Genomic DNA, 118051 nt, shown 5'->3' with positions numbered 1-118051 from the left:
TTTTAATGTATTAATGTTTTAATGACGCGAGTTTCATGTATCCTTTTTTTGTGGATGGCATCAGTTTTCGGCGTTGCCATGCACGTTCTGGTCCGTGTTTGCTTAGTGATAGAAGTGTTCTATGAATTTAATGTTGATATGAATTGAATTGAATGATATATTGTATTTGTGTTCTGTTTATTGAATAATATCCTAGTTCCTGCTTTACTGTGAAACTGTGAAAATGCTGATGTCGAGTATTAATAAAAGTGTTTATACGTCAAGAAGCATGTGCAGAATTCAAGTAGATAAGAGGCACAGCTTTAGTATAGCCCACCCGGAATTTTAACTAAACAAATATCGCCAAGAGCGGCGATAATGATTTGATGTGGTAACCCATACAATTCGCCAAACGCAATGTAAACAAGAGGATGAAATTACGGTTACAGCTAATATAGTAAGTAGACAGTTAGATTTATTCAATTTCAATACAAATTACCGAGATATCCATTTACTCAAAGTTAAATGCACGTGCCAATATATTCTTACGTTTCCGGCGTAGATTTCACTTAAAATTTGTCTCGCGCTGCATTGCACGGGGAAATACATTTTAAATCAGAATTCTACTAAAATTAATATTTAAATACAGTCGAGAATAAAAAACGATAATCATCATCACAATTCGTAATACTGTTTTCGGGCTAAAAAGATATTCGAGAATAAAATACGATCTGTTGTGAGATTGTTTAACATTGAGTTACCGTGGAAAATACTATTTTGGATATATTTTTTGGCTACTTTGGAGGTGAGATTTTTGTATTTAGTTATGGCTTGCTGTAAACCTGCTGTTAGTGATGTTGTATTTAAGTATCAGGAGATTTTAAAGGAAAATTTAAGGTGGGAGTTTTCAAACAAGCGTAATAGTTTGGGAAAGCCAGGCATTCCAAACAGATATTTTATGTATGAATTAACAAGAGAGTATGAACTTTTTAGAGGATTTTTGATGGATTGTGGTTTACTGAAGGATAACGTTTGTTGTGAAAAATGTAAGATACCATGCGGGTTAGTTAATCAGAAAAAGTCATCGAATGGTAGTATTTGGAGATGCAAAATGTGTAGGGCTGAAAAATCAATTAGGCGAGGATCTTGGTTCGCTTGTAGTAAGCTCAATTTACAGGAAATCTTTATCTTAACATGGGAATTAATTAAGGGTACGACGTCTAGTAATATTGAAGAGGATTTTGGCTTTTCTTCTACGACTTTAGCAGACTGGCGTCAATTCGTTAATGAACAAGTGTTAGATTATGTTGAATTGATGTCAAATAAAATTGGTGGTGTAGGCAAAGTTGTGGAAGTAGACGAATCAAAATTTGGTAAAAGGAAATACAACAAAGGGCATTATGTCGAAGGTCAGTGGGTTTTTGGGGGTGTAGAGCGTGATTCGGGAAAGGTGGTTTTAGTGGCTGTTCATGAGCGGAGGCAAGAAACTTTAATTGCATTAATTAAACAATGGATAGAGCCAGGCACTACTATCATCTCGGATTGTTGGAAAGGTTATAATAACGATGTGTTGACTAAAGAAGGATTTAAACATTTAACCGTTAACCATTCACTGAATTTTGTTGATCCAAGTACGGGCGCTCACACCAATACAATCGAAAGCACTTGGAGACACGTAAAAACACGTTTCCCATCATATAATAGGCAAAATGATGCGTCTTTCCACTTGGCTATGTTTATGTTCGAAAAAAGTTGCTATGAAAAGAAACTTGATTTGTGCAATGCATTTTTTGAGATTATCAGAGATGTAGATTGGGAAAATTTTACTTATAACCTTTAGAGTGTTTTCATTGCTTAGTAGAAAAAAAGAAACATTGAAACCAAACCAAAATTACAATTGTTGAAAAATGGCAAGTGTATAAAAAGAACGGAAAAACATTAAAATTAGGAAAAATAAAAAGGTTAAAAATATTCTTAAAATATGTAACAAAAAATTTCCATAAATTTGCAATATTGCAATATAAGTGTATACATAATCAACCATTATAATAGTTTTTTATGTAAACACTTAAATTGCATCGAGTGGAGTGACACGTGAAACAGGGTCCTCGTCCCTCACTCTGGAAACTGTGCATTAAATATGATTGCACAGGCTAATGGTTTCACAAATTTAATTTTTTTGTTTTCCCGGGGGGGATCTCGTAAATTTCTGTTTTTATTTTCTTTTTATAGCCTGTTATTTATGGTTAAAATTATTGGCTCAATCCTGGAATAGGCTGCACCAGTCGATACGTTTTTTACTTGTCTTAGGCTTGGACACGCCTTTTTATGACGTAATATTGTTACATTGTTACGCCTTTTCTTAAAAATAAGTTATACCTAAGCTATAGCTTCTTATTTAAAGGGTTATTCGCGCAAGTATATGAGCAATGAAGAGTTTAACAATGTCTTAATTTTTAAGTTAAAAGAGATCACTATGTACATGGGCAAAGCCAATGTAGTGCGCAATGCCGAGGTTGTGCACGTTGCCGAGTTTGTGCAATTCTAGGATGTTTTTTAAGTGAAAATAGATCGATGTGTACATGGGCAGAGCCAATGTAGTGCGCAATGCCGAGGTTGTGCGCGGTGCCGAGTTTGTACAATTCTAGGATTTTTTTTTAAGTGAAAATAGATCGATGTGTACATGGGCAGAGCCAATGTTGTGCGCAATGCCGAGGTTGTGCGCGGTGCCGAGTTTGTGCAATTCTGGATTTTTTTAAGTGAAAATAGATCGATGTATACATGGGCAGAGCCAATGTTGTGCGCAATGCCGAGGTTGTGCGCAGTGCCGAGTTTGTGCAATTCTATGATGTTTTTTTAAGTGAAAATAGATCGATGTGTACATGGGCAGAGCGAATGTTGTGCGCAATGCCGAGGTTGTGCGCGGTGCCGAGTTTGTGCAATTCTAGGATGTTTTTTTAAGTGAAAATAGATCGATGTGTACATGGGCAGAGCCAATGTTGTGCGCAATGCCGAGGTTGTGCAATTCTCTGATATTTTTAAGGTGGAAATAGATGGATGTGTATATGGACACCGAGCTTTGATGTTTTTCGAGCGAATACGGATCATTGTGTACAAAGGAAAACGAGATAATGTGTGATGACGAGCTGTGATGTAACGTATTTTATATGCAATGTTTAACATTTCGTTTGTGTATTTTAAATTTGTATTGTTGTTTTAATTGTGAATTATATTTAAGACATTATTTTTCATTTAAATTGTATTTTTAATTTTTTGGTTTTGATATGTTTATAATGCTTTCTGACTTACGATATATATCGATAGCCCGACAACCTACTCAACAGTAGCAAAACTGTAAACTTTGACCCTATAAGTAACTTTTACCTCATTATTATAATACGTAGTGCTTGCAATCGTAATCGCACTTGATAATATGAGTTCTTTGATAATACAGTGTCTCACAAAAGTGATGGGACACTTGTGCTTTACAAAAGGAAACTTTAGTAAAATAAATTTTAAAAAACATGTAAAATTTTTTGTGCGTGTGTTTCATACTTAAATTTAGTAACAATTATTACATAACATACATTTTCTCAAAATATTAATTTAATAAAAATACAATTGTTTAGAACGGAGCAAAAAATGGTTCACATAAGTGATGAGACACCATTAGATACTAACTACTATGTACTATGCAACAAAAATCGTCTGAAGTAAGCAATAAAAATATTTTTTGGGGTTTTTATTTTTACTCAAAAGCAATTGGCAATAATTTATAAAATCGTCTGCAGTATTTCTCTCCAGTTTGTTTTGGAATTTTTGAGTTTTTTATCTCTGTGTAGCCATGAATGCTAAACGAAAAGAAACTTTGCCTGAAATTCGAAAATTAGTTATTAATTTGCATATTGAATGTGGAAATTCTATTAGAGAAACTGTTGAAACAGTTAACCTGAGTCATTCAATAGTTTTCAATATCATTAAACGAAATAAAAAGAATCATATGATTCAGGATAAAAGAAGACCTGGTCGACCATCAAAGCTATCCAATGGAATAAAGCGAATTATCGTTCGAAATATTAAAAAACAAAATCCAAGAATGAGTGCTCCTAAAGTTGCTGCTGATTTACAAGCATTATATGGAGTAATTGTTAATCCTGAGACTATTGGAAGAGTAATTCGATCTGCTGGATATCACGGTAGAGCAGCCAGGAAAAAATTCTTCGCGAGTGAAAAGAATAGAAACCTCAGACTGGCTTTCGCAAAATCCAACATAAATAAGAATTCTGATTACTGGAATGAAGTTATATTTGCTGATGAGAGTAAATTTAATATATTTGATTCTGACGGTAGAATCTTGGTGTGGAGAAAACCCAGGGAAGAATTTCGCAAACACACCATTTCTTCAAAACAACAATTAAAATCGGTGCTTCAAGAAGAATGGGGTAAAATCAGTCCAGAAATCGCAAAAAAATTAGTCGAATCCATCCCAAGAAGATTAAATCATGTTTTAAAAGTAAAAGGAAATCCAACAAAATATTAAAACCTTTTATGAAGTAAAATTTTTGGATAAATACTATTTGATGGAAAAGTAAGTGTCCCATCACTTATATGAGCCATTTTTTGCTCCGTTCTAAACAATTGTATTTTTATTAAATTGATATTTTAATATTTTGGGAGAATGTATGTTACGTAATAATTGTTACTAAATTTAAGTATGAAACACACCCACAAAAAATTTTTACATATTTTTTTAAATTTATTTTACTACAGTTTCCTTTTTTAAGCACAAGTGTCCCATCGCTTTTGTGAGACACTGTATGTGTGTGTATATGTGAAGCATTGCTTAGTGTTCCTAATTTGTAGTATTTATTTTCTTATAATATTTTCTTTCATTGCGAGAAATTAAATTTTTTATTTATTTATGTGTAGAATTCTAGTATGCCTGCCTACAGAGAATATAATGTGATTTAGGAATTTAAGAACCTGTTTTTCATTAATGTGAAGTTTAAAATTTTTAGAAAATAATGAAAATTGTCTACTTCCTGGTATATAAGGGATTATGTTGTTACGTAGCAAAACGTTAATTTGTAAATATGATAAAATTGATATGTTCCAGAGTATTAATTTAAAAAAACTTTTTTTATTTCTATAAATGCTAAAGCTTAACAATCTTTGAAAATACTGAAGCTGTGTGAAATACAAGTATGAGAGACTGCGACGTTCTTTATCGTTGTAATAACTGGTAGAATTCGCTTACTATCGCTTATCATGATAATTTTAAATATAAACAATTTATTATACTTATTTTCAGTTGCGCCTAAGCTCAGAAATGTAAATTTAAAGAATTTGATGTTAATTTACAATAATAAACAATTCATTATTTTTTTAAAGAGAAAATAGAAATTACGCGTAGCATGGAGAATACATTGTGACGTCACACCAAATTATTTATTAAAGGTGAAATAGCTAAAGGTTTCCGGTATTGTTTTTAAAATTTCATCCTTTTAATCTTAATCATTTCTTAATATTTCTTTCTCTTAAAATCGTGTGTAATAGTCGTAAACTTATTTCTATTATCCACGATTTCTCGTGAAATCAAGATGGCCGCCATTTTTTGAAACACGGAGTTTCGTCGAAAATCTGGATGGCAACCATTTTTCAAAACAACGTATTTCATGTGCTTTGGCGCCAAACCAAATTCGCCAAACTTTGAAGGTGGGCTATACTAAAGCTGTTCCAGATAAGATTTATTTATTTTTCTATAAATATTGAAATTATAAAAAGATATTCTAATAGTAGACTCAGTGTGTCTAATTGTTAATGAGGTTTATATACGCATATTAAGAAACCTGTACAGAACAACCGTTGACGGGTAGTCTCGGCGTAGTTCTGTTAATTTTGGTGTTTTCGTTACAAGTGGCCAGAGTCGTAGCTAGGGTTTTCAGCGCCCAGGGACAACTGAAGATTTCGCGCCCCCTACTGCTTGCCAAGGATGGAAAACATTTAATTCTATAATGTCGTAACATCAGTTTGGCGCACCTTGAGTTCTGCGCCCGGGGACAGATGCGCCCCTTGCCCCCTCTAGCTACGCCCCTGCAAGTGGCGTCCGCTACCGGACGCAGTGAAGTTTCTGTTAGAATTATTTTGTTGAATGGTATTTTGTGAATTAAAGCTGGTTTTATTTATCGTTTTATTATGAATCCTTTAACTGCAAAACGCGGAGGATTGCGTTCTTCCTTTACCAAGACTGTTAATGTTTTGAAAAGCGAAATTGGTAAGGATGATTTTTCAGCAGGTATAATTAAAGATAAATTTACAAAGTTGCAAATGTTACAGAAAGATATTGAGGAACTTAACGAGCAGATTTTGAATTCTATAATTTCGACTGATGTAACGCCAGAAAAGGTTAATGATGAAATGGAAAGCTGGGATATTTATAAGGATGAATTCATTACCATTTCTTGCTTAGTTAATGAGAATTTAGGTGCCTTAGAACAGATAAATTTAGAAACTAGATCGCAAGGTACTGTTTCTAGTAATTCACCTCGTAATACTATATCGTTAAAGCTCCCAAAAATAGAGCTTAAGACGTTCGATGGAGAATTATTGAACTGGCTTTCGTTTTGGTCTCAGTTCGAAAAAATACACGAGGACCCTGATTTGCACGAAAGGGACAAATTTCAGTATCTTGTGCAAAGTATGAAACAACGGACGCGCGCTAGAGACTTTATTGACAGTTACCCAATGTCTGCGAAAAATTATTCAAAAGCTATTAGTGCTCTTAAGGAACGTTTTGGGAATCATGATTTATTAATTGAGGTATACGTGAGAGAGATACGTGAGATTAATTGAGGTATACGTGAGTAACGAATGTTAAGACAGGCAGTAGTGAAAAATTACCATTGCCGCAATTATTTGATAAGATTGAAGCACAACTAAGAGCTCTCGAATCCTTAGATATTAAAACGGAAAGCAACGCTTGTTGATTATATCCCATGGTAGAATCATGCCTCTCGGAGGAAGTCCTCAGAGCCTGGCAAAGAAGCCCGCTTTTTGGAGAAGTGAAGGAAAGTCAGAATATTTCTCGCCCAACTAATTTGATGAAATTTTTAAGATGCGAAGTGGAAGGGGAGGAAAGTCTTAGGTTAGCGTGGAGTGGATTTGAAATTTTTGGGCAGAAAGACAAGTATTGCAATAAATCGAAAAGGGAATTAAAAAGCACATTTAAATCGAAACAGTTAACGAATGTCCCTACGGCGGCAGGTTTCCTTACGACGAAAGATAATAACTGTATTTTTTGCGATAGTAAGGAATGCTACGAAGCACGCTCTCTGTCATTAGATGAGAAAAAGAATAAATTAGGCTTAAGAGGTTTTGCCTAAAGTGCCTTTCACCTGGACATGTTGCTAAGTCGTGTAAACAGTTTGTACGTTGCTATGTGTGTGGTAAGACTCACACAATTTCTCTCTTTTCTGATCTGCAGATGCAGGAAACTCAGGAAAAGGCAACAAAGCCAGACATCATTTAGGCAACTACGGCGGGACAGATGTGTGTCACGGAAGAAGCTCTCATGACAATTAAAGTCAGTGTGTTAGGAAAATCGGGCACAAGAGAAGTACAAGAGCTTCTCGATTGCGGATCACAAAAATCATACATTTTGAAGTCTCCGGTACAGGAATTAGGACTAATTCCCATTGCAGAGGAAACTGTAGCTCACACGCTTTTTAGAGGGGTTAAAATTGAACCGAACGTACATAAAAAATATCGGATGAAGCTACGCTCTCTCAATCCTTATATAAGAAAAGAAATGGAATTAGCGTTTTTGGATCAGGAAACTGTGTAAATATAGCACGCGTATCTAAAGGCCATATTTTAAAAGAACTTTATTTTAAAAGAAAGTGTAAAATGATATGGCTTTCAGACATAGGAACAGGTTGCCCGAAGATAGAGATGCTAATAGGCAGTGACATTTACGGTACAATTCTTACAGGGAAAGTCAAACAGCTCGATGGAGGTTTGACTGCAGTAGACATTACATTAGGGTGGACTGTTTGTGGTCGACTTAAGGAGCATTCTAAACCCCAAAGTAGTGGTATATATACTCTGAATGTAAGTCTGACGTTTCGGGACCTAAACGTATCCGATCTTTGGAACTTAGAGACAAGAGAAACTTCAGATTCCAGCAGTTATTCTACAAAGAAGGCGGAAGAAGATATTGCTTGTGAACATTTTTAGGCCCCTTAGGTAAAAATGAAGAGCAAAGTCACGTAGCTGAAAAGCTTCGAAATTCTTTTTATGACGATAATTGTGTCACGTCTCTTGACACAGAGGAAGAGTTGAAAGATTTTATGGATAAATCAATTGACATTTTGGCAGAAGCTAAGATGGACCTACGGATGTGGACATTCGGTCCTATAAACGACGTTAATAAAATCTCGAAGAATGATAATTCGGAATCCCTTTCTGAGAATCAGATTTCAGTCTTGGGTATTCTATGGGATAGAACGGATGTTTCTATTCATATTAAGTCTGTACGAAATCTATACAACCTGTCAAAAAGAGAGATTTTGTCCTTAAAGCAGGGGATTTTCGATCCGCTAGGGTTCTTAGCTCCTGTATTATTACCGGCTAAGTTATTGATTCAAGAAGTTTGGTCTATTAAAGCAGATTGGTATTCTCCACTGTCAGAAGATGTCAAACAAAAATTTTTGAAATGGTACTGTGAATTACAGATCTTATCTGATTTGAAAATATCCCGCAGAACAGGATATGGAAACAAACAAACTTGGACTTTGCATGTTTTTTGTGACTCGAGCCAGAGAGCTTACGCGACCGTGATTTTCTTACGCTGCGAAAACAATGGTGACACATGTGTAAATTTTCTGATCGCAAAATCTCGTGTTGCACCTTTAAAAAAGATGACACTACCACGTCTTAAACTTTTAGCCTGTGTTTTAGGAGTACGTCTAGCGAAGTATGTTGTAGAGGCATTATCCTTAGACGAAATTGAAAAACATTACTGGTCTGATTCCACCACAGCTCTGTCGTGGATCAAGCGCAATGACCAATGGGGAACTTTTGTAGGAAATCTTGTCAGAGAAATTTGTGCACTTTCAGAGGAAAATCAGTGGTCTTACGTGCCAAGCCAGTTAAATCCAGATGATATACCATCTCGTGGTTGTACCCCTCATCAAATTCTAAAGAATTCATGGCGGGAGGGTCCTAACTGGTTAAAGAATCCGAAGGATAGTTGGCCACGCCTTGAAATTAAACCCAATGAGGCATTAATTTCTTCCGAAATCAGAAAGAAAACTGTAGTATTAAACGTTAGTGTGAGTACTGATACGTCTAAGTGGTATGAAAAATATTCTAAATTTTCAGCAATTGTAAGAATTTTAGCATGGATTCTAAGATTTATTAGACGCTGTCAGGCAAAATCTGTAAATAGAGCAAAATTCTTGTCTGCAGCCGAGTTAAAAGATTCAAAAAACACTTTGAGTCTACTAGTTCAGCGTGAAAGTTTTTCTCAGACTGGAGATGTAATAAATGGTTTTTCAGTCGTCAGAGATGAAATAGGACTGATAAGGGTGAAAACAAAGATTCTCGCAAGAGATGATGAATTTGGATTTAAATATCCAATTCTACTTCCGTCAAAGCATCATATTGTGCAAAGTCTAGTGCTCGAATACCATAAAAAGAATTCTCATGCCGGTGTTCAAATGCTCGTGTCAATGATTAGAGTAGAATACTGGATTATTTCAGCTAGACAAACAATTAGATCAATAATCAAGAAATGCATTACCTGCAAGAGATTCGCCACAAAGTCACCTTCAACCATACCTGTTCATTTGCCTTTAGACAGAGTACGGGACGCTCGAACTTTCGAAGTCACCGGAACTGCCTTGTGTGGTCCCCTTATTCTTAGGAAAAGGACTAAAGCCTGGGTGGTGCTGTTTACATGCGCAGTCTACAGAGCAATACATTTGGAGATCGTGACATCCTTAAGTGCAGATTGCTGTGCACTCGCGTTGAGAAGATTCATCGCTCGACGAGGCCGTCCGACAGTTATCTATAGTGACGACGGCACGAACTTTATCGGTGTCTCTTGTGCATTGAACCAAATTGAGTGGCAAAAGATAACTTCTCTTGAAACACTAAATCCAATTAACTGGAAATTCATTCCCCCAACCGCAGCATGGTGGGGCGGTTGGTGGGAGAGACTAATTTGCATAGTGAAAAATCTATTTGTTTGAGTTCTTGGTAAGTCGTGTGTTAAGTATGAGGAACTGCTCACAGTTCTTTGCGACGCAGAAGCCACCGTTAACAACCGCCCGTTAACATACATCTCCAACGATGCAGATGAATTGAGGCCTCTAACACCATCCAACTTTCTCCAAGATGTAAAAGAGATTGGAACGGCTGATCTTAATCATTTGGATAGGAACAAACTGGTAAAGAGAGAACGTTATTGCCAAGAACTGCGTGAACAATTCAGACGACGATTCCGAAAAGAATACTTAGGTCAGTTGGTGCAAAAAGCTGACACATCTGACAAAATTTTCAAAGTTGGAGAAGTGGTTCTTGTTGGTTCTGAAAACCAGAAGAGACTTAATTGGCCACTTGCAGTGATTGAAGAACTGCATCCAGGGAGAGACGGCCATGTTCTCACATGTCAAAGTCAGTCGTCAAAGTCAAAACTCCACTTGGTCATCTCGTTCATCCAGTCCAAAAAATTGACCCTCTAGAAGTTAATTCTAGAGGGTAAATTCTTCTGGGGATCCCATTATACCAAATCAACATACTGCTAATGACCCACCGGCAACATCACAGAATGACATTCCAATTCAGAAGGATGTTTCAGCAGCTCTTCGAACGTCAAGAATCGGCAAAGTAATCAAGATACCTAAGAGACTGGGCTATTGAACTTTCCAACTTTGTTGATTTACCTCGAAGGTGGCAAATCAAGGTGGGAGGATGTTACGTAATGCCGTCAATAAACTTAGGAAGATATCCACGAGACTGTTTTATGAATAACTTTATTGAATGAACACCTGACTTTTAATGTAATAATGTTTTAATGACGCGAGTTTCATGTATCCTTTTTTTTTTTTTTTTTTTTTTTTTGTGGATGGCATCAGTTTTCGGCGTTGCCATGCACGTTCTGATCCGTGTTTGCTTAGCGATAGAATTGTTCTATGAATTTAATGTTGATATGAATTGAATTGAATGATGTATTGTATTTGTGTTCTGTTTATTGAATAATATCCTAGTTCCTGCTTTACTGTGAAACTGTGAAAATGCTGACGTCGAGTATTAATAAAAGTGTTTATTTGTCAAGAAGCATGTGCAGAATTCAAGTAGATAAGATTTATTTCTTTTTCTATAAATATTGAAATTGTAAACAGATATTCTAATAGTAGACTCACTGTGTCTAATTATTATTGAGGTTTATATACGTATATTAAGAAACCTGTGCAGAACAACCGTTGACGGGTAGTCTCGGCGTAGCTCTGATATTTTTGGTATTTTCGTTACACAAACAATTACATACTGGCAATGAAGATTTTGAGATTGTGTCAGTGTTGATAGGGAAGATATTTTTTGTTTAACAAAAAAGCAGCAAATATTTGGTAGAATAATGTCTAATAAACAATTTTTAGCCACAAGTAAAAAAAAATCGCTAAATCTTCTTAAAAGCTCTGGATATGCATATATTTTCGATGAGGCTTATATTCACAGGTATCAACACTGCATAGAATCGATACCAATTCTAGTTATTAACATATAAGCAACACGATGAAATGAAATTTTTATAATGACGTAATAATAGGTAAGAGAATTAATGCATATTTGCCCCAGGAATCCAACTACTATAGAATATGTTTGAGATGCATCTTTAAATAACTATGCAAAATCTTATTTCTTGCAACTAAAAGGCTGCGTATTCATGTATTATTCTTATTCTACTAAAAGTTCTACATGTTCTTATTCTACTAAATAAAAGCTTGTTATAAATAAAATAGGAATGCATAAACAATCTAATAAATTACTGAACTGATTGATCCAAATCCATTGTCCTTGCCTTTATTTGCTAACTTGTATATCTGTATACACATGTCTGTGCGTGCTGTTTCATTTACTCCAAGGTTATTTAGTTATATGCAATCATATTTTGAATAATGGCTGAGAAATGAAATTACCTTAAAAGTCTCTCCCCTATCTATATTTATCACTGAACAAATACTTGGGTGTTTTACGTTACAGAACAACAAATTTTCTCGAGAAAGATATATGTGCCCATTTGATACTTCAATTGAGAAAAAAAATACTTTCATCGTTAGTTAATTTTCACCATGGAGAAATTTTTCTAAACTACTTTAAAAACTTTTTATTACTAATATTTACTTCAAAACGAACACTGCTATAAAAGATAAGAAAAAACATTTAACTGTGCTCAGCGAGTAACAATGGTATGTAGTATATCATTCTATAAGAAATTGTTTGGTGCATGCTATTCTATAGTGGAAAAGATTTGATAACTGTAATACTTTTTATACTATTACTCATACCAGATTATCATAGCTATTTTATGAACTTGAAATTTTTTATGCTAACTATCCTGAACCACTGTAAACAGTTCTAAATAGTTTAAGAGAAAATGACTTACACACAGAAATTTCATTATTACCAGAATATGAAATTCAAAGTTCATCATTAACGTTACAATAATTAACTTTTATTCTTATATGTGCCATATCTGACAGTTAAAGCACTGCGGAACTTGGAATTTCGAAACATATTATCCCACCGTAATTGACAATAGGCACAGGTCAGTCAGTTTATGGATTCGATCGATTATTTCATTTTTAAATAACTGTACTTGAAATAAGGACATGGGGGCCCGAGTCCTATTTTTTGTCAGCTGCACTACTTTGTGAACCTTGAATCCTTGCTTAACTAACTCATCTTTGATTTCGGAGACCTCCATATGTAAGCAAGATTGTAAATTATTTATTGTTATTAGACAAAATATCTATTGAGAAATGGCAACAGCTAATTTCTGGATGTCGTTCTAGTTTTATAATTTTTAAAATATATTTAGATGATATACGCTTGAAAAATGTTTAATGGTACGATGCAGTAAGTACGTTTGTTATGTTATGTACGTTTACGAATACGTTACGTGTAGGTTATTAAGATTTATCTTTAAATAAATGTCTGTTTGTCTTTTACAATCGTTTTATGAGTGATTAATTTAACTACAAAAGGAAGCTAACACATAAGGCAGACCTCTCAGTAGCAGCTTAATGATCGATGCCTTTTTCGAGAAATTATTTACTCAGAGTCCTATGATCATTATCAGTGCGGGGTAGAACCTTTAGAAATTCACCACTCAGACGAAATAGAAACTTGACATGAAGTAGTTTAGCGGCTAAGTCCTTATCAAATTAATTAAACTCAACGTTTGCCTCAGACCTTATCATTATGGGGGAAATTGCACGTTGAACGACAGTAGGAGCGTGCTGTTGAGAACTACTAGCATTTACATTTATATTACAAATATTATTAGATGAACTATTTGCAGATACATTTGAGTTTGAATTAGCTACATCATTATTTTCAGGCTAAGAATTGCTATCACAGTCTGGAGTTACACTGTTATCAACAATATTAACATGACTTAATACTTCAAATTTATTAGATGTAGTTGCACAAAATTTAGTCTTAGCTTTAGGAGCTGTAGCAGTTTTATTAAGTTTCTTAAACATATTATCATTTTCAGAAAGATCAGAATCACTTACATTACTTTTTCTCTTAGATGTGTTGCCCGGTAGAGGACCACGTGCAACAGAATTAGGCTTAACACTTACGGTACCATCATTACAGTTATCAGAGGTTAATATGGAACGATCTGCTAGGTATAAATTGCACTTACCTTCTAATTCGGAGATTTGTCTGTTGAACAGCTTTATTCCATCAACAAATCCCATCGTCAAATTGTCCGATTCAGTACAGTCCCTTTTAGCCCATCTTTAGGGTACATGTCACAATATCGCGTTGATGTTTTATTTAGCAATTTTAGCTTGTACTACTATATCATAGTCAAAATTCTCTAAATCACATGCAGAACCCCAATCTGCAATTATACATTCATAATTTGAACTAGATCCACTGGTATTATAATTTGAACTAGATCCACTGGTATAATTTGAACTAGATCCACTGGTATTATTAGTATTAGTAGTCGTAATAAAGTTCATATCAAACGTCAGCTGAGCAAAGGTAGCGAGATCGACAAGAGTTAACGCGGGGAGGTCATCCCCGTCCGCGTATTTTTACTTCCTCCCTAGGAAACGCAACCCGCGACTAAATTTGGCGATTTACGGGTCTTGGCGAAATTGTGTGGCTAACGCATGCGCAGAGATGAACGAACTATCGTGATGATATGTCGTATTTTGTAGCGTGATACTTAATCGCCGATATTTCGTAATGGCCGGTTATATGTAATTGAGCATGTATCAAACATTATTACTGAAGCAGCAAACTTCATATGTAATTAGTGGGGGGTATATTAAATAAAGAAAAATGGCGGTTCATTTTTCAACAGACTGTACTTATGGTGCTTTTTTTATGGATTCACTACGTGTCGAGCTATTGGCAGTTACTAGCACTGCATATGGTCGCATTACAGTAAAGATAAATATTAGGTATTTACGGAAAAAAAAACGTCTTTAGCTAAGAATGAGCTCATATGATAGCAATGTAGGTAGAAGTGCTTTTATTTAGGCTTATGGAATGCTGGAGTTGTACGTACCGTGTCTCAGCGCCTGTGTTATTACATCTTTCCTGTAAATTTGTGGGATTTAGGAAACCGTGATATTTAATAATGATTATATTTGGTTGAAAGTGAACGAAATAATAACAATTCTTTCTAATTCAATAATGACTATTCTTAGTTTAGCCTATATAGTTCAGCATTAATAACTCTGTAACTATAACATGTATTGTATATGTGTATTTACCTATTAAAAATTCTGTTAAGATATGTATTGTTTCTTATAAAATATCAAGTGGATGTATAAAAGTTAATAATTTATTCATTTTAACAGTTTTTTATTTCACTCATTTCTTCTTCCTTTGCTTCCGTTGTCTAGTTTGTAACATATACAAACACTTACCAAGTGTGATGTATTTTCCTTTATATATATATATGGGGACATATCATGAGTGGCATTATATTCAGAATATGTATTTAAGTTTTAAAGGAAAATTCAATCTGAGAAATATTTTATCATGTAAGAAATGTTAATCAGAAGTAATATAGTTAGGTAATATATTTTGAAATATCATTTTAATAATTCTTTTAATTAATTTTAATAATGATTTTATTATATTAATTTTTTAAATTATTACATTCATAAGTGTTAGGTTTATTTTAGATTTTAACATATACTTGAGTAATTGATTATTACTACCCCTTTTAATAACAGATTTAAATAAATTATAAATATATCTTTTCTTACTTAGACATAAGTAATTATCATTTCTGTAACTTTTTCTTCATTAAGAGACTTAGTTTTCAGACTTTAAAAAATTCTATAATTTATAATTTAATAACTAATAAGACATAAAAAGTATATTTTAGAACTTATAATGATAGCTTTCCATATCATTCTCATTCAGAGCATATGCCACAGAAATTTAAAAAATTATGCGGGATGTTCCATCGATTTAATTTAATGTCTGCTGGACTTGTTTTTGTCTGTGCTAAGCAGCATTTCCTAAACAACAAAATGTTGTTCAGACCATGAACATTCTTGAAAAAGAAATTGTCACTGCAATTTTTTATATCCTATATAGCATGGCTTTATACTGACTGCTGTTAGAGATAATATACAAAGTCAAGGATCTAGAATATTCGTGATATTGGCAATTTCAGATTCGGGATTTTGCTGCATATTAGATCTTAAGTTTATAAATCCAGTAAGATGTTAATTATAAAATTAAAAATATGAAATGGTGATTTATGAAATAACAAAGTATGTATGACCTAAAGGGAATCAAAATGTACAAAAAAGGAAAGTTCATTTATTTGTTTCCTTTATTAAGCATTTATTTCAATGTAACTTGTTTAATTTTTTGTGCCAACACTTTCTCTTTAATTCTATACATAGAAATTCTTGTTCAATAGCAAAGTTGCCTAGGATTTACAAAGGAAAAAAAAAAAAAATGAGGAATAAGCATTGGAATTACTACAGAAAAAAAGGGATTCCTCATAGCTGAAAATTTTGTAAAAATAATCCTGAAATGATGTGTTTTACCAATTACGATACACCAAAATAACGTTTCAATCTTAGATCTTGCCCAGAAAAATGTCTCAGATCTTGCACTTGGTTTGAAGGATCGCATCTAAATTTCTGATTATTACAATTATTTACACCATAGTACCAATGGTGTAAAATTTATGCACCATTGGTACTATGGACTGACCTCAGTGGAGTTTTATAATATGCAATACAGTTGTTGATTGGAACAATTATATGCGGAAATTTTTTTAACCATTTTATATCTAGATATGTCTCATGCTTGTTTCTGAAGTCTGTTAATAAATGTTATTTTATCATATCTTAATTGATTTCTCATTTAAACTACAACACTGCACAATCCTAAATGTTGGAAATTATTTCTTACAAATTTTAATTTTATGAAAATTGTTAAAAAATATAGAGAAGTATTTATCATGTCAGCAAATTGGAGTTAATGGCAGTCGTATGGACATTGAACAGGTTAAGAGAATTCTTAATCGACATAAGATTTACAATATAGAAACATTTACTGCAAGAGAAAAATTATTTCTAATGTGTCAACTAAGTAATTTGACAATTGTAGCGTTTAAATATTAATTACATTGGCAAAATGACAATTTTATGTGATACCTCTCTTGCAAAAAATATATCTCATTTTAAAAGCATGGAAATATTTTAAGACTTGTTTTTAATATTTTTTTCTCTCTTATTATACAGCAAGGATTATATACACCCCAAGTTTGGCATATTGTTGCTATTTTAGGTTATGTGCTATTAATATGCACTACGCACTTACAAGAAATAACTATCTTGAAATTTAAAATTTGAAAATTATGGCAGTTATTTTAATTAATAGTGTCAAGCTGATATAATTACAGAACAATTTTCAAATTTTAATTAATCAGATTTTTCAATACATAATGAATGTAAGCTTTCAGTGAAAAATTTTATAAACAAAATGGTATAAAGCAAAGAACCATTTACCGTTAATTTAAATGGGAAAAAGTTTTCGGATTGTAAAACAAACCTTTCAAATTATATTAAAAAATGCATACACTACTGTGTTTGCCAGCTACAAAATCTTTGCAATTAATATTTTTTATCCATTTCTGAGAGAGTACAGGATACGAAGGAAATTTGAAAGTCGACACATGTTCATTACTGCTATCGTAATTTGTAAGGCTCCTATATACCAGGCTGAATCGTCAGGCATTCGCTATCCCAAGTGGGAGATTAAATGGCGGCTGTGTAGTTACGGTGCAACAATTTTTTGTGTTTTTTTTTTTGTGTAAAATGGGCGGATGTGCAGCTATTAATTGTTCAAATCATTCACGGAAAGGTCATACATTGGTAAAATTTCCTAAAAATGAAGAAAGAAGAAAAATATGGGTAAATAATTGCCGAAGAGACAATTGGAAACCTGGTCCAAGCGCAGAAATTTGCTTAGTAAGTATAATGTTAATTACGTCTTGATTTAGAGTTTATATCTTCTCTGATGTTTATAATGTGTAAGTAAAGTGAAATTCTTGTGTACAATAACGTAAGTATCTGCTAATTTCTGTGATAATAGCTATAATTAAATTAGTCTAGTGTTAATGTACCCGCCGCCAAACATCGCCAAAGTGGATGTTTTGAATGTGGAAAAGAAATTTCTCTTATAATTTAAGGCGCAGATTTTGTTTTCTTGTGCTGATTGTGGAATTTATACTAATGTAGCATGAAAATCATTAGCATATTGAAATTTATTAAAAAATAAATAATAATTTGGAAATGCAAGTTAAAATCTGAATATTTACTAAAAATATATGTAACATTATACTATAGTTGCATTTTTTCCTTATTTTATAATCACTATTGTTGAAAAGTTAGATGATTTGTTTATGCACGGTGCCCACTACCGTTTCTTGGTTAAAATAACTTCCAGAATTTTGACATTGACATTGACATCTGAAGTCAATAGAATAAATTGAATAGTGTGAGAGAAAATATATATAATCTGATTTCAATAATTGCAAGGATTATGCAAGTACCATATATTTATAATCACAGTATTATACAATTTGGCAATGGAGTAAAGATTTAGAAATGAATGCAGAACATTCATATAAGCACAGAAAACTTGTGAAACTCTGCATGTGTATTTTTCAAAAATAATTGTAGTGTTTTTAATGCATGTGTAGTGTTTAATGCATGCATAACAATCAAATAAATCTGCCTGTAATGATGAATTTCAAAGGCCAAGCCAAAATCCTTTCATGAATTCAATACTTCAAAATAATGTGATCTTGTCAAATTAAATTCTCATGACATTGATAAATAGTTATTACTGATCTGTGTTACAAAACAGATTTTTATACATGATAAATAATATTTTCTGAAGCGTTATTTTGTGTTGCCATCACTAAATAAGAAATTTCCTACAAATTCAGAAAGCTACTGAACTACGTTCTAGAGTTTTTAATAACTTTAATTTGATACGTCTGTGCTGATGTAATTTAAAAAATTAAATCCGCCGCGTCTGCATCGCACAAGCAGGAGCTCAGGAAGTACAGTAAGACCCCGCTTAACGCGGGGGATACGTTCCATCGAAGTAGAGCGTAATGCGAAACAGCGCTAAGCGAGGCTATCTTAATAAGCGCTTATTAAGCGCTAAGCGCTAAGCGAGGCTAAATAATGGGGTTAGGGGAAGACGGATAAAAAATGGTTACGCATTAAATTTAATAATGTTTTTTTTAATAAAAATAAAATCAAACATTTATTTCTTACAAAAATAAAAACAATATAAACGCATATACTTTTAAAAACAAATAAAATTCTCAGTCAGATCATTCAGTCTATTCTGGGTTTCCAATTTTCTGCCTTTTTGTCAAGAAGGCATTATGATAGATTGGCTTAATGGCATATTGCGTTCAATTTCGTCGTCAATCCATATAGACAGTCGTTTTTCCATTTCCTCTATAATGTTATTTCTAGAACGGGTAATTCTAGTTGCAGAGCTTGACGTAGTTGCAGTTGCCGATGACAGTATTTTTTCTTTATTCTTAAGAATTGTCCTTATTGTTGAAGTTGCCAAAATCAATGCAGCACTAATTTGAGATTGACGTTCACCAGAATCTAATCTTCTAATCACTTGCATTTGAGTTTCCAGTGAAATGCTTTTTCTGGTTGCTTTCTTTTCTTGTTTTTTATTATCACCCATGATAAAAACTAAAGATCATAATATTTGTCACTGTATTAATCGTTATAGTATTATACAAATTTAAACTTACAATAATGTCAACAAATATTTCAAATGATAAAAATGCGTCCACAAAGCAAGAAACACAACTACACTGTTTCGGATATGTTATTTGGAAACCTAGCGCTGCGCACAATTTCGGAGAATCCCCGGGTTGAAATAAAAGAGCGCTAAACCGAAACAGCGCTAAACGAAAGCGTTAAGCGGGGTCTTACTGTAAGTACAAATTGTCGCTCCGCAGGAAAAACGCGTCATATGTAATGTCACTCTCGTATCGAGATCTCGTCGCACGGTAGGAGGATACGGCCCTTCGGAATGTATCTCGCTCTCTTTCACTGACCTCCTGTTAGAGGGCTAAAGTTTGCATGCGACTAAATTTCAACTTGGCAGGAAATTTTGATTGGTTGGCTCTGGTCACGTCATTCTGACGGATTTAAACTCCGCCTCTCATGTGGTTTGCAATCAAAACTCATCAAGCGCCATGTTTGGTCATGTCCAAAGATGGATTCTTCTCTTGCTTTATCAAAATACATATCCGTATAGCCAGGGCTTAAATTGCGCCGGTTCTTCTTAGTTATGGGGATAATTCATAATTTTAGCCGGAGCCCTAAATAAGAAGGCTTCGGCCCTTCTTTTATGTAACTGAACAATAATTTTAGTAGAAATTTGATCTTGAAAACTTTAGTAATAAAATTATATTAAAAATTGCTTATTAACTTCTAATTTATCTCTTTGCATTTTATTAAATTTTAATTATTTAATTACTTTAACCATTGATTATTCAATAATTTTTTAATTGTTATTGATTTTATTAGTCATCTTATTCTTTTAGTTATTCTTGTTCCTCTTTCCTGAAGGTCTTCTACAGGGCTCCGGTTCGTCTAATTTGTGAAATTAAACCCTGCCTATAGCGGACCCCTTTGTTTTTCTAATATGCTTCCTTATGGATTATGAAAGCCATAGACTGGTAAAAGGCCGTAGACCATTTACCAAAGCGAAGATCCGAGATGGTTATATCGTAAATAGGAGAGTTCGTAAGGAAGGTTATATTGTAAGAATTTCATTTGGTACGAAATCTTCAGTTTTCATAAAGGAAATTAAATAAAACGCAGATCTTTTCTTCCCATGAGAAAAAAGTCCTACAATTACTTCAACTGTTTTATTTTGTTAATAAAGATAAAATACCGCATGACATGTGCATGCACTAACATAATTTCACATTATTTAGTGAAATAAATGGTAACAAAATACAAAATTTAAAATTGTAGCTTAATTTTTTTTTAAAATAAGCTTATTTGATTATGGTAAAGCTCTCGAGAGCTATCTGCCCACTGGAAAGGATGCTTTCGTGGAGAACTTTCTAAGGGAAACTGGCTCGTATACACGTTACAAATGAGGGAAAACACGAAAACACCTATGCAGCCAGCCGGCTCTTTTTTTTTTTTTTTTTTTTCCATGGTTAGAATAAAAATTAATTTGCAAGATCTGCAAAGAAATAAATGCGGAAGAATTTAAATTCTCAGAGAAGAATTATCTGATTATAATCAGTACGATTTGTTCTAAGTTAATCCGTATTATGTAATGTTATCAGGTGGGTAAAAGTATAAAGCACTAGTAATTAATTCTCCTTTGATTTGTAGTAGCTGAATGAAATGATCATAAGGTAATTTCACAAGGAAGGACTTAAAAGTCTATCGTGCCTGAAATCTGCTTGAATGTTTAGTCATAAGGATACGAGATCTCAAAGTATATGTTAGAATATATCCATGGTCAAAAGTGGATTGGAGTAATTATTAAGCCCCTATACATTTTGTGTTAATTAAATAATTTGACACAAATAGTACAAATGATTAGGTGAAGGATTTTTGAGTCTTTTGCTATAGTTGATCCGTTAGCACGCTAATATAATCGTCATACTTATTTTTACCCTGTGTATCAATGATTTCTTATTATATGCAGATATTAAATTTTAGTTGTTACTCATACTGTAATTCAATATGAAAAATACATTTCTGATTTATACTGAAAACGATTAGTTCAGTGTTAACAGATTCAAGTGATGTAATAAAAGTTTATAAGTTGATAAAATTAAGAATATTCTGTTTATTTTTTAATGAAATTTCTCATCTGGAAAAAAATCCAAATCGCTTTATGTAAGAAGCATTAAAGAAATCTTCATCAATAACAATGTGTTAATTAATGGAAACTATACTTGTGTGTATATCAATAATATTTTCCTTTGAAATCTGTGTTCAAAGGAAAGGTTCTGTGTGTGCGCCTTAGAATAAGTAATCTCAAGTTGTCAGATTTATAATGTCGTAATATTCTGAAAAGTCATGCAAGTTTCATGAGAAATTAAAAGCAGTATAATTTGCATACATACATAAAAGCAAGAACTATGCATACATAAATTCTAGTTTTACTGTGTGGAGAAGAATCTCAAAAGCATTATCAAAGCATCAACAGTTTCATCACAAAACAACTACATTGCATAGCATGTTTCGAAAGTATCTCAATTTTTTTTTTAAAGTACATACTGATTCTACTGAAAATGTATTGTTTACAAGATAAATAGCTCTCAGATGCTTCGCCACTTCGTAAAATTTTTAAAGATTTTAATTTTATTTCTGTTATTGGTTTGCATATATCTGACAGGCTGCATACTTTTGTAGCCCAACAATTTATTTATTGTATGAAAGTTATTAATCAATTTTCTTAGAATAGTTTAAGTTTTCACTATTCATAAATTGTGATTGTAATCACTAGCAGTTCAAAAATGCTCTGTAACAAAATACAGTATATTTTCAAATCCACTGAGATTTACACTTATATGAATTTAGTAATTTTAAAGCAATAACTATATTTTTGTGGCATTTTTAATCATTTATTTAGAGAAATATCAGCACACTCTGGTTTGTCATCTGATACTGAATTATGATTTTCCTTTGTAATAATCAAGTGCTATTGTTATTCGTATTATGTTACTATGTTCTCTGTCATATATTTGACTGCATATTTCATGCTGAAACTTTTAGTTCTTTTGCACATATTGTTGTGATATGTCCTAATAAACACATTACATGTTGATGTTATGTAAAATTATGTTGCTAACTGTGTATATATACCATCAACTGGAGAACTTTAATAAATTAGTAGTGGTATACTGCGATAGAATATGCAGCTCAAAAACTAATCAATAAATTAATTGTGGAACTAGTAAGGATGAAGTAGTGACGAGATTAAGAGCATTTTATTTTATATACTGTTTTTAATTCATCTTAGTATATTTTAATTTCTAAAATATTTAGAAATTATTTTATATACAACAACCTTATTTTGGCACTGATTTTAAATAGATACTGGTCCCTTTAGCATACTTTTTTCCTCTTGAAGAAGAGGGACCTGTGTTCAGTTACTCTAAAACACTGACAGTTTTATTTAAAATCCATACTGAAATAAAGTTGCCTAATTTCAAGTTATACATTGGCATATTTTTCTTCCTATTTGACAGTTACAGTTAGTTGATAGTTGACGGGTAAGACCCCGCTTAACGCTGTTTCGTTTAGCGCTGTTTCGGTTTAGCGCTCTTTTATTTCAACCCGGGGATTCTCCGAAATTGTGCGCAGCGCTAGGTTTCCAAATAACATATCCGAAACAGTGTAGTTGTGTTTCTTGCTTTGTGGACGCATTTTTATCATTTGAAATATTTGTTGACATTATTGTAAGTTTAAATTTGTATAATACTATAACGATTAATACAGTGACAAATATTATGATCTTTAGTTTTTATCATGGGTGATAATAAAAAACAAGAAAAGAAAGCAACCAGAAAAAGCATTTCACTGGAAACTCAAATGCAAGTGATTAGAAGATTAGATTCTGGTGAACGTCAATCTCAAATTAGTGCTGCATTGATTTTGGCAACTTCAACAATAAGGACAATTCTTAAGAATAAAGAAAAAATACTGTCATCGGCAACTGCAACTACGTCAAGCTCTGCAACTAGAATTACCCGTTCTAGAAATAACATTATAGAGGAAATGGAAAAACGACTGTCTATATGGATTGACGACGAAATTGAACGCAATATGCCATTAAGCCAATCTATCATAATGCCTTCTTGACAAAAAGGCAGAAAATTGGAAACCCAGAATAGACTGAATGATCTGACTGAGAATTTTATTTGTTTTTAAAAGTATATGCGTTTATATTGTTTTTATTTTTGTAAGAAATAAATGTTTGATTTTATTTTTATTAAAAAAAACATTATTAAATTTAATGCCTAACCATTTTTTATCCGTCTTCCCCTAACCCCATTATTTACATGTTAAGATAGCCTCGCTTAGCGCTGTTTCGCATTACGCTCTACTTCGATGGAACGTATCCCCCGCGTTAAGCGGGGTCTTACTGTACTAATACTAGTGTTCCAGCTAAATAGACTTAAAACAGATTCCCCAAAGTTGTATAATAATGCAAGAAATTTATTCTCAGAGACAAATTATCATCAGACATTTTCCATAACACGAACGTATCTGGCCTATGTCTAATGTAAAAAATATGTAACATATTTACTGATAATTAATACAATGTGTTAAATTTAAATGTGTCATTAAAATTTTAAGACATTGATTAAATTTCTTTATTTCATTTAAATAGTTTTAAAATAGCATATAATAAATTTTAAGCCTCGTTGACATATAATAAAATATGCGTCTATCATTATGATGTTAAATTTACGATTAAAGGTTGCCAGTTCTTTAATAAAGTTTTTAACAATTTGTGATATCTTAGTCATACATATGCATTAAGAAATCCATTTGTGTAATATAAGAATAGTCTAATTCTTTTTTTAATGAAACACTGAATTACATGCATAAATAATTTTAATTATGTAGTAGTACTGTATATGATTTTATTATTTACAAAATGTTTACTTCATATTTCAAGTAGTTGAAGGTGGTTAGGTTAGGTTAGTTTATTTAATTACGGCAAAGCCTCGAGGGCTATCTGCCTAAGGGGAGGGATGCCTTCGTGGAGGACTTTCTAAGAGAAACTGTCTCGTATACACATTACACATGGGGAAAACCACGAAAACACCCATGCAGCCAGCCCTTTCGTTGAAAGGAGAAAGAGAAATACTATGAAATATTTTTACTGAAGAATAATGGTGATTTATCAGGCTAAAAGCAAGACGCTAAGGAAATTATTCTGTTATCAGTTATATTCACAAAAACAGATGTACCAGAAAAAAGTAAGACGCTAAGGAAACTATTCTGCTATCAATTATATTCACAAAAATACATGGATTTTATTCTCCAGCTTGATAAATGAATTTGCAAAAATGGTAATTTGTACTCTTTTTCGGACTATTCAAATTAAAAATGTTTATCGCAGAAAATGTAAATGTAATTTTCTAATATTTTACGTTCATATGTGTTAAATGTCATTTCAACGGAGTTAAGAGTGTATCCATGTTGATCTTTTATGTGATTTTTTAAACCTTCAAAAGTTCTACATGAAAAATTGCAGACATTAATGGGACATTTAAAATTTTCTTCAGCCACAACAGGTACTTTATGTACTTAAAGAATGTGTTCATATAAAATCTTTTTTTTCTTTTTGTACTTCTTGCAGCAGTACATACATTCAAATACTGCTATCTCCTTGTCATTCCATTGTGAACTTTCCTAAAACGTTATGTACTACAATAGACTAAAAAATTTATTCTGTCATCACAAATATTAAGCATATGATATTAAAATATTTAATGTTTGAAACTAACGGGTTGCTATTGTGAAACATTTTTCAAGATCGTGAACACAGGAAATTTCAGCTAAATTTATCTATTCTCAAAATTCAATATATTAAAAATAAATAGATTACAAAAGTTAGTCTAAAAAATAAATACTTTACATTAATTTGTCATAATGTGTTTATTTACAAGCAACCAATACCTAAATCACCAATTAAAGTATTTTCTCAAAAAATACTTTTACCCCGCCGAAAAATACCACTGCACAGTTCAGAAAACAAGCAGCCGAAAATGGCAAACAATCCTTGGGGGTAAAGCTAAAACACACCACCATTGACGTTACACGTGACGTATATTTTTTACCAATCAAATTTTCCTGCCGATTTGAAATTTAGTAGCTCCCCTAAAATGTTTATCAGCAGTAGAGGGCGAAAATATAAAATTACGCCCCTTAACACCCCCGAGCGTTACGGCTTTTTCAGGAAACCGCATAAACAATAATTGTGTGCGCTTACCAGGTCTATCGCAAAAGCGGCAAGTATTTTGACTCAAACTACTTCAAAAGCGAGCCCCCCTTACCATGTGGATATAATTAAGTTAATTCTCCCCTCCGTTGAATTTAGCGAGTCAAATTAGTTTTTCTCCCTATGGTATTCATTTCGGTCCTTGAGCCTCGTACGTGAAGGTGCTCATCATGAGCGCTCCGACGGAGACGAGTTCTACTGCCGAAGATCTTGCACGGATGGACGTTAGCGTTCCGCCTGAGACACCTGCTGCTACGGAGAGTTGTGTTGGACTTCCCCCGCAATCTCAATCGGATAATGGTAACTCGGATTGCTACACGGAAAAGCTTATAGACTTGGAAAAAGAAATAGACGCAGTTAAAACGTCAATTAAAGCCTGTCAAGGACTACATGCTGTATCTGACCCGGATTTGACTACAGATATAATGGTGAAGAACTTACGAACGCACCAGGCACAAGCTTCAGAAATAAGAGGTAAGTGCAATTTATCTTGCTCTTCAGGGATTGTCCCCCCCCCTGTTATTTCTAGTATTAAAGGGAAAAATGAGGAAACTAAAGCTAAATGAAAAATTAGTCATGGAAATCTAATTATTGATAATGACGAATTTAAATTGCCCATTAAGACTGCTAAGCAGCAAAAACTAGATAAAGTCCCACTGAATGTTGACTCTGTTAATCGTTTTAACGTACTTAATGAAAATTCTGCTAATGTTGAAAATTTAAATGATAGTAATAACCCAGACGGACAGGTCGTGCAGCAACAGCCGACTGACAGCCAATCACAGGCCATTCTCCCCATTATGGTTAACCCAGGGAAACTTACTCACGAGGCTTTCCTAAAGGAATTATCACTTCAAACCGAAGCTAAATTTTTAGGGAAAGTGAAGGGCAAACTTTTGAAAGTTTTACCACGCGCTGCTGATGATCATAGACTCCTGACATCTCTTTTCCTGGGGGGGAAAAAAATTAGAGCACTACGTCATCAACGCCAATTATGCTCGACCAATCAAAGTGGTTCTCAGAGGGCTGTCTCTAATCACAAAAACGGAGGATATATAGCCACTGCCTTGACTGCCAAGGGGTTCGGAAGAAGTAAAGTCACTCAACTGACCAGAAGACGAACCAAAGCTCCCATGCCACTATTTTTAGTCCAGGTGATTAAAAATGATAAAGCTGAGGACATCTACCATATTACGGACCTTCTTCTATTTGCTGTCACTGTAGAAAAATATGTCTCAAAGAATCAAGTGCCACAGAGCTATAACTGCCAAAAGTGGCATCATTCTTCTGAAAACTGCCATTTCACAACACGTTGTGTCAAATGCTCGCTGGAACATAGAACCATGGATTACCCGACCAGAGGAAGGATGGAAGAGCCCAAGTGCGCCAACTGCCTACAAAATCATGTAGCCTCATATCGTGGATGTGAAAAATTCCCGCGAAATAGACCCAACCAACAAAAAAAGGAGAGTCTGATCAAAAAAGGCATCTCTTTGGCTGATATGGCAAAAAATCAGAATAATATGTTTGATGGAAATTCTAACTTAAATACCTCAAAATCGGCTACTGCTGCACAAAATATGCCCACAAAGGTAACAGAAAATATTAAACTAAATGACTTAAGCAGTGCTTTAAAAAATTTTAATATGTCACAAAGTAATAACTCTAATCCTAAGTCAAATGAAAATGTCATGTCAAATGATCAGGAGAAGCCACATGGCTCTGAATTTCTTAATTTTATGAAAAATGTATCTGAATTCAATAATATTTTAGGAATCAGTAATATCAGATTAATGAATAATATCTCTAAGAATTATTTACCAAAATTGAAAACTTTGTCTGATCCTGTTGATAAACTTTTTATGTTTTATGAAATTGTCAATGAAATTAATAATCATGTATCAGTGCAACTGTAATATGCCTCACTTGAATCACTATTATCACTTGGAACGCAAATGGATTGCTCCAAAAAGCCTACGAGCTTAAGGAGTTTTTACATGAAGTCTTCCCTGATATTTTACTCCTACAAGAACACATGCTTGGCCCTCAAAATTATTTCAGAGCTTGCAACTACGAAACTCATCGTTGGGACAGACCCACGGAAGGAAGATACGCTCCAAGAGGAAACGCATGAGGAGGTCTGCTTATTTTAATTAAGCGCTCCATCCCTCAGTATGTCACCTCCTCTGTGGAACGGTGTTGCGACACCAGGGTGCCTGAGCCTATGCTCTACCCCTTGTAGAAAAAAGTTTGTAATTTCGAAAATTGACATAGTTAACTGTCAAAAAGCATTTAATTAAATCTGCTGCTATTTGTTAATTATATGTTATTTCTTCCTACTAAAATTAATATTAATTATAAATTAATTAATTTTTATGTTAAACTTTAACTGACTGTATTAACTTCTACTAAAGTATTTTTCTTTCAATAGGTGAATTGGGAAGATAAGCTGTAAGCAGGATTAGCACAGAAGCAGTGGAGCTGGTGATGTAATACATACATGGTAAGTATACAAGCTACTTTCATAGTCTGAATCCTTTTATAAATATCAATTATTAAATAAGAAAAACATGTTAAATACATACAACATTACAATTTAAAGTTATATATACAGATACAGTAAACTAGGCAGAGACAAAACATAAAAAGTGATGGCACATATAATCTGTGGGTACAAGGGTTATATAATGGTGACATTCAGTTGGGCCAATGGCCTATCCATATTGTTAAGGTTATTATAATCATAGTTACATATTTTAATGCTGGGATTACTTATAGTGGCCTGTTTTTCGTGAAAATTTTTTGCCAGCTTATAATAATGTGATCTTAGCTGTTCCATACATAGCTCTTGGTGTATTCTTTTGTTTCTGACATACCAAGGAGCGTTGATTATTTGCCTTAGTGCTAAATTTTGACATGCCTGCAGTCTCTGCCTATTAGTTTTTCTAGTGTGTGCCCAAACTGGGCTTGCATAACAGAGCAATGGTCTAAGATGGACTTGTAAATAAGTAACTTATTGTCTATAGATAACACACTGTTCCGAGCAATTAAGGAGTTGATAGTGCTTTACGAACTCGGAACTTTTGGATAATAGAAGTGATGTGTGGGGACCATGTAAGAGTATTACTGAGGGTCACCCCAAGATAGAGGACTTACTTGGCCCATGGAATGTTTTGATTATCGAACTGGAGGTTGCTCATATGTTTCTTCTTTCTTGTGAAGAGAACAGCCTTAGTTTTATCCATATTTGCTGCAATTTTCCATTTGGTAAGCCAAATCTCAAGCGTTTGTATGTAGTTTTGTAAGCGTTGTATAACTGGACCAACAAATGCACTTTGTACTAGGATCGTTGTGTCATCTGCATACATAGCAAGTGTTGTGTCGTGAGCGGTGGAAATGTCGTTCACGTAAATATTAAAATATGTAGGCCCAAGCAAGGACCCCAGGAAACCCCTGTAATGGATAGGATGTGTAGTTGAGTTTGTTCCTGAGACGTGAACGACAAAGTGTCTACCTGCTAGGTAGGAATTAGTAATGTTTATGATGTATTCTGGGAATCCCAGAATATGTAATTTGTATATGAGTGCGTCCAACCATACTCTGTCAAAAGCCTTATCAATATCAATAAAGAGGCCTCCTGTGACCTTTTTAGTAGCCATTCCCTCCGAGATGGTTTCGATCACTCTGTAAAGCTGGTTTGTTGTTGATAGCTTGCTTCTGAACCCAAACTGATGAGGAATTATGATGTTTTCATTCTCCAGGTTGGTGTTAATTCTTTTAAGCAGTATGGCTTCAAAAATTTTGCTTAGTGTTGAAAGGAGGGTTATAGGCCTGTAGGAGTCAGGTTTTGCAGCTGGTTTCCCAGGTTTCCGAATTGGCATAATTTTTGCTGTTTTCCAGTTTTGTGGAAAGTACTGCCATTCAAGTATGATGTTACACAGCTTGGTAAAGATGAGGATAGGCTTGACTGGAAGATTTTTGATCATATCGTTCGTAACTGTATCCAGTCCAGGACTCTTTTTCCTCTTGAGTTTTTTGATAATTGCAAGAACTTCTGAAGGTAAGGTTGGAGTGATGCTGTTTGCGCGTGGGTTTGTAGTAAGGGTGGAGGGAAACTGATTAACTGTGTTTTCTGTGTCAGGGTCATGAAGGTTGTTAGTGCGAAATTGAGATTCCAGGTGCTGAGCTAAGAGTTCTGCTTTCTCAATTTCACTGTATAGGATCCCTTGAGGCCCTTTAAGGGGCGGAATATTATTGTGCCATTTTTTGTACCTCCTGATAGCTTTCCATAAGGAGTTATCCTCAGTAGTAAGATTTTGGAGGCAGCTGGCCCAGTTGTGTTGTGCTTGGATATTTAAAAGAGATTTGACCTTATTACATAGACCGTTGAACTCCTGCTTGTCTCCTCTATTTCTGGTCCTTTGAAATTGTCGTCTGGCTGCATTTCTTCCTTTTATTAGTTGCTGCAATTCTCTGTCTCTGTGGACACGTCTTTGAGGCACTTCCTTTTGAGCATTGGCATGTGCTGTGACAATTTCAGTAGTGAAATTCTGGATTAATCTGTCAATGTCATCCCTCGAGTGAGCTGTTCGTAATGAGTACTGCATGTTGTTTAGAGTTTTGGCGAATTTCTGCCAGTCAGTAATAAAGACTCTAGTGTCTGGTGGGGTATAACTGCTAATGTTCAGAATCATTCTGACCGGATTATGATCAGAGGAGAGCTCATCCAGCACAGAAATATCCAGCGGAACGCTGGTATTTCTGAGCAGGAAAAAATCTAAAATTCCTGTAGAACGGGCAGTATACCGTGTTGGGGTTTTAGGAGCTGCTATGTGTAGATTCGCCGAGCTGGATAAGTTGAAAACTACACGTCCTATGTCATTTGAATTGTAGCAGTTCCATGCGCGGTGTCTAGCGTTAAGGTCTCCACCTATGATGATATGTGTGCCAAATGAGAGTAAAGCCTGCAGGTCCATTCGGACAAATTTCGGGTTTCGTGCTGGTGGAATGTACAGCGGATGAACAAAAATATGGAAACATCTTGTGAAATGCATGTTTGAAAAGAAAGATTGATTTTAATGAAACATGTAGGTGGCGCTGGCGTTTTTGACTACTGACGCCACCTATACAACTTCGTAAATGTGCTAAACAGATCAGTTGTTGTCGGAGTACTGTTACATGAGGTTGTCATTGCGTTATGTCAGAGTTAACAGACTTCGAACGTGGGCAAATTGTTGGAGCACGTATGGTAGGTGCTTCCTTAAGCAAGGTAGCCGAGGTGTTTAGTGTTTCAAGAGGTACTGTATCGAAGATTTATTCCGCATATTTGAAAAGCGGAAAAACATCATCTGCTAAATCACAGCGCGGACGAAAGTGTGTCCTGAGTGATCGTGACAGACGATCATTAAGGGCAATTGTGACGAAAAATAAGAAGACCACAGCTGCAAAAGTTACTGCTGAAATGAATGTTATGTTACCGAACCCTGTGAATACCAAAACAATTAGAAGGGAGCTTCATAAACAGGGAATTGCTGGCCGTGTTGCAATTGAGAAGCCACTCATCATTGATGCTAATGCCCGTAACAGGAAAAGGTGGTGTTTAAGTCATAAAGCCTGGACTATAGAGCAGTGGAAGCGAGTAATATGGTTGACGAGTCTTCTTTCACATTGTTTCCCACTTCTGGCCGAGTTTACGTCTGGAGAACGCCATCTCAAGCCTATAATACAGACTGCTTGTTGCCAAGAGTGAAACATGGCGGGGGTTCTGTTATGGTTTGGGCAGCCATATCGTGGTTCTCTGCTAGCCCCATGATAACTGTGTCAGGGCACATGACTGCCAAAACTTATGTGAACATTTTGGCCGATCAAGTTCATCCCATGGTACAAACTTTGTTCCCCTATGGTGATGGTGTCTTCCAAGACGACAAAGCCCCTGTTCACACAGCTCACATTGTCCAGGACTGGTTTTCTGAGCGCGAGGATGAGTTGTCCCATCTCCCCTGGCCACCACAGTCACCAGACCTGAATATTATCGAACCTTTGTTGTCTACATTGGAACGGAAAGTGCGTTCTCGTTATCCACCGCCAACATCATTATCTGAACTTGCCACCGTTTTGCAGGAAGAATGGTATAATATTCCCTTGGCAAATATACAGGAACTGTATTTATCCATTCCGAGAAGACTGGAAGCTGTTTTGGATGCCAACGGGTTTCCTACACTATATTAATCAAAGAAACATGTTTTTTAAGGTGTTTCCATATTTTTGTCCAACCCCTGTATGTGGAGACAAAAATGTATGTTATGTTAGTGCTTGTAATGAGTGAGATAGCTGTTGCCTCAATGGATAAAAGCTGTGGAGTTGGAACAGGATAGTGAGGGATGCAGCGTTTAACCAGAAGTGCAGTGCCCCCTCCTCTGGAGTTTTGAACTGTGGCTAGTCTATTGTAGCGATGAACCACATCGTTTTGCTCGTAGATTGGAGTGGATGGGCCAAGACGGTGTTCTTGTAGGAATAACAAGTCAGGATTGTACTTATTTACAAAGTTTCGAAGTTCATGAATTTTACCAGAAAGTCCATTCGCATTCCATGTAAATATGTGCATACAATTCATACAATTATTCATTATGCATATCAGTAAAGGAACCAAATACATTTTCACAAATATTAAAAATAATGAACAGTTTGTCTATTGCATTAATAGTGGCCTGCAATTCAGGCAATCTTTCATTGATACATTTAATAACTTTGCTAAGTGAAAAACATTTAAAAATAGTACTGACTTCTTTAAACAATTTCATTAAATCAGCTAGTCCACCTAACCCAGACCCAGTCTGGGGGGAGAGGTACATACATAAATATTTTTACAATCATCAGAATCAGAAACAGTTTTTTTAATTTTTAACCACTTTTGCATATGTTAGACCAGGAGTAACATTGCTGTTTTTTACAATAGTATTTGGGCTAGGAGCCTTTTTCTCATCATACATAGAATTTTTATTAGTAACTTGTTTTAACTTTTATTTTGCAATATTGTTATTTTGTGGAAATATAGGGCAACCCCTGTAATTGGCCGTATGACCTGTCTGAAGGCAGTTGCAACATTTCACTGTATCCAGGCGTTTAGCCGAACAGTCTGATGTTTTATGTGCTCCTGCACACTTCACACATCTAGGCTGAAATTTACAATTGTCAGATGAGTGATGGAAGTGCTGGCAGTTATGACACTGCACAACACTTCCGTTAGATTGATAAACAACAATTTTCACATAAAAACCCATAAATTTTACAATATCATAAATCTGTTCGACCCCTGGGGCATTATTTAATTGTACCTGAAAAAGAGGCATTGGTGCACGGGTCTTAACTCTGTGCATTTGAGCAATTCTCCTTACATTATACCCTAAATTTTGAAGTTCCTCATGAATTTCTTCAACGGGGCTGCCAATTGGAAGTCCTCTGATGACAACCTTGATGGGTTTGTCATGTTTAATTAAGATTACATAATGATCTGCTTTTTTGTCATCCATATATTTGGTTATAATTCTGTGATCCTCTTCAGTAGAGGGAAATATTTTCAAAAATTCTCCATTCACCTTACCAGCAAAGTCTCTTTTAGTATCCGTTTTCAAAATTTTCAGAAAATCACTAAATTTAATGTCCGGCTTTGCCATTATTGGGAGAATTTTGGGTCGAACAGGTACAGTTTCAATATCATTTACATTATCAGCATCCATTTTAATAATTTGTACATCATTATCAACATTATCAATATTATTACTAGCATTACAAGATAGTTTCTGAAATTTATTCGCTAAAGGCAGATCAACATTATTCTGAACTAATTTTGCTGGGCGGGCGGTGGAACTTCTTTTAGCCTTAGGCTTAATTTTTTCATTACCATTATCACATATATTATTATCAGTGCAATTATCAGTACTAGTAACAGACATAATTTTATGCAACATTAGTTCCGATTCATTTATATTAGCAATTTTAGGATTCAGACTGCGAAAGAACTCGCACTTACCTTTGAGTACTTGTAGGAGTCGTTCTGTAGCAGCCCTGGTACGCCGGTATTCGTCCTCGATAACCCGCTTGCTGGATTCATATCGAAGTTCACTCTGTCCATCATCCGCATCAGAATCGCGTAGTCGTTGAGACTTATGTCCTCTTTATTCATAACGTTGGTCCAGTCATCTCCTAATACATCATTTGTATAGTCCATCGTATCCGTAGTCATGTCCTGCATACAGTTAATAGCGGTCGTCTGGGGTGTAGTCATAATAATTCCACTATTTTCGGCGTCTTGCATGTCAAAAATATAACAGAAATATCACACAAGAATCACAAAAAAGCTCGCACAATCCTGGAAAAGGTCTCACAAACACAGTAGAATCACTAAAAGAAGTAATCCATTGCACTCTAGAACCACGAGGTAAGGCACGGAAAAAAAAATGGCGTGGGGCCGCAAGCACGACAGTCGACAAATCGGTCTCTCGGAGCAGTCACCGAGTATGTCCTACCAGCTCAGCTTCCCAGCGTCGAATCTCTCCCAAAAAATGCACCTGAAAATCTCCCTCAGTATGTCACTCCATTACCACAGCTTTTATCTATTGAAGCCAAACATTTCACAACCAATCACTATTATCTCCACCTATTTTTCTATACACTCACCTACAAATTCTGTCAGGACAGATTTGCAAACACTATTAAATATTAACAATCGTGTCATTATAGGTGGAGATTTCAACACACACCACCGCGAGTGGAACTACTGGGATATTAATCAACATTATTCACAACGTTGCCCAAACAGCCAATATTAATCTTGCAGTTCCAGAAAAACCAACACACTGTGGAATTGGTAGACCATCAATTATGGATTTTTTCATCTTAAAAAACATTAATCCTCCGAGTTATGTAGAAAGTCTGACAGAATTGTCATCAGAGCATAACCCTGTGATGATGGAAATATCCACCGACTCCTACAGTACACCACACAAAAGAGCCCTTTTTACGAACTGGGCAGGATATGCCAAAGCTCTAAACAACACTCAGTACCCTACCACCACGATACATTCGAGGGATGAATTAGACGCTTTCACCGAAGAATTTTCTGATGAACTCCATGATGCTTTAAAAACCAGTAAAACCATGAAAGCTGACAGGAGATACAAGAAATGTGCCATCCGTGAGCTGCTCAGAAACAGAAATCATGTACGCAAGCAATGGCAGCGTTTCAGATGTCCCACGGACAAAATATTATTGAACCAGCTCAACCAACAAGTCAGGACTCTTTTAAAATAACATGCACAACTTCACTGGGCCAAACATTTAGAATCACTATCCACAGATGATAATTCACTGTGGAGCGCTGTTTCTAAATTTAAAAGACGCAACATTAATATTCCACCCATTAACGGCCCCAACGGGATCGCATACACCGATTTTGAGAAAGCTGAGTCTATTGCAGATCACTATGCTTCTCAATTTCGCACTCACAACATTTATAACCCCCATACAGAACTCTTAGTTACGTCACTCATCATACAATTCCAATCAAAAACACACATAAACAACACACCCTTAATTAAACCATCAGAGATTATTAGTTACATCGAAAAGAGAAAAAATCTAAAAAGCCCTGGTTTGGACAAGATAAGCAACAAAATGATCAAGAAGACGGGAGCGAAAATGTTATGCAAATTCACCAAACTCCTGAACGCCATGCTCCACCCACAGTATTTTCCAACCATTTGGAAAACAGCTATCATCGCACCGATTCTAAAATCTGGAAAACACCCCACCCTGGCTACATCGTACAGGCCGATAAGTTTATTATCGACCCTAAGTAAAATTGCAGAAGCCGTTATACTGAAAAGGATACAAGACTTCCTAGAAGAAAACAATATCCTCATCCCTCAGCACGCTGAGTATGGATTCAGGAGCAAGCACTCCACCACGAGCCAACTATATCGTGTCACAGAGATGATAGCAGAAGGATTCCAGAAAAGACTCATCACAGGAGCTCTCTTCCTCGATATTTCGAAAGCCTTTAGTCAAAGGCTTTCGAATGGTTACAGGGCCTCACCTACAAGTTAAGCACTCTGGGTTTCCCAGATTACATCATAAACATAATCAATTCCTATCTTTACGATAGACACTTTGTCGTTAGTTATAACAATACTCACTCTACACGAAAAGTAACTTTCGCAGGCTTGCCTCAAGGAAGTTTACTTTCGCCCACATTATTTTCAATTTATACGAACGATATCACTCACAACCCCCTCACTACACTAGCACTTTATGCAGACAACACTGCGATCCTCTACCAAGACGCGTCCATGGCCGCAGTCGTACAAACGTTACAAGAACACATCCACGCATTATAGTCCTGGATGATGAAATGGAAAATAAAAACGAATGTAGAAAAATCTGAAGCTGTCTACTTCACTAAAAGAAATCTTGACCTAAATATTACCCTCAAGATGTACGACGTCAGCATTCCTTGGGTCAAGCAAGTTAAATACCTCGGTGTCATTTTAGACCAAAAACTCACTTGGGCCCCACACATCACATATACTGTGAATAAGTTTCGGGGTACTAGAGCATTACTCAACCCCTTGATTGCCCGAAACTCTGTTTTATCTATCCAAAACAAACTTCATGTATTTAGATCCATGCTGCGGCCAATTGTTACTTACGACTGTTCCGTCTGGGGTTATGTATGTAAAACCCATATGCTCAAAATACAGCAATTCCAGAATATGACTCTACGTATAATCTCCAACAGTCCCTGGTTTTTCAGGAACGAGGCCATCCATAATGAATTAAACATCGACAGCATTAGCATTTGCATAGCAAAAATTGCAAAAAAATTCTCAATAACATCGAAAAAGTTAATAATAGTTCCATTTCCCAGATTGAACTACGACTATACTAACAACGAGAACAAAAAAAAAAGACCCGGAGCAGTACTCCGGCACCTAATTTAATTCTACCCTGCTGTACCCACATCTGAGATTCATTTTTCTAGGTTTTGTTTAAAATTTTCTTCGTTTAATTGCACATTTTACACTATTTTTAAGTTTATTTTAAAGACACGCATAAGTGTCGCCATGTACATTTAATTCCTCGCACTACTTAAATTAGTCTCACTACCATGTCTTACAAAATATCTTTATTTTCCCACACAATAACTGTTTAGGGCATCTTATATTATTTCAGCTCATGATCCTTTTATTTTCATATATATTTTGTATTTAAATCTTACAGTATTAACTTCACTTTTTCTGAATTTACGCTAAGTTAAATTTAGAATTAAACCCCGCCCCCAACCAATGCCTGATAAGCAAGAAAATGCACTCTCTTTCCAGGTCAACCATTGGCTCAGGTGACCCAGTAGCTCCTCCCAGCTCTAGACCTGCTCTTCAATTTATTTCGCCTTCTTTTTCTAATTCGGACCTGAGACTCGGAGCGTGAAGGTGCGTAGTTCCCCTCGCTCTGTGCTACGTTCTGATTGCATTTCTGTTCAGTACTAGTGTTAGCATATAGAAGGTTTTCACATAGGTCTTCAGTGACCGACGTGTTGTAAAACGGCCGGCCTTAGTGCATTTGTACTGATTTAATTTTATTTTTCGCGACTTCGATAATTTACAAGTGGGAACCAAGATGGCTTTTCTGCTGCAAATGTTTAAAGAATTCGCCAGGCTCGGAGAACTCAAGAAAACTTCTACCCTAAACCCTGATGAAGCGCTTACGCTAAAGTTTCTGACCAAGATTATGTTCTTCCTGATGGAAGACGGGACTGACTTTCAATACCTGTGTCCAGGCTTCAATCTTCAGGATTTCCCGAAGCTGCATTTTGCACAAGGATTGGAAGATATGGAGTTTCAACAAGTCAGAAATAAAAGGCCGTGCAGCCTTATCACCGACGATACGGAACCTAAAGCCGAATTTCAGAACAACATATATTCTTTCCTCCACGACGAAAGCGACGATTATCACGAACTGGAAGCTGAATCCTCTTCAGTGATTCTTCAACCTAATAAAAAGCAGAAGAAGAAAAAACAAATCAAGCATAAACTTTCGGAATCGGCTAAAGAGGTAATTTCATTTGGAGCGCAAGCCAAGTGTAATTTACAGGAAAGCATTCCTGCTCCCAAGCCCGTCACGACGGAGAACGCCACCACCGCGCCGTCCAATCAGGAGAGCCCCAGCAAAGTTGCCGTTCAACCAACCAATACAGAAGTTTCCCAGGATGACGTTACAGATGGATTTCAATATCCGCAAAGTAAAGCTAAAATCCCACCAATTACGGTGAAAGATGCTGATATCACATGGAAGCAGCTGATTAAGCCGTTAGACGACCATAAATGCCAGGATTATAATGCAAGCATGAAGGGGAATTATCAGTTTGACATAAAAGTCTCTACGACTAATTGCCACAGACAAATTAATGCTCTCTTCAACAGGAAAGGAATAAAATACACTCATGTCCATAAATTAAGGATAATGCAAAATCAGGCCAAGGAAGAGTTAGAAGCAAAACAAATTTGACTTATTTGTAAAGCTTATTTATTAAACAAAAGGTAAAGAGCAAAAAAAGATGCTATATGTTTGATATTATTAAAAAAATTAGCGATTTTTTCTCCCTGGAGCAAATTACAAAAAAAAACCTATTTACAAAAAGCCAATATTACATGGTTGGTATGATTGTTAACACATTGTATGTCTCCCAGACGATGCAATACAGTCCGTGCAACGCCTAGGCATGCTGAGTATCAAATTATCGATTTGATCTTGGAGGACATTACACCACTCAAAAAGCAATGCTCTCCGAAGTTCCGGTAGACATCTAGGAAGAGGTTGACGGGCTGCAACGCGTCGGCCAAGCATGTCCCACACGTGCTCTACTGGATTCAAGTCCGGCGAGAATGCTGGCCAGTCCGTACGGGTGATATCCTCCGATTGAAGGCATTCGCTTACGATGTTTGCACGGTGAGGACGGGCGTTGTCATCCATAAACACAAATTGTGCGCCCATGGCGCCCCGAAACAAACGTACATGTTGTTCCAGAATGACGTCTCGATAGATTTGGCTTGTCATGGTTTCAATTTGAACATGCAGTTCAGTTCTGGAACCCAGAATAATTCCACCCCAAACGAGCACTCCTGCACTACCGTAACGGTGTCGTTCAATGATGTTTTCTTGGTGGTAATGGGTACCTGGAGCTCTCCATATGAAAGTCCGGCGATAATCAGACTGCAAGCTAAACCTAGACTCGTCAGAAAACATCACACAAGCCCACTGTTGCGGTGTCCACAATGCATGCTCTCTACTCCAGGCTAACCGTAGGCGATAGTGAGTTGCAGTAAGTGGAACGCATCTGACAAGTCTACGAGCATATAGACCAATCTGCCCTAAGCATCTGTACACGGTCTGCCTTGAAATTGTCGTACCAGTGGCTGAAGAGAGCTGACGAGACAGGTCTGAGACTGTGCTCCACCTGTTTCTTTTGGCAGTAACTGCCAAATACCGGTCCTCATTCGGCGTTGCAACTCTGGGTCGACCTGTGCTGTAACGTCTACTCAGATTACCATCATCTGAGAATCGTTGCCAAAGCCTGGAGATGACACTCAGGGCAATTCCAAGTTCGTCTGATACTTCCAAATGGGTACGCCGACATTCCAGACGGCCGATAATTTTACCACGTAAAAAATCATCCAAATGCGTCCTTTGTGTCATAACTATTCGTTTATTGCACTGAAATGATTATAAAGCGCCAGCGAGCAATTTTACTTCTTTGCCTGTATTCCTTATATATCACTCACTCTCTTACACTCTCGTCATTGTGACGTACTATCGGTGTCATCTGGTTACTTCCTGCAATTTGCATATGATTCTTGAAGATGTGTGTGGTGATTTTACAGGTGATATATTTATTTTAGAGTTCGATTTCCACGTGACTCCGAATTATCCTTAATTTATGGACATGCGTGTACGTGTCCTACCAGACGCGAAAAAGATTAAAAGATTAAAGTGGTAGTAAGAAGCATACCTTCCTACACTCCGACGGTTGACGAAGGAGAAGCTCTTACTGAACTTGGATATCAAGTCAAAAATGTGATACAACTCACACGACGCAGAGGCCCAGACATAGTTAAAATGCCGTTGTACTTGGTCTTTCTCCCTCGTAACGACAAAAGCAGGACAATTCATCAGCTTATATATTTAATGCGTCTCAGAGTGAGTGTTGAGACATACAAAGGAAGAAGAGGCCCTACGCAGTGCTATCGCTGCCAGGGTTTTTATCATGCACAAAGTACATGCAAACTCCCGCCTCGCTGTGTGAAATACGGTGCCGACCATGAATCCAGGGAATGCACAAAACCCAGAGACGCATCTCCCACTTGCGCAAATTGTGGACTAGATCACGTCGCAAGCTATAGAGCTTGCAGTGGCTTTCCTAAATCTAAGCCGCAAAATAACAGACTTTACTCAGAGCGGGTTATAACTAACAGCTCCCAGATGCAAAGTTCCAGAAATTACGCGGAAATTTCGGAACTTAATCAAAAACTCACGGAAACCAAAGAAGTGATTACTAAGCTCACCGCTGCTCTAAATATGCTTAAGGACTTACAACCAACTAAATTGGTTGAAAGTGTAGTCAGACCCCAATCCAGCCAAAATGAACAATTTTTCTCGCAACTCGTATCACCGGTCAAAATCATGCTGGGGAATGCACAAAATTTAACAACGAAACTTCATGAATTCCAGGACTTTGTCAGAAGAGAGGATGTGGATATATGTTTAATCACGAAAACTCATGCTGTTCAAAAAAAATCTTCGTACGGCAAACTTTATGTCCTTTAGATGCGAAAGATGGCGCCACCGGGGCAGTGGCGTTATCATTTACGTGAAAAGGTCGTATGCGGGCTGTTTGATTAAAACAGACAACTCTAAGACATTCGAAATAGTAAATGTTCAAGTAAAGCTTCCCAGGCTTGGAAAAATTAACTTTTGTGCAATATATAACCCTCCAGGCAATCAATTGACGGATAATATCCTTGATGAATTGATTCTCAGCCAAGAACCCTGTATAATCGGGGGTGATTGGAACTCGAAACATGTGGACTGGGGCTGTCGCAGTACAAACAGAAATGGCAAGGTAATTCATAACTATGTGTATCAACCAGTTTATTTATTTATCCCTGAAGAAGCCACTTACTGCCCAAGCATCTCAGGCCGGCGTCACGATATTCTGGATCCTCTCACAGGATAACATCCCTATTTCACTTGAGGTGCGTACTGATTTTCCATCAGATCACGTTCCTGTTATAGCTAGAACAGGTGGAGCTCCCAAGACAAATCCAACTACAAAGAAAATACTGGACTGGAACCTATTTCACAATATCGCTAGTACATCGAAATTCAGTTTAGGCACTCTTAAGACTAAACCAGACGTTGACGCTGCAGTAAACATGTTTACTAATAAACTTCAGGAATTCCTACAAAATGCAACTACATAAATGGCGAACAATTATCTGGACGGCACACTTCCTGCACGTATCTGAGCGGTTATTACTCAACGGAACAGACTTCGCAAACAGTACAGTAAGGATTGGAATCCGGCTATTAAGGCGGACATAAATAGACTCACAAGGCAGATTAAAGCTCTCATCAGCGAGCACCGAAACGAAGTATGGAGTTACAAAAAGATAACTTAAATCTGGATGACGGTTCATTCTGGAACTTCGTTCGGAACCTGAAAAGAGTCTATCACCATTCTCAGCCAATCAAAACAACACACGGTTTTGCATATACCGATCGGGAAAAAGCGGACATTTTCGCAAAGCATCTAAGCGAGCAGTTCACACCGAATGTAATTCCGAATAATAATGGCTCTGATATTGACAACATTGTTCAAGAATGGCTTGAGATTAGCACACCGAACAACACGATTAGGCTCACTACTCCTTTAGAAATAAAAGATATCCTCCCTGGAAGTGATAAAGTTACGAACAGAATGATGAAGAACCTGCCCCACTGTCTAATTACCAAGCTGACTAGCATCTACAATGCTTGTGTGACGCATTCGTATTGTCCAACCCCGTGGAAGTATGCAAGCATTTTTCTGATACAAAAACCAGGCAAGCCTCCCGATGAACCGGCCAGTTAGTGATCGATTAGCCTCTTGTCGACATTGGGGAAAATTCTTGAAAGAATCATTTACAATAGAATTAAACCTTTCCTCGATATTCTGGTGGATGAACAACATGGCTTTCAAAGAGGACTATCCACTTCTCGTCAGTTAGTCAGATATATTGGAGCTGCTTTACATAACAAAAATAGTGCAGCTATCCTCATGGTAGACGTGGCAAAAGCATTTGACCGCGTCTATCATAGAGGACTTATTTTTAAGCTCATTAATTGGAATTTTTCTCGGGAAATTATTCTCATCCTCAGCTCATTTTTGAACTCCCGAACTTTTTCAGTGCGGCAAGGAGATTCCACTTCAAACCCACATCAAATTTACGCTGGTGTCCCATAAGGAAGTATCCTTGGACCAATATTTTATATTTTGTACGCAAATGACTTCCCAAAATTCATTCAAGACCCTAATATTATACCATCGAAACCGAATCGAAACGAATTAAACCATCGAAACTAGTCCTGTGAAAATTTTGTAGGTATAACGCTGATTTTTGTTGTTTGACTTCTGAATTAGTATTTATTCGGCGTGTTATTGTGTCTTAACCCTAATATTATGTTAGCATGCTACGAGGATGACACCGCCATCATCGCGAAGTCCAGACGACCAAACCACGCCTTGGAAAAGATTCAGCAGATTATTCCTAATATTGAAGCATGGTGTCAAAGATGGAAAATTCAGATCAATCCGGAGAAGTCAAAAGTTTTAGTTATCAGAAAATTCAAGACCACAGACCCCCTCACCTGTTATGTTACGCTCTTCGGGAAAACAGTCCCTATTGTAACAGTACGGCAAAATACCTAGGAGTCATTTTAAATCGATCGTTTACCTGGAGTGCACACATAAACTGTCTGTGTGGAAAAGCGTGCGGCATTGTGAAAAAGCTTTACCCACTACTTTCTAAGGACTCTGGATTAAACTTTGCACGCAAAAGAAGGCTTTACACTGCAATTGTCAGGCCTGTTATCACATATGCCTCCCCGGCCTGGACAAGTGCTAAGGCAAGTGAAATTCACCGGCTGCAAGTTCTGCAAAATAAGATCCTGAGAACCATCACGAACGCCCCATACTATATTAGAAATGAAGATTTACATCGCGACCTTCATATTGGTTATATCAAAGACTACTTATCCAAGATAAATGGAAACTTTTTCAGGAAAGCAAAGACCAACAGTACAGCTAACTTAGGGTATATTCTGAGCTATGAAATCATCCCGGACGATTAGCTCATCCGACCTTATGCTGCTTACTCAATTAGGCAAGCCAATAATTAAGTGTTACTCGTCAGAACTCCGTGCTGACGCTCCGTGTGCTCTTTCCACATCATCTCTTCTGACAAAGATTCCAATCTAGATTTCGACCAATCACAGTGAGGTGCCAGCAGGCTACGAGCATCTTACGGACTTAGGGGTAATTACTTTGGACTTGTTCTTGATTAGACCAGTGTTGCGAATAGCTGGCGTCAGCTCCTGAGCACAGGCGAAAATTTGCGCCGTAATTCCCTTTTCTCCTTACTATTTCTCCCCTCAGAGGAAACTCAATCAGGAATTTTCTAATACCTGGCTCCGAATGGAACTCCTTGCATGGCTGGGAAATATTGCTCCGACAATAGAAACCCAGTACAGTACAGTATATCCCAGTATCGCAGTATTTCGCCTTCAGCGCCGGAAGACGAAACAGTAGCATCTACATTTAACACTTCCAGTTTTGAACCTACTGATTCTTAGAATTGTACATACGCAAGGCTCATCCATTGCTTATCTTTTTCATTGCTTATCACGAATTTCATTGTTCTTCACGAGGATCTTTCTCAGTTATGAACTCTGCCATGATATGCCAAAAATAAGATATGCCGTCTTGCACGTGCTATACACAGGATGTGGCTTTCCCAGCCTAGGAGCCTGTTGAAGTGCCCAGCACCCGAGCCTATGGTATCTTCATCACAGGACTGGTTGCTAAAATGGTATTTTATCTCCTATTTGGCTACTTTATAATTTGCATACTAACGCATATGTTGTATACTACTCGTACCTTAATCAAAATATATGCCGAATACAGAACGTTAGTCAATATACATCAGTAAGAGAAACTACGTAAAATGCTTTAAATTTCAGTTTCTTTAAGGAATTGCTTCGATAATGGTGAAAAATTAATCTTGCATTTTTATCGTTATTTTCTGAGAAAATACTTTTTAATATACAAAGGGAATTTGTGAGAATTTTTTTCTCTCGTGTTCCAATTTTTCGAATACAAATTATTCGCATCTTATTTTAATATTATGTTTATATTTAATTTTCAAATATTCCAAGTTCATTCCAGTTTAAAGTATTAGATTTAAATAATTCTTAATATTGCATCATAAATTTATTAGTAGTTAGCTAGTTAAGACACCGTTTTGACTTGTGAGAAATAAATATTGTAATCGCGAAGCATTTCGATTTGCATATTTCAAAGGAAATTTCATTTTGATTCGTTCCATCATGACGTTTACACGTACGCATGTCGCATAATTTCAACATAAAATGTTGAAATTTTATATTAATTTGGGACTTATGACTAGTTTTAGCGCGACCGGTACGTCCGTACGTATGCATGCATGTATATCGCATAACTCAAAAACGGTTAATCGTAGAATGTTGAAATTATCTCTATGGGTTTGGTATAACATTTAATTGTGCACCTCCCTTTTCTATTGCAATCTGCAATGCCAGAGAGGCATTTTGAAATGGAAGATCATATCTCATTTTTCAAACGAAAATGAGTTTAGCAAAAATTGCGTTTAATTTATTTGGCGTACAAGGAAGTCATGTGGTTACCGCATCAGATATTTTAAAATGTTTCAAAATAAATAAATATATGGTTTGAATATCAAACTATCTCAAATATATGAGCTTTATTTGTTTATGAAAATTTTACAAGAAAGATAAGAAGTAATCTAAATAGTATACCCTGAGGAGAAACACATTAAATACACTTTTTAAAGCAAAATTTAAAGTGATTAAATTTTCTTTATATCCCTTTGGTAAAATATTATTCATTTATTTATTTACCACCAGATGAGCAGCTGCACCGCCTTTAAGACAATAAAGTAAATAATATATATGAAAATATTATATATGAAACCAGATAGTGTTTTCAGAAAGACAATTTGTAAAGTGATTAGGTTTTTTTGATGCTAAGGACGTGAAAAATGAGCAATGCCATCGCCGGGATTCGAACCTGGACCTCTCGAATACGCGCTGAGGGTGCTACTATTACACCACGAAGTGAGTTGCAGTGATGCAGTGGATGCAGTGAGAAGTTAGAAAATACCTTATATACTCCGCCTTTTAAAAGCCGACTGGAGATTAGGAGACCGAATTGCCAAATCCTGGTGGTGAAGAATCATCAGCCATCTCCCTTTTTTTCAGTTCGGACGCCACTGTAGAACTTTAAGTTATTTATGGAGACACATAAAAAATGAGCAATGCCCCAGCCGGGACTCGAACCTCTCGAATATACGCCGAATATGCTACATTACACCACAAAGGCATACAGAAAGGAGAGGGAAAATACCTTATAACTTTAAGGAGAAAAGTATTGTTTTAAAATGAATATCGCACAATAATTTCCGCCTTAAATTGTCTTTCTGAAAAATATTTTTTGTAATATTCATTCTAAAACCCATCTAAAGCAATATTTCTATACATAAATTTGATATTCTTAAAGTTATGTTATCTAAATTGTATTTATAAATAGTCGGTTAAAACACAATATAGCAACTGCACAAGATCTACGTAAAGATCCATTTCTATCGTCTATTTCCATCTATTCTATTATCCGTTTTTATCTATTCCATGATCAGCCAAAATAAAGTTATAATTATCCTCTTGAATATTTGAACGAGTAAAATATACCAATACGGCATATGCGAACAAGTAAAATTATCTCATTACTGTTAGGGAGGCTGAATGTGAAACTTCCTTTAAAAAAGGCGGCAAAACAGATAACAGTTTTAGGTTTAGTTTATTTGATTACGGCAAAGCAAATAAGTGTTAGCTTACTTAATGAAAGTATGTCTTCATGGAGAACTTCCCAAGGGAAACTGGCTGGTATTGACGTTACGCAGGAGGAAAACCACCGAAGCGTCCATGCAGTCAACCTGTTTGCCAGAACATGAGTCCGGGTCGAACTACCGTGTTACCACTCGACCATTGGCTAGCCCATATCTATTTAGGAAAATGTGACTTTGCGCGCTATGTTAGAATTTTTAAATCTATGTGACATGCAAATTATTTAGCCGATGCAATGTAATGGCAAATTCTTTAATGACTTGATTCTTGTAATTTTCTACGAAACTGGGTCTTCTGATGACCGACTGGATAAGAGCACAAAATCTGGTCCTTCGAGACGGATTCGAATCATGGCGTACAGCCTGGCTACATAGGAACTTTTTAGAATTTCTCTGTATGAAATACGAATATGAGGCAAGTTTCCTTTCAGAATCTTCCACGAAAGCATTCCACTTCTTAGTTAGATGATTCAAGAATGTTTCATCGTTTTCAATTAAAACAAACAAGCTTCATAGGAAGTACGATGTAGAAGTATACATTAATCATTTATTTTTTCCAAAATATTCTTATTAGAAATCTATTTAACAATGATTATATTGTTTATATATCCTTGTAAATCATGAATATTTTTTAGTTTCTTGTTATCTCTGTTTCTGTGTATTATAAAAATTCAAGCATTCAGAATTTTACACAAAAATAAATTCTTTCCGTAGTAACAAATATAACTTTTGCAATCGAAAATATTTAAGATAAATACAATTTTTTTTATTTATTATTATTATTATTATTATTACAGCAGCAGTGTGTTTGGGCTTATTTGACTAATGTAAAGCATACTAGAGCTATCTGCCTAAAAGGAGGGATGCCTTTGTTGGAGGACATTTTAAGAATTCAGGATTAGTATTCCATTATTTCAATGCCAAGACCCCTCCTGAAATCTTTGTAATAAATATTAAAATTTTATAGCCCTCAATCATAGTAAATATAGTTTCTGAAAGTTATATTCATACAACTGTTTTTCAGTCGAAGAACACTTTCTATTTTGAAATTTCTTGCTGTAGGACTAATGTAAAAGTTAAATTTCGTAACTTAGTGTATGTAGATAAAATGATTTATATAGCATCTAGATATAATACGAAATATTTTTGGATTGAAAAGGAGACGATTAGTTTAGAATCAGCAAGTTAAAAAATAATCGAACATAATATCCATTTGGAAATACATTCCATATAATTTTCGAAGTTAAGATGTCCAACAAATCTTATAATGCTGTCGTGCTGGTACATTTGTAAAGATATACCTGTTTTTGCCTTGCGTCCTCTGGTGGTGCAGGTAGTAGCAGATCCAACTAGTAAACTGAAAGTTCTATGATTAAAATTTCAGTCTTTATGAAAGGAGAATATATGGAATTAACAGCTGAATAAGTTTGAAGATTCATTATTGTGTTCAAGGCCTCAGTAATGGCCGAACAGTTAAGACCTCTGAATACTGACAGTTTGGCCTGGTTTGAGTTCGATCTCAGGCGAACGGGCTGACTGCATGGTTGGTTTTCGTGGTTTTCCTCATGTGTAATACGCTAGCTTTCTTCAGAATATCCTCCACGAAGGCATCCCTCCTCTTAGGTAGATAGTCTTCATAGCTTTCCCATATTTAAAAAACCGAACCAACCATGACTGTGATCCTGCTGCGTTGCTAAGTTTACCTGTTTCATGGCTTTAAGCACCTAATGGATTCCTCTCAGAAGTTATCCAAAAAATGTATTACCAGTACAGATTTTTCGAGGTTATTTTTCTTTCTGAGAAAAGTACTCAGTTAAAGACGGATTTCGAATTCGAAATTTTTATCATATTCGGTTAGTAAATTAATTGATATAATGTTATTAATGTTACTACTTAGTTATCTATGCTTTCATTGGAAACCCTTTAAGGACATATTATAACGGTGAAAATTATTTTTGTTCTTTTTTAAAGTTCCTCTATACATTATAATTAAATATTAGCAAGAAAAGCAATATTTGCGTTATTGCTGCCTTACAGTACTTATATTATACAATAAAATAAGCACTGCAACACAGCAACAACAATTAAATGCCTTCTTACATAACTCCAATTAAAACTACTAACTAAAAACAGCAAATGCATTTCCCAAAATGTATACTTTTCTAGTATGTTGTAATGTAAGCTTTAAAATATTTTGGAAGAGCTAGTCAGAAATTATATGAAAGGAAGTGAATCCAGTTTTCATTTTTACAAACTTTCGTATAATGTATCAATTTATTTTAAGCCATTTTAACCAGTAATAACAACTTAATACTGTTTCAAATTAAAAATAATGAATGGAAGCATTCACAATGCTCGAACATAGCATATTTAAGATAGTACAAAACTTTGCTAGGAACCTTTGTTAGGAGGAAGCAACTGATTGAAAGCATGTGTTCAAATTATCACATCTGCCATTTATGTTGTGACTGACTGACTGACTGATAATTTATAGCCAGAATACCACTGAGATCAGTAGTTTATCTGGCTCAATCAAATTTATGCCAGATGGGCACAATAACATAGAACTATCTTCACATAATGTCCTCCGTAAGGAGAAGCAAAGACGGATAAAGAATAGGAAGACCAGCAACGCAAGAGCTCACTAGCAAGTGACCGGCACAGTAAAGGCGTGACTAAGTGGGAGTCATAAAATGAGTGTAGAATGTGAATAAAACTAGTGAATTTAAGAAATACACAGTACAATAATTGAGTAAGATACAAAATTAAGAATGCTAATAAACACATTAGATACATTATTTACAGGTGGGCACTAGGTGGGGAAGTTCAGGTCCCTGATAAGGTGGGCCGCAAGTGGGCGTAGTTTGGCATCCTCATTCAATATTTCGTAGGTAAAGATATCAAAATTTCTCACAGTTCACACACTGGTCACAGTTCAGAGCTTTCGTGAAGAATTTCCTGTTGATCTTATTCAGGTGCTCTTTTAGAGTGTCCAGTTTTAAGTCACAATGCAGTGTAGAATTGCTCACTAAAAAGTGAGCATGGGTGATAAGCCTTCAGACTTTGTTTTGCACGATTTGAAGTCTTTTTATATCCTCCTTGGTAGCCGTGCACCAGGCCGGCGACGCATAAGTCATCAATGGCCTAATTGCCGTGATATATACTAGCCTCTTTTTCCTGAGGTCTAAGCTAGAATAATTACCCAATATAGGGATGAGACTATTTACAACAGTGAAAATTTTTCTTCTGACCTCTGTTATATGATCTCCCCATTTTAATCTTTCATTTAGCATTACTCCTAAATATTTCGCCTTACTAACTCTAGGAATCTCTTCAGAGAATAAGAAGAGCTTGCTATTAATAGCCAACTGTGTATTTTCCCTCCTTATCATTAATAATTGCGACTTGCTGGCAATAATAGCAATCCTCCAAGTTGTGCACCACTTTTCTGGTAGAAGCTCCTGTAACTTCTTGATTGCATGGTGTGCGTTTGCGAACTTTGCGGCTAATGCCGTATCGTCCGCATAGCATCCAAGAAAGTGATTTCTGCCAATGTGAGCCCTAGGGAAGTCATGAACATAAAATAAATACAGGTCGGGCCCTAAAATGGACCCCTGTGGGACGCCTGCATTCATGGTGCGTAAACTCGAATGTCCTTTCCAATTGCCACAGTGAATTTCCTGTTAGTGATGAAAGACTTAATTAGCTGAATCAGCTCTCTATCCATAGGGAGATTTATAAGTTTATAAATAAGCCTTTCATGCCAGACGCGGTCGAATGCATTCGCCACGTCTAGCATGAGTAAGGCGACATTTTGTTTCTTGTGGAGCGCATCCCCACAAAACTCGACGAGCCAAACCAGCTGCTTCGTTGTTGAAAGCTTTCTCCGGAAACCAAATTATTCCGGAAGCAGTAATTCAATATAGTTTTTCAATCTGCTATAGATTATTCTCTCAAAGACCTTTCCTAGTCCCGGAAGCAAGCTAATGGGCGTGTACACATCTGGCTTAGTGTTATCCTTGCGGGCTTAGGCAATAAAATAACTTTTGCGATTTTCCATTTTGTGGGAAAATAGCATTGACTAAGACACGCATTGAAAATACTCGTGAATTTTGTCACAACATTGCAGGGCAGATTTCTAAGTGCGTGATTATTAATACCGTCTATGCCAGGGGCCTTTTTGACTTTAAGCTTCTTTGTGATTTCTTTGATCTCACTGGGCCATGTATCTCTTAGCAGTGTGGGCATTAAGCAAATCCCTAACAAAGTAGCATGCCTCATTGACAAAATTAATGTCCATGGGCTTCATGTTAGGTCTGAACTGCTCTTCTAAATGGTCCGCAAGGACCGTCGATTTGTCTTTATTGTTGAGAGCAACAGAGTTTTCAGTATAAATCGCCTTATTGCATGTACGCTGCCTTTTCAAGTTACGCATGAACGTCCAGAGAGTGCCATCATTCGGACTAAGATTCTGAATTTTTTCCTCCCATACATTTCTCTTATGCTCATCTATTTTCTTTTTAATTAATTTATTTAATTTGTTCATACTCTTTTAACGTGAGGGCTCCATGTAAGGTGCCACGCTTTCCTCATCCTATTCCGGTCCTTAATCATCTCTCTAATTTCCTGTGGCAGAATGCCAGCGTTATTATTTCTTCTCACGTGTCTAGATACATTTTCAATAGCATTATTGATTGAATCAGTGAGAGTATCAACTGCATCATCTATATCTTTCCGCGAGTTCAGAGTATCGAAGATGGGCGGATTCTGACTGAGAAACTTCTGGAACTTATTCCAGTCAGTCGTGCGGATCATTTCATTTTCTGCCTCTTTAGTAGTGCCTAGGTAAGCAATGACCGGTATATGGTCAGAGCTCAATTCGTGCTTTATTTCAGTACAAATAGGGATTGAAGTATTTGTCTGAAGAATATCAAGAAGGTCTGCATTTCTTGGGTTCTGTGGTCTGTACGTATACTCCTCAGTAACATGCAGGGCAACTGGGTGATTATATATAAATTCATAGAGGACCTTACCATTTTGGTTAGTTTTACGGCACCTCCACTCGGAGTGCTTTGCGTTGAGATCACCCGTTAGGATATACTTATTAGTGTCAGAGAGAAGTTAAGGAACACTTTCTGTCAGTAGTTTCCTGGGCGGATTATAAAATGAAATGAAATTCAAATTACCATATTGCGGTAAGTACACTGAGACTGTGACCATCTCATGTCCGTTGCTTCTATCTTGGCTAATCAAACAGGACTGGATCGAGTTGCGCACATAAATTGCGGCCCCCCACCCCGATGACTCAAACGATAGCACCTATATGTGCGGTAATTAGGCAAATTTATACGCACGCATAGCGTGGCAAAAGTCTCTGTTACAAGGGCAATATCAATATTGTGATTGTTAAGGAAGTTTAAAAAAATCCGTCAACTTGTTCTGAATGGCATGAGCATTCCAGAATGCTAATTTTATAGGATCTCCTTGTGGGGTGTACCGATCCATTAGATCTTGATTTATGGTAGTTTTGTCCTTATGAGTAGGTACATTTTGTCTTATTTGCTGTGTTGAAAGAAAGCCGGAGCTCTTTACGACCGATACAAGCTCGGCCAGGTGTGCACAAACAGTTTTTGCTTCCTTGATCGTGTCTGCATACAAACCAGTAGACAGGGCTTGTGCAAATGATTTATTTTCTATAACCCTACTAGTATAGATTTTTGGCTTATCCTGTTTCTTTTTAGGGAACATCTCACACCCCCTAAAGTTTCGAGGTGTGAGATTGTTTACAGTTCGCTCTCCGCATCTCACACACTTGGGTGCATAGTTACAGCCAGTTTGCGTATGATGAAATCCTTGACACCTATAGCATTGTAGCGTGCCCGATCTACGTTTATAATTTTCAACTTTAATTCCCAGGTCACATAAGTGAGTTTCGTTGTGTATATCTTTGGATTTGGGTTTCTTAGGCAGTGTAACTAAAAATAGCGGGAGTTTAATAACCTCTCCTTTTCTTCTGCGCGTAAGTTGCTTAACTGATTCAACTTTGTATCCTAAACCCTCTAATTCCTCTTGTATCTCTACCGTATCTGTATCTCTTAAGAGACCTCTTATCATTACTTTTATGTCTTTATCCCCAGGAAGCGTGAAAGAGTGATGTTCCACTTTCATGTCTTTTAAATAAATAACAGCCTGCCTATAATGTTCAGGGTTTCTGATGTAAATTTTAATCCCTTTATTATTCTTATTAAAGTTAAACTCAATATTTCTCTGTTTAAGTGCCCTAGCTAAGTAGGGTAATCTACTTTAACAGTTATGGGTGGTATCTGAGACTTTTTCACAAATTCTGTTTCTATGTTTTCATCTGAGCTTGTATTTGTTTAGACGTACCAGCGTCCGTGTCCATAATATTGTTATCCTCACCATTAGTGGCATTTTCACTAAGTCTCTCCTCCATAGTCTTCATTTGAGTTGCGCCAGCCTGGGGAATATGAGCGTCAGTTCGCCCACTCGGGCACATGACCTCATCTGGATAGTTGATTGGTCACGCTGCGTTTTCCGTTTGAGACCTACTCGCTGCAGCCTGTTTCTCAGTTCCTTCACGAGATGGCGCCACGTTATCGTGGATGCTGACCGCAAACTCAGAACTCAATGTATGTGTAATTTTACTAGATATGTCCTGACTAGGCGAGATTTTTAAAATATTGGGAGCCTTCGGTTTGGGATTTCGTTTCAATCTAACATCACCTTCATGTCTGGTACGGTGCGTGTACTGTTCAGCAGTGAGTGCGGAGTCATCATCAGCTATGTTCGCAAGAACATCAAATTTGTTTTGCACCTCAGGAGGGTCCAATTCAGTATCGCTCAGAGTACGTTTCGTACTTTTGGTAACAGCAGTCCAATGCATATCCTGTTGGGAGACATCAGCATGATGGGAATCAATTTCATTTGACGCTAAACGGTTAGAACCGACTTGCGCTAAGCCTAGTTCAGAGCCACGTGCAGAGTTCAGACTTGCTTTATCCGATAGGTTAGGGAAAAGTTTTAATAGAAAATCCAGATCAACTCTTTCACCTTCAGTCAAAGATAAATCCTTCTCTTTGGAAGTTAATTCCGCATATCTAGTGAAGATTAGTTTGACCAGTGACATGTTGACCAAGTCCTTAAACCAGTTCAGTCAACAGGGAAAAATGAATGTAAAGAATCAGTAAAATCGCACTAAGGCCTTTTTACTACTCTTTGGTCACTTAAGACCGGTGAGCAACCTTTCATGTGCTAACACCTGATCGTAGAAGAAAAATCAAATCGACTTGGTAAAACCGAGAGCCGTGCTAAGAGAACCTTCACGTGCGACTGCTCGGACCAGACTCATTTATGTTGTGAGAAAAGGTACGTCTTTTGTATGCGTATGTTTAAAAACTTGTTTTTCCGTTCCGTAAGTAAAGCATTCCCTCAGAGGTGTAATTACTCTTTTGCGACAAATCTGAACCACTGCAGTTCTTCAAAACCGCGAACTGAATGTACCTACCATGACTTTACTGAATGATTAAAGCCCTCCGTTATTGTGAATCATTTTAAGCTTTCCTTTAGAAATACAGAAGGTTACAAGTACAGGTATTTTACACATCTACAGCTATTCTTTTTTAATCACTGTCATTTAACATAAATGTAAAACAAATCAATATTTAGTCATTCCTTCAAGTAGCATGTCAAAACAAATTTCTCTTAAGTTATATGTTCGTGGTTGAAGTTGCTATGTGTATTTCTTTAATTTATGCTATGGAAGGGCACGGCGATCATCTGCATATGTGAAAATAAAATTATGGTAAAATACTTCATCTCTAATACAAGAGATTAAATTTAAAAAATCTTGTTTTGTCTAAAATGATGATCTCTTGCAAAATCTTTTCCATAATATGTGACGATTTTCTCTAGCAGGACAAGGTTTTTTTTACTTCTTTTTTTCTTAAATTTTGGGCACAAGGCTCAGATTTTATGATCAGTTCTTGCTGACTAAAGAATGTAATACTTTGATAAAGAAATTAAAATAATGTTAGCTTTTATTATTTCCGTAATTCTAAATATTTTTAAAATTGGACTAATCCAAATTTTATTCAAAATCATCTAATGATTCGAAAAGGTTCTTCAGATTGCTAACTATTTAAAAGGAAATTGTATTTGATATGTTAATCAAGTTAAAATATCATTGCAGCTGTCTAGACAACATTCATTCTAAGGCTGATACTATTTTAGAGGAAATTTATGTGCATTTTAAATAATAAATAATGCAGATCATTCTTCTTTATTATGTGTTATTTACCAATGACAACTTCACCATTCGCCAACATTATATATCCCAAAACAATAAAATAAAATAAACAAACAGAAAAAAAAATTCGTGCTTCTTTTCTTATTAGTATGTCATTTTTATTATTTAATTACTGCTAATTTTTCTTATTCAAATTCGTAACTCTTAGAAAAATTGCGGGTTACATTTCGGAAATTCAGATGCTACGCTGTAAGTTATTTTAATAATTTATGAAACAAAATATGGAAATTTTTACTCAACTCTTCGCTAGTGCTTGTAGTTACATTGCGTTGAGCAAAGTAATATATATTATGTAAAGCATGAGTACACAAGAATATCGAACTTAGTAAAATTTTATCTAATGAAAATCACTTTCACATCAATGTACATTAAACGCATTGGATTATTTAAAATGCATTAGAACAAAACTTCAGCAAACCAGTATAAGCGACGAATATTTTTCCAAAAAGAATAATTAATTCGACATTATTATATTTACTATTAAATTAGTTTGTGTTTTATAAACCCGTATCAAGAATACGTTTATTATAACTAATTAAAATAGACTATTGATTTTCTAAATTTTATCTGATTGCTTAAGTAATGTTATTCTTTATATGCAATTGCATGTAATTCAGGTTAATTGAATGCAGTACTATTCGGTTCGCTCGAATTAATTGAAAGTTTTTAACTTGCCGGTTTTATGTATATACATAATCATAAGTAAATTTATTTAAATAATGCAAATATTTTAAAATGCTGTTTTTTAATTGAATTCACAAGGATTCTGCATATTTCTGAACATTTAGTTTGAAATCTAAAGGATATTTTATGAAAATGTTGTCTGTTTATAGATAGTACTGGAAAATTTTTACATGCTGCTTATTTATTTAGCAAAGAATGTTCGCGTCAGTTTGTCGTATGTATAAACACTTTCTTGGCGATAAAACGTAGCGGTCTAAAACGAAGAAGAGCAACCCTCTGAGACTCCTACTGAGCGTTGTCATTTAGAGATCTCCAGGGTTCCAAAAATAAGGGGGGTGGTAAGATATGCACGACCGCTTTAAGGCGGTCATAGCTCTTTCGAGGTCGTCGCCACTGACCGCCTAGAACCGTCAGTAACGCTTTCGAATACTTTTACAGTGACCGCCTAGACGCGTCGGTAACGCTTTTGAGATAGGTCTCCTTGATCGCCTAAACCCGGTCATAACGATCAGAGGGTTAAAGGCCCTCAAAGGACCCATTACACATAAATTGAGAAAGCAGAACTCTTAGCTCAGCATCTGTAAACTCAATTTCGGACAAACACTACAACACATGACATAACACTACAACAGAAAACCTTGTTTACTAGTTTCACTCCACCTTCTCAACAAATCCATGCACAGACAGCATCATTCCAGCCTTACCGTCAGAGGTCTATGCCACCGTCAAAAGACTCAAGAAAAGGAAAAGCCCCGGTATTGATGCCATCACAAATAGCATGATCAAGAAATTCTCTGTCAAGACCATTTTCATGCTAACTAAAATCTGCAATATTATCCTCACCTGGCAATACTTTCCTCGGCAGTGGAAAATAGCTAAGATTATACCTATCCTCTAGACTTGCAAACCTGCGTCGGAACCTGTATCTTATAGAGCAATAAGCCTATTATCTTCAGTAAGCAAAATATGTGAAGCTATCATACTCGAAGGAATCAACGAATTTCTGGACTCCAACAATGTTATTATTCCGTATCAATTCGGGTTTAGAAGGCATCTCTCCACGACCGACCAACTCTACCGAGTGGTAGAAACTATTGCAGAGGGAATGGCTAACCGGAAAGTGACTGGTGGTTTATTCCACGACATTGCCAAGGCTTTTGATCGAGTTTGGCTGGATGGCCTCACTTACAAATTACACATCCTGGGCTTCCCGGGCTACATCATAAACATTATTAATTCCTACCTAACAGGTAGACACTTTGTTGTTCACGTCTCTGGCACAAATTCCACAAGCCATGACATCATGGCTGGCGTCCCGCAAGAATCTTTGCTCGGACCTACACTTTTTAATATTTACGTGAACGACATACCTTCCACACACGACACAGCATTAGCTATGTATGCAGACGACACAGCGGTCCTCGCACAAAGTGCATTTCCAGGTCCAGTTATACAACGACTACAAAATTACATACGCACGCTACAGACTTGGCTCTCCAGGTGGAAGATCCTCGTGAACGTGGGAAAAACAACAGCATTTATGTTTGCGAAGAAGACTAACTTCAAGAAAAACCTGAAGTTCTATGACACTGATATTCCTTGGGCCAAGCAAGTCCCTTATCTTGGGGTGATCCTCAATAAGTCACTTACATGGTCCCCGCACATTATATCTATTATCCAGAAGTTTCGAGTTCGTAAAGCCAAACTATACCCCTTAATTGCTCGAAACAGTATATTATCTATTGACAACAAGTTACTCATTTACAAGTCCATTCTACATCCACTTTTGTGTTACGCAAGTCCAGCTTGGGCATATACCAAGAAAACTAATAGGAAAAGATTGCAAGTCTGCCAAAATACTGTTCTACGACAAATTGTAAATGCTGAATGGTATGTAAGGAATAGCAGAATACATGAAGAGTTAGCACTGAGTTACTGCGCACTCATTATTATAACTTAGACAAAATATTTCATGAAAGGCAGCAAAATATTGATAATCCCAGTATTAAAATCTGTGATTACGACTATAGCAGTTTGGAAAATATGAGTAGGCCGATGACCCAACTAAATGCATGGATCATGTAATATGCAACTCTAATAAGTTGACATATGTGCTTATTTATGTATTTATTTTCATTCCTCTTATCTGCTACACATCAAATTTTCGGTCTGCATTCTCACTTTTGTATGTTATAGATATATGAATATAATTATTTCAAGTTCATATCTTAATATTTGATGTTGTGTACTTGATAATTCTTAATGGATTCAATTTGCCTATGTTTGCACTATTAAAATATGTTAATAAAAATAATAATAATATAATATATAGTTTAGATAGGTTCTGGCAACAGTGAGTGTTGTCGTCATCAGGAGATCGTGTTTCGCGATACTGTCATTCAAAAAAAAAATACATATATACTTTGTAATTCCAATAAAAAGCATCGTATTTTTGCTCTGCTATTTGTTTTCTCTCTATTTTTAGAAATACCTTTTTAGGTTATGTATTTTTTAAGAAATACTTTTTTAGGTTATGGGTCAAGCAAGCTCCCATATTGCGTCAAATGTTTTGAATTGATGTTTTCTCGAAGAAACGGAACTCGTTAAGCCTAATCAAGTAAGTGTTTTGTTTTCGTTATAGCAATCGAAAGTTGTTTAGAAATCAAAGTATGGAATTATCTAAGGTCCAAGTAAAGCCTTTATCAGGTGAAAGCGATTGGCTTATATGGAAATACAGGATAAAATTTGTTTTAAATTATCATCCTGGTGCTTTAGAAATTGTAGAAGGAACTATGGTGAAACCAGAAATTCTTCCGGTAGATGCTCCGATTGCTCAACAAGAGAAATATAATGAAGCTGTTAAGAAGTTTCAAAATGCAAACACTAATGCTATGATGGTAATAACGAATTCCATGACGGAAGAAACTCTGCAAAAAGTTATGAGATTTCAGACTGCTAGAGAAGTGTGGTTGGAATTACATAAGTTATTTGAAGCATCATCAGAAAATAATTGTATAATATATGCATGCAATTTTTTCAATTCAAATGGAATGAAAATGATAATATGGCAGCTCATATTTCCAAATTAAAAAACTATGGAATGAGTTGAATTCAGGACTTGAAAAGAAAAATGAAAATAAGTTACCTGACATGCTACTCAATTGCAAGATTTTAGATGTCTTACCAGGACAATACCATTTGTTTAAGTCAAGTTGGTTACTCTTGGGTGAAGACAAAAGAACAGTTGATGAGTTAACAGCACAGCTTTGCTCTCATGAAAGAGAATTTAAAGTCATGAGAAAGGCAATACAAATCAACAAGTGGCATTAGTAATGTCAAAATCTGAAAAACAAAAGCAATATAAAAAAGACAAATTCAGAAGAAAACCAAGAAAAGAAGATATTTGCAATTATTGCAAAAAGAAAGGACACTGGATAAAAGATTGTAAACAATAGATTGCTGATAGAAGACCACCCAAGAATGGTTTAACGAAAACCAATGAAGGAAATACAGGCAGTGTAATACTGATGTCCATTGATGAAGAGGCTAAGACTGATTAAACATTTTTTGGATTGGTAGTGGAGCTACAAGACATATCATGAATTGTTTCACATACTTAATTGACTTTATGAAGTTTGATAGTCCCTGTAGCATCAAGGCTGCTGGAAAAGAAAATTTAGTTGCTCTTGGTAAAGGTACAGTATGTGTCAAAACAAGTATTGGTAGTAAAATCCAAAGAATTTACCTTAAAGATGTTTGGTATATCCCTGAGATAAACAGAAATTTATTTTCTTTACTTGCTGCTCAAGATAGAAATCCGAATAATAAATTTATTTCAACACTTACAGAATGCTGGTTAAAGGTTAATGGTCAAGTAGTGCTTTTTGGAATTCGCAAAGTATATGGTACTTCATATAAGGCAGTTATCGAACCTATTATGCCTGATAAAATTATAGAAGTGCATGCTGCTGAAGCAGACAATTCCTTGTTAGAGTTATATCATCAGAGATGGGGACATCAAGATAAACGTCACATTAACCCTTTAACTGCTTAAGACGTGTTTAAACGTTTTTGGAATTTCTTTAAAAATGCTTAAGACGTCTTTACACGAATTTCAAATCGCACGAAAAATGATTAAGCCGTTTATACACGAAGCCCAAATTTCGCGAAGATTGCTTAAGACGTGTTTAGACGACGCGATCTGGTCTTCCTTCCCCTACCTTTCTGCAGGCGGCTGTCAGTTGACACAAAGGTCTTAATAGGGTGTGAAGTCTCTTTCAAAAGAGCACTTTAAGAAAAAGTCCTTAGAGTGAAGTATCTTTGTCAGACAGCAGGTATGTATTATCTGTGTGCCGACTAAAAGTTTGCGAAAGAAGATAAATCGTTTTACAACTGTTTGCCTTGTGGTACTTTATACAAATGAAAGTCAAACAGGATCAGACGTTGTTATAGTACATTGCCGAATTTTAGTAGAAACAAGAAAAAATAAGAATTCTAACGGAGACGCCTTTATGCCTATACGTTATAGAATCAAATATTTTATTTTTGTATTGAAAAATGATTACAATTTCTGATTTGTCAGGAAAAAATATACAATGTTGCAACCAGCTTTCTTGTTTGCCTTCGTATTTCAAATGCGCGTTATTATAATGGTATATTCTTCTTTTTACATTCTTAAATGTTAAAACTGTGCTTTCAGCATGCCTGAGTTTTGTACTCGTATGTGTGGCTCTATGCTCCGTAGAAATGGCTAACTGACATATAAAAATTATATGAATGTTGAAAGGAATATATTCTACTCGAAACTTCAACTAAATGGAATAAATGAATACGCCGAAGGAATTTCTAGAAATATTTGTTTTAAAATTTTTATTATTAAGATTTTAAATCCAAAATGTTTTGAAATCTAAAGAAAAAATATGTAATATTTGAAACATTTTTGGAAAGAAATCTATCGATATAAAATCTCTTAAAATTAATGGAGTGTAAATGAATTAAAACAGTTAGTGTACGGAAGGGTTAGATATACTTCGCACAAAAAATTACAGTCAGAAGATCAATTATTTCAAGATATGAATTAATTACATTAAAAGAATTTTAAATAAATTAACATCTGTCCGAATGTCAATGCTAACAGCAATAGCACGAATGAAAGTTATTCTTTAAATTCCGAACTTAATTTATCCGTCGGTACGCAATGATTGTGTCTTTGCGATTATTTTTCTTATAGATACTAGAAAAGGCCGCCAACGAAGTAGCGGTAAAATCGTTGAATACTAATAGTTTGAAGCGGGTTCAAATCCTGACGAATGGATTGCCTGCATACCAGTTTTAGCAAATTTTTGCTGCCCATGTTTAATGTGAATATGAGCCAATTTTAGTTAGCTTTTCATGATGACGTGCCTTGACTACGAGTCCTCGCTCGAGTTGCGTTTGGTTTGGCTTGTTAGATTATTAAGCACGTGAAGGCGATCTGTCTAAGGGAAGGTATGCTTTCGTGACAGATTTTCTAAGGGAAACAATTTCGCACTCCAAAAAGTTAAAACCATAAAAACGCCCATGCAATCAGCTTGTTCAGGGGGGTTTGAATGCAGGTCAAACTACGAGTATGTTAAGAGAAGCGATTTCAAGAATGTTTAATTATTTTATTTAGTTTGTCATAAGCTAAATAAAATAATTAAACATTCTTGAAATCTCTTCACGTTACTGAAATGGCAATGATTTCGAATTATACTGTGCTACCACTTTTCCTCTAATATGAAATTTTGAACTTTTCCGTTATCGGACAGCCCACCAGCGACTAAGCGGAGTCTAACGGAACAACTGGTGGTTCTGTCCGGGGTTCGAATCCCGGCAAACGGGCTAGTTGCCAGGATGATATTCTTAGTTTTCCATATGTGTAACATGTATGCAAGCCAATTTCCGTTAGGCAGTCCTCGAACGAAGGCATCCTTCACCTTAGGCAAATAACCATCGAGTACTTTGCCATAATCAAATAAACCTTTATCCATAACATGCTTCAAATATTTTTATGTTGAAAAGTTTATGCGCCAAAGTTGGGTCCCGTTGAATGAAGTATGTTTTTATTTTTTCTTTGTTTTTTATAACAACAATGTTCTTGTTTTCAGAATCTGAATTATCAATAAAATTCTTTTAATAATATGCGATTCTATTTTGTTTCTTTGTTTAATGAAAAATTAATTCAAGCGACAAATCTCTTACATTTAGAAAAATTTTCCATTTTCGAAACGAGTTGCTGTCAAAAGCGCATCTTCTCGTTGCTGCATATATTTATTTAAAGCAAACTGCTTGGCGCGTGTGCTTTTTATATTTGAAAAGATTCAGAGAATTTTCAACAGGGAAATAAAGTTATTAATTTTACTGAATTTTGTGGATTCTTTGTGTTTTGAGGTAAAAGTCAAACCATCAGATATGTGACAACCTTAAAATAAGGGTATATATAATCAGGATTTTGCGGCCAGACATTCCCAGAACATGTAGAATTAATGTATATTCCGTTTAGTATTTTAATTTATCAGTGTTATTACACATCAGTTTATCAGTGTAAGTTATATCGAGTTTTAGTTGTGTTCGATATAAGAATTTTATTTGGTTTATATAAATCCGATTCGTTTAATAATATTATATTTATTAAATACTATTTATTAGGTTTCCAAATCTGTCAAACCCAATCAATGGCCTCCTGGCTAAGATATCTGATTATCGCTATTTCGACTCATATTCGAACCCAAACAAACGAACTGGTTGAATTTTGTGATTTCCTCTATGTGTAACATGAACATGAGTAGGTTTTACTTAGAAAGTCGTCCACGGTGACATTCATTGCCTTCAGCTGATAGGTCTCGTTTTCTTTGCCATACTCAAAAAATCTAAAAATTTTTCAAAAACAACTAACAGATGCATATAACAAAATAAAATTAAGTAAATGCATATCAGAAAATAAAATTAAGTAAATGCATATAAAAAAACTGAAGTAAATGTATATAACGAAAAAAAATGAGGTAAAAACAAATTTTCAATAATTTTTCAATACAGTAGTTTTTAAATTGCTTGTTTTCAAATTTTATTTCATTTTTATGTATGTACTAATATACAGTGTATGTGTGCGAAAGTGTGCTTGTTTGGCATATCCATATATATTAATTAAATAAATCTGATTTGAAAATGCATGCACTAACGCACTATTCTCATAATTTGAAAAACACTAAAGTATTGTCTGAGAAAAATATTTATAAAGAAAATTAATTTTCGTCTCCTTACTCGGTGCTGTGTAAAAAATTTAAATAAGCTTATTAATTTTTTTCTTCTTTATTAAAAATTAGTTTCTTTTCATCTATATATGAAAATTAACAAAATCTTGCTGTCAGAATGGAAATTCTTAAAAATATAAAACTCGTTTTTTTCGAACAAAAGTTTCTGAGAAATTTCTCTAGGTCAGCAGGTAGTAACAGGACCACTGACTGCTTTGTTTGAAAAACCCGATGAAGTGGATGATTTTACCCCCAAAAGGTTTTCTTTAACAAAGCAGATGCGGTCCAAATGGCTTTGCTGAGAAGCGTTCGTATTTGAATAGCTTGAAGCTTGAAAGCTTGAGTTGGAAGACGTTCCCGAAGGCATATAAGCAAAATGTACACTTTAACCCGCACACTTTAACCCTAAGCAAAAAACACTTAAAATATGCACAAGTGATTACTTTAGTTAACTAAAATATTTTATTTTTGTGTAACAATCAATATTTCTCAGAATTTATGTTACCTATTTTATATAAATCAGTGGGAATTACCTAAATTTTTCGAAAATCATGTTTAAAATTTTATTAAGTATAATAACATGTCTTCTTAACAAAATAAAACAATTTTTCTAATTCTGATGGAAAAACAGAGTGTCATTTGAATAAGTTTAGGCATAATTTTAGAGACAAAAATTTTACCAGTTATTAATTTTACAGATTTTTAAAAAATCCAATTTATTGTAAGCATTATGCAAAAATTTAATAATGTTTTGTACATTTATCATAAATGTGTGCTTTTCATTTTGAACAAATATCTTGGATTTTATTTTCACATTTTGAACTGTGGCATCAGACTTGTTTATGCTTAACTTGTGGTTTTCCGTCGTTTTTAGTGCTATACACCAATATGTTGCCTTTTTTTTGTCGGGAGAGAATAAAATTTTCTCTCAGCTCTTCAACCAAGTCTTGAATGAATTGCCGTCTACTAACAGATTTTCCAGATACGGCTTCCTATAAAACCCAGGCACTGATAGCAACAATGTCCAAAATATTATTAAAAAAATCTGCAACAGCCACCTACGTGAAGCAGACTTACATCATTGCCATTTGGTCAATCGCGTCCACATCGAGTTTAGTTGCGTAGTAGTAAGGAATTGTATCAGGTAATTTCTCGGGACTATTTATAATTTCTACAGTTAGATGAAAACTACTTAGCGATAAGACGTTTTTATCATTTTCCCCTTGATCAACAGTGAGACTGATGTCTTTATGTGTTAGTACTGTAGTCGCATGCAATGCTGAGTTTGACATTTTTCAGAGACTGGTATTTCTCTTCTTCAGCGTTTTACAGTTCCTGCAAGACTGGTGTTTTTGGTTTCAATGCCTCTGCAAGCTTCAGTGTTGTAAAAAAGGTTTTCTGCAGTGACATTTCTACCTTTTTCATAGAGACTTGATAGTTGCAGTACTACATGTTCAGAAAAAGAAACGTTGGATGGACTTTGGTTATCTTTTCCAAGATGCGGGAATCCATTTATTAGATATTTTGTGTGAACTTCTGCAGCTAACTAGAACTTGATTCCAAAATTATTCCAATTCAAGTCCCTTTGCACAATATATACCACATGCATATAAAATTGCTATAAAAGCATCCATTTCTTCTACTGTAATATTCCATTCATTATCATGAATTTGTTGATGAGCTTCATCTTCATTGCATTTCTTTATATGCTTTAATATACATTCATCTATGAAAAGTGTCCAGGCACTTGATGGACTGTTGTCTATGATATTGCATTTACCATGTGGTGCTGATCCCCCAGCTTCCTTCAAAATATTTTTCTTTGATTATCTTCCTTTATCATTTGTTCCTAATTGTACAATTGTATGACATTCCAAACTGTACCATCTTTGCCAACTTCATTATTTCCAACTTTGAATACTACTGCTGATTTCTTTTTGAATTTCCTTGAGTGCATGTGTCTTTTCTTAGAATTTTTATAGCATGAATATATATTAATAGCATAATTTTTTTTACAGAGAACATGATCTATTTGATATTTTTACACAAACTGTAATATGCTTTGTCAGATCAAGCTATTTTATATATACAGTCAAAAGTCGTTAATCCGGACTCGTCGGGACTTCGGCGATTCCGGATTATAGATCATCAGTTTAAATCTGGTAAGATGGCATGCAGAAATTATAAAATTAAAAATATGAAACCGTAATTTATGAAATAAAGAACAATTATGATCTAGAGGGTATCAAAATTAACAAAAAAAAAAAAAAAAAAAAAAGCTTAATATTTATTTGTTTACTTTATTAAACATTTCTTTCAATGTAAGTTGTTTAAATTGCTTCGTTTTTCATGTGATAATACATTCTCTTTAATTCTATAAACAGACATAATTTCTTGTTCAGTTACAAAGTTCCGCTGTTAAAATCCTATAATTGCTGTGTCGAGAATACCGACTAATTTGTCAATCGAAATTTGTTCGTTTTCAATAACCTCTGTCACTCTTCGCTATCGGAAGCAAATTATAATGACGAGGAATTTGATTTAAATCATATCAAAGACGGAGTACATCGAGATGAAATACTACATTTAGTAAGGAATTATAAGCCAAATAAAATAAAAACATCTGCCCTGAAGATAAGGATAGTGCTGACAGATCAACTTCCAATTCATTGCGCGTCGCGGCGTTAAAGACAGTTTTAGATAAACAAACGTTAAAATTTAAATAAACAAAGGATATGACTTTATCCACTTTTTGTTTAATAGACTTCAAAACATACTTTCGCTTTGTAGATCCTTTACATGTAAATATATATCAGAAATTCTATTCGACATAATCGAAAGTTCAAGCTTACTTTTATAAAATTGCTCTAACAGTATGCAAAAAAATAACAAGCCGTATCCAAGTCGAAGATTAAGGAACAACGCAATCTGCAACATTAACTGAATTAGATAATTTTAGCTTAGCTTATACCGTCTGTTATACATTAAACGCACATTCGTAAATGTATTTTGTGCACACGCATATTCGCCGTAAAGGTCTTACGTGCATGCGTCAACGCGACGCATGCGCAGAAAGTTTGTAGCTTTGAGGTCCGGATTATGGGTGTCTGAATTAACGACTTTTGACCGTAATATTTGAAAAATATTTTATATGAATTTGTAATATGTTTTACCAGGAATTTTAACACTTGTAATATTACCCTAAAGCAGAGATTTTAAATATTTATTCATTATCCACGTAAACTAATGTTTCCTTTAGCGCAATTTTTAAATTGGCTTTTGACAAAGTAAAATGATTTAAAACTTGCCTTGCTCAAATATTCTCTCTATAAAGGGCTTTAATCTTTGCATTTAAAGCATATTTATTTTTACCAGCACATTATTTTACATTTGATTAGATCCCAATGAGCATACTTTTTTTAGATATGCTGTGAAATTTTAGATAAAATTAAATGGGAAAATGGTCTGACAACTCATGTCTGTCTCAAGAAATTTCAGCCGATTCCTATGTGTTTATTCCTAGAAATTAAAGGCTACCTAATAAAAAAACTACTGTTGAAAATAAAGGTTAGTGAACAGAAGGGAGGATTGATAAATTAAGAGCATTACTGCTAGGCAGAATGGTTATTACAAGCAGGAAAGCATAACATAGTCGACACAGAAATGGATCTTTTTAAGGTTTTTTACTTTCTACATTTAGGTTCCTTGGTAGAAGTGCTTACTTTCCTTTTTTGTGTAACAGTTAATGAGTATTTGAGCAGCTGAAAATTGCTTTTGTTAAATATGTATTTATTTTAATGTCAAATTAAACATTTTTAGTTTGTAATATTTTTTTATTTTTATTTTGTCAGGACTTTGTTTAGCTTCTTCTTTCCATGAATTTACCATCTGTTTACAGTGGAATTTGTCTAATGTTTCCAGAATTTTCCATATCTTGCATGTTTAGTCTTTTGTTTCTGTATTTATTGAATCATTAAAATTTCAGAAAATTAATGTCTTTTATTAGTGTACTATTACTTGCTGTTTTGTACTACCTAATATGATAATTTTATACATTCATGTTACTTATAAAAGGCATTTTTAATATGTATTTGTTTGATTTCTAAATTAATACTTGTATGGTGTGTTATTGTATCTTAATGCTATACGTAATCAAGTGATATTTTAAGCAAATATTGCATGCATGTAGAATTGAGAAAATATTAAATATCTTAAACTCAGTCATTTAATATTTTGTGCATAAAATGAGTAATATAAAGAATGGCATAGAAATAAATGTTTTTTCTTAAGTGAGGTTATTTGAATTGGTACTTAACATATTATTGCAACCACCTTAGTAGAAGTCGCCAAGTCTGACAACCATGCACATATCAGTTTTTTAGGTAATCACTGTAAGGTATCACTGTAAGGTTGCATTCTTAAAATTCACCAAATCACCCTTTTCATCTATAAAAAACTGCCAAACTGCACCAAGGTGGGTGTGCCAGCATGCAAGTACCTTTGAACAAGGAAAAGTACTTGAGTGGAGTTACTTTTTATATTTCATTTTCGTTATTAACCATTTTCCTTAATATTTTCATTTCTGCTCTTACACCTTTTAATGATCCTGAGGAAACTGCTTTACTGTTTTACGTTTAGCACATTATTTATACTGATTAAATGATAAAGGGTGTGTGTTAATCCATTTGAATGGGAAACCCTGTGAAATTATATCAAGTTATTTACATGTAAATCTGCAGTAATACCTCTGAAGTATGCGAGATAAGAGACCAACGAAAAGTGCATAAATCAAGGTCTAACTTTGCTTATAAATATTATGCAGGAATTTTTGTCAAATAGGATCAAAGGCTAAAGTAATATTTTCTTAAAATGAAAAATATGTAATACAGAATATAGTTTTCATATGTAGTACTGATACAAAATAGTACTAACATAAATATGCTTCTCAAAAATAGCCATTTTTACGCTGATGGCTACATAAAACTTAACAAACTTATTTAATGGCTGAGTAACTTTTCATGTAATGTAAACTTACTAGGCAAGCTAACAAATTTTGTTTATTCATTATCTTGTAGCTAGAACATTTTTCTCATTATAGTCTATGTGCTCCAAACAACCTTACAACCCTTTTTCAGTTGAGCAGAGACCATCTGTTTACATTGTAATCATCATATACTTTTCTGGTAGATCTAGGTCTGAGATATTAGCTTCTTTCACAGCAATTTGTTCAAGCATCTCTTTAAGCTCATCAGTTGTATGCTCTTTGTTATGCGAGTTCAATAGATTGAGTCATCAATATCAACTTCCAAGAGAATGACAGCTTTTTTTTATTGCATCAGTGACCTGATCACCTAATGGCTTTTTTTTTCTTTCTTTTGAAAAGAATGGACAACTTTTTTCCCGAGGCACTAATTTTGGTCTTTTGAGAAATTTCATTCCAAGATTCTTCAACAATTCTTATAGCATCTAAAATGCTGAATTATATCCAAAGATCTTTAACAGACAGCTGCTTGTTTTATCTGAAGGAGTTTTTCAGATGTGCTTAAGACCATCTTGTGTAAAATGCCTTGACATTTTGATAACTCCTTGGTCTATCAATTGCTGGTTTTATTTGGAAGCTGAAAAATAACTTTTTGTATGAGTTAATATCAATTTAAGTGGCAAAACGTGACAGGGTGCAAGCATCATTTTAAAATGGAATTTGTTTAGACAATAACACTGGACTTTTAATATAAAAAGATGACCAAACCAGTCTTCAAAAAAAGCTGTCATCCAAGCTATTAATTGAATGTTAGTTTTAGACTCATTTTTTAAGCTTTAGGATTTTCAGAGTGATAAATTCAGAGAGGTTTAACCTCCAGTTGATTTCACACCAGCTATCATTGTCAATTTATCTTAATAAACCTTAAAACTTGAAAAGGTATTTTTCTTCCCACACAGTAAAATTCTTTCAGGTATGCTGTTCAAGAATAGGCCACAGTAATTTTTTTTTTTTTTCCAGAGTTCGTACAGACCTTAAGAGTCCTTAGGTTTTTTGGAATCGATTTTTGGTCCTTAAAAGTCCTCAATTTTAATCCTCTGAAATTTCTGTCTGCTTTTACAACTACCATTTTGAGTGAGTTAGCATTTTGGAGAAATATTTATGATGATTCACTGACAAATATGGTTATCTCTTGAATGGGTTATAATTTATTCATATTTCTAAAATAAATGGAGGGATACTCGAGTTTCTGAACAAGAAGTAAAGCATAAGCATTTCAAAATCATTTAATTTTTTCTAATAAAGAGCTTTTAAACAACTTTTAGTGTTTAGGGGCGTGAATTCTTTTATTAAACGGTTTTAAATTCAATGACTTTTGAAGATTTTTGCGATTTTAAGATCAGTTTCTTTAGAAAACTTTTAATTCCGAGATCTGGGAATTTTTGGATGATTTTTTTTAAAACATTGCAACATTGATAAATTTCATTAAAATAATGGTAATTAATATATTGAAATTATATTTTAAAAAATAACATTAAAATAAAAAAAATTATTTTTCGCTGTCATATTATATAAAGTTCCATTTTGGCCACTTATTATACTATATTTCGAATCTGAAAAATGACCAAGGTATAATGCTATGCACAATTTACAAAATAGTTCTTAGCAAACGGAAAATAGCTATGTAATTAATTAAAAATGCCATGGTATAATGCTATGCACAATTTACAAAATAGTTCTTAGCAAACGCAAAATAGCTATGTAATTAATTAAAAATGCCATTTTAATTCTTTCCCATGCAATTGTCTCGGAATTCTGAAAATATGCATCATTTCTCTCCGTTTCTCATTTTTTTCTGTTACAGAATTTGTAGGGGTAATTTTTCTTTAGGATTTTAGACATTGCAGTTTGAAAAATTTAGAAGGATTTGAAGGCAAGATTTATAGACTCACAATTCAAGAAGATTTCAGAAAAATGTGACAAAATACAAAATGTCTCCATGATATTAACACGTAAAGGATTTATTTTACAGAAAGTTTGCGATGAATTTCTTACTTTTTGGATAATGTCTGGAAGAACAATGAAAACATAATATTTGAATGTTTTACTTCTGATGCTAGAATCTTTTTCTTAACATGTTTATCTTCCCTTTATTGGCTCTACTTTTCACTAGATACAAGCATGGAAAATGTCAAAAATGCTTCTAAACTTATCACATGGGCAGGCATTATAAAAAGGAATTTTTTTATTAAAGAAATTGAAAACTGACAATTTAAAAGATTCATCTAATATGTCTTAATGCATCATACACAATCCTGGAGCTAGGCATTTTCCCAACTGATGCAATCTCTGTGGATTCAAAATTCTGCTGCTTAGTTGCTTTTCTAAATTCTGCTTCCAGTGCCTGCTTTAAATTCTAAAAGTTTTCCCATTTTTAGATTTTTGTTGCTTGGTGTGTCACCAAATTAAAAAAAATTCTGCCACACCAGCTCTGTAACCAGCCCTTACCATATTTATTTCATATTACGAAAGAAACAGAAATTAGCAGCTTTTTCTATACATTCTAAACGCATTTAGAACAACAGAAATCTTTAATTAAATCCAAAAATTCTAAAATTAAAAGGACACGTGTTACAGAAACAAACTGAATACATGGAGAGAAAAAATATATATATTCTTGAATTATACATACAGTTATTATAATGTAAATTATCCAGTTTATAATTTCAGCCTTTACTATAATTTCTCATTTCTATTTCCTCACCAGAATGCAAATCACTTAGACAGTTTCTAAAATAAGGTTTTTGGAGTGTAGGCAGTGTGTTTCTGACCTGCGCTTCCTCGCTGCATTAGTTCCTGCCAGCTCTGATCATTTGTAATTATTCTTCTTTGCACTAGCAATGCCGACATTAGGATTTGTTATGATGATAGAGTTACTGAACTAGCTTAAATTAAGTTGTATAGTCTTTACATCAACATGAACTGTAATTGATTTTGTTAGCATCAGAACATGCCTTTATGTTCTAAGTCCTTTTTAAATAAAAGACTTATTTAAACCTTTGTCTGACTATGAAGTTACTTTCAGACATGCGATAATTTGCTTCACATCTGTCGGGGAGTTTTAGACTCTTAACTTTTACCAGATCAAGTAAACACTCATAAGTACATTGTGGAGAGGGCGACAAGTTGAAGATAAAGCACGCAGAAACTAGTGAGAACATTTGTTTGCGTATTCAGACCAAAGTGAGACTTAAAATAATGCAAAACATTTCACCTCTGGTGCTTTAGTTTCTTATTGGAACCTTAAAGTACTGGATTACAAGCTCTGGAACTCTACACAAAGCTATGACACTAACGGCGTCCCAACTAACTTTCAAAACTTCCCAACTGTGCCTACATCAGTTGTTCTAATCAGCAGATCTCTCTCTAGGCAAGCAGCAGCCAGTCTTTTGTTATGAATCGTGCTGATTTTGATTTTACTTCTAATTTTAACCTATGCTGCCTGACATAAAACCTACCTGGCATTTGTTAAACCTTTAGACTGAGAAACGTATGTGACAAAATGAGACATAAAAAAAAATCAATATAAAGCTAACTGTTAGTAAAACAAAAATAAAATGTCACTTAACTTCTTTCAAATATGTATATCATAAGTGTAAAATACTTAATGCTATTTGATAAATTTCATAAAGTTTATTTATTCTCAAACTTATTAATAATTATGTTAATTTATGTTTAATAATAATGCAGCCTACTTACAGATCTATTTTATTTTTAGGATGGTATTACAAAAGTGAAATTCAGGCATAGATAATATTTTTAATTGAAATCATTCAGTTCCCATTTCCTCATATGTCCTTAATTTTTTTCATTAATGATCCTTAAAAGTACTTAATTTCCATGTTCAGAAATGTATACGAACCTTGTTTGGCTGCTATAGCAAACTTCCCTTTCGTGTATCAGGAAAAGAAGACAGCCTCTGTAACTGCACTTGCTGTCTCTCCATAATGCTGTGCCAATTACAAGAAGTTTTAAATCAGCATAATTGTTCATGACCAGATACAAAGTTTTCACTTTCGAGCACCTGTACAGTTTCTTCTGTCAATATTCAGAAAACCAACTTGATAAAACACAGTATTCTGATTGAGTAGACAATCTTTTAAGTCTTGCTTGCTTATAATATTGTAATTGGAGCATTTTTGCATTTCTGAATATCTTTAAAGATACCTTATTACTGGTTCTGGTCACTATATTTTTTGTTAATTCGCAATTTTCATTCTTCCATAAAAATCCGGACACTGAAGATGAGAACCTTTACCAGCTGTTGTAGCCTTGCACTTGGTTGGGTGTCCAATACGGAGGCTCACAGCAGCCATTGGGTGGTTGTGCTCATGATGATTAGTGGATAGAAGCATTACCTGGCATCTAATTGGAGAGAAGGGTGCCTCTTCCACTTCTACTTGTATCTGGCATAACAATCCTTAATAACTTTCAATTCTAGCATTAATGTTTCCATTTATTTATTATATGAAGAAGAATCATTCTTACTTTGTTTAGGTAACATGCTTAATCCACCAGCTGGCTCGCATTCGATTCTATTAACGTTCCGAAAACTGCAGTAAAAATTAATCATGTTTACATTTTTTTTTTTCATTTACAGTGAACTAAAATTGTCCTGAAAACAGCCTTTGTTAGATTTTCTCCTCCCTTCCTTGTAGGGCGATCAACAAGTTGTTTCACTTAAGTGATGGTTTCCTACTATCCTTTGATTACTGCCTAGAGGCCACTAAACAGGATGCCTATTCTATGATCACTGGATCCGTCTGCAACTTAAGCGAACAATATTGACTCAAAAAAAAACCGGTATGGACAGCCATCACAACTTATCGGAGAAGGCCATTCTGTGGTTCTCAGATGGTGGGCGGGTGGGTCCATTTGACTTTACTGAAAGGGGAGAAAGCTTCAAGGAGCTTTAGACCAATCGCAGCACAGACCAGTGACAAAATTTATAGCACGTGCTGGCTGAAGTTCTAGGAATTTTCGAGTTTTGACTATCGTACATGTAAGACGTACATCTGCTCGCTCCTGATTTTGTGATATTAGAACTCTTCTTTTATTATACCTGATCAGAGTGCATGCCGCTGTAACAGTAGGTCGGCATTGCAATAGACTCTGGTTGCTTTCTCCGCTGCTTCATTTTCTGCCATCCGCTCCACCATGGATCGAATGATTGATTTTTATTGCCTCTGAGATTACCAACTTAGAATGCATCAAAGAAGCTGATGGATCTCTCTCATCTAAGGACGCACGAGACCTTAAATTCCTTCGACGCCTCAAACTTTTCATTGACAGAGAACTGAACGCTGATCGTTCTTCTACTTCTCTTCCCAAACCAAACATCCCTGCTCCTAAGGTTAATGACAGTGTTCTTCAATAACTGGAATCAACAAAACTAATGTCAGACGAGCCAGCAGCCCTGCGCGCTCAGATGAAGAGCAGTCGAAAAAATATAAAGCACTGAATGAAGACAGCTCCGACACGGACTCAGGTCCTAAAGGAGATTTTACTAGAAGACTAAGAAAACCCTCTCGAAAGCCTACTCTGACGGATCCCTCTGTTTTGTCAGAAGTTTCGACAGCTGAGCCGACCACGGAAATAACTTATGATAATATGGATACAGCCCCAGACGTGAATAATATGGATACAGCCCACGCTAATGTGGCGCCATCTAGTGAGATCCCCGAAAAGCCGGCTGCGAGTACGTCTCAGACGGAAAACATGGTGCGGCCTATCGGTGCTGCAGATGAGGTCACGTGCCCGGCTGGGCTAATAGGTGATGCTCATGATCATGAAACTGGTACCAATTCTGCCGAAAATAATGAGCAGGATGTGGATAAATTCATACATCCAAATAAAGTGAGCAATAAAGCTCCCCCGATTATTATACAGGATGGTAAATACTCCTGGTCAAAATATAAGGAAATGTTTAAAGATGCAGGAATTAAGCTAAAATCAGATATAATGAAAGCTCAAGACCACTATGAGCTAAAAGTTGACAGTATAGAAACTCATAAGAGTTTAACTGCATTACTTAATGCCAAATGAGTGAAATATCACTCATTTATTTTACCCGAAAACAAGAAGGTTAAAGTTGTTATACGCAGCTTACCGATCGACACGCCAACCTCAGAGATATCTGATGAACTGATAGATAGAGGTTTCCCAGTTGAACGAGTCTCGCAATTAGTAAGACGCAGAAATGGAGAAAAATTTAATCTGCCCCTGTTTCTAGTTATTTTGAAGAGGAATGAAAAAGCGAGAGGCATACATAATATAACTAAATTATGTTTGCTGAATGTTAAAGTAGAAGCTTACAAAGGAAGGAAAGGGCCGGTACAATGCTTTCGGTGTCAAGCATTTCATCACGCCCAGGCAGGATGTATGCATGACCCGAAATGCATGAAATGCGCTGGCGATCATTATTCAAAAGACTGCCCCAAGCCAAGAGAAGATAAACCTAAGTGTATAAATTGCCAATTAGATCATACAAGCAACTACAGGGTTGCCCGAATTTTCCCAAAATAAATACTCAAAATCCGCCTTTGAAGAATTTCAGTGATAGAGTAATTATCAATAAATCTTATGCCGCCGCTGTTGGCGGGCAAACAATGAATACTCTAGATGAAGCTAGAAGTATTTTTGAAGGGCTTAAAAACCTTGTTGAGGCTATTAAGGCTTCCGGCATTCTACAAGTAAATTTAGCTCCTAGCGCAAATGCTAGTAGTTTCAACGCGGTCGATAATGAACCCAATCATGGATAGGAAAGATAATAATTTTAGGCCAATCAAGATGTTAGTGTGGAATGCTAACAACATGAGAGGAAAGAAAGATGAGTTGGAGGATTTTATGTATGAGAACGACATTGATATTTGCCTGATCTCCGAGACGCACATCACCCCAGGAGACAGAGTTAGCATCAAAAATTATAGAACCTACCGATGTGATAGGTTACATCACAGAGGAGGTGGAGCACTCATCTACGTTCATTGTAAATATTCATCTTGTTTAATTTCGACTGAAAGAGACAAGGGCTATGAAATTGTGATTGCCTCTATTAGCTTGCCTAAGATTGGAGATACCTTATTTGCGGCAATCTACAACCCCCCCTACTAATAGGCTAACTGAGGAAATGTTACAAAATATTATTCCGGATTCCTCAATAATGATTGTTGGTGGCGACCTCAATAGTAAGCATAAAGATTGGGGCTGCCGCAGCACCAATCACAATGGTAAAGTACTGAGAGAGTATATCAGTAACCACCCAGTTGGTATATTTGCGCCTGACGTGCCGACGTTCAGGCCCAGCAACATCAGGTACACTCCTGATATTCTAGATATCATCTTGACTAATACAGGAATTAATATGGTGCTGGAGGTTCGAGATGACTTAAGCTCTGATCATACTCCTGTGATTGCTACACTAGGGGTCACCAGTATTAATTATTCGAATGTTAAGACCCATACTGACTGGAGAATGTACCACAATGTTGTGAAAGTGAGGCTCCCTAAATTAGGTGCTATGAAAAGCCCTTCTGATATTGACAAGGAGATTGATAAGTTTACTACATGTCTTAATGACTCTTACTATGAGGCCACCAAGGTTACTCAAAGGTCTTGTAAAATCGCTAAGATTCCAAGGTACGTCAAATCTCTCATAGCCGAAAGAAACAGGCTGCGAAGGAGGTATATCACCTGGGACCCAATTATTAAAACGGAGTTAAATAGGATCAGTAAGCATATTAAGCTTGAAATGCATAAATTAAAGTGTGAGGCTTGGAATGTTAAAATGGAGGAGTTAAACTTAGACAGTGATGCCTTCTGGCAGTTTACAAAAATGTTAAAGAGGACGCATCAGTGTGATAGGCCAATTATTGCCAACGGCGTGACTGCTTATTCAGATACTGACAAATGTCAGATTTTCGCTTCACATCTTGAAAAGCAGTTTTCTCCCAATCAGACACCTCGTAATATTCACTTTGAGACCCAAGTCAGACTGAAAGTAGAAGAATGGCTAGGTGCTCCCACGGCTCTAAATGCCGATGGTTTAACTAATCCAAGAGAAGTTATGGATATTATCTCCAAATTGAACCCCAAGAAAGCCCCAGGTATTGATGGAGTTACAAATTTAATGATCAGGAACCTCCCGCGCGGTGGAATCACGAGACTTTCCAGCATTTTTAATATATGCATTACGTTATGCTACTTCCCGGACTGCTGGAAGTACGCAAAAGTTTTCCTACTACCGAAGCCTGCAAAAGACATCACTAAGGCGTAGAATCACAGGCCCATAAGCTTGCTCTCTAATATAGGCAAGATCTTTGAACGAATAATTTTAAGGAAATTCCAGCCTTATTTACAGATACTTCCAGAAGATCAGTACGGATTTAGGAGCGAACTTTGCACATCTAAACAACTGATTAGGCTTGTGGAATTTATCGGCTCTGCTCTGCATCATAAGAGTTGTACTGCAGTGCTTATGCTGGACGTGGCCAAAGCATTTGACCGTGTCTGGCATGAGGGCTTAATATATAAATTGATAATGATGAATTTGCCTAGAGAACTGATCTTACTCACCAGATCTTATATTGCAAATCGTTACTTTACTGTTAGCTGCAAGCAAAGTCATTCTGGATACAAAACTATCGCTGCAGGCGTCCCCCAGGGGTCCTGTCTTGGCCCAGTACTCTCTTTTCTATGCGGCTGATTTCCCGCGGGATAAACTCAACAGAAATACACTGCTGGCCTGCTATGCGGATGACACCGCTGTAGCGGTCAGATCCATTCAGCCTAACAGGGCAATTTCTGTTATGCAGGATATAATTATGGACATTGAGGAGTGGTGCTCCAGGTGGAAGATTTCCATCAATGCGACTAAATCACAGCTACTTCTTGTTAGAAGGAAGAAAATACTGGTCTCAGTTCAGCCACTTTACCTATTCGGCCAACGTGTCCCGATGGTAAACAAGGCCAAGTATTTAGGTGTTTACTTGAATCGAAGACTCACGTGGAGTACGCATGTCAATTACATTGCAAACAAGACCAGAGGAATTGCTCAACATTTACAAGTACTGCTAGGGCGCAGCTCGCAGTTAGATCTGAGAAGGAAAAGACAGATTTATATTTCCATTTTAAGACCAATTATGTGTTATGCGTCCCCTGTCTGGGCGACTGCTACGAGCTCAGATATCAACAAATTGCAGGTGACTCAAAACACAATCTTACGCACCATGACAGGAGCGCATTTTTACATCCGTAACAAACTCCTGCACGATGATTTACAAGTTGAATATATTGACAAATATCTTCAAAAACTTAACAGCAAGTTCTTTGACAAAGGCTTGAATTGCAGTAAAGGAAACTTTAATGCTGTACTGAACTATGTCTGTATTCCTGAGGACTACAATATCAGGCCTTTCACGGCTCACAGAATGAGGGATCACAATTTTGTCACTTAGCCCACTCGTTTTCAAATATGTAAATAACACATTTTTATGCGTACATTACTTCACTTTCATTTGTTTATTACATGTTCAACACTGTATCCTATGCACATTTCATGTATTTTCATTTCTTTTGCATCTTCATAGCTCCATACACGTGATTATTACTCTTGTCTCAGGGGTAAGAGTTAAGTTACTTTGATGATTGGACTTTGTCACTATGGCCGATGGGCCCTCTTTTCCTTACCCGCTCCGACTTCCCGGCTGGGAATTAGCTGATAGTTGACATTCTGATTGTCCTTAGGGGATTAGATCAATATAGCTTATTAAAGCCCAACTGGGCTAATATAAGCATAAGCAATTAGCATTTAAGCAAGTTCTAGGAATATTCTCTTAGTGTTTCCCTAACTCGCATGCTGCATTTGTAGTTCGAAAGAAATGGCACACAACAGTATTATGACCAACACGCAGCAGAATATGCTGCTGTGTTATGTGAAGGAAAATCCCGTTTTTTAAGGGGAAGTTAACACAGGAATTTAGGGCTAAGAGTGATGTGGGATACCATGAACGCAACGGTAAATAGATATGAGTAAATGAATTAAGCTTACTTAAATCTTTTTAGAAATAAACAATTTTAATCATTTAAATTTATAATATGATTAATTTGCATTACAATCTAATAGCAAAATAAGTTGTTTTTCCCCCATGCTTACATTAAAACTGTTTTCACGCAATTTGCTTTACAGTTAATATTAGAAAGATATTTCCTTAAGTAAGAAATTACAAAGAAAATATTTCTTTCTTAATTTTTCTTATTTTCTTTTTCTATAAAAATAATTTTTTTCAGGAAAAGAAATAAAATTCATTCGCTATTACAGTATGGTCGATTGCTGCTGCATTCAGCTATCACACTCGCATCAAAATGTTTTATATTAAATAATTTATTCTATAATTAACATTATAACTTAAAAAATAAGAAAATATTTTTTCAATATAAAATATATAACCAAAATTATACTGATCTATCCTGTATATGTGATTAATTGCAATTATTGTCACACAGTTACTAATACTTTTTTTTTAATATTACATTGTTGTTATTTTAATTTCCTATATATATATATATATATATATATAAGAACTGCTTATTTTAAACATTCTTCCTTCTCAAAAGATTTTATTCTGTGAAAATAATTAAAAGATAGTAATATTATTAAAAGATAGTAATATTATCTGTGAAAATAATTAAAAGATAGTAATATTATTTTCACAATGCAAGTACTAAAGTAAAAATAATCAGTGTAGGTCTCCTCCTTGTCAAACCCGCGTTTCGACACATTAAATAGAAAACTAATACAATCAATATCTCTTTTACAATATAAAAATGAGAACTCTGATATGAACAGTATATATACATATTTTTAAGTTTGCAAAGAAACAATGATTTTTTTAATACTAATAGATTACAAAAATACTATTCCATGAACAAACCCTCAGGCTTACGGCATTGTTACTTTATAGCACACAATAATAATGCAGTATAATTCAATAATAATTATTTACAATAATAACGCAGTATAATTCTGCTAATAAGCCCACCAGCGGCCGAGCAGTAGAGTCGCTGAACGCAGGTAGTTTGGTCTGATGTTCGAATCCCGTGAACGAGCTGGCCGCATCAGCGTTTTCGTAGCTTTGCCCATGTGTAACGTGTATACAAGCCAGTTTCCTTTAGAAACCAGTTTTAAATCGTAATAAAATTACACACACACACACACAAAAAAGAAAAAATCTGAAAGCCTTCAGGTTTTATATTACTCCCAAAGACTGTTTTTTTAACGTTTTGCGTGTTACCTTTATTTAATAAATATCACGTTCTTCACACTTAAACAATAAAATTCAATTCAACAGCAATATCATATAATTTAAAAAGAGCATATCTTTAAAATTTCCGATACATAGTCTCGCGTGCTAGAGATGTTTTTTTTTTTTTTTTTTTTTTTTTTTAATCCGTACAATGTTGCCATTGCTCACTTTGAAATTGTTGAGTTTCTTAATCAAACACTTATAAATGCTTTACAAAATATGAAATAGATAATAAAACAAATTCCCAGTTCCAAACTTGGGCCTCCAGATGCCTATATTAGGATGGAGGATTACGTTATTGAAAATTTCATGGCTCTAATTGACATTGTTTTATCACAGTGCGAGAAACATTCATACATTTATGCAGATTCCTCATTAACTTCTTTAAATATAATACAGTGCGATAATATTTGGTGGCAACAATTTGAAACATTTATCATGAAACACCACAAAATGGCAAAATGAAATTAATAGCCCTTCTGAGCTAAAACTTATTTATAAAAGTATCACACTAGTAGTAGTACTACTGAAAAAATATTATAAAGCTATTTTATATTTTTATAATTTTTTTTTTTTTTTTTTAAATTTTTATTTTACAGTAGTGTGAATTGCGCGTAATAACGAACGACATTCCTTTTTGTGTTCACAGTATTCTTTGTAAGGTATTCAACTGTTAGATTTTAAAATAAACGTAATTCTTGCTGTACATAAATCGAGTAGAACCTTATCAGATGTCTATATTTGTATTAAATGAAGAAGGTTTGTGTGCTTGATAAACTTATTATCTTCTACAATTTTAAGCATATAATTACAATTTATATCTATAATTTCAGGAATAGTATAAATAACCTTTCGTTCAGTAGAAATTACGTTCCTGTTTTTTGAATGTGGCTCCAAATACTCTCTCAATTCATCGCAAATTAAAATAACTATAAATTTTGGCAATCTGAAATTCGCGATGAAAACATCTTCTGGCAGAGCAAAAGCATCAACATATTTTCTATAAATCCACCACCTTTCTTTCAGAGATCTACGACGGTATTCTTCGTTTAAATATGAAAAAAAAAAAAAAAAAAAAAAAAACCAGCGGCGAAAACACATACAAAGCCATTGCCTACTTAGTATGTCAACTGCACAACCCTGATTGACGACGCGGCAATACTTTTTGCGTGCGCTATCGACAACTTCCGTAGTCAGAGAATATAAGATGTCAGGCAGACCTGTTTTTCACTAGTAGTGACATCTGGCAGCCCACAACTTGCTGTCGACTCTCGTAGTGTAGAATAACCGTCTTGATGGGCTGGTTTTGCCCTTACGGAGGAAGGAACTTGTTTTGTGTCCATACTTTGGTTAGACAAAAAAGATATTTTTTCTGGAAATCCAAAACAGAAAAGGGAGTTTTCTATTGCCTTGTTACTAATTTTGTGCATATTTCTGATTTTAATTGCTTATCAGAGCTGTTGCAAGAAATTTTTTCACTTGAGGCAGAAAGGTAAATGCATGTCCCTATATACATAAAAATTATTTGTATTAAGAAAAAGTAACTGTATTAAATCAAAATATCATAATTCTTATAGCATAACTATACCATAATTCTTAAAGTATTTTTTAATCGTAGTTTTATAAATTCAGAAAAAAAATGTAGCCAATTATTTATAATTTTCAAATGAAAACGTTAAAATATTCTTTCTTGATAAATAAGAAATAACATCGAAATGCACATTGCATTAATTTCCAGGTTTTCTTGCAATTTTTAACATAAAGTAATTTTCGAATTCATATTCCAAATTTGGCGCCCCTTCTAGTCATTCACCTGAGGCAAGTGCCTCACTTGCCTCACCCTTGTCTCGGCTCTGTTGCTTATTAAGTAAAAATGTTATTGATTTTTATTGTGTTTCAGTATTTTAATGTACGTTTATAGAATGTTAATTTGTTTTTAATGCATATCTCAGTAATATAATCTACAATACAGTAATACAAAAAGTGGAATTGCTGCAAAAAATGGATAAAGGCATATCCTTTGTTTTTCTAACCATTCCAAAATCTCAAAATCTGTTTATCAATTTCACTCTGATCTGCGGCCGGGGGGGGGGGAACACGGCGCCGCACAATGAATTTTAAGTTGATCTGTCAGCACTATCCTTATCTTCAGGGCAGATGTTATTTTATTTGACTTATAATTCCTTACTAAATGTAATATTTCATCTCGATGTACTCCGTCTTTGATATGATTTAAATCAAATTCCTCGTCATTATAATTCGCTTCCAATAGTGAAGAAAGTGACACAGAGGTTATTGAAAACGAAAAAATTTCGATTGAGAAATTAGTTGGTATTCTTGACATAGTAATTATAGGACTTGAACAGCGGAACTTTGTAACTGAACAAGAAATTATGTCTGTTTATAGAATTAAAGAGAAAGTGTTATCACATAAAATGAAGCAACTTAAACAACTTACATTGAAAGAAATGTTTAATAAAGTAAACAAATAAATATTAAGCTTTTTTTTTTTTGGTACCCTTTAGATCATAATTGTTCTTTATTTCATAAATTACGGTTTCATATTTTTAATTTTATAATTTCTGCATGCCATCTTACCAGATTTAAACTGATGATCTATAATCCGGAATCGCTGAAGTCCCGACGAGTCCGGATTAACCACTTTTGACTGTAAATAAAAAATAATATAAATGCGTGAATAAAATTTTTTGTTTTTTTCATTTGTTCTATAACATTCTCAGACTTCCGTTAGTAATTCTACGCATTAAACTAAAAGACGGCCTACCGTCAATTCCACCTCGACAGTCGCTCACTTCATCAGTTCTTCCACTATGGAAATTAATACAAAAATGCACTTTGTTCCCGTTTTTTACTCTTCAGTCAGTCAAAAACAAGCTTCTTAAAGTGACTCAGAATAGTGTAGTGCAATTATTGATTTTTAGGTGGTATGTTCCAAGTCTAAAGGGGCATTCCCACTGAGGTTTATCTGAGCTAATGAGTCAGTTTTGTGTGTCGACTAGCTCCGCTATGCCTGCAGTTCCTATGGAAAAAATCTGGTTTTGGAGATGGGTCGGCTACATCAGTTGTCTCCGTTAGCTCAGATAAACCCCAGTGGGAAATGCCCTTAAAGAATTTTTTAAACCATGTATTTTAACTGGTTTCTTTACTCATGTACAGTTTACCCATGTATTAAAAGTTATTTGTGTAATAAATATGGCTTTGATATCTGCTGTCTTCTACAATGTTACACTTTTAATGTCCGTCAGTGTTTTATGATTGCAACAGTTATTTATATTAAAGTTAACTGGGAAAAAATTGAAATGACTGTAGAAAACTACAAATTCGAGAAAAATCCATACTCATTCTGCAAGGTAATTCTTACACCGTGTGATTAATAGGCATATGGTAAGTACATTAAGTGCTGGTATCAGTAAAATATGTTGGCTGAGCGAATGTTTTGCATACAACTTCTCAAATGTACACAAATATAAATTTATTCGTAGTAACTAATTTATTTGTACTAAATCATTAATAGGAATTTTTATTTCTTGATGAAACAGTTTACCTAACTTGTTAGCTTTTATACATTTTTGTAACACACGCATATTTTCATGTTCAGTTTACATATTTCCTAATGGATATTTTTTTCTTTCACTTTATTGATCATTTCCTGAAAACTATTGTTGCTGTTTATTATTACTTCATTAAAATGCATTTAGAATTTTTTTCCCCAGAATTTTACTTCATGTTATGATACAAATAAGCATTATTTGAATAAGTTTGGAACATTCAGATCTTGGAAAATATAGGTTTTACCCAGGTTTGACTGGCATCATTCTAAATCTCAAAGCAAAGTTATAGCACATTACTTCAGAGGCAATTTTGATTAAAAATCTGTGCAAAAATAACACTCAACAAGAGAAGTTATCCTAGCTGTATCTAAGCAAATGTTTTGTGACACATATTTATGTGGATGTAATATATTTATTACATATTTCATTATAAATACAAAGGTTAAGATTTTTACTAAGCATGCATTACTATTACCTAGATCCATAATTAAAGCCATAAAACATTTGTAAGCTGACCTCAGGTAGGTTCATGACTGGCTTAGCCTTTTCTTGTATTATGTAATCGCAGAAGTATATATGAAACAAATATCCTTCAGTAAAAGCCTTCCATGAGAGTATCTCTTCTTCACAAACATAAAAAAACCTGACACAGAGTTAATAATTTATGATAATATACAATAACATTCACTAAACTACTCTATGTAACCTTGAATTTGTGATAAATTAGGAAACATTAATTAAGTCCTTAATTTGCATGATTTGGGAAGTTTTGAACTACATAGATTAAAACTGATTCATTTAAAGAATGTCATCATGTTTAGTTTCTAGTGCTTCCTTATTAAAGAGGCCATTCCAGTTAGTAATCAAAACTTGAATAAGGAAGTACCCAGTTTCTTTCTATTTTTACAGTAAATATCACTCAAAACAGCTTTATATATCTTAGCAGGCACATAAAGTCTGTCATGATGAAAAGAAATCTGATACCAAGACAGTCCGGTATTTATAACTAACATATTGAAGTAACAAAGTGTCATGCATGTATAATTATTTTAGCTTTGGATATGTTGTTATTGTTTATGTCAGGACAGTCCAGCTATTTTGTAATTGTAAGCCTTTCTTCATTTTAATTGCAATCTACTGATGTGAGAGAAAGTATAAAATAAAATTATGTAAAGTGTCATACACGTATTTCACTTAAACAGAATAAACAATAATTGAAACCATTAATTCACCATTCAACTTTGCTAGAAATATCATAATGACCATTTCCAAGTTTCTGAATGCTTATTTTTCTCCTGTTAGTTGCACAACTTAGTATGCAGCTGAATGCCCACAACAAAAACCAAAATTCATGGACTTACAATACTTTACTGGTGACAAAATAATGTCTCAGTTTGTCTTCACATACCTTTTTTAAAAGACAGACATCATTAGAAGTTGCTTTATATTTTGAAACAATCAAAAACAGTATTCTTTTTCAGAATTTCAGTTGTTAATGTAAAAGTTAACAGTATTCCTTTTATAATAAGACTAAGATTACGGTAATGTTATTGCTGTTTGTGAGCTGACGTATAGGTCTAGTATGGCCGTTTTTTAGGCATTGTGGTAAGAATTCAGGAATTTTGGTTGTCTATTTACATTCGGTGATGCAATCTCTACATAATGTGTGAACTGCATGTTTTAATTCCCTTATTTGTACGTTTTCTTTAAGCATTTGTTGCTTATTTTTTTTAGCACAAGCATATTATGTCATCCATTTCAATGGACTTATCAATTTCAATCATATTCCTTTTACTTACACAAAATAATTTTCTGTTTGTGCATACAATTCACATTGCCCCCATCAATCAGAAGTCCTTAAATCATATTCTGAAGAAAATAAAAACTGGGGGAGGGGGGCAAGAATATCTGAGTAAATTCAGTATACCTTTACATATCCTGGTAACTGCCTAGGTCATCTATCTATGCATCAATCTGGCCCTTCCCTTCACATAAAATAGAAAACCACATGTGAGAAATGTATGTTATTTTTTTAAAGGACATATTGTAAGCTGCTATTATTAAGAAAAGATATACATAATTTAAAGTTATTAGTATCAAATATAGAAGACAGAAATTTATGTATTAGTGAAAATGTGTTTGTGTAATTCATATCAACAATTACTTCTATTCATCCAGTGGGGAGCTATGAAGATTTGAACAAAAGATTCACAAGATAAAATGTCTTTTCTAATAATATGTTTTACTTTTTACAGCAATAGAAAAAAAAATCAGTATGCAAGAACAGAAACATTTTAAGATTAAAACAAACTGTTACGCTATCCACTGCTCACCAAAAGAGCGTGCTCCTGCTATTCGTATAAAGCTAAAAATAATTTATTTCTACTTTTAAATTAATGAAGTTTTCTGTGATTGTGTTTCAGAGATGTGGCAACATGCAATTATTTTTATTGTAATTGTGTTCTAAATATATAAGTCTAATATTTTGTGGTTTGTGTTATCTCTAATATTTTGTGGTTTGTGTTATGTTATGTTCACCTCTTTGTGGAATGGGCTGGAAATCAAAACTCTACACAATAAATATCATAAATATTTCTATAGTGTGTTGTGTTTCCAGTTTGTACGTTGGAGCAAAAGAAATATTTATGATATTTATTGTGTAGAGTTTTGATTTCCAGCCCATTCCACAAAGAGGTGAACATAACACAAACCACAAAATATTAGAGATTGTAACTGATGTTTGATAACACTCATCAATGCCCAGTTTTAAAAATTCCAACTGACAAATTGATTTATAAAACACTTATATTTATCATTCAATGCAAAATGCTTGCATAGAGCTGGATGACTTCTTTAAATAGCAAGAATATAAACTGCATGCCCTCATGTTCCAAAAACACAGTCAATTTTTTATATTTCAACACACTGATCTTTACTAAAGTTATTTAATTTTTGTTGATTTTGGTTGTGAATTTGAGATAAATAGGAGCAAATTTATCCAGAAAAATTCCAAAATAATTCTTTTCATGAACATTTTTCTATCGAAACTTCAAATTCTAAGCTATGTGGTCGAAGCTCTGATTTGGGTAGTAAAATAGTTTTTTTCCGGGGAGCGGGTTGTTGGCATTTTTATGAGGTCAAACTATGATTAAGTCGCACTCTAGAAGGACATGCATACCAAATGAAATAAGAAATCATAAGATTGGTATATATAGTAAGTTATTTGCACATGAAACGACGTTAAAGGCACATATTGCTTTCCATACAGGTAAGAAACAACATGAGTGTGATCATGCCATTTATAAGCAAAAGTCCTATATGGAAACCACATGAACAAGTTGTATGTGGTGAATTATTTGCATGCAGGAATCATTAAAAATAAAATTGTTTACACACACTGGGTCCAAATTATATGAATGCAATATTTGTAAATCATTTGCACACACAAATGCATTAGAGACAAATACTTATCCATAACAATGAAAATGACATGAATGTGATATTTGTAACTAGTTATTCACAATTAAATGTGTGTTAGGAACCAACATATTTTTACCCACACTTGTGAGAAATCATAAACATGTGCTAAATATAACAGTCCATTTAAATTCTAAGGTCATTTAGCAATACAAGTGATTATTTACTCTCATGAAAATGTTATATGCAATAAATCCTTTGCATGCAAGAGTGACCTAGCTAAGGAGTTTACTAAAAAATGCTGCCTTTGCAGGGAGATCTCTCAGATTTAATCTTCAGATGTTTCTTGTTGCATGACTCCTGTTCTTCTTCAGCTGATTTTCACAACACTTCTTTATACTAATCATCATTATGGCATTTCTTGCAAACTGTAAATACAAAGAAGAAAATATCTAGAATTACAAAATAACCTTGCTTTTAGAATAAAAAGTTAGTAGAATAAGAATTTCTTCTGAAATTTTATTAGAATTGTCAAAACAGAACACAACATAAAGCGATCACTTTGGTATACATATATTTTTAATTCATTTTTTAAACCTGCAATACAACACAGTAGCATTCTGAATTAAACTTATGAGAAATACAAAACTGTAATTAAAAATTATTAATGTTCACTAGAAAGTATGAAATTATCCACTTTAAGGATATTTACCTAAACGATAAGTGGAAATTAAGGATATAAATTTCTAAATAGATTTAAAATAAATAGAATAAGAAAAAGAAGCTGGAATAAAACATTTAAAAAAAGACTGATGAATAACATTTTGCAAATATGTAAAATGTATATAATGTAAAATGACATTTTCCCTGTATATAAAGAATTATATATATAAAATAGCATTATTTTTGGTACTTTTGAAAAAAAATTCTGAAAATTAGTAGCCTGCACCCGATAAGTGACTTTTACCTTTTCATTTGTAAAACATTGGGAGATTGCCACAGGGTGGTTGCATTAATACTTAAGTACCTTATATTTAGCCTAATAAAGTTATTTCTTGACATATAGCCATCATTGATATTGAAACAGTATCTCCTCAGACTTTTCCAGCAAATGATTAATACCAAGAATAAAGAACACTCTTTTTAGCTTGAGAATAGCTTTATTTTTCACTGTACAAATTAGGATGTCAATGCCCATTGTAACAAGGGAAATCTTACTATGATGAATATTTTGCCATGTTCTTAAGTGTGACATAAAAAAAAAAAAAAAAAAAAAAAAAAAAAAAAAAAAAAACCACCACTAATAACTTTTAAGTCTCTGATTAGTCAAGCCACTAATCTCACATGTTAACCAATTAACGACCGCACTACCTTTCACTTGAAGAAATGGGACAGAAATACTTTTTTTTTTAACTTATTAGAGTCTAATTAATAGAAAATATATAATAGGAAAAACTATATTTATTCACATTTAAACCTTTGAAATATTTGCTATGCAAAGGCACATCACATTTATTACAAACAGTTATCGTTTGACTATCATAGTGTTTGCATCTTTTTCTTTTGATTGTTCATCTTTTCTTGATAACATGGTTTGTGGCATCCTTTCACGTTTTGCTTCAAGCTAAATTATGAAAGAAAAATGGTTGGCCAACACAATCAGTATATGAAGATTGAATGCTGTAAATTTTGAGAATATTCTTCCCTTGTTTACAGCAATCCTAGCACAACACTTCTTTCAAAATTTAACAGAGAATCTTTACGATCTACAGCAATATTATAAAGTTTCCAAGCATTTCATTCAACTCTGTGAATTCATCAAAATAGGCCACCACCTTTCTTACCCTCTGCTTGTGCTTGATTAAAACACACAACACAAGAAAATTCTCCATAAAGGTCCATGCCACCCTTACATTTGTTGTAATTTAGGATGAGTTTAGTTTGCTTTAAAGGCACTTTTTCTCTCGAGTATCTCTGGGCCACTAAAAGCAGATCAATTATGTCAAAGTTAGTTTTTCCACGATTATTATGAAACTCTCATTCCACTGAACTGCTGCGAATGCCAAGCTCCTTATCAAACGTGGTGTCATATTTCCATGTTCTTTTATCATTTTATTTAGAGGTACGAGACAATTTTCTGTTCTCACAGATTATTCAAGTGGCATGAAATTCCGGTTCATTCAATTCTGACAATAACACGTGGAACAAAAAATATTTGTCAAAATATATATAATCATTTGAAGGAACTTCCACCACACTTAAAACATGTTACAGCATCTACCCCTAGTCCAAGACCAGTCAGTTTCTTTGCAAATTTTTGAGTATATATCAAAATGAAATACAGTCAAAAGTCTTTAATCCATACTCGTCGGGACTTCGGCGATTCCGGATTATAGATCCTCAGTTTAAATCTGGTAACATGGCATGCAGAAATTATAAAATTAAAAATATGAAACCGTAATTTATGAAATAAAGAGCAATTATGATCTAAAGGGTATCAAAATTTACAAAAAAAAGCTTAATATTTATTTGTTTACTTTATTAACCATTTCTTTCAACGCGCGCATGCGTAAAGCATACATTACGCATAGTTGAAATTAGAAAATTGCAACCCGAAAACTATTTGATGTGTATTCGTGATATTTATAATGACGAGGAATTTGATTTAAATTATATCAAAGACGGAGTACATTGAGATGAAATACTGCATTTAGTAAGGAATTATAAGCCGAATAAAAACAACTGCCCTGAAGATAAGGATAATGCTGACAGATCAACTTCCAGTTCATTGTGCGCAGCGACGTCCCCCGCAGAGCAGCGTGAAATTGATAAACAGATTTTGGAATGGTTAGAGAAACGAAGGATATGCCTTTTTTGCAGCAATTCCACTTTTTGTTTGATGGACATCGAACATGCTTTCGCTTTGTAGATCCTTTGACAACTCCTGAATCAGAAATTCTTTTTGACATAATCGAAAGTTCAAGCTTACTTTTATTGTTGTGTAGCAAATTATACGTAACTTTTTTAATCACAGTAATCAAAATTTTAATCTGTGGATACTCTAAATTTTAAACTACACATCATGTTTTGGTTTTATTAATTTATTGGTATACTTTTTGATCAATTTAGTTTATCTTAATTTCCACAAAAAGATTAGCTAGCGCCATTCTTTGTCCACTTCATTTTCAAGCTTGTTGTACTCGCATTCTCACTCAGACAATGGATATAGGTGAATTTTCCTGTAATAAACTCAGTTTTCCATGACTTAAATTAAGTTAGAATTTATTATGAATAGATGCAGAAAAATTATCTCTTTAATTTGAGGCTACTTTCTTAATTCTAGCCTTTATCAATTTTAAGTTATAGCCTTTTAATTATTAAAACTTCCTAAGTTTTTCTTCTAACAAGAAAGGGGGGAAGAAGAGTTACAAAAGTTCACTTTCAACAAAAAAATGTGCGTTCTTTGGACTTGAAAAACCACTTCCTGTATGGGTTGCCACGTTTTACAAGTGCATGTGTTTAGGCGCGGCCTCAACTCGGTGCGATTCTGGCGAGTTGGGAGATCTGTTGTAATTTCAAACTGGTTGGTTTTGGTATAAATTTTTAAGGCGGGAGTTTTTGGTAACTGGTTTTTCACCTTTTCAGGCGTGGGTTTAGCCAAGGTGGTTGTCCCGTCATATCTAAAAAGGGGTTGTTTTCGCGAGAAACTCTCTCTTCTCTTCTCGCTCCTGGACACCAGCATCTGCAGTTGCTGCTTTTGCCTCCTGTCGACGTTTAAGCAGTTCTTAATGATGAGAGTCCCTTTCTTTTCTCGGAACAGCTTAAAAAGAAAAAATAAAGATATATATATAATCTCCTCAACGGGAGTCTAACTTCAAGGAGAATGTGGCTTTCAACGGTTCACCTTTCTGCTCTACTGCTTTGTACCCTAGAATTTGGAATCCGATAGATCCCGTTACCTGTTTACTACCCTCCAAATGGTGGGCTCTTTCTTCTGTCCAGAATGTTGAGGAATTGATGGACTGTCTACAGTTTCCAGTGGACTGAACCAGCTTTTCCTTCAAGAGACCTCGGTCATGGAGCCTCTGTAGGGTGATATTATTCTACTTAAATTTTTCTTTGCTATTTCATTAAATTCAGAAAATTTCTTAAATCTTAAGGCCTTCGAGATTTCGCAGAGTTGTTATAGGTGTGGGTGAGGTTAATTGTAAAAAAACAAAACAAAAAAAATTGTTCTTCCAAGTAAATTAGATAAAAATGAGTTATGCATAAAGTGATTTTTTTTTTAGAGTTTGGGATTATTAATGTTAATAAAATCCTAGAAGTTTAAAAAAAAAAAAAAAAAAAGAGAAGTAAAATTAATTTGGTTCGGTATTATTATTATTAGAGTTGTCTGGTAAAATATTTCAAGTTCAAAAAGCTAATTCTTAAAGAAATTATTTTGTTTTATTGTTACTATTATTATTATTTGAAGAACCGTTAGAGTAAACTGAATTATCCAGCTAAAGTTAATAGTTAAGGTTCAGAATGTGGGAAAAAAAAATATCTCTTGCAGTTCTGCAGTAAAGCAGTGTTCACTGAAAATTAAATTAGTGCTAATAGTTGGTACATTAAGTCATTACTCTGAAATAATTCCTCCTGGAAGTTTTGTTAAGGTTGCTCTCCCTTTGGATAACTGACTTTTTTTTTTTGTGTGTGTGTGTGTGTGTGTGTGTGTGTGTCATAAGGGTGTAAATTCAATTGTTATATTAGAAATTTGAAAATTGTCCTATAGAAAACCTTTGAAGAAAAAAAAAAGTCTAAGAAATATGTTAAACTTAATAGAATTAAATTTTTATGTGCAATATGGAGAAATAAGTCTATAGAAAAATGTTAAACCTATTTGTATTACGGGTGAAATTTTATAAATTAGATATAATCTTATGTTAATTTTTTTATATATATTTCCCGGGAATATCTTAATAGCTATAATATCTATTTTATTTTTTTATTTGATTCTATCACATGATAATTGAAATTAATGGATGTTCATTTCCAAATAAACAAATTTATTTTCATTGAAATATTCAAGTGTACATTTGTTTGATTTGCTCATTTCATTCACCAGGTCACCTAAAATTGAATTACGTAATCCGGTAAAATTTAACACAACGCAAATGTATTTTATGCAGCGCCGGAGCAAGGTTATCCGGCGCCCACCTGCAAAATACCTGAAGTCGCCCCCCCCTTTTTCAAAATTTTTGTATAGGAGAAGGAAGTTTTGAAGAAAGCATTTGTTGAAATTGATTTTAATAATTTATTGAGAATAATTTATTTTTCTGTATTTCATATTTACAAATTTTTCTATAATTTCTTTCACATCTAGTTCCTGACAGATTTCATTTTCAATGGCAATCAAAGCTAAATATACGAGTCTTTCCTGCGATATACTTGAACGTAAATATGTCTTGATCAATTTTAATTTGGAGAATGATCTTTCGCTACTAGCAACACTAACAGGAATGCTAAGTAGTATTCTCAGTACGATCTACGAGTTCGGGAAGCACAAATTATTTGACACAATTAAGTTCAAAATATCGAATGGGTCATTCATACCGGCTGTAAAAATGTCTTTTGAAGCTACTATTTCATCATAGAGTTCTTCTGCGTTAATATCTTTATTGTCACCACACTGTAACAATTTTTCTAATTTATCACATTTTATTTTCAAATTTGTGTTATCGATTTCTGATAAATTACCCAGGACACTAAAATTATCGTAGTGATTTTTCATTGAACCAAATCTTTCGTTTAATGATGTCCAAGCAGTATCCAAAATTCTAAAAAAGACATTTGCCCTAAACTTCTCTTCTGGAGATTGAGGGGATTCGTCAGCATGTTCGTAATCGAAGTGACATTTCTTTTTCCTTCTTCGGACTTCTTCAACAGTTTTAAATTGTAGCTCACCATCAACTTCTTCACTAAGTTCTTTGGCTTTCTCAAGAATACTTTTGTAATTGATATCACTTCTATATTCTTCAATGAATGTTTTTAAGTTACTTATTGCCTTTAAGGCTAGTGTAATACTCAAACCCTTTTCTTGCAATTGTTTGCTGACAGGATTAATTCTGTTAAGCAAATCGTGCCAAACTATCAAGGAACAAATAAATTTATAATCCTTGATTTTGGTACACAGACTGCGTGCTTCATGTTGCACTTCGTTTGAAAAGCATTCATCTTCGGATATTTCAAAGAGAGCATCATAGATTTCTCCTAGTTGATATCTTAAAGGGTCCTAGTTGATATCAAGGAAGGAATTTTACGTTGGCAGTAATCAAAGAACTCTGCAAACTACTCGGCATTGACAAAACCCAAACGACGCCATTACATCCCCAGTCGGACGGCATGGTAGAGAGGTTCAATCAAACCATCCTTAACGACCTCTCATTAGTGGTTTCCAGAAACCAACAGGACTGGGGCAAGAAATTACCACTGTTTTTACTGGCTTACCGCAGTGTTGTCCACGAGACTACCGGCTATTCCCCATCACAGATGCTCTTCAGTCATGACCTTTGTCTGCCTTGTGATCTCTTGTTTGGTCGTCCTCCGGATGCTCCTTTATCGCCTGAGGAATATATTCAAGATCTCCAGGTCCGGTTTAAAGTGATGCACAACTTTGCACGAGAGCGAGTCAACTTGGCGACGGAGAAGATGGAGACAAGGTTTGGTTGTGGAATCCGACTCGATGGAAGGGACTCTGTCCGAAATTACAGTCAGCTTGGGATGGTCCGTACACAGTCCTAAACAGGCTGAATGACGTCGTGGTTCGGATCCGCAAGCCTTCGAACTCTAGAACTCTAAACCTAAAGTCGTTCGTTACAACAGGTTAGCTCATTACTATGGCCACAGTACGCAATGTAAACAATTGTAAATAGTGTAAGACCATGGTCCTTATTGTTTCTAAATGTGTATTTAGTATTTGTTTTGTATTTTATATTTGATTTGATTTGTATTTAGTATTTGATTTGACTTGTACTTAGCCTTTGATTTGTTTAAGTTAGTTATTGCATTTAGTGTTTATGTTGTTTATTGTATTTATGCCACAGTTGTAAGTTTGGCTTTCTATCCAGGGATTGTACTGCCCGAGATGTGCAGTCCTTGGGAAGGGGGCAGTGTTACGGATTTGGTATTTAAATAGCTAATGTTAGTTGAATTGTAAATTAAATGGTTTTATTTCCCGCGCAGTGCAGCGCGTGATGAATATTAAAAGAAAGCTAAGTCGGAAAATTGAAAATACAGAGCGCGTGCATGTAACATTTAATAAATATCTCTTTTTTATTTCGAGAAAGTACTAAAAAATTTTCGCGCGCAATTTTAAAATCATATAAATAGGAGGAAAACCTCTCAATTCGAGAGTTAGTTAGTTTGTTGTTGTTTTAAGAGTTTGTTTAGAAAACTGCTCTTGTTGATTGCAGCGAATTCGCGGATTAGCTTTCTTTAGCTGTTTTGAATTAAGTTCTCTTGAACGTTTGAGTAGTTAGAAGATACTACTGTGATATATTGTGATACTGCACGATTATTTGAGGACATTTAATCATACTTGTTGTGATAATAATAAATTTTCTTCATTTTTTATCGGACTTGTGCATTCATTTGGTAACGAACCAGTATGCACGCAACATTACAATAAAAATAGTTTACTAGTTTATAAAATAATATGATCGGTGATGAAAAATATAACAACCTGGCAAGTAGGTACCTAATCGCCTTTTATAAATTGCCGTGCCGTACACTTAGTACACCAGTTAGTGTGCTCCTGTTTGCCTTGAGTATCGCTGATTACTTGAACGATGAATATCTATCGTAGTGTTTAAGGCGTCTTAGGTTAGGTTTCGCTTTTTATCTTGCTTACATTCTTCTGCATGCTTGGACAACTGAAAACTATACATCAGTGTAAGTTTTTAATAACCATGGAATTTATACTGTGCTATAACTACTATTTCTTTAACTATAGGTAGATTAAAAATCAGTAACCAGGATGAGTAAGAAGGAAACGAAAGGCACATATATTTAAATATGATTGTAGGCAAATAGTAATAAGAATATTACAATTAACTCATGTAGTAATTCTTGAATACTTTGTAAAGTTTTTTTGGGGGGAGGGAAAAAACACACTGGTCCGCGAAATTTTTTCGTAAATTTTACCGGTCAGTGGACCAAAAAAGGTTGAGAAGCACTTCTCAATACACTTTTGCGTTTTCGTCCATGCAAATCTTGCCCTCTCTTCCAACTCCCATGAAAAATATGAAAAGTTGGTGATAGAAAGGGCTAATACGTTCCCCCTTCCCACCCTCACAGAAATTTTCAAGAAAAAAAAGCCGTAGTTCACTGTATACATTTTAAATAAAAATATAATAAAAACGATAAAATAAGGATAAATAGAAATTATATTAAGTAAAATAAAGTAAGAACGTACTTCATCAAATGGACTTTTCTTTTCCAATGGTAGTAAGGTTATTGTGCATCGAAAATTTTCTTCGCCAACCACTCAGTGATACTCAGTAAATACGAAAATGGAATGTGTAGATGATACATAACACGTGGCTTTCTAGACACATGGAAAATGACCGTTATCTGGTACTAGATGCGCAGAAGGGTCATTGTGAGTAATGAACAACGTCTGAGGGTATTACCTAGGATTTAAATTTGCTCACGGCGTGAATTCCAAATTCCAACTTCTTTGTATGATACTATCCCTGATGATTGACGGATGGGTGACCAGGCATTGATGGATGAGCTGGAGAGGAAAGGTGGGGAAGGGCAACACCTCCTAATACCTTCTGTTAGGTGTTGGGAGGGGGCACGAACTCCCATGGTCCTTGTCCTGTGTAAGAATTCAAGGAATATTTTTCTTCTTCCCCGATAAGTGCACATTCTTTTTCATTAAAAAAAAAAGCTCTGTGTCATTCGCTGATCGGCGCCCCTCCTTTAGTCGGCACCCGCCTGCAAAGAAGGCCTTGTGGGCCCGCTTCTGCCGGCTCTGATTTTATGGATAGGAGTACGTTAGCCAGTTAGGAAATTTTATTATCGTGTTATGTGTCATCCTCAAAATGGCACATAACATTATAAAATTGCTCTAATAGTCTGCAAAAAATGATAAGCTGGATCCAATTAGAAGATTAAGGAACTGCAACATTAACTGAAATAGATAATCAGATAATTTTAGCTTAGCTTATACCGTCCGTTATACATTAAACGCGCATGCGTAAACGTATTATGTGCATGCATAAAGGTATCATGTGCATGCGTATACGCATTAATGCGTTCACGCATGCGCAGAAAGTTTGTAGCTTTCAAGTCCGGATTATAGATCATTCCGGATTATGGACGTCCGGATTACGGAGTTTTGACTGTATTTACCTTTCAGAAGAACAGAAACAACAAATTTTGCACCCGAATGAACAATTTTTTCTTTTGAGAAACATTTCGCACCAATATCTACAAAATAGGTATCATTTCCTCATCTATATAAAATGATGTGTTGAAAATAATCTCATACTGCATGAAATTGACATTTTAAATATTTAAATAGGGATGAACATTAGCAAAGTTTTTCAGTTTTATCTAATGTATTATTTTTAGATGTATGCAGATTCTGCTTGATATTAATATATGTAGAGCTTGCCACTGCTATGCATAGAAATACAACTAATATCTTCAGCTAGAGACAAGTTGTGTCTTTCTTGAGGAAGACATACATAACCACCCTAAAGTAAAAAGCCAATAAAGCACTTTAACTTGGGTACAGAAATAGAAAAAAATTGTCATTTTTTCTGATTAGTATATTTTATACTTTCTTGGGTCATATGTTCCAAAAGATTTTGATTATAAATTGTAAAAATACATCTATTAGGATCATGCATTTTTTATAAAATTACTTCCTATTTTCCCTTTTCTATGGATTCTTTGTTGACAAGTGTATAGAAGAATAATTTTTCCAAGCAATTTTTTTAGATGATTCAGAATTTCTTTTAAATATTTTTTGATGAATTCAATAGATTTTTAATATTTATTTAGGCAAAATAATTTCAAATTCACCTGATACATTATTTGGCATTGTCAAATAATGTGATTTTTTGAAAATACCATGATTTTGATATTCTGAGAAAAGTTCTTAAACTGTGGGTCGCAACCACAAATTTGATCATAAAGCAAAACTTTGATGTTGAAAATTTATTTCAGGTACAGGAATTTAGAGAAACATTAACTGCAATGCCTTCATTTCTTCTTAATATGTTACATTTTCTCTGCAGTACAATTATAAAACTGTAATACTGTTTAAGATGAGCTGTAAATTATATTTAAATATTGATAAATCAGCAAGAGCATCATAGTAGTGATATCACATTCACTACTATGTATAAAGTTTCAGTATAAAGTTATCCCAGAAACAAAATATGCCACAAACACGCAGTATATAACATCTCCTGCCACAAAGGCATGCCAATGTGGATGGTACAAAATCATCAAAATTGAAAAGGCATATTGAATTCAATCACCATTCGTACGTCAGTAAACAAAAGCTTATCTCAAACAAGTGTTAAAATCCTCAAATAAAGAAACAAAATATTTTGAGAACTTTGACTGTTAGCAAAAAAAGTATTTACTCATGTCTTATATTCATGTTACGCATGGTTAACTGGAAACTGGTTACTCACGGAAAAATAACACAAAAACTAACCAATGCAGGAAGCCCATTCCCTTGGGTTCAAACTCAAACCCAGTCAAAATACAAGTATTCAGAGGTCGAAACCGCTAGCCATTGGAGAGGATCTTGCATTACTTGCTGTATTAAGCTGGTAAATATGATAAAGAGTTTCTGAAGATTCATCTGTCAAATGATTCCATTGCCAAAAAATTTCTTAAATTAGCAAATATCAACTCAAGGAACTTACTACTAGGCTTAAAGAAAGCACAAATTTATGATTTATCTGTATGAAACAATTGATATTTCAATCATACCTCAGCTGTTAGTATATGTCAGATACATTTATAAAGAATTTTTTATTATTTGGAAAAACACACAAAAAGAGATGACATATACAAATAGCCCTCCTACAACACGGCGTCTTGTAACACAATTTTGCTATAACACGATTCATAAATTGCAAGAACCCTCCTACAACACGGTTTCGCTCTAACAAGAAAACTGCCCAAGCAATCCAAAGAAACTCAACGAACTGCGCACGAAATTTTTCCATATTGTGCAAAGCACCCATGTAGTCATTTAACACATAAGAATCTTTGTTTCGTAAGTTCTTCCAGTTGTCTTTCATGATCTGGTAGCCATTAGAAGAAATGTCCTTAGATGAACAAATGTCTTCATATGACCTGTATGAACAATGAAGATACTTCACTATCACAGAAGGTGAACAACATAAGGTAATAAGTGCTCTAAAGCACACAACCTGTACGTTTGGCCAAAATTCGAATACTCGTCTCCATGGCCTGAATACAAAAGTGTCTCACGCTGCTGGTCGGCAGTTTTACGGTGTGTCAGAAAATAATTTTTTTGTCTTTAGGACATTAAGTTTCAGTCCCCAAACATGTCCGATAAATATAAAAAAACAACGTTTAAGAGGAAATTCATTTCTTTAGAAGTACAATTACAAATCTTGGACCGTCTTTTAAAAGGAGAAAAGACATCTCACACTGGAAAATTTTCAAATGGATTGAAGAAACAGTCCGAACTATTAAGAAAAATGAAAAAAGAAGTAAAGTGCAATTGCTACAGGATCGTCGACATCCGCAAAATGTGTAGTTCGCCCCCGGGGGCATCAATAATTGAAAAGATGGAAAAGGCACACAGTATTTGGATTGATGATAGCTGTTAAAGAATTCCGTTGGTTGGTAATATCATTAAACAAAAAGCACTCAAAATTTTCAAGCACCTCAAAGAATATGGAGAACCCTCTGCCAACCCAGATTTCCTGGTAAGATTTGGTTGGTTCGAAAATTTAAAAAAGCATTTTGCAATTCATAGCATAAGAATTCAAGGAGAATCTGCATTGGCTGATTATGAAGCTGCTAGGAGATTTCCTGAAAATTTTCAAAATATTATAGAAGAACAAATGCACACAGCAATTCAAGTTTCGATGCCTACAAAACTGGGCTTTTGTAGAACAAAAATGCCCATTAGAACCTTTATATTGAAAAAAGAAAAAACCTGCATCCTGATTTAAAGGTGTCTAAAAATTGTCTAATGCTATTTTTGTATTTTTCTGCAGTATGACTTTGGACTTTATGACAAAACCCTTGTTAGTTTATAGATCTTCAAATCCTCGTGCACTTAAAGGCGTAAATAAAAACACCTTACCGGTGTACTGTAAAGCAAACCCAAGAGCTTGGGTATATGGGAATATATTTAAAGATTGGGTTTTAATTTGTTTTGTGCCATACGCTGAATGTTATTTAAGGCGGAAAAATTTGAGCTTTAAGGCTCTATTACTATTAGATAATGCTCCATGTCACCCACAAGATTTGAATCATCCCAATGTCAAAATACTGTTCCTACACCTAACACTATTTCATTACTCCAACCATTGGATCAAGCTATTATTTATACCTTTAAAACATATTACATACGAAGAGCATTATAGTAGATTTTAGACGTAACCGATTCAAAATTGATTAATGTAATGGAAGCTTGGAAGGCATTTTCAATCAAAAACTGAATTGACATCGTATCTTTGTCGTTGAAAGAACTGAAAGCATTAATCTTAAATGCATGTTAGAAGAAGATATGGCACTCTTCAGTTGAACTAGAAAATGTGCACAAATCATCAGAAAAGGAAATTGGTGGCATATTAGAACTTGCTAAATCAGTCGGAGGTGAAGGTTTCGTGAACATGGCTGAGCACATTCAAGATTTATTAGCGGAAGAAGAAATTGACAAAAATTTGATAGAAATGGCATCCGAAGCTGTAAATCAAATTGATTCTGAGATAAAGATTGTGAAGTTAATAATTTAACATTAAAAAAGTTAAAAGGTCTACACTTAGCTGAAAATCTCGAGTTATTTTTCTTGAGTGCAGACCCTTCCGTTGAAATAAGCCAAAAATTCAAAAGGGAGCTGCAAAACTGTCTCGAGAAATTTAAAATGATCCGGTAAGAACTAGTATGCAAAGTAAAATTTAAATTTTTTTAAGAGGAAAGAAAATGCCAGAACTTTAAATGAAGCAAGAAATTCTGAAAGTAAAAGCGATCTCATTCCACTGAAAAAACGTTTATACAGAGCAATGACAACGAAGAAATTTATTAAACTAAAGTTGCGTTAAATTAAAATATGTAATATTTTTTGTTTTGTGTTTTACATACATATATATTTTTAATAAAAATTAAGTTTTTATGTATAATTAAAAAACATATTTATTTTTAATGTTTTGGGAACGAAACCCCCCTTTTTATACTGCCTCTGGGTCCCGTACAACACGGTATTTTCTAGGAACCAATCTACCGTATTATATGAGGTTTAAATGTATTGCAAAGTTGATACATTTTTTTTAATTAAAGGTTTGGAATAGAAAAATTGTTCTGGATTAGGCACAAACTTGGCAAAAGTTATGAAAGGCAAAAACATTTGCTTTTAATTACATGTTAAAGCTGCTGTTAATGAACATGTAACTTTTACACAATGCCTAATCTGTTGAGAAGTACAAAATTACAGACTTTATTAAAAGCAATTTATTTTCAAATGCTTATTTTCTAATTTATGTAAAGACACAGAATCCAAATACAAAAATTGTTACTACATGCAGAAGTAAGATGAATGTCAACAGGGCAGAGGTTAAAAAGATTAAAATTAATAAAAGAAAAAATTATTGCATTTTTGACCAAACAATAAGCTGATCTTGCTGCTCTACATGAAAATGACTTATGGCTATCAAACCTGTGCATTTTGTTAAATAATTTTGAGATACTAAATTCTTTTGATTTGTCTCTTCGAGGAAAAATTGGCAATATATGTACTTCACTTTATCAGATAATTTTGAGATACTAAATTATTTTAATTTATGATTCTTTTCTCTTCGAGAAAAAATTGGCAATATGTGTACTTCAAATGATAAAATTGAAGGTTTTATTAAAATGATCAATATTTCAGAGAACAAGATGGAAAATGATTCATTCTAAAGATTTTTTAACTGCCGACAATTTTATTATTGAAAATAAAGTAAGTGCAAAATTTACTAAAGCTCACTTAAAAAATAGAGAAACATCGTTTTTGAATATCTTTTATCAAATTTTGATTTCAAAATGATAACCTGGATTAAAAGAGAATATTTTGACCGACATTAATGAGATTAAACATCTATATAAAGACCAAGAGGATTAAACATTTTATAATCACTATATAAAGACCAAGAGGAACTTATTGAGCTCTTGACTGACTAAAATTTAGAGCTAGAGTTTCCACAAAAATCCTCGACTTTATTCTGGATTGGAGCTGGAACTGAATTTTCGACAATTTTTTAATGTTCTTCTGCCCTTCAGTATCACATACTTATGCGAAACAATTTTTCAGCTTTAATGCATATTGAATGCGAACATTATTAAATGTTGAATATGCTTTATGTCAAGCAATGTCACATATTACACAAAGATTTCATTTGTTGTGCAGCAAAAAATAAGCACATTGATTTATTAAAACATGATTTTCTTTCATATATTTCAGTTACACAGTACAAAGTCTGAAATCGGTCGACTTTGGACTACAGCACGTAGATAGAGACAGAGGGCGACTCATTATTATCATTAAGATATCCATAAAAAAATTCATCACTATGGCTGAAGAGTAACTGCAGGCTTGTGTATCATGAAAAGTAACAAAAATTCCTTTTCACATGTTTGATAGAGGTACAATGACATCACAGCAACATTGCACTAAAATTCATCTGGATAATGTCTACCTTTTTCAAGGTCATTTGTTCTACATTTTTCTTTTCATGAATGACCCATCATCATGGATTAGCTGAAGTGTCTGAAACACTAGCAAGGGAAGATATTCCCAGTAAGATCTAAATCCCAAGCAGCACAGTACTGCTCGAAGAGAGAATAGTCTCCAAATTCTATGAGAACTAAAATCTGTCCTGACAGATGAGACTGACAGAATCCTTGAAGTTGTCCTAGACAATTTGGTGAACAGCACGTATAACATGCCATATATGCCTGACTGTTGAGGGAAATCACACTGAGAAATTCATATCTGTCCTTACTTTGAGCACACTAAGACATTTTTGTAATTCCTGAAAACAGCTATATGCAGCATCTCTTGTTTCTTTTGCATATTCAGTTTTACCATGTTATGATACCTGTAAATTTCTACATCATAATGATAAATTAGAATCTTTATTAAATATATGCTAAGTGTGATTTTATTAAATGTTTCTATCATAGTTATGACCAAAAATGGCATTGTTCCTCAACAATTCTGAAGCAGTGAAGAAATATAATTATATAAATGTGCTGATTTTAGAAAGTAAACTTTGTAATACCATAACTCGGGAAACAATGCAAAAATATGATTTCATATAAATTTTCATATGTATATTTTCTCCACTATGTAAGTAAGAAAATTATCTTGTTAAAAAATCACCCATGTATGTCTGCTCTTTACACTAGCAAATTACAACATATACAACAGCTTAAATATATATATAGCATTACATTAATGCTACTTCTTTGTATTTTATCCACATCAGCATCAATTTATGAGTTTAACAACTATTAAGCCTGATAAATCAATCACTTACAATATTATGAACTTTGTCTTGTAAATTATAATAAATACATAGATGTTAATGTAAATATTTGCATCTACCTCTTTTCGGTACTGTTCTGTTATTGAAATCTGATTCAGAAATGTATGAATGCATATGCGTGTAAATGAATGTGCATATATGTATATTTGTAAACAAACACATACATTTGTGTTTACATATTATACATACGTACATACATGAACACATTATCCATACATACATTTCTGGATTCGGTTCTGATAACAGAACAGTACCCTTTTTCTTTTATTCAGTTATTTGGGTATGTAACCCACATAACATAAATAATTGCTTGAAACTTTGTATACACTGTAAATGTATCTTTAATTATCATATTCTATTTCTTGGGAAATGCATCTTAAACTTTACTTCTATTCTCATAAAACACCTATACTCACACTCCCATGGAAACTATCAATATTTTCCTCACTTGTAAGGTAATTTTTATTAATTTAATGTATGTGCTCATTTATATTTTAAGTAGTGTTTTTGAATTTAATTATATTTTAATTAAATGATAGTTATTTTGTGAATTTTATGTTTGTAGGAATTTGGTATACGTTTAAGTTGAAATAAACGTGCATGGAAATAATTTAAATATTTGATACTAAGTATTTGTAATGCTTGCGGTATGAATTCATTGGTGACGTGTATAACGTAATAGATAACGTGTATAACGTAATAACGTAATAGAGGTAAAAGTTTTTGGATATTTTATTTATTTTATATGTGGAAATGTTCATATTTGGAAAGGGTAAATACTTTTTCGCAATCAGGTAATTTCATATATGTTCTTTTTACCGGGTTTAAAGATTGAGAAAATTGTCATGTATTTTCGTGAAATTTTTCTAATTTATGAGAAAAAAGCAGTGTACATGGATATAGTGAAGAGTGTGCGCAATGCCATTTTTGTGAAATTCTGGGATGTTTTTTTAAGTAAAAATAAGTCGGTGGGTACATGGTTTATGTGTATGTGTTATTTTGAAAAACACGTAAGGAGTATGGTATTGTGCACTTTTTCCCAATTTTGCAGTGAATATTTGTCATGATTAAGCAGTTTTGTTAGATAAAATTTCTAGCATAAGTGTAATTCGGCTAGTAGATTGTTGGAAGAAGTGTTCAGTAGATAAAAAGAAAAGAAACATGTCTTTACTTCGTGAAGACAAAATGGCGGCGGGGAAAAAAAATAGAGGGTTGCTGTAGGAGAGTTGGTCGCCAAATTTTCGCAAAAAAAACGCCAAGTTACCATAATGTAAAGATCAACCGAGTTTTCTTCTAGATTTGAAGATTATGCAGCATTAGAACCCGTTCTAAGATTTTTCATAAATCCATTTAATGTTACTGAAGATGATGACCTTGAAATAGTTTCAGTGTATTTCGAGCTTCATAATATCAAAGACCTAGAATTAGAAATAATAAACTTGGGTTCATCTTTGGATTATGGTAACTTGGCGATTTTTTGGCGAAAATTTGGCGACCAACTCCGCTACAGCAACCCTCTATTTTTTTTTCGCCACCATTTTGTCTTCATGAAGTAAAGACATATATCTTTTCTTTTTATTCACTCAACACTTTTTCCAACAATCTGCTAGCCAAATTACACTTCTGCTAGAAATTCTATGGAACAAAACTGCTTAATCATGACAAATATTAACTGCAAAATTGGGAAAAAGTGCAGAATCGCAAACTCCTTGCCGCGTTTTTCAAAATCGCACATACACAGTAACCATGTACACGTCGACTTATTTTTACTTAAAAAAAACATCCCAGAATTGCATAAAAATGGCATTGCGCACACTCTTGACTTTATCCATCTAAACTGCTATTTTCTCATAAATTACAAAAATTTGCACGAAAATGCAGGAAAATTTTGTGAATCTTTAAACTCGGTAAAAAGCACATATATGAAATTACCTGATAGCGAAAAAGTATACACCCTATCCAAGGATGAACATTTCCACATATAATATAAATAAAATATCCAAAAACGTTTACCTCTAAATTATCTATTATAAACGTCACCAACAAATTCATAACAAAACATTAAAAATGGTTACAAATACTTACTGTCAAATATTTAAATTATTTGCATGCACGTTTACATTCACTCAAACGTATACCAAATTAAGACACAATAACACGCCGAATAAATACTGATTCAGAAGTCAAACAACAAAAATCAGCGTTAATTCACAAAATTTTCACAGGACTAGTTTCGATGGTTTTACCGAACCATCATCTTCAGCTGCAAAACCGCAAATGAACAAAATAGGAAATAATGTTTAGATAAGATAAGAAAGCCTGGACAAGAATAAGCAAGTGGCGTCATCTGTTGGCGAAACCAGAACTAAAACATAATTTCTCTAAAAGCCGAAGGCAAGTTTGGATTGGAATTAGGATCGTTAACTAGAACAGAAAGATTTTTATGAATGTGAAATGCCTCTAGAAAATCCAGTTCTCCAATGGAAGATCTTTTTTGAATAATTTTGGCAGCAGAAAAATTGAAAGTGTGATTTTCGGACCAACAATGTTGAGCAACAGAAAACTTTTGTGTTTCCTTTTTTCTAACATATGCCTCATGTTCTTTGACGCGAAATTTTAAGGCTCTCTTAGTTTGGCCAATGTAAATTAAACCGCGCTGGCAAGGAATCCTATAAATACCCCAGGAATTCATATCCGGAATGGGGTCCTTGAGTATAGAAGTTGGAATTTTATTGATGGGAGAGTAAACAACCCAAAAGTTAAATTTCTGCAAAATATGTGCAACTTTATAGCTAATTGATGGAAAGAAGGGAATGACAACAGAATTTTTATAATCTCCTAAAATAAGAGTGTGGCTTTTAGTGTGTTGAGATGAGAATTTTTTAACTGCTTGATTAATAATGTTGGGTGAAAAGCCCCTGTCAATAGCTATTGCTTTTAAATAATTTAGTTCTTCATCAAGGGCTAGTTTGGAGGAGCAAACTTGAAGAGCACGGAAAACATAGGAATAAAATGAAGCTAACTTTTGTTTAGTCGGATGACATGATTTAAAGTGGGGTGGAAGGCAAACCGATGAAGGTTTACGGTAAACTGTAGTACTGAAGTTGGATGTGTTACGTGTGACCAGAATGTCGAGAAACGGAAGAGAATTGCAAGTCTCAAGTTCAAAAGTGAACTGAATAGCAGGATCAATAGAATTCATTGTTGAAAGAACTCTATTTAAATCATCTTTATTACCTTCAAACAGGGTAAAAGTATTGTCTACGTAGCGGAACCATGCCGGGAAGTTTAAAGTTTCAAACAATTTTGATTCATAATAATGCATGTAGATATCAGCCAGGATGGGACTGAGGGGGCTTCCCATGGCTAATCCCTCAGTTTGCTTGTAATATTTATTTTGGAAAACAAAATGTGTTTGTTTCAAACAGAGTTGAGTGAGAGAAATTAGCTCATCAATTTCGATGCAAGAGAAATGAAATTTGCGAAGTCTGGTTTCTAGACATCTTAATGCACCCTCCACTGGGACATTGGTGAATAATGATTTTACATCAAAAGAAACCATGAGTAAATTACGAGGAGAAATGTTTTTAACCTTTTTTACAAACTCTATTGAATTTTTTATGGTGTAAATGTTATTGTCTAATAGAGTGGAAAATCTAGAAACTAAATATTTAGCTAATGGATACGAGGCAGTACCTAAATTTGATACAATAGGGCGGAAAGGAAAACCACTATTATGAATTTTGGGAAGAGCATATAATCTGGCACAATTCGCAACAGATGGGATAAGCGAATGTTTTAAGTTGCTTGAAATGATTTGCGAAGATTTGATCCCAGTTTTTATTTTGGATAAGTCCGAAGGTGAAGGATCTTTAGGGATCGGATTATATGGTCCTTCGTTTAAGAGTTTAGTGACACCATCCATGTAAGTGTTCTTATCCATGACGACTATCTGGCCACCTTTGTCGGCCTTTGAAATGACAATATCCGGGTTAGAATGAATCTCGCGCATTGTAGCTCTTTCTCTCGCAGTTGGATTTGGTTTCAAAGGTTTATTATTATTTCGAATTTAACTGCAAGGGTCATAAAAACAGCCTTGCAGTTAAATTCGAAAAACTTCTTTTACAGTCTTCCAGTTCAAGTAGTTCAAAAAATCTTCCCATTGTAAACATCAAGCCAATAGTTAATATTTCTAATGTTAGTCTTTCAGAAGAACAAGAGAGAATTCTAAAATATAATTTTAACTTCTCACAAACCTGTAAACCCTCGATTCCAAAGATTTTGGCTCCTATCGAAAAAGCTTTCAAGTTCAGTAAAGTTTCAGATTCACAGAAAGAAATGATTAGGCATCTTATCGCTCATAATGTGAAATTCAATAATAAACCTTTGAAACCAAATCTAACTGCGAGAGAAAGAGCTACAATGCGCGAGATTCATTCTAACCCGGATATTGTCATTTCAAAGGCCGACAAAGGTGGCCAGATAGTCGTCATGGATAAGAACACTTACATCGATGGTGTCACTAAACTCTTAAACGAAGGACCATATAATCCGATCCCTAAAGATCCTTCACCTTCGGACTTATCCAAAATAAAAACTGCGATCAAATCTTCGCAAATCGTTTCAAGCAACTTAAAACATTCGCTTATCCCATCTGTTGCGAATTGTGCCAGATTATATGCTCTTCCCAAAATTCAGAAAAGTGGTATTCCTTTCCGCCTTATTGTATCAAATTTAGGTACTGCCTCGTATCCATTAGCTAAATATTTAGTTTCTAGATTTTCCACTCTATTAGACAATAACATTTACACCATAAAAAATTCATTAGAGTTTGTAAAAAAGGTTAAAAACATTTCTCCTCGTAATTTACTCATGGTTTCTTTTGATGTAAAATCATTATTCACCAATGTCCCAGTGGAGGGTGCATTAAGATGTCTAGAAACCAGACTTCGCGAATTTCATTTCTCTTGCATCGAAATTGATGAGCTAATTTCTCTCACTCAACTCTGTTTGAAACAAACACATTTTGTTTTCCAAAATAAATATTACAAGCAAACTGAGGGATTAGCCATGGGAAGCCCCCTCAGTCCCATCCTGGCTGATATCTACATGCATTATTATGAATCAAAATTGTTTGAAACTTTAAACTTCCCGGCATGGTTCCGCTACGTAGACGATACTTTTACCTTGTTTGAAGGTAATAAAGATGATTTAAATAGAGTTCTTTCAACAATGAATTCTATTGATCCTGCTATTCAGTTCACTTTTGAACTTGAGACTTGCAATTCTCTTCCGTTTCTCGACATTCTGGTCACACGTAACACATCCAACTTCAGTACTACAGTTTACCGTAAACCTTCATCGGTTTGCCTTCCACCCCACTTTAAATCATGTCATCCGACTAAACAAAAGTTAGCTTCATTTTATTCCTATGTTTTCCGTGCTCTTCAAGTTTGCTCCTCCAAACTAGCCCTTGATGAAGAACTAAATTATTTAAAAGCAATAGCTATTGACAGGGGCTTTTCACCCAACATTATTAATCAAGCAGTTAAAAAATTCTCATCTGAACACACTAAAAGCCACACTCTTATTTTAGGAGATTATAAAAATTCTGTTGTCATTCCCTTCTTTCCATCAATTAGCTATAAAGTTGCACATATTTTGCAGAAATTTAACTTTCGGGTTGTTTTTTCTCCAATAAAATTCCAACTTCTATACTCAAGGACCCCATTCCGGATATGAATTCCTGGGGTATTTATAGGATTCCTTGCCAGTGTGGTTTAATTTACATTGGCCAAACTAAGAGAGCCTTAAAATTTCGCGTCAAAGAACATGAGGCATATGTTAGAAAAAAGGAAACACAGAAGTCTTCTGTTGCTCAACATTGCTGGTCCGAAAATCACACTTTCAATTTTTCTGCTGCCAAAATTATTCAAAAAACATCTTCCATTGGAGAACTGGATTTTCTAGAGGCATTTCACATTCATAAAAATCTTTCTGTTCTAGTTAACAATCCTAATTCCAATCCAAATTTGCCTTCGGCTTTTAGAGAAATTATGTTTTAGTTCTGGTTTCGCCAACAGATGACGCCACTTGCTTATTCTTGTCCAGGCTTTCTTATCTTATCTAAACATTATTTCCTATCTTGTTCATTTGCGGTTTTGCAGCTGAAGATGATGGTTCGGTAAAACCATCAAAACTAGTCCTGTGAAAATTTTGTGAATTAATGCTGATTTTTGTTGTTTGACTTCTGAATCAGTATACCAAATTGCTACAAACATATAATTCACAAAATAACTATCATTTAATTAAAATATAATTAAACCATGTACACATCAACTTATTTTTACTTAAAAAAACATCCCGGGATTGCACAAAAATGGCATTGCGCACACTCTTCTCTATATCCATGTACACTGCTTTTTTCTCATAAATTAGAAAAATTTCACGAAAATGCATGACAATTTTGTGAATCTTTAAATTTGGTAAAAAGGACATATATGAAATTACCTGATCGCAAAAAAGTATATACCTTTCCAAAGATGAACATTTTCAAGTATAAAATAAATAAAATATCCAAAAAATTTTACCTCTAAATTATCTACTGTAAACCTCACCTGCCAATTTCTAACGCAAACATTAAAAATGGTTCCAAATACTTAGTGTCAAATACTTAAATTCTTTCCATGCACATTTACTTCTACTCAAACATATTCCAAAATACTACAAACATATAACTCTCAAAATCACGATCATTAAATTAAAATATAATTAAATTAAAAAACACTACTTAAAATATAAATAAGCACATACATTAAATTAATAAAAATTAGCTTACAATTCTAATTACTTTAAACTAAATCATTGCTAATAACAATTTTCCAATAATACCATATTAATTTATTTATTCCTTACATTTAGAACAATGCATAAAAATAATATCCTCAAATAATTAAAAATACTAACTTACCTAATCTTCTACAGAATCTTGAGTGCATGGCGGTTCACAAAATGTCCATTTTCACCAGATTTCTTGCACCGCCATTCACACTTATCTGTAATATCCTTCCTTTCACACAATCTCATTTCATACCCACATGTTCGACATTCATACTTATCCGCAATTAAGCAATTCTTTTCAATTGCACATAAACGCAATAAAAATTTCGGATTTACTTTATATACGGCCATGGGATCCAAATATTAAACAACACTGTGTCACAGAACATAAAATGAAACTAATGCTGTACAGCAGATATTTTTACAAATTTACCCCCTTTTCCGATTAAAGAACAGTAATTCGTCCATTAATGTCACATGACATATCTCATGATCTCTCATTTCCCTCACACAAAATAATGCGTAATCGGAACTGAATACTTCTCACATTATTCCCAAAGTCCTAGATAGTAACCCTTATCGCCTCCAAAATGTCGCCAAACTACCTGTTACCATATTCCAAAGATAAGCCTAAACTTGCAAAGTGATATTATTTTAAAAGTGCATAGTAATGATAAAATGTTTTGGAACTTAGTCGATGAAAATAAGTATCCTATTTTAAGGAAATGTGCGCTAAAAATTTATTCATATCGTGCAACAACATACAATTGCGAGTCTTGGTTCTCAAATATGAAATATTTGAAATCAAAATACCGAACAAAGCTTAATGACTCACATTTAGATAATTGTTTAAGGACCGGGAACTCTAAATATATCCCCAATTATAAGAAATTAGCTGAAAATATGGACACCCAAGTTTCACACTGAATTATATGTATCATTATGTATGATACCAACAAAATAAAGTTATAAAAAATCTGTTTTTTTTTCATGCCTATTTATACCTGTTGATTATCTGTAAAATATGTGCCCTCGGTGATTTTCAAATTTAGTATTGCGCCCTTAAGGACAAACAGGTTGCCGACCCCTGCTCTAGAGGCTCGGTGGTCACGCCTTGAAACCACTGCTGTTTGCTTGCTTTTCAAATAGGAATGTTGATTTTTACCCGGATATAGATAAAGGGCTTTGAAACCACAGAGTTATTTTATTACCAAACAATACATGCATGTGCCCAGTAAAAAGGTCTTTGGTTGATCTTTACATTATGGTAACTTCGCGATTTTATGGCGAAAATTTGGCAACCAACTCTCCTACAGCAACCCTCTATTTTTTTCCCCGCCGCCATTTTGTCTTCACGAAGTAAAGACATGTTTCTTTTCTTTTTATCTACTGAACACTTCTTCCAACAATCTACTAGCCGAATTACACTTATGCTAGAAATTTTATCAAACAAAACTGCTTAATCATGACAAATATTCACTGCAAAATTGGGAAAAAGTGCACAATACCATACTCCTTACGCGTTTTTCAAAATAACACATACACATAAACCATATACACGCCGACTTATTTTTACTTAAAAAAAATCCCAGAATTGCACAAAAATGGCATTGCGCACACTCTTCACTATATCCATGTACACTGCTTTTTTCTCATAAATTAGAAAAATTTCACGAAAATACATGACAATTTTCTCAATCTTTAAACCCGGTAAAAAGAACATATATGAAATTACCTGATCGCGAAAAAGTATTTACCCTTTCCAAATATGAACATTTCCACATATAAAATAAATAAAATATCCAAAAACTTTTACCTCTATTACGTTATTACGTTATATACGTTATCTATTACGTTATACACGTCACCAATGAATTCATACCGCAAGCATTACAAATACTTAGTATCAAATATTTAAATTATTTCCATGCATGTTTATTTCAACTTAAACGTATACCAAATTCCTACAAACATAAAATTCACAAAATAACTATCATTTAATTAAAATATCACTAAACCATGTACACGTCGACTTATTTTTACTTAAAAAAACATCCCACAATTTCACAAAAATGGCATTGCGCACACTCTTCACTATATCCATGTACACTGCTTTTTTCTCATAAATTAGAAAAATTTCACGAAAATACATGACAATTTTCTCAATCTTTAAACCCAATAAAAAGAACATATATGAAATTACCTGATTGCGAAAAAGTATTTACCCTTTCCAAATATGAACATTTCCACATATAAAATAAATAAAATATCCAAAAACTTTTACCTCTAAATCATCTATTATATTATAAACGTCACCAACGAATTCATACCGCAACCATTACAATTACTTAGTGTCAGATATTTAAATTATTTCCATGCACGTTTACTTCAACTAAAACGTATACCAAATTCCTATAAACATAAAATTCACAAAATAACTATCATTTCATGAAAATATAATTAAATTCAAAAACACTACTTAAAATATAAATGAGCACATACATTAAATTAATAAAAATTACCTTACAATCCTAATTACTTTAAACTAAATCATTGCTAATAACAATTTTCCCAATAATACCAAATTCCTTTCCACCTTACATTTAGAACAATGCATAAAATTAATATCCTCAAATAATTAAAAATACTAACTTACCTAATCTTCTTCAGAATCTTGATTACGTGGCGGATACACTTTTCTAATTCATTCAATAAAATTATTGAAAGATTTTGTCTGCGAATTTTTCCTCCATACTTCCTACGCTAAATAAAAAGCAAACTTCTCTTTATCACAATGCCTAAATACCCATTTCGAATTCACTTTAGTTAGGGCCATGGGATCCAAATTGCCAGATTTTTTCCCGATTAAAGAACAGTAATTCGTCCATTAATATCACATGACATATCCCATGAACTCTCATTTCCCTCACACAAAATAATGCATAATCAGAACTGAATACTACTCACATTCTTAACAAAGTCTAACTAACCTAATCTTCCGAATCTTCCTTACATGGTGGATACACTTTTATTATGGATTCAATAAAATTACTGAACGATTTTTTTCCGAATTTGATAGAATTTAATAAAAGAAAAATTCTCTTTATCACATCTACAATTCACTTTAGACAGCGCCATACAATCCCAAAATTATTCAACCCTACTTCACACAACACACAATGAAGCTTAATACAAAATAATATACATCCACAGATACTTGTCCAAATTCCCCCCCTCCCTTTTCCAATTAAAGAACCGTAATTCTTCCATTAATATCACATGACATATCCCATGATCTCTCATTTCCCCCACACAAAATAATGCGTAATCGGAACTGAGTACTGCTCACATTATTACCAAAGTCCCAGGTAGTAACCTTTATCGCCTCCAAAATGTCGCCAAACTACCAGTTACCATATTGTAAAGATCAACTAAATTTTCCAAAAGTAGGATATTCATCCCAAAATATGTCCATTAAACAATAATACCAAAAAGAATCACTTCGTCACATGTTTTAGGAATAACAGGCCTTTAAATAATGCTTTCATATCCTGAGGATGCAAGTCTTAAAATCGGAAAGAAATCCCTACAAACTTTGTGCGAGCAAACAGACAGAAGGTTTTTGAATTTTGGAAAAAAAAAAAAAAAAAAGAAATTAAAAAAGTGTAAATTGAATTTTACAGAGAAAACTAATACACATTTAAATATGCAGAAGCAATTACGCATGATATAGTTATCTTGAAAAATTATTAAAGAAGAGAAATGAAACAACATTTTTGCTTTTGCTCAGTGCTTCCGAAACTTCCATTCTTTCTGAAGCACCCAGCAAAAAAAAATCTGATGATTATGGCATTTATTAACTTGTTCATTTTTTATATGTACTTTATAGCATTTATTATTTTATTTTTTGGAACCAAAATATTACTAAGTTCCCTAAATGATTTCATCTCATAATAAAAAATAATTTCATCTCATAATATCACAGCAGAATATACCAAATGAATTATTTTAGCTTACTTTCACTATTACATGAAAAAAAATATATAACAATTTTCAAAATAAATATGTACTATACACAGAGTTCTTACCTGCACAGAAATGATGCTTTCCAATCTTCTTATGTGCACTACATACTTGGGATTGCTCAGCATGGTACGTCCAAGATCTGATTGAAAATGTGGGATTTCCTTTCACCTTTCTAACACTACTGTGGAAGACTGCATTGATTTTGTGAATGTTATATGCTGACACATTTGATACTGAAGCTGGATAGATATGGTCTTCAGCACTTGTCAATGACGAGTGGAAATACCCAATAGATTATTCATGACAGGCAACAAGAATGGCAATTCTATCTCTAATGGAATAGTTGTAATTCGTAACTACATGAAATTCAAAAACAGTTAAGTTTAACACAAAGCGCATCTAATTTACAGAATGGATATTGGATGAAACATTTAGGCACCTTTTAGAATTTCTGTTTTCAAAGTTCTTATCCACACTTCAGTACGCAGCAGATATAAACACTGAACACTTATTATCATGTAAAGATATTTTCAAAAATACTTCTTCTTGCGGAAACAAATAAATGGTTTATAATTTATTTTCATCAAATGAGAATTTATGTTTCTTCCCCTAAGTCACCAGTAGTGCCATTCAAATTAGCCTCTCTAAATTCTAATAATGTTGCTACATATAATTCTGTCAACCGGTGGTAAAAATCCAGACTTAACCTCAAATAATGAGGTTTTCTAGCTGCACAGACAGGTGCTTACTGCACAGGTAAGTAAAACTTGTTTCTAACATATGTTCAAAACACAGGATGTTCTGTGTTGGCTAAGAGATACATTTCTTCAACTTCTTCAATCACCCTAAAGGGTTTTGTTACATACTTAAATCATAACATTTGTCTCTTATGTTGATATCCATATTTTAATCTTCTTTATGAAACTGAATGAATCTTCACATACCACACATATTTTCTCTCCAGTGTGAATCACATATGAGTTTTCACTGCTATGTGCATACGCATATGCACATTTAACCTTCCAGCAGTTGCACTTGGCAATTTTACATGAGGACGCACACATTGTATTTTTAACGAAATCTGTTATTTTACCATTTGGGGCACGAAAGACAACTGAAATCAGTGAATATTGATAATAAATTTGTTAAGAAATAAAATATTAATCTTATTATTGCAAAATACAAATGATATTGCATTCAAATATAAGTAAAAGTTCTTATGTTAGTGAGATGGAAATGCAATGCAAAACTTTGTCCTAAATTTTGCGCATATGCACGTGCTGGAAAGTTAAATGACGTTTTTGATTAAATGAATTTCGCTCACATAAGGTTTCTCACCTGCGTGAATGTGCATATGGCTGTTTAAATGAACTTTTTGATTAAATGACTTCTTACGTATGTCACAAATAGAAGGTTTCTCTCCTGCGTGAAGAAGAATACGCTTGTTTAAATTAACCTTTACACTAAACGTCTTATTACATACTTCACACATATAAGGTACCTCTCCTGTGTGAATACGCCTATGGAAGTTTAAATGAGGTTTTTCGATTAAATGATTACATAAAATTTTACACATATAAGGTTTCTCACCTGTGAGAATAAGCATATGCTTCTTTAAACTATAATTTACACTAAATGCCTTCTTACATACTTTGCACATAATAGGTTTCTATCCTGTGTGAATATGCATATGCTTGTTTAAAGCACCCTTTACACTAAACAACTTCTTACATACCTCACATAATAGGTTTTTCTCCTGTGTGAATATGCATATGCCTGTTTAAATTATCTTTTTGATTAAATTATTTCTTACATACTTCACATGTATATAGTTTTTCCTGTGTGAATAAGCATATGGTTGTTTAAATAAGCTTTTCGATTAAATGATTTCTTACATAAATCACACATATAAGGTTTCTCTCCTGTGTGAATGCTCATATGCAAATTCAAATGAATTTTTTGATTAAAAGATTTGTTGCATATTTCACACATATAGGGTTTCTCCCCTGTGTGAATAAGTATATGGTGCTTTAAATTTATCCTTAGTCTAAATGTCTTCTTACATACTTCACACACATAAGGTTTCTCTCCTGTGTGAATGCGCATATGGTTGTTTAAATGAGCTTTTCGATTAAATGTCTTCTGACATACTTCACACATATAAGGTTTCTCTCCTGTGTGAATACGCATATGCATGTTTAAATGAGCTTTTCGTTTAAATGATTTCTTGCATATAATACACATACAAGGTTTCTCTCCTGTGTGAATTCTCACATGCAAATTTAAATGAATTTTTTGATTAAATGATTTGTTGCATTTTTCACACATATAAGGTTTCTCCCCTGTGTGAATACGCAGATGCGTGTTTAAACCAGCTTTATGTTTAAATGATTTATTACATACTTCACACATATAAGGTTTCTCTCCTGTGTGAATAAGCATATGCCTGTTTAAATCTAGTTTTTGATTAAATGATTTCTTACATAATTCACACATATAAGGTTTCTCTCCTGTGTGAATACGCATATGCCTGTTTAAAACAGATTTTTGATTAAATGATCTCTTACATACCTCACACATATAAGGTTTTTCTCCTGTGTGAATACGCATGTGGCTGTTTAAATTATCTTTTAGATTAAATGATTTCTTACATACATCACACATGAAAGGTTTCTCACCTGTGTGAATAAGCATATGCCTGTTTAAATCTAGTTTTTGATTAAATGATTTCTTACAAAATTCACACATATAAGGTTTCTCTCCTGTGTGAATACGCATATGCCTGTTTAAAACCGATTTTTGATTAAATGATCTCTTACATACTTCACACATGTAAGGTTTCTCACCTGTGTGAATAAGCATATGCTTGCTTAAAGTATCCTTTTCACTAAACGTCTTTTTACACACTTCGCACATATGAGGTTTCTCTAGTGTGTTAATACGCATATGCATGTTTAAAAGAGTTTTCTTTTTTCTTTTTTTATTAAATGATTTATTGCATACTTTCTACATGCAAGGTTTCTCTGCTGTGTGTACATGCACATGCATGTTTAAATGAGTTTTTTGATTAAATGATTTCTATATATGATGATATAAATGATACATTTAAGGTTTTTTTCCCTAGGTGAATAAGCATATGCATTTTTAAATGAGCTTTTTGATTAAATGACTTTAAATTATTTTTGATTAATTTAAATGAAAAGTTACTTAACACCTTGATGCTTCTCTCCTGTGTGAATAAGCATATGCTTGTTTAAACTACACTTTTGTCTGAATGACTGATTACATTCCTCACACAAATGAAATTTCTCCTTTGTATGAGTATCCAAAAGCTACCTTTACATATTGCTTCTTGCAAAAGATTGGTTGCATACACCTAGACAAGACAGTTCTTCTCAACACTAAGAACTTTAAGCTAGTAACATAAATCAGGATGATGGATGCAAAATAGGGTAGTTAACGTAATTTCATCTCAAACTACTTCTGGATATTGCACAATTATTTTCTATTGCTTGCATAAATTTACTTTTATCTTGATCAAAATATTAAGACATATTGTTTCACAGACTTATAAATTTGCCTATGTTGACAAAATATCTTCACGAGAGAAAAGGGGGGGGGGGAAATGGGAGGAGTTAAGAGGTATGAAGCCCATGCAGGACCGCAGACAGACAGACAAAGTAGACAGATGGCTTTTGTTGCACCCGCTAAGTCTTTCTGCACCGATGGGCGAAAAATTAAACATAGGTGCGAAGGAAATGTATATAGAAAGAGGGGCAATTTCGTATTTCAGAGGAGAGTAAAAAGGAACTTCGGGCCCTAGTCTGGACACCGCCGAGATAGAAGAACGGGTCGCTTTTTGCGATCTACTCGACAGAGAGCAAGTCTGGTGTCATGGTCTCGATCTAAGGCTCCTATAGTTTGAAATATAGTGAATCATGAGACTAAATGATTTTTATTGTCATGATTTGCCTGGGCTTAAGAATGTACTTTTCGCCCGGTGGAAATTGTCATCAAACTGTCCTGAACAGGCTTTTTGTTGATAATAACTTCCAGGCTTATCAGTACCTCCTTTTGAGTGGAGGGTATACAAATATAGTACCCAATTTAAATTACATTGTGATTGTAATAATATTGTGGTATTAAATAAGTGATTATAATTAAAATTTAGATAATTGCTTTGTAATTATATTACATTGTATGTGTGAACTCTTAATTTCATTACTTTATGCAATTATGTTGTAAGTGCATAATCTAATTGCAATAATATAATCTATTCACAATTACAAAATAATTATAAATGCAGTTACATCTTAAATAGAGGCCATTTTAATACTTTTAAATTTTTGCAAGATAACCTCCCATTAAGGTTCATTTGGAGGAAACTATGCAAATACTAAAAAAGAAGTTATGTTAAATTTACATATTTTGTACAGTAGTTTCTTGTTATAATGCTGTTCAATATATCTTCAATACTTTTGTAAATTTAACGACATTCTTTGCAATTACTGTGGGGCTTTAAAAAGAAGTTTCTTAGTTATGCTTTCTAATAAGAATGTGTTAAAAATTAAGTATTACGTATAATAACTAACAATTAAAAAAACTTGACTGCATGAAAATGCTGTTGCTGTGTAAAATAAAAAATAAGCTTTCTTTTATGCTTTGAAATGAATTACATGTGGTTAAGTCGTCCTTTTACAATTTAAGAATGTGGTTAACACACATTCTTAAATTGGACAGGTTTTATCTAAATTATTAGTATAAAATATATAAACTATGAATTATTTTGTAACATAACTCAAATTACAAAATTCATTCTATATACGTTCAAATTTATTATCTTTTATGGAATAACTGTTTTTTAATTTAGGTAAAAATTGGATTTTTAGAAGTATTACAAATACAATGCAACACAAAGGTGATCTGATTGGAGAGGAAGGACTTTTTATTACGGTTTCTAGTTCGTATTTATATTACATTTGGTGAAAGTCATCCAAAACACAGAATGCTGTACTTTCTTCTTCCATATATGTTATGAAATATTTCACACATTTAAAAGAAAGTGTTTCTTCAGAGTCTTGCACAATTATTTCCATATACCTCAGACTAAAATGACAACATATTCTTAAGTTATTTTTTTAGTATGAATTTACAGTGTTTTTATGGAAATTTTTGTTAAAATGTCATTAAGATAAATTTATTTGCACACTCTACGCTTTAACTATTTCCCCATTTGACACTATTGAAAGTTTTTATTCATATCTTATTTATTTTAGTCTACTAACGAAACATCTAAAGAATAAGTTATTTTGAATATGTTTACAAAATATACGCGAAATTTTTATTTAAGTGAAAACGTCTATATACTATTCGAGAATTAATTAATTATCCGAAAAGTTTATGTGCGCTGAATGCCGCGCGTCTATAAAATAAATCTTTAAAAAAAAAACAGCAGACATTCAGCCAGCGTGTGCGATAAACGCGCCAAAATTGGTAGCGCGTTCCCTCCCTCGCCAAGAGAGAAAAGTTGGTGATTCAGCCTGGTTTAGAGGAGCCTTATAAGGGGCGAATTCAAGTGCAACGCTTGTCATGGTAATCGCACTTGCATTGCAAAACCGAATTCAAGTGCAACGCTTTTCGGACACGCCTACTGAAAATACGTCACTACCATAGAGGAATTTTGCGGCTACTCCTGACCTGCCGCAAA

At 34.2% G+C, this 118051-nt stretch overlaps 1 protein-coding gene across 1 annotated transcript; it reads right to left on the bottom strand.

The window, feature by feature from the left end:
- Nucleotides 1-78806: 78806 nt before the first annotated feature.
- Nucleotides 78807-116005, bottom strand: LOC118203252 (uncharacterized). The gene is made up of 2 exons (XM_085826880.1): nucleotides 112407-116005; nucleotides 78807-86109 (listed from the first exon to the last, which is right to left on the bottom strand). Exon 1 carries the CDS (start codon nucleotides 115294-115296, stop codon nucleotides 114163-114165), a length of 1134 nt encoding a protein of 377 aa, XP_085683006.1. The 5' UTR covers nucleotides 115297-116005; the 3' UTR covers nucleotides 78807-86109; nucleotides 112407-114162.
- Between the last annotated feature and the right edge of the window lie 2046 nt (nucleotides 116006-118051).

This window comes from Stegodyphus dumicola, chromosome 11 (genome assembly GCF_044657685.1).
Source record: "Stegodyphus dumicola isolate Sdum_Otavi_A_Nest chromosome 11, ASM4465768v1".
NCBI lineage: Eukaryota > Metazoa > Arthropoda > Arachnida > Araneae > Eresidae > Stegodyphus > Stegodyphus dumicola.
This window is presented reverse-complemented; position numbering and strand designations above follow the sequence as displayed.

What these genes read in the sequence shown, in the direction of transcription:
- LOC118203252 (XM_085826880.1), bottom strand. Translation starts at nt 115,296, where the DNA reads ATGCATATGCGTATTAACACACTAGAGAAACCTCATATGTGCGAAGTG.